Source organism: Callospermophilus lateralis, chromosome 13 (genome assembly GCF_048772815.1).
Source record: "Callospermophilus lateralis isolate mCalLat2 chromosome 13, mCalLat2.hap1, whole genome shotgun sequence".
Classification (NCBI taxonomy): Eukaryota; Metazoa; Chordata; class Mammalia; order Rodentia; family Sciuridae; genus Callospermophilus; species Callospermophilus lateralis.
Genome location: NC_135317.1, coordinates 89,874,873 through 90,019,051, shown reverse-complemented (window position 1 = coordinate 90,019,051; position 144,179 = coordinate 89,874,873).

Sequence of the window (144,179 nt, the reverse complement as noted above, 5' to 3'; positions counted from 1 at the left end):
TGCCAGAGGGAGTGGTTTGTGAGGTAACGCCAGCGAGCCATTAAGTATGGAGATTCCTTATTGGTTGACTGCTGTATCTAGTTTATGTTAATTGAGATAAGCTGTGTGTAATGTATACATACCCCTCCTGTCCTATAATAAATGGCTTCCACTCCTGCTGTATCAATGTACACAAGTTGTTCATCACCCCCTGGTTATTTTGCTGCAGCCGGACTGCGGCAAAAAGTGGTTAATATTTGTGAAGATGGAAATGCGATTTTCCCTGATTTTTCCATTGCATATTGTATTCATATATAGAATCATCATTCTGCACCTCACAAATATGTATACTTATTATGTGTCATTTTAAAAAGAAAGAAAAAATTAAATATAATAAAAGATGACTACAATAAAATAAGTTATCAGGGTCACTGGGAATGAGACTTTATTATTTCCTAATCCAGAGATGGAATCCATTTTTTTCTCTTTTGAGTCTGGACTGGTCTATGAACTTTAATATGAAAAAAAAAAAAATGGCATTGTGTAAGTTCCAGGCTGAGGCCTCTAGAGGTCTTGCAGTTTCCAACTTTTATCTCCTAGAATCTTTAAATCATTCTATGGTAAAGAACAAGTCTAGTATATTGCTAGGTGAGACCCCAAAGAAAAAAATCCAAGAAGCTCAAACTTCTCAGCCAGGACCTTACAGGCAGAAATTGAATAAAACTGCTTGGTTTCCTAAATCCAGTTTATGGTGTCACATTCTTATAGAATCATGAGTGACTCAGATGAGATGAGTCAAGAATGCCTGGTCAACCAATAGAGTAATTTAAAAAAAATTAAATCACTACTATTTAAGTCACTAAGTGTTAGGGTGGGGGTTTAAGCAGCAATAGAAAATTGAAACTCAGTAAAAAAGGGAAGAGGAGAGGAAATTATTTTACACTGTTCTTCAATGCCCACATGTCCACATGTCCCTGGTCCATTATGCCATTGCACCGTATGCATGTCAGTATGACTCTGGATCACTTGCCCGTCTCTCTCTGCTAGGCTGAAAGGTTTGGGAAAGTGCCCTGCTAAGCTTTCAAAAATGATCTATTAAACCAGTGGTTAAAATCTTCATTTGTATGAATATGTTTAATGAGATGTATGTGGATCATATTTCTGGTCCTGATGTGCACAAATATATCAAACTACCAATCCTACTGTTGTAAGAATAAAACAGGTAACATTATACAATAGTGTGTGTTCTATAAGAAATTCATGATTGCTTCCATTTTCTTTTCACTAACTTTTTCCTTAAATATACTCCTTCCATTATTTTAAATAAATGAGAAAATCCAGGGAAGTAAAGTGAAATTAAGATAACTTTGCAAGCAAAACATGCAGGGTGTGCTAATATCTTCTAAAAGGTGAGCTAAAAGTATGACTCCAAGATTTCTTTCACACAATTTCAAAATGGATACATTATCCTAAATGGAGCTGGGGTGATATAGTGACCAATATTTTCCAGAGAAAAATACGGTAAAAGGAGTGGCAAATTTCCAAAAACTGTGTGTGTGTGTGGGGGGGTTGTTGTTTTGTTTTGTTTTGCACGTTCTCCAATTAAATCTGATTCGTTCATGGCTAAAACACATGATAGACAAGATAAACTTATGGGAATTTCCTAATTGTAATATTTTCCAAAAATAGATTGTAGAGTTACTTAATCTGTTCATGAACTGCATAACCTTCAGGCTATTGTCCATAAATATTTTTCTGACATTTACGTTTTATTGAATTAACAAGCAGTGGATTGTCTATTTATTTATTTATTTTTTTGGAGTATAGTCTTCAACTGACATATACTTGCATTGTAAATAGTTTTATTGCCATTAAATATTTAAGCTATGATAAGCACCATATTGAAAAAAAGATTAGGATAGGTTCATAGGGTATTACTGTAGTGATAAAACACAAAAGTATTTAGGGAGTTGAGGCATATAACTTGAAGAACAAAATGAAGAAAATATGATATATAAGTTATAATATATAGCTTCAAACATTTGATAAAATTTTACTTAGACCACACATCAAACTTTTATTATGTGATACTAAAAGATAGAACTTAGAATTGCAATTCAAAGTTATAAGAAGTTGTGTTTCATCCATGATAGAAGTTTTTAACACTCTAAATTATGCAAATATTGTCAAGACAATTTCAAAGTACTTCAGTGATTTACAGGTTCTAGCTTTCAAAGAGGTTTGAGGTTGCAACAAAATTTCCACCAGTGAAAGTAAAATAGAACAAATATGCTATGTGAGAGGTGTCTCTTATTGTGTATGTGTATCTCTTTGAGTATAATTGTGTGTGGGAAACCATCAATATTTACCAACTACCTCTTTAGAAGCTGACTAGGATTAGGCTCATCTAAACTTTTTTTTTATTTAAAAAAGTTCCCTTTTTTAATTTATAAAGGTGTTATTTTTGATGATTTTCATTGGTTTAAAATATTATTCTTGAAGTTAAATTCTATGACTCCATCATAGATGATCATTTATAGGTGATATTCATTAGGGAATTCAAGCAAATAATAATTAGAGTAAGTAGTCCATGGGTTCTCTCATCCAGATATTTTTATTACATAACCCAAAACTTATCTGGTGAATTTAAATTATAATGATCTTATATTGTATTACGATCCTAGCTCTGTATTTTCAAAATCTTCCTGATATTGGTATTTGCTTCATCATTTCATACCAACTTCCTATTCTGAACTTAATAGACTCCAGATTTCATATTAGAGATTTCACACCTCGTGGCATGGAAGTAAACAATATAAGTGGAATCCGAATTTTTACTATCGAAGATAACTTTCACAATACCGAAAAATAACTTACACCTCCTGAGAGGAATTTTTATTTCATATTTTTTAACATGAACATGGTTTAAACATAAGATGTGTGCATTCCTATTTTTCTGCATCTGATAGTAAATTAGGGTCTTAATGGCTTGCAGGACTTCAGATATTGAACAGATGGCCATTAAAACATTGCCACCACAGTAAATAATGTAACAGTAGTAAAAATGTATTATCTGATATTAATGTCATTTTCATTGTCATTCAATTATGTTTTCATATATTCTCCTATATTGTTAATATTTCATCAGCTAACATTTGTTTTTCCTGTAACTATTAGCTAACTATTTAAAATTTAACACAAATTAGAATTGAAACACATAGTTCATTGATTTTTTAAATCTACTTATGGCTGTTTGAGTTAAGAATTTTTGATCAAGCAAGATATTCATATTAATAACTAATGTAAGACTGAAATGGATTGCATATCTGTGTTCTAGCAGAAAAAAAACAGAATGGAAAGAACAAAGTAAATATTCTTTTACATTTAAAAACAAAGCAGTGCTTGTGTTATCTATATAATGTAATATAGTTGCTTTTTAACAAATGCTTTCTGGATAATACATCTTTCAAAAGGATGTGAAATATAGGATGTGCATACCACTGCCCAATCTCTCCTCTTTCCTAGCATCACTAATCCTCTGAGGCACCGTCTCTCCAGTTGAACCCATGTAACTTCAAAATGTTTCTCACCTTATTGCTCCAAAAGCCACTACCAATCCATGAGAACTGGCTTTCAAGCTAAAATCAATTTGCTTTTCTATTTGCTTTTCCAAATGGATCAGAAAAAGCTGGAAGTTCACGCTGGAACACAAACATGAGTTTGGGAGACAGCCAAAAGCTTGGATGATGAAGTTTCCTGTTAACTTCAATAGGTGAATTTCTGAGGCCTAAAATTATCCATCAGCCTAAAGGACAGCTAATCTATGGAGATGAATATATTCTTTTGTTCAATCTTATATACTGAAAACCCATTATGGAAAACGTTTAAGAAAACCCAAGCCATTTGTAACCAATCCAAAGTAAACATTGCTTAAGTCTTCCATAATAAACTACTTAACTAAGAGGAGTGGGGTGGAAAATAGGAAAATAGACAATAAGTTTCATAAGAGAGTTGAGAATTTCCCTTGAATATCAATCATGAGCCAGTCATTAAAAACACCATTTTGAACAAGACAAACTGCGATCTTTCTCATGGATCTTATATTTTATTTGTGAGTCACTAATCAACAAGCAAACAAATAGAGTGGAAATTACTTGAAAAGAAAATTAAACAGAGAAGGCTACTCTGATACCACAAACTCTAGAAAGCCCTAGACCTTATGACACAAAGGAAGAAAAGACCTAGTGTGTGATATGTAATATCAATACTAATCCTTTGTCATTCAATTGGAACTTCTGTTTCTTATTTTGTTGTTGATAGTATCATGGTAAAACTTTCCCTTCATGGAGAGGGCGAAAAAAAGGGAATTTCAGGAAAAAAGGAAGTGTGTGCCAAAATCCAGGAGGAAGTCACAATTTATGTTTTCCATATTAAATGATTGATATTAATCAGAATATATAAAAATTTTCAACTGCTTACAATTTCACAACACTTTTGCTTAAAATGAACTCATGGCCAAATGGACTACAATCTGTTAGATATAGATTACCTACATGGTGCTATTCATTTGGTCAATGTAACTATTCAAACTACTATTAGAATGGATACAAATTTAGTCAGTCAATAACTACTATCATTCTTATTTTACTATCTATTATCACTATCTTCTTCTTTACTGGCACAACAATTTTTGGTTCAGGGTTGTTAAACATCAATTAATTGTGTAATCATTTCAGCAAACAAATTAAAAACATTGAGAAAAAAATCATAATTGGCATAATTATGGTCTGAAGCATTGGCCGGCAAACCACCACTCCCAGGCCAAATTTGGTCTGCTTGTATGTAATGATAAAGTTTATTTGGAACACAGCCCAATATTTCATATTGTCTATGGCTACCTTCTTGCTACAGCAAAGATTACTTGGCCTGCAAGTCTAACAGATTCACTTTCCAGGCCTTTCTAGAAAAAGTTTGCAAACATTTTGTGTGAAGTAATTCAGTAATGTTGGAGGAAAATTAAATTACTAGTGTGCATCATCAGAGTCTTCAGTAATAGCTTCAGATCTTAAGTTGTCCTGGTTTTTATTTTCATCTACTCTTATCTTTTAAATTTCACTAGAGTCAAGTTAATTAAGTCATGTGTCATGTTCTATAAAAATAAGGATCTTTAAAATATAGTCTACAAAATATTCTTTTTTCCCCCAGGCCAAGGTGCTGGCTGAATTTTTCACTATATATATATATTTTTGTTTTGCTATATTTTGTTTATTTGTAACTGACACAAATTATATATATATATATATATATATATATATATATATATATATATATATAAAATTATATACATATAATTTTATATATAAAATTATATATATATATAATGTGATATTTTGATATATGTTTATAGCATAGAATGATTAAACCAAATAATTAATATTTCCATCACCTCACATACTTATTATATTTTGGCAATAGAATTTAAAATCTAGTCTTTAAACAATTTTGAAATATGTAGCATATAATTATTAACTCTAGTCACTACCTCTGTGATATAGATTACTAAAAGTCATTGTTCCTAGCTGAATCTTTATATCCTTTGACCTCAAAAATGTTTTTTTCTTTATTCTGCCTCTGAAATATTTTAGACATATTATTTCAGTTAATATAACAGATATGTTTCTATGGTGAATTATTATCAACATGGAAGTAAAGTTTTACTTAAGAAAAGATACCCCAGTTCTCCAACCAAAGTCTTGGAATCTGACCAAATTAAATAAGATCTATCCATGATCAGGAACTACTACTGTACAGTTCTGATTGTCAGCTTGGGAGTGAGAAATTTATTTCATCAGATAATTCCTGAGAACTGCAGAGATAAATGCGTATATTTTTTATTTTACCTTTCCATGCACTCTGTTAATAGAGTTCTACATTGGTAAGACTAATACTTGAAGACTGTGTCAGAATTGGCTTAACACCCTGACTCATCACTATGTACTAACTCACTATTTATAGAAGTGTAGTCACCTGAGGGACAGCAAATAGGGGTCAGAAATCCTATATCTAAGTCATACTTTTACAGATCGGATAACTGGCCAAATTATTCACTTACTCTTTGTTTAAATCTCTTATACAGTTATTGAACTAACTTTGTTTATTAGTTTACCAACTAATATCAATATAAGGTCTCATAAGAAGCAAGTAAATTTCTGACACCAAGAGAATGACATATAGTTAGTTGGTTAGATATGGTTTTGCATCATTTTACTGTGGGGAAAGGCTCTGAGCAATGTGTCATGAGGCAGTTTTGTCATTGCACAGACATCAAGATGGTCCCTACAAATCTTAGATGTTATAACCTATTTCACACCTAAGCTATGTGCTACTGCCTATTGCTCCTAGGCTGCAAATCTGCAGACTATTCTGAATATTACAGGTAACTGTAAAATAGTAATTGTAAAATAGTGGTAAATATTACTGCATCTAAATCTATCTGAACATAGAAAAGTCTTTTAGTCTGCTTTTTTGCTGCTATGACTAAAAGATCTGACCAGAACAATTTTAGGGAAGTAAAGTTTATTTGAGGGTTCAGAGTTTCAGAGGTCTTAGTCCATAGAAGGCTGGTTCCATTCATCAGGGCTCAAGATGATGCAAACCTCATGGCAGAAGAGTGTGGCAGAGACAAGCAGCTCAAAAGAGGATCAGAAAACAGACAAAAAGAGACTCCACTCTCCAGATCCAAAATACATACCCCAAGGCCACTCCCCCAGTGAACCACACTTCCTCCAGCCACCTCCCACCCCCTAGTCACCACTCATTTAACCCCATCAGGGATGAATTCACTGACTAGGTAAAGGATATAACCCAATCATTTCTCCTACAAAACTTTTGGCATTGTGTCACATGTGACCTCTAAACCATAAGAACAAGTTACAGTAAAAATGTGGCATAAAAGATAAAAACAGGTACACCTGTATAGGACACTTAGGATGAATGGATCTTGCAGGACTGGAAGCTGCTCTGGACATGTCAGAGAGTGAGTGAGTATTGGATGCATGTCAGGGTCTAGGAAATTACCATACACTAACAGAAATTTTATAAACTCAGCAAGTTTAAATGGCACTAAATTTATTTTAAAAATTCTTTCTTTAAGGACTGGGGAAATAGCTTACTGGTAGAATACTTGCTTAGCATGTGGGAGGCTCTCAATCCCATCCCCAGTAATGCAAGAAAAAGAAAAAATAAAATAAAAACAAAAAGCTGGGAATGGTGGTGCAGGCCTGTTATTTCCAGAGTTCCAGAAGCTCAAGTGGCTGAGACAGAATACTTGCAAATTCAAAGTCAGCCTCAGCAACTTAGTGAGACCCTGTCTCAAAAGTACACACACACACACACACACACACACACACATATGTAATTAAAAACTAAATATATAATACATATGTATATATAATATTCAAAACTAAATATGTAATATAAGTCATATATTACATAGTTATATTTATATTAAGGGTTGAGGATGTGGCTCCAATCCTATTTGGGAAAGTGTCCCTGGTTTCAATCTCTGGTACCAAAAAATAATCTTTCTTCAAAAACAAATTAATCTACCTAATTATAATTATTTTTTAAACATTTTTTAAACTGATTGATGTTATTGAAATAACTCTTATATCAAGCACATTATACAACTATATAAGATATTCTTACCATTATTAAGAATATTCTTACAACTATATAAGATATTCTTATCATTATTCTACAAGCTTTTTATTTTTAAACATCTTAAATTATTTTTTTCTTTTAAAATTTATGAAAACCAAGACACAACCACACATATTAGCCGTCAGTCTATGCAGAGCCAAGCTCATCAACATCACTGTCTTCTACTTACACATCTTGTCCCACTGCAAGGTCTTCAGAGGCAATTACACATATGGAGTGTCACCTCTTGTCACCTCTCCCCTCCTTCTGGAATCCCTCCTGAAGGACCTGACTGAGCCTCTTTATAAGAGATCATCACTATTTCAGAAATGTGATTCTTAGATTTATTTTTCATTATAAATTTGATGGGAAGCAGATAAAGCAACATGAATATTCGTCACCACTAACGAAAAGATATCTATGTTGGAGTCTATGTTTCCAAACTGTTCAAAGAATTCTTTCAGTCTAAAAAAATCTTCTAAACTGTTCATTGTGGATTTCTTGAAGGTTCTTTTTCTTCTCTTGTTGCTTCCTTTCCTCTACCTCTTCTTCAGAGGTGCTTTTCTGTTTTAGTTCCAACAATTTATTTTGAGTCAGTTCCTCTGGAACCACCTCTAGGAACTCCTCAATGTCAGCTTCATTCATGCATAGGTTAAAATTGTTTGCTAATTCAATCACAGATGTTATGGTTTGGATGTGAAGTGTCTGCCAAAAGCTCATGTGTGAGACAATGCAAGAAGGTTCAGAGAAGAAATAATTGGGTTGTAAGAGTCTTAACCCAATCAGTGATTTAATCCCCTAACAGGGATTAACAGAGTGGTAAACTGAAGTGGTAGGGTGTGGCTGGAGGAGGTTGAAATTGGGGCATGGCTTTGGATATATATTTGTATCTGTTGTGTGGAGTTTCTCTCTCTGCTTCCTGGACACCTTGATGTGAGCTGCTTCCCTCTGCTATACTCTTCCACCGCCTGCCTTCTCTGGGCTTAGACCTCTGAGTTCTCAAATAAACTCTTGCTCCTCTATAATTTTGCCGGTGAGATCCTTTAGTCACAGCAGCAAAAAGCTAACTGAAACAACAGACTTGTTAATTTTTGCAACTTTCCCATTCTTGGCAGATCTTTTGAAGTCATGGATAAACTTCTTGTGTTTTCTGATAGAAGTAATTCATATACTCATTGTTGATAGCCTCTTAAGACAAAGCATCCAGAATTGCAGTGGCATCTCTTCCGTGTCTTCGCCTGTTAGAGCAATAGCCTGGACCAGGGTTCTTCTCAAAGTAGTAGACCTTAAGATCTGTTATCATTCCTCAATCTATTGGTTGGGTGAATATTTTGCTGTTTGGAGGAAGGAGACCACACTGATATTAAGATGAACACCACCAATAGAAAAAGGGTGTATGAGAGCATTACTAACTATAAGCAAAATCTTGAAAGACATGTTATTTGCATACAGTGCTTCTCCATTTTGATGGCATAGATTTTCAAGAGGGACCTTGGAGGAGGAGCTGGATCATCTAAGACTTCTCATTGTTGCTGTAGTACTCAGGCAGTGTGTTCTTATTAATATGTTTGGAGGTCCTGGAGTTCTCACGGGTGGCTGATCACAAAGGGTATCAATTTACACCTGCAACACTGTAGCCAAGGAGGTTTCAGACTTTTTATTCTGTTCTTAAAAAATCTTGAAACCTGGCATGGAGTTGGCCTCCTTATGGATAAAAGTCCTTTCCGACATCCTTTCTTAGACTAGGATGTATACTGCATATTTGCTTTGGCGAGTCATTTTTCTTCAAAATCCGCTTATCTACAATGCCCCATAATTCTTCAGCTGCCTTTACATTAGCATGTATTGCTTCAACACTCACTTTCACATTAGGTAATGAGTAAAATTTCTTAAATTTCTTGAATGATTAAAATAAACCAAATTTAGCAATAAATTCATCATCATAGTCAGATCTAATATTTGGATAGTTACTATTATGGAGTTGAAGGGAATACACTTTTGTATCTGCTCTTCAATCCAGGACATTAGAAGATTCTCCATATTTGATACAGACTTTTCTCAAGTATTTGTTAGTTTCATTGCCTTCAATGAAGCAGTTTCTGTGACCATTTACATCACTTTTCTCTCATTCTCCAAGATCATAGCTGTTGATGTTATGGGACATGCCTAACTAGCGAGCAATAACCATCAGTGATTTTCCACTTTCATAGTCCTTCATCATTTTTAATTTCATTTCCAGGTTTAATCAACATAGCCTCTTATTGGTAACATTAGCAGTGGATCTTGTTTGCTTATGGGCCATGATTTAACAACATGAGCTTAAATCAAACACAACCGAAAATGATTCAATTAACAGATGTAGGAACACAAGATGAGGCTGCTGCTAGCTTGACACATCATAGTGTTTTATAGCAACTTTTTAAAGTAGGAATATGCTCTAAAATATTCAGTGAAAGTATATGGTAGTAAATATATTAGTCAGCAAATAGTTGTTTATTATTATCAAATATTTTGTACTGTGCATAACAGTACGTTTTATACTTCTAAAGACTATTGTTTATTAGCATTACCACAAACAGCTGAGTAATACAGTACACTACAATATTGTAATGGTTCTGACATCACTGATAGGGATTTTTCAGTTCCTTTGTAATTGTATGGGATTACCATCATAGTTGTGTTCTGTCATTGATCCAAACAACATTATTCAGTATATGACTATATTTAAAAAAAAATAAATATTATTACATGTGCTTCCAAAAAGGGCACATGCAAAAACTATAAATGTTTAGTGAAAGAAGTAGTCATGTCTACTTACTAAAATTGTTATAGATTTAGTGCAGAGACTTGTATAATTAAGACGTCAATTATTAGGCTTATAATCGCTTTCTCATTCATTCATTTATTTATTCAACAATCATCTACTGAGCAATTTTTAGATGTAACCTCTGTGCCTCATCATGCAACAAGAGTGGCATATGCTAATATCCTTCATAGGATTTTATGTCAAGTTAAGGAACTGGTCTACAAACAAAATCAGAACAAGGTATAATGAGAGAGAATGTAGATGAGAAACAAAACATAAGAAAAAAAGACTCAAAAAAGAAGAAAACTGGTAATGACATAAATACATTATGTTGTACACTTTATTTTATGACATTTCATTTGCAATATAAAATTTCCACAGAAATTACAAATATTGCCACAGAAACCAGATATTATTATTTGTCTTATGTAAAATAGTTAAATTTCTTTCTGTGGATTACATTTTTAATGCATTGATTCTCATTGACCTTTGGAACTAGCTGATTATTACCTAAGCATACCTTTTAAAATAAAATTTCTCATAGATATTTGAAAGGATAGAGTGTTTCAGTTTTCAAGCAGTTTGAAATGTTATCTATATAAGAAAGATCCGGAGGGTGTTGCCACTGGGATACAGCCCTAGACAAAAATGTACGGCTCTTGCTTTCCCCTGAGCAGCTAATAGAATGAGTGAGATAGGGACTGGGGATATAGCTCAGTTGGTAGAGTGCTTGCCTAGGATGCACAAGGCTTTGGGGTCAATCCCCAGCACCACCAAAGAAAAGAGTGAGATAATGAGGTAAATAATCAGTACTTACACCACAGCAAATCTCTCCTGTACCTTAGCCACAAGGCATTAGTCGGAAGGAAGGAAGGAAAAGAAACGGGGTGGAGGAGGGGAACGAAAGAAAAGTACTAGGGACTAAATAGGAGTAAATTATATTTATTGTTGTTTGTGTAATTATGTCAAAATGAACCCCAATATTATGTATGAACTAACATGAACTAACAAAAATTTTAAAAAAGGAAAATTTGAAGATGTATTCAGATAATGGGAAAAAAGGAAGTGTAAGATAATAATTTAGACTAAGGCTAAGCATCGTATTTTAGATCTTGGGTGTTCACAGAAGGTCACTCTGAGAAGACAACTTAAACCTGAGAATTTAATGATAAATGATTTTAATGATTTTCTCTGTGGACAAATCAGAGGAAAGACTCCTTAAGAAGAAGTAACAGTATGTAAACACCAAGGTAAGACTGAGTTTGACATATTTTGGGGTATGTTGTAGAGAATCTGGGGCTGGAGTCCATAAAAAGGGAAAGGCGAAATGGAGGAATAAAATAACTGCTAATTTTATTCTAACAACAAAGGGATGTTAGTGTAAATAACTGGTAAGTGGAAGACTATGAAAGGAGCACCCAGGGATAAGGATATTCGTGTACTTGGATATCATAGCATTTGTTTACTTTGTATGGGCGTCTATAACATACCTTAGGCCTGGTAACTTATCAACAACAAAACCTGAGATTTAAAAGTCTAAAATCAAAATGCAAGCAGATCCTTTCTGATGAAGACGGCATCTCGCAGGCTTGCTGCCTGTTTGTGTAAGGAAGGGGAAAGGTGGCATCCTTCATTGCCTCTATAGAAGCACTAACTTCATTTGTGTGACAGCACCCTCACATGTAACCACCCCCTCGATGCTCACCCTTAATACCACCTTATGGGAATTCAGTTTCAACATGAGTTTTGGAGGAACACAAAAATTCACATCATAAGTGCACAGGTTAATATTTAGGTTGCAAGTTCTGAAACAATTATGAGGATTAAGAAAACAATCCAGAACAGAATTAACATGGGCCTTCCCACATCAAGAAGTTGCAAGAAGAGAATATGGCACACCGAGGGAGTGAATAGAGAAGTGTGATCTAGGAGTGTCACAGAAACCAGGAAAAGAAAGTGTTTTAAGATGATGGACAGTTACATCAAACCCTTCTGACATAACTACCAAGTAACTACTGGTATCTACTAAGGTAAGATATTAGAATAAACAGTGAGTTTGCAACAGATCCAGTTGACAAAACGTCAGGGAAGTAAAAGGATTAAAAAAAATCTTTAAAAAAGGTAGAAATGATTATATGATTATGGGAGAGGAGGAGAAGGGAGGAGAAAATATAGGCATGTCATTTTAAAAATTACATATCTTAACTAATTTCACAGTTCTGACCTGGACAAGAAATGTCTAGCATATTGTACCTAAAGTGGATATATGATGGTAGTTATAACACACATGTCATTATCTATGATTGTGTAGATTATAAATTAGAGTAAGAATACACTTTTAAACTATTTATGGAAGGGTTAATTAATTAGCACTATAGACAAATAAAAATGTCATTCCATTTGATTTGTTCTCTGCTATGGTATCTTTCCCTTTGGTCTAAGATGAGTTTTAGTTTTCAAAGATTATTTTGTAAAGCATGCTTAAAATACATGAAATGTGACTTCTTAATTTTGAAATTTAATCCCATCATAAAAACATGTAAAAAGTACTTACAAGAGTTATAATGATATGCAATTTATTGAGTATTAAATTAAAATATGCACATATATATGTTATAGTTAGATTTACACAAGCTTGTAATATTGCCTGGATCATTGACTCTTTTCCAAGTGATTATGACTTGCATTTATCATGGTGCTACAAAATATGAAATACACAAGCTGAAAACATAATTTTAAAATGTAAATCAAAAATAGAACTTTGATTTTAGACTATAGGAGTACGTTTCAAATATTAATGGAAAATTATAACTTTGAATTATCAATTTATAGGTCTCTGTTAAAGGTATGATCCTGTCAATGTTCACATTTTTAAAAATTCAGAATTAATGTACATGTGCCTTATTTCATTAATGCATTTAAAGAACAATATGTCACCCTTTTCCTATTGGAGAAGAATGTATTTATTGCATGATTCTAGCTATTTTTAAATAAAGCATTCCACTTTAACATTTCTAAATAAATAACATTCCCTCTTCACTCCTAATGGATTTACCATCCTGCTCTACCTACAAAATAAATCAGAAATATTTTGAAATTTGATTCCTCTTAAAGTAATCCTGGACATTTGAAAAGTGTTAGAAGAATATTACTAATTTGTTTTGCTTCCTATTAATAACAAAAGCTGTGTAACGATTGTGGGATATAATCTCTAGGCTACAACCGGCAAATATAGCTTCAATCATCCTTAAGTATGAGGACTGTTTTTACACTACTGCAGTTTAGAAACCCCCAACAAGTCAATTATCAACTTTCATCTTTCAGGGCTTTTATATCTCTTAAAATTGCTTTGAGAAAAAACATTTGAAAGGTTATAATTTGGAGAAATTTTTTTTAAGAATATCCAAAGAGAAGATTGCAAATAGACCTTTTTCATATATCTCCCTATCAACAAATAAACTCTACTGAAATAATGAAAGCAATAATAATTCAATATGTAAACCAAAGACTGTGACAGATCTGAATTATACAAATTGCATAGTTATCTGTCAGTCACATCAACCTGGGTCAGAGTAAAGAGGATTTTGTTTTTATAGCACCATCAGCAACTAAAGTCATATCTCAGTATCTACCATCCCGTACAGCAACCGTAACTTAAAAGAAAGATGGAAAAATACCCTGCACACATGGTGGTCGCCCTCCACAGACAAGTGTTATGACTCCTCTCCATTTACGTATAAGGGGTAAAGAGATCATTTTCTTCCTTCCCCTTCTGAGAGAGCTTCCTTGGAAGGAAAATTATATCCCAACTTCATTCATACCTATCTGGGAATGTGACCTTTGGTTTTTGGAGGAGGTAAGGGAAAGTTCCATTGATAGTAGCCATTGATTTGACCAGTAGAGTGCAGATCTATTTCCCATTCTGTGTGAAAAGTGAAATGTTTCTAGGGGAAGTGAAAGCTAGCATTCTCTATAGAGTATGCATTTCATACTCAAGACGCTGAGACTTACAGAAACACTGGGAAAGTCAAGGAAGATTTATTTTCCCACAGTATATAAATCATAAAACTATTTTTGTAATAGCATTAAATTCCAAAAATTCTATGGTATGTCTCAATATTTTGTCTATAAAATTATTTTAAACATATACAATGCTATCCTGTAAGTGTGTAATAGAAACAATGCATGCTATATAATTTTTAATTTCAAATTGTTTAGATCACAAAGGAATTTTTTAAGAGAGTCTATATATTTTTTTAATTTTTTAGTTTTATTTTTTAGTTGTTGTTAGACCTTTATTTATATGTAGTGCTGAGAATCAAACCCAGGGCCTCACACATGCCAGGCAAGTAAGCTACTGCTGAGCCACAGTCCCAGTCCCAAGAGTCTATATTTATAATAATAAAATGAAATTTTATCTCACTAATTTTTGTGTAACCCAATAAATTAAACTTGGGCAAAATAATGTTAAGTATAAGAATAATAAGTTTTTAACTTTATATCAGGTTTAGACAATTTATTTTACTTTGGAAACTGCTTTTAAATACTTAAATAATCCTTCTGTTTATATTTAGATGATATTCACTAGAAGACAATTTGGAAATAAATAAAATAATGCCTACAAATAGTGCAGAAGTGAATATATTATTTAGTTACATAAATACAAATATACAGAAAGTCAACATAATACTTTTGTTCTAATATCTCCTATTACGGTAATTATGCAGTTTGTATTTATTTGTTTATTTAAGCCTTGTGAGGAATTATTATTATTTTCTTTATAATATACATTCCACTTTTCTGCAACATAGATATAGTAGCAGCAAGTTTCTAGAGATGCAATACAGCTTGATTTAACAAGCTTCCTGATTTTACATTAATTTACACTTGGTGAAGACAGCAATTATTTTTCTGCCTCATTCTCATCTATGGTGAAGAATTGTTTTTGAATATACAGGAGTTCTCATTCATCCACAAGGGCTATATTATAAGACTGCAGCGGATACCTAAAACCATAGATAGTACCCAACCTTATATATACTATGTTTTCTCATTTATACATAACTATGCTAAAATTTAATTTATGCAGTAGACACTATAAGAGACTCCTATGGATAATTAATAATAAAATAGAACAATTGTAACAATATACCTCCCTTATTTTTATGTGAACTTGATCTCTTGTGTCTCAAATGTATTATTGTATATACCCACCTTTTTTTCTAATATGAGATAACAATGTTTATGTGATGAGATGAAGTGAGGTGAGGGTGTAGGCACTGTGTATAGTATCAGGCTAGTGTTGACCTGTTAACTTAAATTCAAGTGCATTTTAATACTACAATAGCCAATCTGATAGAAAGATGGTTACTAAGTGACTTATGGATGTGTAGTGTATACAGAGTGAATACTCTGGACAAGGACCTGATTCATATCCCAAGTGACACAGAGTAAGATTTCATCACACTACTCAGAAAGGCCAATTGTTTATGTCTATAATTTTCCATTTAATATTTTGACTACTATTTACTACAGAGAACTAAAATAAAGGAAAGTAAAACAGGGTATAAAGGGAAACTATGGTAGAGCTAACAGACTTTTTATTTTATTTTTAGTTGTCCTTGTGATTCTATGAATTATGCATGTCATTTACAAAGTCTCTGTCTTCTTCCATCATGTTGATTTCCTCTTTTTTGAAAGAGAGCTCTGTTTAGTATAAACACAAGCTTACATTGCATATAAGGAGAATGTAATGATCTCACATTAATTTTGGAAAATAGACTATTGTAATAAATGTATGGTAAAAAATTGAACTTCAGGTAAAAGGATCATTAAAGCACTATTTTGCAAGTAACATTTCAATCCCTGGTACACGCTCACACTGGCAGGATGCTAATGTTCTATATAATCAGGTAGCACAATATGCTCTTCATTGTAGGTTATGCAATGAATGGAAATGTATATTCTGGGCACTGCCAAGATATCAGTCTCCTCTTCTAGACAGTATTTCACAGAATTATATTAGAAGTCAAGACATACTCAGGTGCTTTTAAAAATTGCAATCTCAATGGATTATTTTTATGTTAAATTGATCTAAGCAGACCTTCCCTTTCTTCTGAGAAAAATCAGAGGACCCGGGCAGTTCATTTTGGTAACCTGATTGTTGTGATTTCAAGGATTTGACCTACTGTTGTACTTTTTTGTTCAGAACTGCTTTAGCAAACACCTGGGAATCATGTCAAAATATTTGAAGATTATGGGAGAAAAAAGATGAAGGTTTGAACTTTGTCTTTCCTTTTCTTCCCTCACACTTGGTGAATACAATTCAATGAAAAAAGATTCAGTGACAATTAAACTTGTTATTATCTGAGATTCCAAAACTGATACACCTTGTTTGAAAGTTAGGAAACTGAATGATAAATTCAGAAACACCTAAAAACAAAAGTTAAAATTGATCAATTATATCTTAACTACTTAAAAATATTCACTGTATATGATTGTCCTATATCTATCTTTCAACATACATAAAGATAAAAATATAAATATTACTGTATACATTTATTTTACAGCTGCATATTCTATAATTGATATTATTTAGCAAAGTATTGGATCTTATTTTATTCTAGTATAATATCTCATTTTGTGAAACACAAAAGCCTTACTTTAGCCAGTTTTTTAATATCGCTATTTAGGGATTTTAAAAATATTTTTATAATTTGTGGTATTTTTCAACTGTAAAATTTGGAACTTTTTTCTAATTCCAAGTGACTATTTAATTTACTTAAAAATTACTTCTAAAGTATTAATTTACATATAAATTCATATATATATATATACACACACACATACACACATCAAATTTTGATTTAAAGGAACATATCTCCATTACTAGGTTTTTTTTTCTACCTATACTGTTTTATAGGTCATTTTATAGTTATTTTTTTCTGTGTTTTTCTATTAACAATGGCAATGAGATTAGCATTCATTTATATAACTAATTACTTGGGAGTTAATTTTTTTAGCTTAAATATCTGAGTTTGTCTATCAAGAGATCTGTATTTTACAAGAAACCTTGATAAATATTGTAAAATTGTACTCTAGACAGACTATAGTGGTTTACTTTGCTATCACTAGGCTATAAAAGTGGACATTTTATTATATCTTCGTGAGCACAGCATGTTATTTTCTAAAATATCTCTCCATTTGGTAACATGAAAGTATCATTAAATCTTTGCTATAATTTATATCAGAACAATGAATGTCATTCTATGTATGCTATAATGTGTTTTGATCAATGGCATATTGGAATTTTTTTGTCATCTGTTTTTGCCTATTGCAGTTGCTCTTTGGGGGATTTTCTGGACACAAACTTTCCCACAGAAAAGTTAATGCATATTGTTTGTCAAAATACCCTAGAGAATTAATATTTCCTCTTCTATATGTGGATTTTTTATCACTTTTATTTACATTTTTATTTGATTTGCTATAAATCTTGATGTAGAAAAATGTTTAAAAAGTAAAATATATTGTAGTTTTTGTCATTTGTTTGGAACTTATTTTAATTATTAATTGTTTAATTCCACTCACATTCAGTATTTTATTTGTCTTATGCTCATGCAATGATTGCAGGAGATTAAAATTGTGTACGTGCCCGCGCGCGCGTGTGTATGTGTGTGTGTGTGTGTTTGAATAGTTTTCCATTTTTTTCTAGAAGCAACTTTAAAATGATCTCCATTTTTTCATAATTTATGGAACTGGCAGTTTTCTATAAAAATTTTGTGCACTTAAGGGGTTCCCTGTGCTATTTCTGTTTTTATAAAATTGCCCATTGCTTAAAAAAAAATAATGTATAAGCACAAACACACACACGTAGACATTTCCTTTTTATTTTTGTTTCATATTGTTTCTATAACATCAGTAAGAGAATATGTGAGTATTTTTTTAAAAAGCATATTTTGTTTACAAATTTTAGTCAGACATGTGTCCTTAGCCTTTTTACTAAGGAATGATCCTATATCTTTTATTTTATTTTATTTTATTTTAAATTCTTTCTTTCTTTCTTTATTTTTAGTTATACATGACAGCAGAATGAATTTTGACATATAATACATACATGGAATGTACATACATCAATCATATTGGCGATTCTATTCTGCTATCCTATATCTTAAAAGCGTTCTAATTAGCTGGGCGGAGTGGCACAAGCTTGTAATCCCAGGGCTGGGGCAGGAGGATTGCGAGTTCAAAGCCAGCCTCAGCCACAGCAAGGCGCTAAGCAACTTAGTGAGACCCTGTCTCTAAATAAACTACAAAATAGGGCTGAGGATGTGGCACAGTGGTCAAGTGCCCCTGAGTTCAATCCCTGGTAGTCTCCTAAAAGAAAAAGAAAAAGAAAAGAAAAGAAAAAAGTTCTAATTAATTACTCCATTTCTCTGAAATTTAAAAAAAATATATTTAATTGTGCAAAAGTGAGAAATACTGGTGTGCCACGAGAAATCAGATGTACCCAAAAGTAATTACACAAGACAAAATTTACTTTGCAGAAGAGTGTGCTGTCAAACAAAAGTAGCAAGCAAGCACACTTGGGCTACCAGTTCACCTTTTTTTTTTCCTATGCAGCACTGCCCCTTGCTCTGATAGAAGGAGCTCATGATTACAATCTACAAGATTGGCTAATTTTTAAATTGAGGAGGGCAAACGGAAAGGCTATAGGTATGATTGGATATAGGTTGGGAGCTCAGACTACAGATTTAGACAGAAAAGAGAACATTAATCTTACACATGTTGATTGCATGGAACAGTATGCTTCATTGTGGCATATTTTTATGTGCGCATAGATAATTTGATAAACTTCACTTCCCCAAAGTTTTTACTTATAGTACCAGTTACTACCACCCAAAATATATAACAAAATTGTATAAAATGATGCCATAATTACTTCACCACAAAAAGTTAACTTGGATTATATCATAGGACTTATCTTCTAATATTTTCTCCTTTAATATTCTCACTTAATTAAGACCTATTCATCATTCATATTTTAGTTGAATAGCTATTACTTAAGAGAAGATACCTTTTTTATGCCTGAACAGGTTACATCTCTTAGAAATATCACATGCCTCTTTTCTGTAATATGTAGTATGATGTTATGTGCTGTTTTGAAATTTCATATTCATTTGTATTAGTTTTTGAGTATTTATCTACTTCCATGTTGGCTGAAAATACTTACCTTGAGATTTAAATACTTTTACTCATCTTTGTTCCCCAGAGATGAGCACTACGTCTACCTCATAATGGGCCATTGATAAATTCTAGGGTGATAAAATGAATAAACAGTAACTCCTTTAATTAATTTCAATTTAGTTCACTTGCAAACATTTCATGTTCTAATGTTTAAGCAATTTAGCATTAATTCTGTGTCACTCCCCTGTGTCCTATGTATGTATCATTACATTGTCAACCAAATAATTCATATTGTGTGAAAGTAACAGCTACCAATAACAGGGACTACAAGCAAGGGAGACTTATTTTTCAAATGTTTATATACTTTTTTGTGTGCTCAGAATAATAAATATTTTAATATATAATAAAACTGGAAATGGGACATCACTTTTCTAGAGAAGATCTTTTATTAGTAAATGCAGAAGGAACTATGGGAAATAGAAAATCATCTCTAGGTAGATGACAATATAAATGAGTGTTGTGGGTAAGAATCATGAATAGATGGTAAATATGATGAGAAATACAATCATATCACAGTCTCAAAGTTTGTTTCCACAAGACAATTATTAATTAAAAAGCAATAGTATCTTAAGAGTGGGAAAAATTGTCAAACAGCTCATTTAACTTTTGTAAGTGATTTAAGATCTTTTGCTACTTTGTTGTTGTTTATATTGAGTTCAAATGCTAAGAATATCTTTTCTCCATTGAACTGTTTGTTGTCTGTCAAAGATGAATTGACTACATTAGTGTGAGTTTATTTCTGGACTCTGGACTCTCTTCTATAATCTATGTGTTTATTCTTTTGTTAATTAAGCAATGTTTTGACTATTGTATTTTAATAGTAATTCTTAAAATTGAGTCTGTGAAGACTCTAATTGTGTCTTTTCATATTGCTCTGGTTATTCTGAATCTTATGCCTTTTCATATAAATGTTAGAGTAACTCCATCAATATTTATGGAAATATTTACAGGATTTAGATGTGATTGTTTTATATTCATAGGTTTAATTGTGATAAGTTTACCTCTCAATACTATTGAATCTTTATCCATGAATAACAAGAGTGTCTCCATTTATTTACATATTTGATTTATTACACAACAGAATTTTAAAATTTTCTTCAAGGATCCTATCATCTATGAATGTATTTCTATATTATTGGAGAGAGAGTAAGAATCTGCTGTAAATGTTTCTTTTCATACTATTTTTAAATTTCAGCTCTTCAATGATCGTGTAAAAGAAACCAATTGATTTTAGTCTCCTATCCTCAAACATGGTGGTACTTATTTATTAGTTGTAGAAGGTTTTGTTGATCCCTTAGGGTTTACTGCATAGATAATCATACTATCCCTAATAAAGGAAGCTTTTTTTTTTCCTTCCTAATATGTATAACTTATTTTCTTTTTGCCTTATTTCCCTGGGAGGACTTCCAGACAATGCTGAATAGGGATGAGGAATGAAAACTTTCTGGGGCTTGGAATGTATCTAGCTGCTCTCCTGGAAGTAGAATGTTGTAACTTTTTCCATTCTTTTCTTTTTCCTCATATGTTTTATTGGTGCACTAGAATTTTACATAATATTTGCATTTTATTTACATATTCTTACAGCCACGTAGTATATGAAACCATATGCGTTGGTCAGTATTGCTCTCAAGTATTTTCCCTAAGTTACATTTTTATTTGACTTAAATCAAATACATTTAAAAAAATTATTTCAAATCTTCTTCAATAACCCATATGTTGTTACTAATAACTATCTCTAAATTCCATGTATTGGGGAATTTTTGAGCTAATCTTCTCTTATTTCTAGTCTAATACATTATGGTCTAATGAAATAGTTTGTATGATTTCTATTTTTTAGAAATATGTTAAGAGGTGTTCCATGGCCTACTGTATCATTTACCTTGGAGAATGTTCATGCTAGCTTAAGAATGATGCACATTCTGATTTTACTAGATAGAATATTACACAAATATTCAAATAATTGATAGTAATATTCAAGTCAACTATATCTTTACTGATTTTCTGCCTGCTTCATTTATGAATTCTGAAATAAAGGTGATGAAGGCTACAATTATAATAGCAATTTATTTCCAATTTTAGCTATGTCACATTTATCTTTATGAATTTGTGACTCTGATTAGGTTTACGCACATTTAGGATTGTTATATATTTTTGGTAGAATATATTTTTTTAGGTGTATGTTTTGGGATTTACCTTGCTTGGTGTTTTTTGTGGCTCCTGGACTTGTGAGGTTTTATCTATTATTAATTTTGGAAAGAAAATTCTTTACCATTATTACTTCAAATATGTCTTGGGCTCCTATTCTCTCTATTTCTCTCTCTTGTTGTGATGTTCCAATTAAATATGATATATTTTTTTGAAATTATCCCACCATTTTTGGATACTCTATTCTTTTTTTTAATTCTTTTTTTTTCTTTTGTCTTCATATTTTGCATTTTACTTGGGAAGTTTCTATTCATCTGTCTTCAAGCTCTCTGATTCATTCATCAGCACCATACAGGCTCCTGAAGAGCCGTTCAAGAGCATCCCACATTTCTCTTACCATATTTATCCTTTTTCTTTTGTTGTTTTGTTCTTTAGTATCTCCTTGTGTTTCTTCAAGGGAGTCTCCACCCATCTGCTGACTTTGTGAACAAATACCATTAAATTGAGGGAAACAAAAATAAGTTGCAGAATGAAAATGCTAGAGTATAAAGTAAATAACAAGAAACAGCTTTTTGAGTACTTTGTAAAGTATATTTATAAAGGGTTTGAAGAATCATAGCTTAGGTCATGTTGTAGTTAAAGTTATAATGGCAGATGTTTCCTTTAATTTCTTTGTTTTAACAGTTTCTGTACAGCATTCTCCTTATTTCTACATGAAAGATTTAAATATTTTAAGTATGACAGCAAGACAGCAATTACCATGATTGCTTTCTACAGTTACCTTGTGCTTAAGTTCTAGGGAAAAAAAACAAGCATTTTCAAATTTATAATGTTTATATTTTTTTAAATGAAAAAATAACTATTATTTCTTATTTTTAAGAAAAAGTGTTTAAGGACAGATATATCAATGAAATATTAAATATTAGAAAGATGTAGGATTTCTGCCTAGCAAGTAGATAGTTACTTTTGTAAATAATTCCACGCAAAATATACTTTAAACACAGAAACAAACTGACATTTTGCTACTATTGCTATCCTTTTAAATAATTCATAGAGTACACTTTTCATGTAATTCTTGCTTACTTTCCACATGATATTCAACTTGAACCAGACTAACTTTTCTAAAGGAAAATTATAAAATTATTTCTCGTTATTCTGAAAATATAAAAAATAGTTATTAAAATTTTAAAAGTTTCTCAATACAGAAAAAAGGAGTTACAGGAAATTGAGAAACAAGGTCTTATAAAAAAGTTTTAATTGCGAGCTCACTTAATGTAAGGAATTTCAGGAAGGAAAAGAACTATTGTGTTTTAAGACATTAAAATGTGTAAGAAAAAAGGTTAAAGCAACTTCTCATCTTGATCCATGTGGCAAAGCATTTAACAGATGTTAGAAGATTTGCAGATTCCAATTAGAGCTTTTTAAGCATGCTTAAAGAGGATAACAAGTTTTGTTTTTAATTAGTTAGAAAACCATTATTTTGGTTGAGTTGGTTTGTTTTGTTAAACTTTAAAGGCAAACCATTCTGCGTTGCAGGCTCAAATGTCTTATGTATCATTAGCAGTTTTTTTCCAATTTTAATGATCTAAAAGGTATTTTTTTGAGCAAAACATTTTCCCCTTCATTTTTCATATCTCCCTTTACAGCTTCCTTTACTCAAACCAGCCTTTCTCACACCCTGAGGAAGTACTGGTTGCTGGTTGCTTTGCTTGAACAATTGACTGTTTATTTCTTATATCTGGTGTGTTCAAATACTGGTTTCATTTCCATAAATAATTGTATTCTGTCTAATCCTACCCAATTCTTACCTCCTTTCAGCTTCAGGGAAAAAGCTTTCCTGCCGAAGAAAAACATTAGTTTCCAGATTGTAGTTTGTGGATGCATTTGTTTTTAAGAGTTATAGAGGTGTTTTAAAGTACAGAGTTTCTTTAAAGGGACTAAATTCTGGTAGCCAATTTAATGACTTGTTTTCAAGAAGTAAAGGTATTTTATTTTTCAAATCTTAAAAAAAAAATGAACACCACTCCCTTTTTGATATATTTTTATTGATTTTCTCTACTCTGCTGCCCCAATAGACCAGAGTTCAATACTTTGAAAACTGTTGAAGCAAGAACATTTGCATAGTATCTTCAGAAACAGAACCCAGAAAATGATTTGCTTTACCTGAGTCACTACTCACTAGGATGCTCTGTTTTTCCTTGATTGGAGAAAAATGTACAATTTACTACAAACCTACCTAGTTTCCTGTTTTATCAGGCTTAGCTTTGACTTCATGAATAACTCCTTCTGAATTTGCATATATATGATTTAAGTGCTTATTTTTATTAGTAAGATTTTATTCAGAATTTCTTACATTCTAGGCAAGATTGTATGCATTTTCAAATAGAATTTCAGTTTATCCTTATAAAAATAAATATAATAGATATGATTATCCCAATGAACAAATGTGGAAAATGGAGTTAGAGGTTAAGAAATTAACCAAGGTAGAGAGCTGGTGAGGGATAAATAATCACTATGCAGTTCAGTGCAAACCCTAAAAGGAAACAGATGATCTCCCTGTTTAAAAAAAGGGAAAATACTCATCTTACTCCTTTTCATAGAGCATTTACTTAGGAAAACTTAGGATTTTTTTCTCTTTTAAAAACATTCGTAAATCCTTTTAAAAGCTAAATAAGCCTCTCCCTAGATAATTGCCTCTCTGAAATTTAACCATTAAGGAAGATAACTCTCATTTCTTCTAATTTTTCTAGAAAACTGAGAGCATAATTTTGTCAAGATCCTTAGTCCAAAGCTAGATCCTATCATAAAGACATGATGAGTTTATTCTTCTTTGGATTAAGCCAAATAGGTAACACAGCAATCAATGCCATTATCAATTAAATTTAGGAGGAACTGTGAGTTACAAATAGAGCTGACAAGTTCTCTAACATGGGAGTTAGTTATTGTCTACCTTAAGAACATGTACATAATGGACTGTGTGTGCTTAAATCTCTGAACAGAATAGATTCCTTTCTGTCTCCAATCTCTTAGTAGATTGTCTATAAGGGGCATCACATTCTGGATTATTGAATGCCTCAAATGAAATCATGGAGATTTTTTAGACTACAAGGACATTTTTTAAAAAACTGTATTTCCTCAAAGCATTCAGCATCAATACTGGTGATGTTGAACTTCATTCGAGTTAAGAGCTTCTGAAAAACAGGAACTGGTGATAAATATGCCCAAACTTTCATATTTCTGGAAAGAGCCACCATGCCCTTGCATATTCTCAAGATAGTCTTGTCTCCATTCATATTTATCACTCCTGCCACTCACAGATTACCTTCTTGTAAAGCTACACAAATAAAATTCAAGGCCTTTTTCTCTGACACTTTCCTGGTTAAGTTTCACTACTTGTTACTGCAAGAGTCCTAATGGAATTATCTAAAAGTCCAGTGCATTTTGTATTTCACTGTTGGCCTGGGAATGCTGCAGGAGAGCTAACCAGAGGGGATCTCCTATTTGATTTTTTGGAGGAGCATATTTGGCTTTCTCTAGTTATTCCTAAATTGGTGAAAAATAAATAAATTTTCCAATTTGGATCAAGTCCTGATTATTTGAGGCAGATTGTGGTTTGGCTTCCTGGACTGCTTGCTGCAAATTGTGAGACAGAGTTCTGTCTTTATGTATGATCTGGCCATAACCTGTTTGTGTATTGTCTGTCTCTGTTAATGATATTGCCATTTTTTTTTCTGTCAATCAGGTTCAAAACAAGAAGTCATAGAAATTTGTTATTTCAACCATCTTATCAGTTTTCCCTTGCTTATTCTTCTTGATCTTTATCAACTTTCAAAACTATGAGATTGTCACACCCTTACCACTGTCACACCTTTAATTCATGCCTTTGATTTTTGCACATAGAAAATAGATCTGTTTCTCATGGGTCATTTTGCCTTCAACAAAATTTCTCAGTACTTTATTTTTTTATTCTGCTGTTAAATAAATAAAATTTATTTTATAAAATTTGTTTTATAAGTATAGTATGAGGAAGTTTTGTACCCCACCCCAAAGGATCCTTATACTGAAGGCACCACTGTTGTTTCTATGAAGATGCAGCTACTATTCATTGCACATACCAAAAATCAGTCTGCTGGGAGCCATCAGCCAAGTAGGTATGACAATTTCCTTGCCAGCTACTCCCATGCTGTCTAGTGGAAGGACTCTTGAAAGGTGACCTTGCTCAAGGACCAGGGCGGATCCGTGTTTAGGGTGTCCCTGGTTTAGCATAATAGGAGATTAGGGTGTTCCCCCTTTAGAATAGGGCGGTTTAGCATAATAGAAGATTAGGGTGTTCCCCCTTTAGAATAGGGCGTATCCTGCTGCTGAGTTCCTCTTGAGTTCTTAGGGTCAGACAATATATTTGGGAGACAGAAGCCCACGAGTAGTGGATTTGGGCAGAGCACATGATTTTCCCCAGAACGTGTTTGTAAAAGGCCGGTGTGAGTTCGGGAATAAAGAATTGCTGTTTGAATCTACAAGCTGTGTGGTGGCTCGTGATTTGTGCCTAGCCAGAGACTGCGGCATTAGTCAATGGTATTTACTGAATGAACTTTACTAAGGAAAATGAATTATTGTTAATAATCTCCTTTTGTGATCTTTCCAAATCACATTTTTTTGTCATATTCAAATGTTTTAAACTAAAACATAAAATAAAATTTAAATCAGAATTGTAACTTTTCCAATGATATAAAGTTCTTCTAAAATTCTCCCCTTTATCTACTGGCAGTTATATCTTTATAGAAGGAAACAATTCTGACTCAACAAAACACTTTACCTAAACAGTAAATAATTTATTGGATAATGATCCCTATAATGCCTGTAGCAACTGTGTCCCATTGCTGAGATTCCTATAGCAAAGGTAGTCCCTCTGAGGCATTTCCCCAGAGCTCCCTGTCAATCATCCCAGTGTCACTATTGAGAGTAAAGAGTTCTGTTATTACAATGGCAAAGAAAGGGCAGCTGCCATGCTGTCTCTATTCAGTAGCACCCCAGGAGCAGTGCCCTCACCTTAGAAAGGTTTCATTTAACAAATTACACTTGAAGTGCACTTGATCCTCTCACAGAACCCTCATTTTTAAAAAATAAAATAAATTCAATAGTGCACCTGAAAAATACCTGTTACAAATAGTAAGTTGAAACAATTTCCATTTATTTCACAACATTTATAACATTTGGGGTTTTATTTTGGCAAAGAGGCAAGCTTGTGCATTGAAAATATATGCAATTAAGACTATTCCTATTGAGTAATCGAAGAAATTTGTACATATCAATTAGGGAAAAATGTTAAAATTAATTTTCTTTATCTTTCCTATAAGTTGAAATAAAACCAGGGGCAATTCTCCCACTGTGTTTTATGTCTGAAAAAAAAAGAAGAATCTCCCTCTCTGCCCCCATCTCTCTTCATTCCTTTTTCAAGTGCTGAGGATTGAACCCAGAGCCACCCGTATGTCAGGCAAGCCACTCTACCAGAGATACATATTCATCCAAAATAGAACTCGTTTCCACCTCATCTTGTATCCTGGTATCTTTGAAGTGGTAGGAGGTAAAACCCGACACATGTGTTTATCAAGCAGTAGAGTATTTTCTGGAAGGGCCCCCGCCTCTTCAGTGAGGACCACTACCAATGTGTCAGTATGAATGTAATAACTCATTTTCACTGTGGTTTAGAATTCAGAAAACACTTCTTTCCCCTACCTTCCCTGCCTCAAGAGAAGGTGTCATGTTTGGTGCTAAGGGGCATAGCTCAGTTTGGTTATGTTTTAAAAAGATCTTTAAGGGTTGGATTAAAAATGTAAATAGCATGTATATATTGTTAACAAATATATGAATGTTAATTCCAAGTGTAAAGAAGCATATTATAAACTAGTGTCCAGTTATGAGATTCTCATAGTTTAAGATTTTTTAAATATGTATTTCAATCTATGCTACATACATTTATGTACAGGCACATTTGTGAATGCACAATACTTCTGTCTACTTGGAAGATAATTAGAGGGTTCTCTGAATTAATATGGGTAATAGTTAATGTAATAAAAACTGGGCATACTTCAGCCTTAAAGATAATAATTATGCATGAAAACATACAATTATTTCTGTACAGTCAAATTATTTCACTACAAATAAAAAATTATAAAGCTAAATGATTATTGGTAACTCTTTGGTACATTGTGTTCTTTAAATTAGCCTTTTAATTTAAATTACATGATCAAATGTGAACTCACACCTAAAAATATGACTGATACCTTTACGAATATAGCAATCCCTATTTTCACTGTTCTTAAAAGTAGATTTAGGGAAGGACAATAAGCAAAGTTCATATTTTAATTTTATTAAAATCAGTTTTCCTAATTTTGAAGTGTTCTTCACAACTAAAATAATGTAATCCAGTTAAAGTTGTGATTATGACATTAAGTAGTACTTTAAGTATTCTAGAATGATCTGTATTTATCTTGCTTTAATAAGAAGCAGCTGCTCAAATATCTATAATTTAAATAGATTTTATGGCCTTATACTTAGTTGGAAGTTATGACAGATAAAACATTACCCAATTTAGTAGTAAAATAAATTTAAAAAAAAATTCAAGCAAAGGCATTTCTCAAACATTGGCAACCGAATTTCTTAGTACTTGCTGCACCCAGATAGCTGCAGTATGAAAAGACACTGATTTCAGAAGTGTTTGAATTTACCTTTAAAAAGAAGAAAAAGAGTCTCTGGATACAGAAACTTGTGTGGTAGTAGAGATGATCATATTTTGACTTAAAACTTACTAAAAAGGAGACAAAATATTATCTTCACAAGATATTTTGGCTTTTGAATGCTTTGCTGAGTTTCCATATGCATGTAGCTCAGTCTTATCATTCTATTATGGTTTTCTATATTCATACTTTACATCAATAAAAAAATGAAAAACTAACTATCCATCCATGTAAGCACCCAACAAACACTCCCACTATATCTGACATATAATTCTCTTTTTCAAGCCTGATCCATGGGTCAGTCAAACAATGCTTTGTTGTTTCCACATATTTTCATTGATGTATGAATATGATAGCTCAGTGTCTTTAAACAGTTACAGATTTAACCTGGTAAAAAGACCATCTACTTGATTCACTCATCATAAGGATTTCCAAGAGGCTTGTCAGTTGGTAGGCAGGAAATCCTATCAAATTTGAACCATGATTGTCCTCATAGAGATATCTGTGCCAAAACCTCCTGTGCTTAGATACCCATGGGTTAGCCAGGTTGTCTTTTAACTTTGAATTCTTTTTGTAATCCATCTTAATATCTTTCCTGTTATTATTACTGTTTGTTGGTTTTGAAAGAGAAATGGAAAGAGTGAAAGTACACATAATGTCACTTTCTTTAGGGAGGAGATATTCAATTCACAATGAGCAACCTGTTAGAAACTTCATTATTGTGTAGGAATAAAATCTAAAAATGTGCCTTCTGCAGTATAAAGATATCAACTATACCACACCCAGGAACCTAAATCCTAGGAGAAGAATAGGGAACTTATTTCCATTTGAGCTCCCAAAACAATTAAGGTTTAGTTGTAGAAAAACATAAAAGTAGAAAGTATATGTTGGCCCTTATTCAAAATAAATCTAGATTGGCCTGCATGAAACGAAAATAAAAACAGAAACAAAAATAAAAAATCCAACCAAAAAAAAAAAAAAAAGGAATTATACCTATGACATTGGTTTGACAGCACACTGAAACTCTTGAATTAATGTGATTCATTCCTATCATTCAGAAATTTTTATATTTCTTGGCTTTACAAAAATAATTTAGCTATTTAGAAAAGCAATAACAAAAATTCACTGGCCCTTTTAAATTATAGCAGACTTTAATTTTTCTAATTTTGCAAATAGGCATAATTAATTTTCAGTGAAGGAAATTTAAGTTTTAGATTATTCTATGTATGTCAATATAAGGTGACTATTCGCAAGTTATATTTCAGGATATCTAATTAAAATATAAAGAAATATTTTATTTCCTATTTTGGGTAAAATTTTAAATATTCTTAAATCAATAAATGGGTTTTGTGAGTTTCTTCTGAATGAAGGCATTTTTCAATTGTCAACCTTTTGCAGATTTGTGTTCTATATTGTAATGCTGATGCTTTATTTTTATCATCCAAATATTATTTTTATGTCTATGATTACCAACAATGAGATGCATGTTTTATCAGCAAAAATCTGTTTCTAACTTTGAGATTTATATATATATATATATATATATATATATATATATATATATTCAATACACATATGCATGTATATGGTGTTATTTATTATCTTCTTCACATTTAATAAATGCAAGCAAAATTTGTTAAGAGAGAATGTGAAAATCTTCTGATATGCAAAAAAAAAAAAAAAAAGAGAGAGAGAGAGAGAGAGAAAGCTTTATGTTCTCATGTTGGACTCTACGAACACAATTTAGTATTTACAGTCCACAGTTCTTTTTTGTGTAAGTACTGATAGCACTGGTTACCAGTGACGAGTTCTACTCCCTCATGTGTTGAAGTATAATATTAGAGAAGCACACCAAGGCAAGCATATAAAGCAGGATTTATTTAAAAAGGGGTAACATAGACTTCACCTGGGACGAAGAAGGGAGCCATAGATGGTATACTAGTACCCCAAGAAGCGAGGCCTTCAGCCTTTTTTATATGTGTTAGGCTTCCCCTTATTTCTCTCCTTCCTGTGTATGTGACTAGGCCCAGGAGATGCTCAGGTGGGATGGCCAAAAGGTGAGAAGCAGATGGTGGGGGTGGGGAAGATGGAGCAGCCCAGGACCTATTAATTAACAAATTTTATAACTGCCTTTAGGGAGGCACAATTCCTGGAGTAGGTTATCTTAGCAGCAGGTTGATAATGAGTGGAGAAAGGGCTCTGAAGATGTTTCAGTCCCTGGGGAGGGAAGAGGGGGGCAGTCTTCAACTTCCCATATTCACTCAAATTGGCCTCCTTAATCCAACCTGACTCAATTTATCTATCTAAACTGAATGCCTGTTGAATTCTGGTTTCAGTAACATCTCAGTATTTTCCTTGAGGTTAAGAAATTCTAAGCGAAGAGAAGAAATTGCTATTCATTGCTAAATCTTACCATCAGTATTTTGCACAGTCATATTAATACATTTGAAAATTAAAATCAAATATGCTTAAAAATAGAAATTTCATTAAATCCTTTTCTCCTGGTGCAGAATTTTTATTTTAAACTATAGACAGGAATTAAGCATCTGGAATCTAAGCGTGATGTATTATCAATATTGTGGCAAGTATATTTAATGAAGAATAGGAATTAACATTTTAAAACATTATTACCCTTATTCTGAATATGGTTATAAATATTCACTTTTTTATGTTCTACAGAAAAGAATAAAAACTTTAAAAGACTTGAAATATAAAAAGAGGGAAAAAGGCACATGTTGCTTGATTTTCCATTATTTAATTCTTATTATCTTTTTAAAACTACGAAATTTGAAGTTTTAGCTCTGAGGAAGTGCTTCAGATCACTTAAGAACTAATTACAGAGGAAAATTTAAAATATTGTAAGGGAAGTAAATAATTCCTCCCCAAATGCAATCAGAGAACATTAAAATGTTGAAAATGTATTTTGAAAAGTATCTTTAAATTTGTTCACTTACAAATTATATTGAATCCACATAGATATAATTATAAACAGTACTCTCTGACCCAAAATAATAGCTTTTCTAGCAACACATACTATTTTCTTCCTCTTTTCCTAACACTTCATTTGTGGAAATGGTGTTTATATATTTTACCACCTCAAACTCATATATGATTTCTACTATCAAGATTCCAGAGAATACAGATAATATACCCTTGAGTATATCCATGACACTTCCAAAGCAACACATCCAGAATATTTTCTTCTCCTTCAAATTCAAAATGTCTATTAATCCTTAATTGTCATTCAAAATATTTCTGAGAATCATCTATTATTCTCATTTCTAATATCACTCAGTTTTCCATAATCCCCATATATTGTACTTACACAATTCTCTATCAATTCCAAATGCACCACTTTACTCTTTAGCTTTTCTCCTCTAGAACTTGTTACACTTTCAGATAAATTGTCCAAAACTATTGTTCATTATGGAACTCATTTTCATAAACAAATTCGTTTCCTATTGACTTTTTGAGAAAAAAAAATATTCAAAATTTTAATCCACTTAGTCCCCAGCTTCCAGATAGGACCCATCCCCTTTTATAACTTGGGTTTAATGATTCCTTAAAGAAGTCTGTTTTCCATCACTCTCAAATTATTTATAAATTAGAGACTGAGTATAGTGTATTATTAAGAATTAAATCTCTTGTGTCACATTATCGTACTTCCCCTAGTCACTAGTTGTTATGACCTTGGGCAAGTTCTTAAAATATATTAGTTTCTTCTTTTGGAAAAAAAGAATAAAAACTGTTTTCTTCATAGATTTTCTCTGAGTATTAAATCACTCCATGTGAGTAAAATTATTACAATGCAACCAGGCACATACTAATTCTTAGTCTGCTTATTAATTTAAAAATATTTTCTTCGTTGTCACCTTTTTGTAAACATCCAGTGTGTTCAGCTTTTCCTCTCTCACAATGCTAACATTTATATAATCAAAACTACCTCATTCTCTCCCAGTATTTCTAATTATACTCCAGTCTACCTTTAAATTTTTCCCACCTAAATATTCTTTCTTCACTAATCTCCCCAATCTCAGTATGTGGCAACACTATTACTTTAATTTTCCATGCTTAGAACCTTGATTATTTTCTTCTCCTAAGTCCACTTCATCTCATCACATTCTATCAATTCCAACTTCTAGCAAGTCCAAAATATATCTAAGATATGTCTCCTTTTTTTCTGTATTTATTATTCTTACAGTACTTCAAGTTACAAATATCTCTTATCTCAAACACTTAAATAGCTTGTTTACTTCCAGCCTTGCCCTTAATCTATTCTCACCCCAGTAGCCAAAACCATCATTTAAATGCATAAATAATCAGCACTTGTGGATAAGCTAGAGTAGGCACAACACACCCTCTAGCCCACTGAATGCTACTCTGAAAACTGAGAAAAATATATTAAGCAGATGTTTGAGAATTTTGAAAAGTAAATAGTAACAGTCTAATCATAAAGGGATGCTCAAAATTGGAGGAATTACCAAGCATCTTACTGCTCAAAGGATCTTCTTTGTCTGGACATAAGACCACCTAAAACCAGAAGTGGGCATCAGTATGACCACAGAGGAATCGAGAAGGAGCTCTTTATTTGTAGCTCAAGAAATGGAAAAGGGGGCTCCTGTGCATGACAGTGGTGGTGACAAGGACCTACAAATGCCTAAAACTCTGAAGAGGTTTCCTTTTTTCCTCTCTGACTGCAAGTAGGGGAATTCCAATGAATAGTGCAAACCCATTGTTTCGTTTTTTGTTTTTTTTTTTCTGTGAACATCCTGCAGCTGAGCTCTGGACAGAAATGCAATAGCAGGAAGGCAGAACAGGTTAAATAAAGCCTGAGCTTCTTACACAAAGAACTAGAAAGGAGAGCTTCAGGGAATAAGAAAGTGCCAAGAGACTATGGAGGAGGAAGAACCAACCCTATAAATTTGTCTCTGAGCTCCTGGGCTCATCTCCAACTTCAAGCATGAATCTGATGCTAAACAATAACACAAAGAATTTTTGGAACTGAGCTAAAATTTCTATCCTTGTCCAAGTCCCATACTGCCTACTGTGTATCTCCCATGCAGGCCATGTTCAAATAGCATGGCCAAAACTCTGAAACACAACTGGTATTGCAACCATGACACAGAAAGTGCTGGCCAGAACTTGCAGACTTGAATTCATCCAAGTAAATGGCCTGCCAGTAGAGAAATATTATTTTTCCATATGCTTTAACGAATAACCAGAATCTTGTAGCATTTTATACAAAAGTTTCAAGATATAATCTTCAATTACTTGGAATATGAAGAATCAAAAAAAAAAATCCCACCTTGTGTTGAAAACACCACCAATATTTATCAATACTAAAATAGCACAGATGCCAGAAATATGTGACAGAGATCTTAAAAGCAGCTACAGTCACTCCTTAGTATTTGTGCATGTTTGGTCTCTGGAGCCCTTATAGATATTAAACATTATCGATGCTCAAGTCTTTTATATAAAATGGTATAGTTTTGATGGAGTTATTTGAATTTTTATATGGATAGGCAAACGATTCAGAATAACCAGTGCAATATGAAAGGACATGATGGAAAATGTCTGGGGCAAATGTAATAAACCATTCTCTTTTCCTGAGTTCATTAAATATGTATCATGCTTGAAAGTAAATATTGTATCATTTTTAAAGGGGTTTAAAATATGGGTAGATGTGACATAAAAGACAATACTAACTTAAAACAGGGAAACATACATATATGGTGTAAGGCTTCTACATGCAAATGTTGATTCTAAGTAGACTTTGGAAAGTTACTTATGGCAATTTTAATCACTACAACAAATGCTAAAAATAAAACTATATCAATAAATACAATAAAATACAGTTGATCAAATGAAATGAAGTAGGGGGAAAATAATCCCAGAGAAAGCAGATAAATGGAAACAGACAAGCAAAAACAAAACTAAAATATCCAGAGAAAACAAATAGAAAACAAAAAATCAGATTTAAATTTAAATTAATAATTACATTAGATATCTAATCTTATTCCAAGTCCAAGCACATCAAACAAAAGACATTGTCAGAAAATATCAAAACTTCTAACTCCAATTTGCTTGTAAGAAACTCAGTCTGAATATAATATTTGTAGATTAAAAAGTAAAATGATGAAAAATGAATATACTGGATTACTACATTCAAAAGGATGATGGAATGACTTTATCTATGTCAGGCAACTTCAGAATAAAGAATTAACAAATCACATGAAATTACTTCCTAATTATTATCATTAAGAACTTTCGAACCACTCATAGAATAACATAAAAATTACTTATTTTGACCTAACAAAAATCACATCTACACTCCTATTAAGGGATTCCCAGTATACTTACAAACAACTTTGCTTTATAACTCCTAAAATATCTGAAATTCTGAAATTCTCTTCTTTATCATTGTCCGTTTTTCTTACATCAGAATATGTGCTGCATAATGGAATCATCCTGGACTATCTTGTACCCTCCAATGTCTTTGGTATCTGTACACAGGCTTAGTATAGAATAGATATCCAATGAATAACTTTTTTTTTTTTTTTTTTTGGTACCAGGGATTGAACTCAAGAGCACTGAACCACTGAACCCCAACCCCTTTATTTAGAGACAGGGTCTCACTGAGTTGCTTAGTGCCTTGCAGTTGCTGAGGCTGACTTGGAACTCACAAACCTCCTGTCTCAACCTCCTGAGCTACTGGGATTAAGGTGTGTGCCACTGAACCCAGCTCCAATAAATGACTTTTGAGTGTATGTACAAATCTTTTTTCTTTACATTTTTATATCAATTGTGTTTTTACCATGATATAATAAAGTCTTAAAAATAACCACAAGAAATAATCTTACCACCATTTGTGAATTTTGAACTCATTGATTAAAACTTTTATTACTATCTTTTATAGGTAAATATTTCTTGACTTGTCATCTTATGAATGTATATTGATAATGTGAGGAGAATGCTTACATGATTATTCTAACTTTTTCTGGGAAATTCTTTGCATTATTTTACTATGGGTTTTCAAAGTAAGTGTAAATCAGGCAAAGATCATACAGATTTTCCTGAATATCAGAAATCATGTTGATGTGGGTCATTTATAAATTCCAAGAGAACTCAGGATCTACTGGTACAATGCAATTAACATAAAAGAGGACAAAGAGGAATAAGAGGAGAAAAAGGTCTAGATAATTTATTAATAGTCCTGTGAATTTTTTGTTTGTGGAGTGATTGACTCTGGAATGGACAAAGTTTGAAGGCCAATATTGACAGGGTTCAGTAGAATTTAATTGGTAAATACATTGATTACTTTCAGCTGGAAGAGCATGAATGGTTAAGTTATACAGCATACAGGACTATTCCATAAAGTCTGCACATTCAGATCATCTTGGCATCTACTGTGAGGGTGAAGTGCAAATAAACCTTACATGGCAAAGGACCCAATAATTATTTGTTGAATGGAAGAGATTTTTGAAGGCCATTACACTGTATACTAAGATATGATACGCTCCATCTCTCTTCTTATAAAGATATTCTGCTTTGCTACTCTCAGGAGTAAACACGGAACCCAGTCTAAACCAGTGATAATGATCTCACTGAAATGTTCATAGTGAATTCCCAAGGGATAATCTTGGACCCAATCAAAATTCTTCAATAGAAATTTTAAATTTGGAGAAAAAAGTTGAATGATGTGCATAATATTTCTGATAACACATTTGTATTTGAAGTCAACAATTCACAATTTATTTTTAACCTTGAAACTTGCTAACAGTTGTAAATGTGTGTAGGAGAGAGACTTTGAAGATAAGCAGAATAAGTTGTTAGGTGTTGTTTAAAAGAGACAAGAGTATTATTGTTCCATAAAAAAATAAGACACAAACACACAAAAGAAGAAAAAATTAGGCTACTTGCTGCCTATGTGATTTAGGAAATAATACTCCTCTGAGACTTTTATTTTGTACATTTAAAATTGTGTGATACTTATTATACATTTTATGAAAAATAAATGAAACAATGCTTGGGGAAATAGATTGAAAAAAAAAAAAGTTGAATGATTCCGGTTGTACTTCCCTTTTTTGCTTCACTGAATGTTGAAATTGTGAGTGCTGTCAATTGTCACAGCTCCTCCATCATATGCTGATGATCGGGGAGTATGCCGGACATTTAGAAATGAGCTGGGCATGATGACACAACCTATAATCCAAGGGAGTCTGAGTCAGGAGAATTCCAAGTTCTAGGCCAGTCTTTGCAATTTAGTGGAAGATCTTACCACAAAATAAAAACAAAAAAGGCTGAGGATGTAGTTCCCAGAGTGGTAGAGCATCCCTGGATTCACTTTGGTGCTGGAGAAAAGAAAGTAAGAGTGATAGGGAAAGAGAGAAAGAAACCAGAATGTCACATGCTGGGGGAGCACATCTCTAACACAATTCTTTTCATTTGGCAAAAGGAAACTCAATTAATGTCATGCAAGAGCCTTCTATCCTCTTTCACAGGGAGAGAGAATGACTTACCCCACTGATGCATTTGGGAAGATTAAATCAGACATATTCTGTTCAAATTGGCCACTTTTTACTTTTGGAATGGAGCAGCTTGAAAAAGGCATGAAAAGAATTCCACCATCATAGCCTGTAACTGGTTCTGTCTCAATCAGTGATTGGCTGTTCTGCAAAAGGCGTATCTTTCAATTTACCATTATCACTGATAATGTGGACTTCATGATTCAGGACTTTGACAAGGAGGAAGAGTAATACATACCTGGCCTCTTCAAAACACCATAGAAAGGAAAGCTGAACACCAGTTTTCTATCTGTTTAAATTCTTGAATCCATCTTTTTTTTTTTTTAATGCAATCCTTCTTACAGGTAGATTAAGTAATCTAATTAGTCCCTTTTCTTCTTATTCAAATTCCATTTGTGTTTCTGTCACATGCCAAATTGAAAACAATTGAATAATATGATCATATGGATTCGTTATATTTTCTTACCTAGACTAGTTAGAAAAATATCACTGTATTTGTATGAAGAGGATGACAAGTTAGTTTAATCTTCTAAAACTTTACTGTATAATGCTACCAGTGCCAAAATGCAAATCGCCATTCTTTTTCTTTAAGGTCTCAAGAATGTGGTATTCTTCAGTGCAATATTTCCTTCTTGGATTTTTTATTACAATTTTAGTAATAATAGGAAAGCAAATATATTATCAAAAATTTGATTTTTTTGAATTACAAATTCTGTTGCCTGTTGCCTCAGATGATTAAAATAAATGTGAAATTGTTCACATACTCATTGACTTTATTCATTAGGTAAATATGTGTAATTTAAATCACAGCATAGCATCTTTGAAATCATTTTTTTCCCAGGATATTTTTCCTTTGTCTCAAGATAACATTCTGACACATTTTATTCATGTATTATCAATGTGAATGAATCATGTCATCAATATATGCAGCATTTCTGTAAAATTTATGGTTTGATTGAAACTTTATTCTTGATACATTTTAGACAACTTCACAAACTTTGAGTAATCTTGTGATTTATAAGTATGTTATATTTGTAATTTTTAACCCATAAGATGGTAAGATTTCCTAATGTGTTCCTTAAATTCCTGAAAATGCATATGTTTATGTAAAGAAAGAAAGAAAGAAAGAAACAGAGAAAGAAAGAAAGAAAGAAAGAAAGAAACAAACAAACAAACAAACAAACAAAGAAACAAAGAAACAAACAAAGAAACAAAGAAAGACTGATGGTCTTTTACCAGTATGAACTATATATTCACAGTTACAAATAATGTTTGTTTAGCAGTTTGTTTTAGTCAGCTTTTTCTCTGCTGTGACCCAAAGACCTGACAAGAACAATTAGAGGAGGAAAAGTTTATTTGATTCTCACAGTTTCAGAGATCCCATTCTTTGGGACATCAGGTGAGGCTGAGCATCCCAGTGAAAGTGCTTGGCAGAGGAAAGCAGCTCAGGACATTACCAGGATGCAGAAGAGAGATCCACTAGCTAGATATAAAATATATACCACAAAGGCATGCCCCAGTGACTCACCTCCTCCAGTCACATCCTACCTGCCTTCAGTTACCACTCGGTTAGCCCCTATCAGAAGATTAATTCACTGATCAGGTTAAGGTTCTCATAATTAAATCATTTCACCTCTGAATGTTCTTGCATTGTCTCACAGATGAGCTTTTGGTGGACATCTTTTATCTAAACCCTGACACAGTTCTTAACCATTTGGGAGTAATGGATTATTTTGAGTATCTAGAGAATGGTATCTCTCCTTTCTCTATATTCTTGTACAACAATAGGTTTAAGTAATTTGTCTACTTTCCTGATGTCTACCCATGTACCTTTTGCATATATACATCCCAAGGTAAGGAAATAACTTTAGTTTTTAGTGCATTGGGGAAAACATTTAACCAAGAAGCAAAATAATATTGATTTTTTTTCTTATTCTCATGGTTCAATTTTATCTATTTATATTTCTTAGATTTCCTTATCCTTGTGTTGATCAATTTGTATTACATCAATTTTAGAAAATTCTAAGTCTCTGCATCTAAAATGGCTCAAAATTTACATTTCAGTAGCAAGATCTTCATCTGTAGTATTTCCGAAGTGTTAAAAGATATTTGGGTTGTAACCAGCTATGATACTGTCCCATGGAAAGCTGAAATATTTAACATAGAATCTACAAAGTGTGATCACTTCTCGTTTTTGTATAAGAATGTTTTTCTGTTTGTGAACTTCCCTTGGGAACCTGTTAAATTATTTTGTATGCTCAAAGACATGTGCTCTGAGTAAGGAAATAAATTTACATTCTGGTCTAAGTTACAGTTAGATAACAGGAACCTTCAAGTTGGTAGACACTGAAAAAACTTGTCTCCTGAATAACGATTCTTCCTGACTTGCAGTTATTTCTTCCAATTGCATCAGCCTAAGGATTTACTAATACAAAACTCCATGTCCAGTACCTTACATGTGTACACTAATACAATGCTAATTTTATCATTTTAAAATTGACACTGTGACAAGCTGGATAATTTTCATAAGTGAATTAATTGCCAAAGGATTCTTTTTTACAACCATCGGGTTGGTGATGGAAATTGAGCTTAAATATTGCTTAGATATTTACCTAGTACTGATTGCATACATCAAAAAGTCCAAATTCCTCAGCCAAGCATTTTAGAATTTTCATTCTTTGCTACCATCAGAATTGTCCTGCCAAGCACAGTGGTTCATGTCTCTAATCCCAGTGTCTTAGAAAGCAAGAGGACAGTGAGTTCACAGCCAGCTTCAGCACTTTAGTGAGACACTAAACAACTTATTAAGATCTTGTCTCAGAATAAAATATAAAAATAACTGTGTGTAGTTCAGCGTTTAAGTGTCCTTGGGTTCAATTCCCATTACTCCTCTTAGTCCTCAAAAAAATATTCCTTTTAAATTATCAATAATATTTCTTAAATCTGTACTTTTGCCCACTACTGGCTTAAGTACTTGATCTTATTTTATTTTATTTTGTTTTGATGCCAGTGATTGAACCCAGGGCCTCATGCATGTTAATAACATGTTCTATCACTGAGATACACCCCCGCCTATTTATTTTAATAAGCCAAATATTTTTTTGAAATACTACTACTATTGTTTTATCATTTTACAGAAAGAGAAACAGAGGTCTAAATGGATAAATCGAATTACCCAAGTTCTCAAAAATACTCTTGCCCACTTAAAGACTTTATGAAGGAGCATATTTGTTGTATTCATTCAATGATGGATACTGGAAATGAGCCACAGTCTAGACAGTTAATATTTTTTAATGTGCTGGATATTCATCATTTGTTTCTCTAGCTTTGATCTCCATAACTGTACACCTTCTTTTCCATACTTAGTAGAGTCGGAAGTGACTTTACTGACTGCATTAGTTTACCTCTCTTGCTGTCTAGCTTCATATTTGTCTCCACTAGTTGTATCATTTCAAGAAATGTGGGTCACCAGGAAGCTTGATTCATGGGATACAGTATATCCAGTGATGTTTGAATTACGTATTGTGAATAGGACTGCAATAACAAGTGTAATAATCAGGGATCTGTAAGGAAAATACAATGTAAAACCGTGATGTGGATTTTGAAATGAAGTTGTGTTATTCTCTGCAAATAACTACTATTTTTTTACAAAACAGCCTTTGACTTGTTAGTAAACTTGACTATTAGCCATCAGGTTACCATGAAACCTGAGACTCTCCGATGACCTGGGTGCTTTTGAATCCAATATGCCATAGGTTGGGTAGCAGACTCAGAGAATTCCATTGTTAAAGGGAAGTAGTATGTATACTACTGGGCTTGCAGAAATTCCAGAGGTATCAGCAATTTATATAGCTAAGTGATATAGATGTCCATGACCCTGTACACTGACTTCTTTACCGCTTCTCTTTGAGCTTGCACCTGTAGATAATAAGGTCTTTCGTTTAACAGGTTACTTAGAAAGAAGAAAAAAAATCTAGTACTTGAAAATAAATGACTGTAGTTTAAATGCCTGTTCATGGTGGCCCCAAGGGACAGTAATCAGGTATTTAAGTAGTGTGCGTTGTGGTTCATTTTGCTTACAGAGAAATAATTGAAAAATGGATTTACACTGAGTGTTGACAGAGGTTAAGTTTTTCATTGGCTAGTCAGAGCACTGAAAGGAAAAAAAATGGAAATTTGGTTTTAAGTAGGTCTAGGGAAGAGCTATAGATTTTACTTCTCTGAATGGGCACAGAGTGTGAACCTGGGTTTCACAGGAATGTTTACTGAAGACCAATAGCAGAAGAGTCAGATCTTAATATTCATGTGAAAAAGATTGTGCTGTGGATATCTGTTGACTTTTTCTTATTGTATGAATTTATAAACAGCACGATATTGGGGATGGAGATTTTGAATAGATTTACTACCCAGGATATTCACTTGCTAAGCTCTTCTCAGACTACCAATGGCTCCCAAGGTGGCATCATTCCACTGCCAGACACTTCCTTTTCACTGGAAGAGTCACTTTCTATGGATATAGATTCTCCTTTCCGAGCAGCAATAGTTTGGCACAAATAATCATCAGTAATACTTTTCTCATCATTGTAGTATTTCACATAACATTGCACTTGACTAAGAAATCTTAGGTAGAGCAACTCAGTGCAGAGCAATAGATTCACAGTCATGGAATTAGTTGTATTACTGATTCTCACCTGTAGCCTGAGAGAATCAAATAGACTTTAGAAGTCTTGATTGTTGTGTCAGCTAAGTACTAAGTTAGTACTGTACTCCTTGAAAAATCATGTATCCTAAATCAAGAACAAACATAATACAATTTCTTCATAGGCAGGACTCCCAGGCAGAAATCGAGGTGTTGCTATTCTCAGTATTAATATCAATGATCATTTCATCCTTGTGAAATGTTTTTTTTGGATATTATTTTCCATTTACAATTTGGGACTCTACTGATTTAGAAACGTTAGTTCACAAAGAGGAGTGTTTCAGTGAGGGGAGCAACCATGAGGCTTCTCTTTGGTATCTTAATGGAAGCAGAAAAGGAGCCAACAGAGAGGTCTGAGAGTAACCACAGGGGAAATGAGAAAGAAAGGAAGGAAGAGAGGGAAGGAAGGAGACAAAGAAGGGAAGGAAGGAGAAAGGGAAAAAAAAGAAAGAATTGGTGGTCAAGTAAAGCAGTTTTAGTAAGTTTGTTGATATGCGGAATTGAACCAAAGGGCACCTTACCACTGAGCTACTTCTCCACCCCTTTTTAGTTTGGGGTTGTTTCTTTTTTCTTTTTCTTTCTTTCTTTCTTCTTTTTTTTTTTTTTTTTTCTTTTGTTTTTTCTCAGACATGGTCTGGATAAGTTGCTTAGGGCCTCACTAAGTTACTGAGGCTGGCCTTGTACTTGGAACCCTCCTGCCTCAGCCTTCTGAGTTTCAGGGATTATATGTGTGCACCACCACACCCAGCTTGTTTTTTTTTTTTTTTTTTTCCTCTTTTTTTTTTTTCTCTCTATTGAGCAGTGATCACCTTCTTTTGGAAATAGCATCTGGGTTGTTTGTGTTTGTTTTTTTAAGATAACTGAATTTTATGTAACCAGTGTGTTAGTAAGCTTTGTGCTAAGGTAAGCAAAATACTTGACATGAACAATTTGGAGGAGGAAATTTTTATTTTGGATTTACAGTTTCAGCGGTTTCAGGATATGGTTGACCAATTCCATTGCTCTGGGCTTTAAGTGAGGCAGAACATCAATGCAGGACATGGCAAAGGTAAAGTTATTCAGCTCATAGAAACTGGAAAGCAGAGAGAGAGAGAAACAGAATCAGAGAAGATGGGACCGATCCAAGAATATACCCTCTGTGATCACTTTCTCCAGTCTTGCCCTACATGCCTACAGTTACCACTCAGTAGTCCACTCAAATTATTAATCTATCAAATGGATTAATCTACTGATGAGGTTATAGCTCTCATAATCCAATCCTTTCACCTGTGAACATTGTTGTGAGCTCTTTGAAGTTCATTCTTAGATTCAAGCTATAACACCAGACTGGAGGGAAGTTGCTGATCAAACCCTCCCTTTAGACCAAGTGTGGTTTCATGATCCAAATTAGGTCAATCCAACTCTGCCTTTAGAATTTCAAGATTTTTGGAGAAACATATGGATTAGAAATTTTTACAGATTTTATTTATTTTTTTAGCAGCGTAGGGGACAGAAAGTCATTCGTTTTTGCCAGCTCTATCTTATAATCATCCATGCTTCAAGATTTTTGTTTTGTTTTGTTTTCCTGAGATCTAATTATTTAGCTTTACTTTGAGTTTATGAATATGCTCACGACTGTGTTTTTAACCAAAGTCACCTTGGTCATTTTTTATAGCTTACAGCTAAATAATAAAAGAATTATAACATAAAATGAGAATAAAATATTGTACAGAGAATTTGACATCTTATAGTAGGGATAAGGTTGAGTGGTAGAATGCTTATCTAGCATGCAGGAAGTTCTGGGTTCAGTCCCCAGCAAATAAATACATAAGAATTTTACAATTTGTAAATCATCACTGATCTTGAAAAAGGAAGCTTAACTTGTTTGGGAAATATTTAAATGAGAGAGATTGAGGATATGAACATGCTGAATGTAAATTTTATTGAGAACTCTTACTGTGCATGGGATTGAGGAAATTAAGTGGGATATTAAACTTATATGGTTTAAGAATGTTTTTCCTTTTTAAAAGAATTTCAAATAGAAACACCAAAATATATTTTTACATTAACAGTTCTTTTATTTTTTAGGTTCTTTTTAAAATAATACATTTTATAAATTTACAATTTAAAGGTCTTTAAACATACAAATATTATGTTTGTATTCATAATGCAAAAACTTTTAATAGTCATTGTTAAGGGGGTTTGAGGAAGGGTATTTCCCATTTCTACTTTTAAATCACAAGACTGATTTAATTACTCTAATAGCCTTTGTGCTGGATTTTAGTGTCAGCTTATATTGGCAGACTTACTTTGTTCTCTGGCCTCAATAGATCTAGCAACTGATTTTTGTTTTGTTTAGCTTCTGCTTTTATTTTTTGTTCCTATGACCCTGAAACCATTTCATTGTGTTGCCAGTTTAAGGGGCCCATTGCTAAAGTTAGTCAGGCATTCCCCAGTTCCTCCCCTGAGAACAAAGTCCCTTGCCTCTCACCTCAGGCCAGCAGATACTCTGTAGCAGCAGAAGCAGAAGACACCATAAAGACTTCCTACAATCTAAGCAAGCAAAGCTTGAGTGGAGTTACTGGCTGATGGGGTAGTCTTAGGCAGTGGGACACAGAAGCCTGAGGGTAAATTCTCTTCCTCTCCAGTTCCGACAGCTTTGGGCTGGAGACATGACAATCAATCCTTTGTATCCATGAGTTCCACATTCTGAATTCAGCCAAATGCTAATTGACAATATTTAAAACGAAAATTGCATCAGTATTGAACTTATACAGACTTTTTCTTATTATTCCCTAAATAAATATTTATTTAACTTTTATATTAGGGTTTATAGGTAATCTAGAGATGATTTAAAGTATACAGAAAAAGGTTCCTAGGGATATGTAAATATTATTTCATTTTATTTGAGACATGAGCATCTACATATTTTGGTATCCACAGGGTTCCTGGTACCAATGCCCTACGGATACAGAGAGATGTCTGTGGTTCCACATGACTTCTTAGAACAGTCAAAGCCATTAGCTTATATTTGTATTTTTTTCATTTCCTTGCTCATTATCCTTTTCTTTTATCTTTTTCTAAAATTGCAGCCTACATCAGTATTATCCCCTAAGATTATGCCTCAATTATTGTTTTCTAGAAAATCTAACATGACAGCCAAAACTGTCATGAACAATAGATACATATAAAATGCCATATTTGCATATATTTCTCAAATTATTAATGTTGTAAGTTATATTCTCTTAAGCATTTGTATATTTAATTCCAAAATTTTTAGCATAAACTATATTTAGCCACTACACAAGTAATTTTTATCATCACAAAAAATTTGAAGAACTTCCTCATATATTTCTTGTTATTGCTCTCTCAACATGAAGTTTCTGAAAGACAGTTTTTGAATACAGATGAAAGTTGACTATTATTTTCACACTGATAGTATATGTAGCTGTATGCAACATCTATAACACAAACGTAATTTAAATAAGAAGTGGCTATATAGTCCATGACTCTTCACTTATGTCACATATGTTTGCTTTTTGTATTTAATCTGGTTACTGTATTATTTGATTCAATTTTTACATTGAAATCTTTGGATATTTAAGTTTTTTTTTCCCAGCTGAAAGGCTTTTACCTTAGTGGAAAAATAAAAAAAACTTATTTTCTTATTTATTAAAGCCATAAAAAAATATATAATTCTTTTCAGTTTCCACTTGATTTTGCCTGATTATATAGTTCTAGATATATAATAAAATTGTTCTCAAAATGTTAGGTAGTAGATAATAATGAGCAAGAAAATGCATGGCTGCCGCAGTCTGACTACAGCAAAATAATGGGGGGGGGGTGACAAACAACTTGTGTACATTGATACAGCAGGAGTAGTTTATTGTAGGACAGGGGGTGTATTTATGCATTCCACACAGCTTATCTTAATTAGCATAAACTAGATACAGCAGTCAACCAATAAGGAATCTCCACACTTAATGGCTCGCTGGTGTTACTTCACAAATCACTCCCTCTGGCATTTTGCCAGGCGCCATCCAGACTTGTTTACAGACCCTAACACATGGCAAAGTCACAGGTTTTCTTTAAGGTATTTATAGAGTCTTCTTTAAACTATATCCAAGGCAAATGAGTAAACATCTTGTAGCAGACGATTTGTAGAAAACCATCAGATGTGCAGACCTTGAGAATAGTCAAATAGAAACCAAAGGAGCTAATTGAGGAAATATGTCAAGAAAGAAGGATTAATGGAAGCAAATCTCAGCAGAGTCCTCTGAGGTCAGAGTAAAGCTAAGGGTAATAGCCACAGGTGCTCCCATGTACTTCAGAGGGAGATTTCTTTAGTACAGCAGGTGCACTGGGAAACTTCTGACCATCCATTAACGTCAGTGCAGACATTAACAGAATGGACTTGTAGGCAAAGTCCCCCTGAATAGGATGGCTATAATGACATTACTGGATAAGACCAACTAGGGTCAAAAACTCCAGTGCTGTGGGGCTGGGGATGCGGCTCAAGTGGTAGTGTGCTCGCCTGGCATGCGTGCGGCCCCGGTTCGATCCTCAGCACCACATACAAACAAAGATGTTGTGTCCGCCAAAAACTAAAAAATAAATAAATAAATATTAAAAAAAAAAAAAACTCCAGTGCTCAACGTGAAGGAGTTGAACACCTGACTGGCAAAGAACACAGAGGGTGAACCCCAGTTCTCAAGGCAAAAACATCAGGTGTAAGTTTGGAAGCAGCTGTCTCCTTTGTCATTCTCTTTTTGGAGATAAGCCACTCTTTACTGAGAGTGCTCTTTGCTGGAGCCTCACTTTACTTTCACTACACTTTCATTTATTATAAAGATCTCTCTTGCATGACTTCTGGTGTTTGACTTTAAACTTTTTCTCATCGGGACACAAAAAAACAGAGGTTTGGAGCTGTTGCTGTCCACTCTCTTGTGACAAAACTTGAGCATATAATATAATCATGGGGAACTATTATTGGAATATAAGTTTCTGGGTCTCATACCAGAATCCAGAGTTTAAGATTCAATATGTTTGAGGAAGATCCTAAGGATGTGAATATCTTGTAAGTTTCAAAGGGATGCTGATATTGCTGCACTGGAAATCCCACTTTGTGTACCACTATTCTAATGAACTGATGACCATATCAAGTGCCGCTATAGACCTTTAAAATGTGTGACATTAATATTGGAAATCCAAGGAGACAAGTAATACAGATGTCTATATTTGAAAAGAATCAGAATATTTGATGATATAAAATATTTTTAAATAAGACACAAATAAATGCCAAGACCGAAAAAAAAAATGGCATTGTTATTGTAAGTATTCTGTTTAATAAAATTTCCGTAAATAAACTAAACTGTCATTTTCAAGTAGGGAGTAAATACTTGTGGTAAATATAAATAATTGAACAATAATCAGAATATATAAATAGCCCATACATGTTACAATGAAAAATAGCAATAACTCTATAAAAAATGAACAATGGACCTAAAAACAAAAATTTTAAAAGTGCATATCCAAAGTTTCCATTAACTTAAATAAGTAATCATGCTAAGAATAAGAAAAAATGCAAATTAATGGTGATTCATTGGATTAGTAAAAATTGGACAAATTTCTTTATATCAAATTTTGGTGAGAACAGGGGAAACCTTTTTAACATTGCTAGTAGCAGCGTATTATTAAAATGGAATATTGGCAGTCTTTTTCATTTTAGTCATTCTCATAGGTAGGTAACAATTAGCATTTTACCCCACCAAAATAGTTAAAAAGAGTAGTATCTCATTGTAGTTTTGTTGTTGGGTTCTGATACTTTTGTATTGATTTCTGAATGCTATATTTCAAAATTCATACAAATGTACTGAATAATCATAGCTACTTAAATTCAATGAGTATATTCAGCTCTCTAGCAAAGTTTGAAACTCTAAAACACTAAGACAAGTCGAAGGTAGTAAGGAGCTTGGTTTTCTTTCTCATGCACCTACTGAAGTAATTTTGTGTGTATCACCGGAAGGTGGTGTCTATCTAAAAGTTGTACAGAAGATGATTTTTGTTTGAGAAGGTTTTCATTGTATTGGATATATTTTTAAGAGATATTATGATTTTACTAATGTAGATAAGTATGCTGCCAACAGTATTCATTAAGGACTTGGAATCTGGTACTGTGTTGTGTGGTTTTTATGATGATTTGAATTAACCTTTATAATAAATGTTAATTTTTGTTGTATTTTAAAATTTACCAGGTGAGAGTCACTGTTCTAAGACCATTATAACATTAAACTCCTTTTACTGTTGGTTGAGGGTGGGAGAGGAGCATTATATGCATGTTGCAGATGAGTAAAGTGGGCCACAGGGATTTGAGCAGACCTCTTTCTCCTAACACTGATAATAATGGCAGACGGAATTCACAACTGGCATCAGACTTCAGAGTCTGTGCTTTTGACTCCTGCTCCTATTTTTTCCTTTGAGGAAAGAATACTGACAGGAATGGGAAGTTCAAGGCCAGGAGAGGTTGGTACTCATGGAGGGTGAATCAAAAGCAGGCAGTTTCCTTCTGGAATCAGTACTTTTAACCACTGCACGTTGTTGTTGTTTTTTTTTTTTTCCATAATTCTAAGTAATTTGTAATAAGAAATCATGATATTCCAGTCACTGCACTCAACACCATGGAATATTTCATTTACTTAAAAAATTAGATATAACTAATATTCTTTAAATGTTCATATTTTATAGATAACAAAATTTGCTTGTAAGGCAAGGTAAGCAATTTGCACAGTGGATAAAACGCGATTTTCAGAACCATATATGAACACAGATACAACTATTCATTGTATACCCAAAAGCCACTTTAACATCTACAACTCTAATTTTAATTTAAAAAGGAAGCAACATCAGTAAAATAAACATTCAAAAATTCCTCTATTAAAACGTGTGTGATTCAGGCATAGCGATATATACCTGTAATCACAACTTCATGGGAGGCTGGAGGAGACTAGCCTCAGCACTTGAGTGAGCTCCTCAGCGATATCCTGTCACAAAATAAAAATAAAAACGACTGGGGAGGTAGCTTCAAGGTAAAGCATCTTTGGGCTCAAGCCTCAGTATCTCAAAAACAACAGCAACAAAAAAACCTTATTTGTGTGATAGCTTCTTTTTCTTGAATAGATCACAAACAATTTAATATAATCTGAGCTCCATGACTTCAAGAGACCTTAGTCATTTCAGTGATTTCCCCATTTATTCAACAAGCACTTATGGAGTGTTTGCTATTCATTCTTTTATTTATTCTTCAACATATATTTCCTGTGTGCCTAGAATGTTCCAAGGACTCTTCAACACACTGTGCATCTGAGATGAAAAAGAGAAAAAGACTCTAGTCCCGAGGCACTTGTACTATAGTAAGTGGTTTCAGGGGAGAAAGCTGGTAAATAAATAAGAGCTGAATGAGCAAGGTAATTTCAGAAAGCAGTTACTACAAAGTCAAACAAACAAGATTATAAAATAAAAGTTTTTGCAAAAGTTTGTAAGCAAAATCTGTTAAAGCCACCATTTGACATAAACACAGAGGTGAGGAAGGAGCCATCTATGTGAAGATCATTCTAGAGTGAGGAAACTGTCCTCAGCCAAGTAAAGTGGAGCTATTTTCTCCTTATTCTCATCCTGAACTTCATTATTCTATCAAGACTATTGTAATTTCCTAGCTGATCTTCTTTTTTGTCTATGAGGTCCAGGTTAGCATTTATTCACCTGACAGGCTTACCTTTCCAAAGCACAAATTTTATTATTTCATTCATCAACACGAATATTGTCATTACATTGTCTCAGCCCAAGAGACATGCCCAAACTGTGCATGCTGTCATTATAACCGTCCTTTGCCCTAAAACCTGTATATCCTGCCATATTTCTCAGTATTTCTTTTCATTTACATCAACCAAAATAATTTATCCATGGTCTTTGCATCATTTCAGATCTGAAATTTTTCTTTCTAATCCTAAATTCTCATCTACTTTGAATCTAAAAATATCCAAAATGTATCCCACAGTCCAATGGTTAATAAAAGTTCTGACCCTAGTTTCAGAGTCTCTTAAATGAGTAAATTATTTGAAATTACTGCTCCATACCACAAATATAAAAAGACTGGAAAAGTGATTAGAATGACAAACACTTATGCAGCTACACAATGTAATGCGTTTCTGTTAAATTTTCTTTCTGTCCAGCATCTCTTTCTACCCAGCTCTTTCTAATGGCTGGAAGATTCTTCTCTTTATGAATTATGCATATCCTAGGCTGGAGCCTTCACATCCACTCTTGAGAGTCTTTCTTTGAAGCTGAAACAAAGGCATACGACCTTTGGCTTCACCAATCAACTAGGGAACATTTGATTTTAAATGAATGGGATACAGTTTCTGGAAAAAAAAATATGTGTTTTCTTATTATCAATTTGACATCCTTCAACATCTGTAACAGTCATTTCAAGTTTAAGAAAATGCATTTTTTTGTATATTCTCCTACTGATGTCGTACACTGTAACTTAAAGGTAAGAAAAAATAACATCTATAGTCTTACCTTTATTCATGCTGTTTTATTGTGCATGCATTATCTTTGGGAATGGGGAATATATGATATTTTAATATCTTACAACTCTCTTTTAATTAGAATTGACTCTGAATAAAGTATGATTTTGCCCTCTGTGAAACTGCCTTGAACTTACTCCACTCACATGGATTCAGCAGTTCTGTTGCCTGGCAACCATGTTCAGATTTCTACTTTGCCTTTGCTTGGTACCACACATTCACTTTGCATTTTTTAAGCATAAAGTTTTTTTTTACTTGTTTCTTTAAAGAAATTGTATATAGTTCTGTGTTCTTGATGAATCTGTTCTATAGGTTATTTATATCCTATATCTTACACCTTTGAATTTTTTTTCCTGTCAATTTCAGAAATTTGCATTTATATCTCCTTTTGCTTCTTCAGTTAAGCAGGATTGTAGTTGTTTCTTCATGTGGTTAAAAAAAAAAAAAAAGTGTCCACCACAGTAAAAATGGAGGTAAGTATGGAAATAACATAATTAATTCAGGAAATATTTACTACATTGCAGTTACTCCTTATGGAACCAAGGATATACTAGTGACCAAAACAAACAGCTTTAGAAACATAAAAAAATGTTTTATACTCTGCTGAGTGAAGATAGATATTATGTATGAGAACAAAATAATGGAGCAATATATAAAGTTAGTGTTGATATAACTTATAAGCATTAAGGTGATAATATTTTGTGGAGTTTAAAACCCTACGAAAAAGGTGCTTGATAACTGAATTAAAACAAGATATAGCCCATGCTTTTATAAATATGTCAAAATGGATTCTGTTGTCTTTATAACCAAAAACAACCAATTCTGTTGTCATTATAACTAAAAAACTCTACAATAGTTTCATGGCACTTTTTAAAGGAAATAATAAAAAAAAAAAGATACAAATTAGAAAATCTTGGAAAGGAGTAGGTTAAATGAAGGATTCTGAAGCTTAAGTATTATCAGTTTCACCATGCATCCAATGTTGATATTATGGCTGAATATAAAATTGAGAGAGTTATTGCGATTAAGGCTTGTGGGAAGTTGCAATTTTGTGTAGGATACCTAAAGAAAGTCTCAAGGAGGCCATGACATTTGAATAACAACTTAAAATGATTGAGGGAATTAATTACTTGGTTGTTACATGGCTACATATAAATGGAGGGAACTTAAAGATAGGAAGCTGAACTGAAAAGATAAAGCTGTTGCTTCATAGTAGAATGCTTAAATTTGAGATGGTTGTGGACAATTATATTGATAATAATAAAGTAGTATATATAAATGTTTTTGGGAATGAACAAGTGAAGTAGAGGGAAAATTTGATTAGTAGGTGAATGAAAGTCAAATAACTGCTTAGCAAATTTTAGCTGACTTATCCACATGGATATTTAAATAATTAGAAATTATTTAAATTACAATTAAATTACAATATCAATGTTAGACTGCATGAAAGTTAACTAGGTGCTAAATTTTGTATAAATGATGCACCATGAGATGTTGGATGAGGGTGGTGATTTTAAAAAGAAAGTAGAGCAGGGTTCTCACCAGGAACACACAGAGTTACACATCTGTACCCATGTGGATATGATAGCAAAAAGGATGGGCAGTGAGTGATAAAATCTGCTGTCAAAATTTATGACTGGGATGATTTAGCTAACAGAGAGGAAGGTTACTCTATAAACAACAGTGAGAAATAAGAGTGTGAGCAACTTCACCTCCAGAATCTTTAAGATGTATCTTATGTGACAGAAAACAGCAATCATTTGATAGCATTATAGAAGAAGCAGTGTCCTCAGGGAGATCCAGGTTTCAGTTCTGCAAAAGTTAAAGGGAATGTTCAAACAAGAGATTTAGATTGTAATGCATTTGCTGATGACCAAGCATGATTCCCTGAAGACATATGTGGGACTATTTCAACAGCAGGAGAGCAGCTGAGAAAAGGACATGCAGATCCCTCAGGGAAAGAGGATCTCTATAATGATGGATGATATGGGATTCCTTGACTATTGGTAGGATTCACATACAGTGTCATTGAAGTGATTTGTCCTAATGGTCTTTAAGAATATTCAGAATTACATAAACATATAATTTATTATATCTGCATATAATCATACAAGTCATGATTGAAATTATATATATACTTTTATATGGATATACATACATATATATGTATATATATATATAAAATTTTTACGTATATATATATATATATATAATGTATATGTATTTACATACATATGTATGTGTGTGTGTATATATATATATATGTATATATATATATATATATATATATATATATATATATATATATATACATACATATATATAAAATTTGCAATTATATACTCATAAAATTCCAGAATATGTGTGATGGAACCTGCAGACTATAGGCTAAAGATGAGATATTTATATTAATTATCAACTAGCTTCTTTCCATTGGAGTTTCACAGCATCTTTCCAATAAATCACTTCTAGCAATAGAATCTTATAGTACCCAAATTTCAAAAGACCAAGGAAGTGTAAAATTTCCTTATACCCACAGGTAAATCACAATGGAAAGCATCATCCTTCCGCTCTATATGTGCACATCAAAAATTAAAAGGCATATGTCCCTTATTTAAACTTTAAGTAAGTTCTTTTTTCAAGTAAGTTGATTTATTCATCAACACAAATAATATAGAGTAGAAGAAAAGCAGAAAATTCAACAGAACATATTCCTATATTTACAAAGCTCTCTAATGAATCCTACCCATTTACTAAGCTCATTTTATTGAGCAAACATTGAATCTATGCATTTTTTAGTTCATATGTTTAAAAGGAAGAGGACTGTTTCATAAAAGAACCTTGTACTCTTAATTAAATTCTAAATTTTAGTTGTAGTTCATTGTATGACTCATTGGATTTTATCTCTTAGGTTCTCTAATTTGAATTGAACTCACATAAGCTTTTCCTAAAACCCACACTGGTAATTTGTTTGTAAAAATGCACTTTGGAAAAGCATTTTGTAAATGTCTTTATCTCACTTGAACATAAAGTAATCCAAAAAATTCAGAGTAACTGACAGTTTCAATAAGTATTTTTCATTCATGAACATGAGTGGAAGACATTTTTATTTCAAGAAAGTAAGCATCTTAAAAGTTGGCCTTTTAGAAAACTTTTAAAAGCTCTCAAATCATATGCTCTAAGATTCTGAATAGAGGAAGATAAGCCAGAAGAATCACTGTGCACTGAGGGAGAATTAGAAAATCATGGGGCATGATAGCATTGAAGCTCAACCGTGATTCTATTTTTGGCTGCTTCTATCAGAAATTCTTTAGTAAATCTACATGAGTAATATATCTAGAAGGATATTTATGATTTTATTGAGAAATACTTTCTCATCCTCAGATAATCTAGAGGATGTTTTATTTATGTAAGTATTAGACTTGCCACCAGAAAGGGTTAAGCTCTTTGTGATGGGTAATTAAAGCCTTAACTTAAGAAAAAATAAATAAATAAATGAAATAAGGACTTGTGTTCCTGGAGCAGCTAGATCAAAAGAAGGACAATAAGGAGAAATAGAGAGAGGACAAGAGTGTTAGAATCTGAGGGATCAAAAGCCAGGTCTTTTCTTTAACAGAACCCCCATTCTTTTCAACAGTTTGAGCTTAGAAAGTGCCAAGTCCAGTCAATAGATAGGAAAGATCCTCCAGAGAGGGGCACCCTGAGTTACCAGGGCCCATAAGGAATGACAAATTTCAGATCAGGAGTTTAGATGGTTAAGATATTGTGCCTATTCCCTGATAGAAGAATTTTCTTGTTTCCCTGGGCCCACACCCTGCCCTCGCCCCCAGTAAATTTTCCCCTGCAATCTTTGCATGAACCCCAAATTTGAATCCCACATGTAACCTTGGGCTTTGGAATTGATATGTGACAAATCCTTTGTTTACATGGCAGGATACATCCCTGCTTTTTCCCAGAAGGTGGCTTCCCCACCTTGTAGCTGGTAGAGAGTAGCTTCCTTAACAGTCCCCTTGCAAAAAATAAAACATCAAATATACCTGAAATGGGAACCTAGTGAAGCAAATTTTTCTTGTGTACTACTGATAGTTAACACTTTTTCTTTTTATATCAAGCAGAAATAACAGAAGACAGATGTTGCACATAAATAATGTTGATAGAAATCTCAGATCACAAATACATGTAAGACAAAATCCTAAAGGTAGTTTAAGTTCTTAAAATTCTTTCTTGTCTAAAGTAGAAGGGTTTGTAAATACAGAAATTCAGCTTCTCATTGAAAAAAGGAGATGAGACGTTATTAGGATTGGGTGGAAAATGTAGAGCCTGAATTTGATTTAATCAAAATAATAACATAAGTAGGGTTTGTCACTAAAAGAATTTATTCTACAATCCAGACTGAAATTGTTCTTAGGAAGTCTACTGATTAAAAGGAATTCAATGCAGAATAGGTTTTGGTGGTTTTTTAGTTTCTGCAAACATGTGTCATATCTTTTAGGCCACAGAGAATTTATGATTTCTCCATATATTCAAAAATTTCTTTCAGTCCCTTCCTTTGTCCCTCCGTGGGTAGTCACAGTGGAGGCCATTAAATATTGTTCAGATCTGTGTTTTGTTAAGATTATATGCAGGGAATGATTTTATTCCACTCAAAATAGAAATAACCAAAACAAAAAGGAGGTAGAACAAATGATTCTAGAACTGTCATGTTTATTAGTAAAAGATAGTGATGGCATGAATGACAGAACGTCACTAAGAATAAAAAATTGTATCACAACTTTCTTTCAAGTTACAATTTTTTTTTTTTTTTTAAAGAGAGAGTGAGAGAGGGGAAGGAGAGAGAGAATTTTTTTTTAATATTTATTTTTTACTTATCGGTGGACACAACATCTTTGTTTGTATGTGGGGCTGAGGGTCAAACCCGGGCCGCACACATGCCAGGCGAGCGCGCTACCGCTTGAGCCACATCCCCAGCCCTCAAGTTACAATTTTGGAAGCCCCAAGGGTCAAATGATTTGCATAAAAGTATAACAGTCAACCAAAATCAACAAAAAAACACAAAAATATAAAGCAACAAAATTCTAGGGTAATAAGATAAATCCAGCCAGATTCAATGAAGTTATACAGAATGTTTTTGAGATCTCACATTGCATTGTGAGTACTCATCCATATGTGATAGATCAAAGAAAGAAATTATTATTACTAAACGTTCAAGAAATGTGTGTTAGATTTGGAAGCTTCATGATTTCAATGAATGAAAGGGAAAAGACTCTTCAAGGAATTTTAGTATAAAGCTTTACAATTCACCGAAATTACAAATGAAAATGCTAAATTCATTCATTAAAAAAAAAAAAAAACAGTTTCTCACTCAACAAAGAAAAGCATGTAGTAATACAGAATTGAGGAAAAATGTCAAGTGCAGGCTATGTTTAAACAAAGCAGGATTTTAATTTGAGCAAAATAAGTGGATCTGAAAGCAGAATCTACTCATGGAGGGTTGTGGGTGGAATGCTACTATTAGTGTGGGATTCTACAGAGAGCCAGTCCTAACCACCCCACGTGTTTCAGAGTTATGTTTTCGAAGATACTCAACAACATTTAGCATTTGATTAAATTGTAAAGATTCTTTTAATTATATTGCTCAAATACACCCAAGAACCAAGCTTAGAGAGGAAAAAAAAGATAAGAGTCAAAACACTGGCTGATTTTTTCTGTTGTATTAATTTGTTTGTAAACTAATCATGCCTTCCAAGTATAAGCAATGATATGGTGATATGCATATTTTTATCTATTCATGGGGAAATTATGTTGAGATGGCCTTTATTCAGATGTTAATTATTTTTGCACTGTCAAGGAAAAAATAAGTAGCATTGGTTTGGGACTCCTAAAATGAAGTTAGTCAGTTAATATATTAATCAGATTCCAGACACTTGTAAAACCTCTAAACTGGGTCAAATCACAGATTCCAATACATTGTCTGGAAGCCTCTGTTGACCTTCCATACATTGGGCCCATTCAGTCAAACTAATCAGAGACTGAGAGCAAAACCAGGGACTTTCTTAAAAGATAACTTTTGCCAGCACCAATCATATTTCCTGGTGAACTAGTGATATACTTTCCAACACCACTTGCAACAAAAGTTTGTAAGTACCACTGCAATTTTGTAAAACAAGGCAACACATTTTAAACTAAGTTCGAATCTGTATTTTCCTGAATTTCCATCCTAATTACCTCCAAATAAATACCATCTTTTCTTTTCTCCATTAGGCTGAATTTATTCACTGTTGAAAGTGCTTATAGTAAACATAGTGTAATATATGTAATATATATTCCAGATATGTATATATGTATATGTAATATGTACATATATTCCAGATCAAAATCTATTATACTGTTTAATAATTCTTAAATAGTATTTAAATGTAAGATTTAACAATAACTGCACATGATGATAATTTTACACTCACAGATAAGCAATAAGGTCATAATTTTCATGGATGATTTATTATGTTTTTAATGTCTTATAAAATTACATACAATATATAAAATGCAAGATTTGCATTTTATACCTTTACAGAATCTCCACATTTTCTAAGTCCAAGCTTAATTTCTAATAGCAATTTGGTTAAGTTTGACTAATTTAATAACTGAATAAAAAGTATATATGTATTTTAAATTATCACATTACCAGCAGGGTTTGGTTGGAAAACCATTCCCAGAAAACCTTAGGGAGCAGAGAACAGGGATTTGCCATGACTTATGTCAACTGAAATCTGAAACACTCAATCCAGGAGTATTTATAAGATCTTGTGAAAAACTTCTTTGACCTCTTCCCTAGTTGCACATGTAGCTGAAACTTCTTCTGAAGAATAATGGAATATTCTGTTGGTTTTCCAAACATCATATATATGGTCCTCTGAGAAAATATTATTTTAATACTGAATCTTATTTTGTTGCATTATTTTCATATTGCTATATTTAGAATGAGTAGATATAGAGTATCTTTAATCCAGGGGAAAAAGTAATTATATTGTTTGCAATATAGAAAAGCGACAAGAAAATACAATTTCCCAAGGCAGTTTTTCATAACATCCCTATAGCTTATACACTGAATAAACAAGAAGGCACACATCAAATAATAAAGTATTTTCCAATTGTCACCACATTCTGCCTTGTCCTATGCTCCAGGTTTTCTCCTCTTCCCACAGGGACAGTTTGATAAGAGCTTCTCACTTACTAACTTCTTAAAACTTTATAACAATTTTATTAGAACAAGTTTTTGCCCTTTTATAGATTAAGAAACTAAGTCATAGAGAGATGAAAGAATTTTTCCAAGCTCATACAGTTTTAATTATCCAAGAAACATGTGAAAGTCAGAGAGAAATTTAATAGCACAAAAAATTAATATTGGTTTTTATGAAGTTCCCTTATTTAAATGCCCAAAGATAACATATGGTATATCTTGATTAATATGCAATGTGTTTAAATAGCTCAGCATTTTTTGCCTTTCATCTAATCAACTTAGTAATGAAACTTGATTTCTATTGTATTTTATTGCTTTAACAACTTATTTTACCCTTTAAAGGTGTGAACACACACAACTCAGAAGCCTACTGTTATTGATTTTGTTTTTCTCTTATCCAGTTTGAAAAATTAGCTTTCAAATCAGGATTAATAGTATGTTATTTATTCTCTTCTTTTTGAGAATTCTTATATAGAAATCATTTATTAATTACATGTCATATTATTATAAGATAACCTCCTAAATAGGCATAAAAGGTGATTTCCAAGGACTTCTAAGTTATATAATCATGAGACATTTTTTTCTGTCTTTAAATATAAAGTAAATTGATCATTTTTTATATTTAATTTTTAGTTGCAGTTGGACACAATACCTTTATTTTACTTATTTTTATGTGGTGCTGAGATTGAACCAGGGATTTGCATGGACTAGGCGATCACTCTACTGCTGAGCTACAACCCCAGCCCAAATTCATCATATTTTTATATACAGCTTTTATGAACATTTAAAAAGCAGAATTTAGAAAGTTATTAGCTTTATAAAAATATTGTTTATTTGATACTAAATATATCACCAGAATTACCAAGTACATTTAAGGAATTTTAAGGTATTTGATAGGAAAACTCTTGATTAATAAATGTATTGAAAGAAAATATATTTTGTTTGGATCAAAAAATAAATGGTACAAAAGAAAAAGACATGGTTATTTCTTAATCTTATATAATAGTTTTATTTTAATAGAAATATGTATACATATACAAATATTCACATGTAAACCTGAACACTTACTATCTATACTTAAATAACTTATTTTAATTAATGTTATTTAGAAATTCAAAACATAGTCCTATAAATAAATTCCAGTTGGTATACATTTATGAAACCAAAACTAATTGAAAATTAATTACAGACACTATAAAATTAGTAACATTCAATTAATAATAATTAATTGAATGTTACAAATTATACTTTAATGAAATTTAACTGCAATAGCCTGCTGTGCTAAGCATAGGTTGTTTTTTAAGTCAGCATGACTAGAAGCTTGTGTCCTATGATAGCTAAATGTTCTTACCAGTATTTCTATTCAAATGTTGTTGGAAACTTCACCAACTTAAATCACTTGACAAGAATGCAAAATTTACAGTTAATATGCTTCTGTTGTTATCTCATTAGTAGTAAAATGTGACGACATTCTTTCCTCTTCTCATTAAAATAATACCACATGGATTCAAAGTGCCTTTAAAACAAACAATAAAATTGAGAGGCGAATTTCCAGCTTCTATTTTTAAACATACATTTTATAAACCTAAAATATCATATTATTATTTTATATGCATCCATTTATTTTACAAAATCATTGAGTTTAGTAGCAGGCACTGGGTAAAGAAGAGAACTTAGACAAAAACCATACTTATAAGTCTGACATTCTAAAGTAGGAAACTTTTTTTTTCAAAAAATCCATATTCATGTCTCTCTATATATCTGTATCTACTTCTATTTCTAAGTTTTCTAGGGAAAACAAAAGAAACAGGATTAAAAAATCTTTTTCCCCTCATAATATCAGAAATATAAATATATAAAAATGATAACAGATTGAATAATTATCTATATAGGAATTATGCCCATATGTGAATAATAGTAGTGTAGTATTATTTTTAATGGCATAACATAATATACATACCAAATTCTCATCAGCATGAGCTGTCTAGATGTCAATGAAATGGAATATAGCAGAGCCATAATGAATCAATTTGCTACTTATATAACAAAATAAAAATCTCCACATGCTTTTTTAATAAGTGAAAAAGTATGGGGGATATTATTGTATATTGTGTGCCATTATTTTTCAAGAAGAGTTAATATCTGCTGATGTACCTATCTAAATTTTTAGAAGAAAATACAGAAGAAAAAGAAAAACAGTAGCTACCTTTCTGAAAGAAGGCATCTAGGAGAAGGGGATGGAATGTAGGCAGAACTATTACACTGAATGTTTTTCTGCATGTGAATCATGGGAATTCTTTACCTATAAAAATTTGAATTAAATTATAGTTATATGAAGACCTTCTCCTGGACTTAAATCTCTTGTATGGGTTTGGAGTGACCAGATGGGATAGCACTAAAGTGCTTGTTTTAAAATATGAAGAATCCATAGATAGGTAAGAGATTTTTCACATTCATGATACATTTGAAAGGTCACATAAGAGTTGGCAAATTATAGCCCTTTGCTGAAATCAGGGCCATTGTGAATTTCTTTTTTCTTTTACTTTCTTTTTCTTTCTTTCTTTCTTTCTTTCTTTCTTTCTTTCTTTCTTTCTTTCTTTCTTTCTTTCTTTTATTTTTAGAACATGATTATACCCATTTCTTTATATATTTTGTAGGTATGAATTTTATACTTCAATTGTAGAGTTAAATAGTTGTAACAGTGATCATATTGCCTTAATATGGCAACAATATTTACAATCTTGAACTTCACAGAAAACATCTGCTAACCCCTGCTACAGGACACAGAATTTTGCAAAGGACATCCTCTGTGGTATTAAATAGTATTGAAATAATGATTTCACCATTTTTAATCTAAGCCACTGGCAAATTAAAATGTCCATTTGCTAAGATAAGGAACACTTGGAGTACAACAAACTTAGGATGAGAAGTACTACAGCATCCAATATGGCAGAAGAGAATTTCCTGAGTTTATCTGCAAATCCACAGGGGTCCACAGGTGCCAGTTTGTGAAACTGTCCTGTAGTGGTATAGGAAGTTCTAAGACTAACAACCCTTTGAGAAAATTGTTTAAACTTTCTGATTCTCAATATTCTCATAAATAAAATATTAAGCTTATCATGGTAACCACTAAAGTAGTTTTCCAAACAAAATTCTATAAAATGGCTATTGGAATTTTTATATGCATACAAATTCATTAGATGTTGCTTCTAAAGACTTGTATTAAAGTTAGTGAAGGATGCAAGGTAAAGATAAGAAGTAACCTGCCCACTGAGGGTCTCAGGGTAAACATTAATAAATTTTTGTAAAATAAATAAACTTACTATGATTTATAGTACATATTTACAAATATGTTCAAAAAAGAATGAAACATGAATATTCATATACATATCATTCACATCTTACTTGAAATCTGCATAATGCAATTGTATTTTAATATAAAATTGCTTAGTTAAGATATTGCTACATTATATATAAATGTAAAAGCATAATACTAATCATCTTTTATATTTGTTTTTGATTCAAATAAAGACATCATCAAAACTTAACATTTATGCTCATTAAATTGTATGGTATTAAACCTTAGGAACACTTACATTTCAAAGTTTGATAGGAGAAAAATTAACCTATCTGCTTGTCATATCCATCAAGCTTTCATCATAGCTCCACTTTGCATTTCAGTTTGCCAATTGAGCATAAAAGACTTTGATGGCAAGCAATTTCAGGAAGTATAATTGCTAACAAACATAAGGTATTCTTTTGCAAGTTTAACACCTTACTGGCATATTTGACTTAAAAAATAAATGTAGCTGGACTGTAATGAAAAACAGGAAGTTTGACAGTATTCTCTCTCTCTCTCTCTCTCTCTCTCTCTCATTAGAAACTTCCCATCTCTTTTTTTTATAATTTTAATTTTTTTTAATTTTTATGTTGTGCTAAGGATCGAACCCAGGGCCTTGCACACACTAGGCAAGCGTTCTACCACTGAGCCACAACCCCAGCCATACTTCCTATTTCTTTTAAAAAAAAATGTCACACTGAAAAGAAATATGTCTAGTTATGAGAGCCAATACTCAGTTTTAACATTTCTAATTGACACATTGTTTTTGTCACTATGAAACTATTAGGCCATTTATGACCCTTTCAAACAATTAAATACATTTAAATATTATCTTAGTTTTTAAGAGGTAGTTGGGTTTTTTTAAGCATTCTCACCTATAATTATTTGTTGTTGACATATATTCACTCTTACTGTACAACCACTTTATAAAAATAGCAAAATTCTACATTTAGATTTTCTTTATAGCTAATCTTTTACATCTAATTTTCCCAATAGTAGAAGTGAGTATTCTTTGATAAAGGCTCTATAGTATCTAAACTGGTATCAACACAAGCAATATAAATGAGGAATGCCATCATTCTTGCACAGTCTTTGTAAAACTCAATTTCCATTTTCTGCAATATTTTTTCTTAGGTTTTCTATATTAATAAAACTTTATTCTTAAAACCAATAAACAGTTGCAACTGAATTGCTGCTCTGTGTAATCTAATCATTCTAATTTTTAAATCACATCACTTATCTGAATAGTTATCAGGCACACCACAATAGAATAAAAAATAAAAAGTTATAAACCTACCTGCACATATAATTGTTATTTGCATTCTCAACCAGAGTTTGTACTTTATTCTTTATAAATTATGTAAAGACTGTCTCAGAATATTCAATACACATTTTAGAAAGAAATCCATGGAGATTGTTATATTTGCTGACACTAGAAATGTAAGTTTACAAGAATACTATTCTTTTCATCTTGTAGTTGTCACAAGAGAACAGAAATATATACTATAATTTCATAAATGGTCTCAGTTTCCCCATAAATAATACTTTAGTGTTAGTTTAGATATGAGATGTCCCTAAAGCCTCATGTGTGAGATAACACATGAGACTTTAGAGGTGAAATGATTGGGACATGAGAACCTTAATCCCCAAAGTGCAGTAATCTCCTCATAGGGATTAACTGAGTGGAACTGAAGGCAGGTGGGATGTGGATAAAGGAGGTGGGTCACTGGAGATGGGCCTTGGAGGTATAAATTTGTTGAGCTGAGCTTAGTCTCTCTCTACTTTGGGATCATTTTGTGAGCCACTTCTTTCTGCTACGCTCTTCCACCATGATGTCCTGCCTCACCTGAGGAATATAACCAGCTGTCTATGGACTGAGACCTCTAACACTGTAAGCCCCCAAATAAACTTTTCCTCCTTAAAATTGTTCTTAGTAGAATTAATCGTACATTACTTTCTTATGTGCATATATGATTCTATGACCAATGTACTTCTACATCATGTACAACCAAAAGAATGAGAAGTTATAATTCATATATGAGGTATAATATTTAAAAATATATTCTATTTTCATGTATAACTAGTAAAAAAATTAAAATAAATAAATAAAAAAGACAAATTGAAAAAAGAGCTGTTGAGCAAAATTGAAAAAAGAGCTATTGAGCAACAAAGACACCCAAATATTATATTTTGAAAATTCTCCACCTCTTCAGTGGCAAAGAAAGCAAAAGTCAGCAATACCTGATTCTGTGCCATATAAATTTTGGCATAGAGAAAAGGCTGGAAAATCCTTTGCTGAAACCTCAAAGAGATCAAAATGTTGCAGTACACAAACTCTTGCACTGAGGGAAGGAAATTCCTCAGAGTTCTCAATTAAGCCAAAGGATGTTCTGGAAAAGGTCGAGGCAAAGGGGCTTCTCAATCTTAAACCAGGGGGCCTTCAGGAGTTGGCCTGAGACAACTCAGTAAAAGCCACAGACAGGGGCTTTTGCCTAATAGATAAAAGACCCTGTGCATTACATGAACTTGAGAAATTTGTATCAGTAGAAACACTCAGTTTAGATTAAAAAAAAGGGCAGAAAGGATCACCTGAAAGATAGGTACTAGATGCCACAAATTCTACAGGAAGAAGCAAGCTGATGAAAATACTTGGCTGCAGACTTGTGCTGCTTTAGGAGAAATGAAAATATAACTCAGTTTGTGAAGCTAAAACCCCAGTGGGCAAAGCCAAGAACCACTGAAGATGATTCCCAGACTTGGAAATCTAATCAAGAAAATATTGTTTCTGCTTGTCCAGTTACAAGTTTTTGGATTTCAAAAATGTTAATATGCCAAGTAAATGCCAAATGCCAAATAAAATACATTAAACACTGAAAACCATAATGAAAAACAATTGTTATTCACAACTGTTGACAACTTTTATGAGAAAATTCTAACATCACCTTAGGTAAGTGCTGTCCAGTAAAGAGATGAGAGCATAAATTGTATGATACTTACCTTCTTATATAAAGTTTTACTTGCATGGCCTTTGATACTCTTAATTAAAAAGCTATGAATAAATAGTTAAACAATCTACTAACTGAAGGCACCCTCAAAATACTCCTGAAGTTAGAATTAGCTCTAGTGTATGCTATTTCAGAAAGCTAGAAGGATATTTAATATTTTCACTAAAAATAAATCATAAATGTCAGGGGATATAGACAAGTTTATCCTGATGTAAATATTGTATAATGTATACATATGTCAAAATATTACATAGTACAAGTTTTTTATATTTGTATATATCACAAAAAATAATAAATTTAAATAAAAAGTAAATAAAACTGTGATATGATCCAGCAACCCACTATTGGGTATTCTCCTAAAGGAAATGAAATTAATATGTTGGAGAATTATTCACATTTGCATATTTATGGTACTCTATTCACAATAGCTAAGATATGGAATTAGCTGACCTGTTCAACAACAAAAGAATAGAAAGAGAAAATGTGATGTATAGGTAAAATGGAATATTATTCACTATAAAGATGACAAAATTTTATCATTTGAGACATGTATGAACCCAGAGTACATTATTTAAATAACCAGATCCAGAAAGACAAATATCACATGATGTCACTCACATGAGGAATAAAATGTTGATATCATAGAAGTAAATTTGGTTACTGGAAGCTCTAGAGGTTGATGGGATTGGGGAGTTAGTGAAGGTTGGTCAATAAAGTACAATATAGGAGGACAGTAGGGTAACTATGGTTCATAATGTATTAAGTTTTTCAAAATAGCTAGGAGAGAGTATTTTGACTGTTTCACTAGAAAGTAATTATAAAGGTTGGAGTTGATGAATATTCTAGTTTGATAGTTGTACAAGGTATACATTGTAATACACACACACACAGTATTGAAATATCACATTGTATCCCATAAATTTGTACAAAGTTTTCAATTTAAAAAAATAAGTAAATTTAATAAACAAAATTTTTGTACCAATTCTGGTTTCCAATTTTGCTCCAAGGTTATTTTTGTTTTGCTTTGTTTTATTATAGTTTTACTTGTTAGTTTAGTAATTTGTCTAGATTAAATCTCTGGAACATGCCTTCCTCATAGACTGTAAGTTCTGGTATCACTGGTCAATGTTTATTTTGCTTGTTTTAACTTTAAGCACATGGTTCTATGATCACCCCAGTGTCAGTATAGATTAGTGTTTAGTTCATTATTAATCAAAGGTTAAGTTTAAACAGCATGAGCTAATAAAGCTTTCATTCTCTGCTGTTGGATCTCATACAGAACAAAATAGCAATAACAAATCGGGAAGTTTAGATTTGTACTGTGCTTTCTACCTTTCTCCAGGCTTTCTCACATCTTCTTTGCATGTGTGCTTGGCTTTACACGTAGCTACAGAAATCTCTCCTCTTCAGCCTTGTTCAACTGTGCATGTTTCAAGACTCCTAGGGATATATGAGATGTTGTCGGCATTCTTTTTTTGCTGTTTAATATCCCAGATTTCCCTGTTAATATCGCAGGTAATATGCTTGATTGTAACTTAACGACAACCATCACAGCACTTGGAGACTTACAGAGGTATTTGACTTTTCCATTTGTTTATGACTGGTTTTGTTATTCTTTCTGGCAATGTCTCAGGCATGAGATATTTGTATTCTCTAAATAAAGTGAGTATCTCTTAGCAGCAATGTTACTGATTTTCATATTTTCTCTCTCCTTGGAAGAAATTCTAAACAGAGTCTGGTGTAAGGAAATAAGGGAAGCTATACATATGAATACTATGACTCTCATGATTTTTTTTTTTCCCACAAGGTTCAGTACTTTTTCTTGAATAAATGCTTCTTAGTTAGCTGTGTGCCTTTGATTCATTTCCAGAATCCTGAAATGGTTGTTTTTAACAATTTGGTTCAATTTATCATTGTATTATTGACATGCAAAATTGCCAAACCCCTCACTCCACCAATCGAGAAATCCTGCCAAAACACCAACTTAAAAGAATTACACTCCATGATCAAAAAGTGGAAAATAATCTCAAATTTACATAAATTTCATCTCAGCTTCACTTTTCTAGGGATCTGAAACTGACTTAGAACATTACATTCTTCAATCATTGCTGAACGATGCATGACAAAGGGATATCCAGAGATAGTAGAGAAAAAATTAGAAATAGCAGAGTATAATGTTAAAGATAGTGACTATTCTTAACCAAGCATGGTGGTACACACCTGTAATCTCAGCAGATCAGGAAGCTGAGACAGCAGGATTGCAAGTTTGAGGCCAGCCTCAGAAATTTTGCAAGACCCTGTCCCAAAATAAAATGTAGAAAAACAAATTATAGTAAGTCTTTTTATTGGTTCTCTATTAGTTATGAAGTATACTTTAATTGAATTGTGTCATATTGAATTTAATGCATATGAGAATAACATTAAATAAAGAAGATATATAAATAATAAAGAATATATATTACAGTATTAAGTAAAAAGATTTTCTTTAGAAAGTACATATATGTTACTGAGACATAACAAAAGAACAAACTAAGTCATCTTCTTGATTTTGCTTTTAAAGATAACAGCTTATTTAAACTCCTGAAAGACTAGTTCAGGAATCTCTAATTTAAAACTTTGCTCATGATATTCACTTTAAGGACAATGCATGGAACTGAACAGACAGAATGCCACCTATAAGAAGCAACTGTTCCTGGGCCTGGCTCATTATCATGAGGCAGCAGAATATTCATTGCTATAGAGATATTTTGATTCTTTGAAGAGAAGACAGTAAGATAGATTTTTAAAAATTTGTACTGTCTTAAAATTGAATTATATGTGTAGATATTCTACTAGATTTTTTACCTCTAATCTAGACATTATATATTTTCAAGAATCCTCCAAACATGAGTGCAAATAAGCACCTCAAAGTAGTCCATGAAATTAAGAAGCAGCATTTTATATAGGTGTCAAAATCTTCTCAATTAAGTTACTATAATACTTATTTTTATAATCTTCATGAAATAAGACAGAATGATAAATAAATTAAAAACAATAAGTTTTATAAATAATTTATGACAACATTGTTAAATAGAAGAGTTCAAGATAAAATCACCAAAATAAATGTAAGCTGTACCATCTCTGATATAGGGATTTAACCTAAAGACACTGTCTAATAAAATAAACATTGCTAAACACTTACAATATTCAAGACACTGCTAAACAACAGAGACATAAGTGTGAAAAGGCCATGGTTAATGAGATGTTCAGTATATCCTATGCAAAAATTAAACAATTCTTTAGCATTTATGTATAATGCAGATAGGGGCATTAAGTGGCTTAAATTTTCAATACTAAAAGTAGGCTAACCAGGTCAACAGCCATTTTATTTCTAGTAATGTATCCTTTGTATATAATTACAGATATATATAAGAAAGCTGTTATAAGGAATTCAATTCATTTTAACAACTTATCAACCAATATTCAACATTAAGAATAAAATTTTATAAATTATATGTTTATAAGATCAGATGTGCAGACATTAATATCATGTTCTCAGTGATGTTAATGATATGAGAAAATGTATTCATTATATTATTGGGAAGTGGATACAGGATGAAAATGTATAAACAGCAAGATTGCCAATAGATATTTTATAGAATGATCGGCAGGGGATATGAAGACACATGGATGGAATGATAGGTACAGAGATGGATAGACAAATAAGCAGATGTAGAGACATGATACAGTCAGTAGTCATTACAAAATTTTATGGTATCCTGTAAGACTTTTTCCTTTATATTTTTCTAGGACAGTAAGAAATTGTTTTTATAGGCACTTCATTTCACATTCTTCATCAGAAAATTAAAAATTTTTCTCTCACCACCTACTTACTCTACAGCCTTAACTAACTTCAGACACAGTACTGCCGATGGGCCCTATGTGCCCACAGTATTCAATACCTACACAATCATCTTTATATTAAAAAGAATCATAGATAGATCATTGTGTCGTCACCTTCAATCAACTCTAATCTCTTAAAAAGTAGGAAGCATGATATTCATCTTTTTCTCCCAGATACAAATACCCACATCTGACCATAAATTTAAAAAAAATTGAAATGAAGACATCCAATTTCATTGCAATAACAGAATATACTGAAGTACGTTAAGCCAGTAATAGATGACATTTTAAAGTGGTAAATTTTGTCACTAACATTATTTTAAAATTATCAAGAATTATACGACTTGTGTATGCAAGTTCATATATTTTTAATTCTCTCTTCTTTCAGCATTTTTGGTGTATGTGTATACATTTATGTATTTACACATGTGCCAAATAATTTTTAATGTTCTTATATAGATTTTATCTTATTTCCTGCTACTTTTACATACTTGTCAAAACAACTGCAAAAACATCTATTGGTTAGCTTCTGCTTTAGCATTTTGTTTTTAGTTGACATTTACTAACTGTCATTATTTTATTTTTAGTCATTTATTTTTATCTTTAGAAAGACCTCCAAATCCAATGCAATTTACTCTGATCCTTTTCCCCAGTGCTGAATTATTTTGAACTTCTGAAGCCTTTTTATGTGTGTTTAGATAGATAAAATGGATCAAGCTTAACTGTTTAATAAAGCTTCAATGAAGTGATAAATCAGACACTATTGCTAACAATGTAGAAATACACTTGTATCCCTAACTGATGCAAGAAACATATCTAGTATAAATAAATTGTTTGAAAATCTAACACCACTCAGTTCATTTTTTTTTTTTTGTCAATGGGTCCTTCAAAATCTGTTTTGCTAAGAAAAATAACTGTTCCCTTTGAGCTATCATTTTCCCCAAGCAATTAACAGCAATAATAAAGTTTTTAAATAATCTGAATTCTCAAAGTCTGAAAATGTAGCCCAGTTATTCTGTATTTACTGTGATTTTGTTTTAAAATTTGGTTTGTACAAGTGAAGCCCTCCAAAGACTTCTAGATTAGAAGCTAATATTAATCCTTTTCTTGAAAATATACTTGTTGTTACATACCAGGATCACTAAAGTCATCATATTCTCATGAGACAAAGACTGACGAGATTATGCCATGCATACTTTTATGAGATGTTTTTATATGTGCATTTGATATTTCCAAAGTTCTTTTGAAGATATTGTTGTTATTATAATTTTTTATAATATTCTTTTTTTCTATTCTCTTAAAATACCAAATGCAGAAAGATTAAGGAATTTTTTTTTTTTTTTTGTACTAAAGAGAATCTTCTTTTTCTAACCTGAGTTGCAAGGAAACAATCCAAGCTAGCCCTTTCTCTTTCATGTTCCACAGGAACTGAAGAGTAATAGCATACTTAAAATCAGGTTTTCTTTGTGCACATTCTGGTTTTTGTGCAAATATTGCCAGCATATAAAATAGTATATATGTATGTATACACACACACACACACACACACACACACACGTATTTAAGTTTGTATTCATGATAATAGAGTTCAGTTTGAGTAGTTGCCTAAGAAACCTTTGCACCATTCCTGGATTCAATTAATATAGTTAAGATTCTTGTCTATGATGGACCTCTGGGCATCGTATTTGTACCTACCCTTTTACCTAAATTTTTCTACCATCAAGACTGAAAAATGGGTTTCAATAACTGGAAAAGGCAACATTTCCCTCCTCTAATAGCCCATCACCACAAACCCACGTTAAGACAAAAAGTTCTTGGAGTAAATGTATCCTTTAAGGATAAAAGATAGTCATTCATTTTTTGATTTCTGTTCCAGCAGAAAGAGGAGAGAAGAAAAATAGGTGTAGAAAAAAAGTAAACTGCACCACAACATTCGGTTGGCGGCATCCCAAATAATTCTGAGTGCTCCCAGGAAGTGGAAACACCCCAGCTGGTAATCAGGTTGCTCCTGCTTGCTCTGCTGCCCTACCTGAAGTCACACCCTCATGCTCTACTACGTGGAATGCATATTATAGAAGATAACCAAGTCTACTGAATGTAGGAATAGACCTGGATTCAAATCTCTTCTAATATATTTGATATGCAAATTTCCACTGAAAAGCAGAAGAAAAAAATCTATTCTGTTGTTTATGCAGCATAATTTGTCTATTAATGCTTTTAGATCTCCTTTCACACTTAAAAGCATAATCCTCAGTAAACACAACTCTAACTTGAGGAAGCCCCACCACGTATTCTCTTCTTATTGTCTTTGCCACTCATAATGACTTGCTCCATTACCTCAATTTTCCATGATCAGCCACGTAAAAAAATAATAATATTCTAGTAAATACCTCTTTTATTAAATTCCCAGGAACACTAAGTGGCACATTTTCCTGACAATAACTTGTAGATAAATCTTCAGAAGTAAAGAGAGGTAGGAAAAGCAAGAAAAAGAAAGAAGGAAATAAAGAAATGTAAGAAGAATGAAATAGATATTTTAGACAATATATGTTGTTAAACTTGATTATACACAACAAATAAAAACACAAAAAATACTTATTATTGAATTTTTAATTTAATTCAAATTTAATCCTTTTTTCTCTTTGAAAATCTATTCAATAAAAAAAACACTCTAAACTCATACCTGATACCTTACCAGCCCTTTGTATAGGGAAGAGTAGATTAAGCAAGATTATTTCAGTGTGAATCACTGCATAAGTCATCACAATGGTAAAGGAGCTGAGCTGCAGGCAATTTTTTTTCTGAAATATTTTACAATTCCTGAGACAGTAAATCCCTGGGATTATTTTAATGATTATTTTTAGTGATTTTATTTTTAATACAAGCATTTTAATTCCTTAAGTAGTGTTAGCCAGCAGAAAATAAATTTATGAAAAGCTTCTACCTTGTAACAACAGGGAAGTTGCTTTCATTGTCATTTTCACTACTCTGCAAAAAAATCTGGAAGTTTCACCAGAGTTTTTCTATTTACCCTTAGTTCCTCATTCTGCTCTTTCAGAGTTGCATTCAATTATGTTAAACATATGGTACCATGAAAATTTTCAATACTTTTTTGGGATAATTTTAATGTCTATATTCTCCTTCATCTTAGATAACTTTTGCATTAGTTTTCCTTACTAACCAGTAGAAATTTTCAACTAAAGTTGTAGAATTCGTAAAGAAAAAATAATATTTGATTTTTTTGAAAAAATGTAAAGCTTTAGAAAGTAGAAACATTTAAGAAATTGACACCATAATTTTTTTTTTAAATTCCGCCTTAGCAATGTGTAATCCTATGGATTTTTACAAAAGAAATCAGTTATATTTACTGCCACAATAATGATAGATAACAGTTCCAGTAACCTAAGAAGTTCTCCATTGCCCCTTTGTGCTCACCCTCTTGTCTCTTCCTTGGCCCTGAAATAAATGATATGATTTCAAATACTTATATATTTCTTTAAAAAAATTAATATACATGGAGTAGAATAAGAAGATAATATTTTAATACTGTTTTTTTCCCTTACAAAATGTAATCTATACTGCATATATAAATTGTTTAGTGCTTTATAGTGTTAAGCATCTCTTTTCTGGGCTACCTGGATCTGTGCTTTGGTGTCTCTTATTAATTTGTAAATTCTTGGATCCTATTGATTCTAACATATTCCTCTGCTCTGCTCTCTTTCTCTTATCTGTCTGGGACTCCAATTTTAGGTATATGTAACAAGTTAGTATTGTTCCACACATATTGATTACGTTTTTAAAAAATATTTTTCTCTTTTGTGTTTCAATTAAATTTCTGTTGACTTATTTCTAAGTTTGTGAATTCATGTCTACATTGTGTGAATCTGTTGATTAATAAAATAAATATTGTTTATTTTTCTTTTTCCTTTTTAATATTTTTATTTGATTCTTAGAGTTTGCATCTCTTTGCTGAAACCACCTTTCTCATTTGAACATTAACAAAATATTTACATTTAAAATTAGTTATTTTCAATATTAGGGTCAAATTCAAGTCTTATTCAATTGCTTTCTCTTTTATATGTCTTTTTTTAATATTAGTTTTTGAAGCTGGAAAGTTTGTGTGTCAGTAAGGATTTACCATTTAAAAAGCCAAGTAGTTGGTTTATTTTGGGTCAGAAACATAGAGATAATTGTCTTTCAAAATAAGCATGGCTCTTCTTCCATTAAGCCTTTAAATGTGGAGTTTTAATTCAATTTGAGGAGAGGTGGAGCTGATTTTGATTGTGTTGGGCTAGGGATTCCCTCAGTGCATCAGAAGCCCCAGCTGGTTTTAGAGTAAGTCTGGTTTGTCAATTTTTTTTTTTCTTTCCATTATGCATTTTCTGATTTGAAATTACTTTTTTTTCTATCAGTTCTCCTGAAAAAATATCTGCTCCATCCTGAGCTTCAATTTTCCCCTTGTACTACACAATTTCCCCCTCTCCTCTTCCACCCTCCGCAGTATTCCTTTCACTTGTTAACCTGAAGGTGTTGTATGTCTTATTTTCTGACGGAATCTTAGTTTCACATACACTAGGTCTGAAATATCTTTCTTTGTACTCTTGGTCCTCCTGTGTAGGTAGTTCTGTGCACAGCCCATATTCCTTCCCTCCACCCATTGGTAAAGGTGATTTTTATGTTCTCTCCCTCCAGCTGTTCTGGGTCTTCCTAAGTGTCTTAAGGGCAATATAGAGGAAATAAAAAAGAATCTTTGTAGGACTTGGTTTCCCTTTTTAAGGAGCTGCCCTTAAGGCACTTTGAAGCCGCTGGCTTCTGCTTTGAAACACTTCTCCCTAGCTGAACCATGGAGGAGGCTTTTTCAAGACTCTTGTCAATCATTTTTGTGAGCACTCCATGAACTCCACAGAAAAGAGTCTGTGTGAACTACCTGTATTTTATCTGTCTCCTCAGTGGCTGCACTTTCTCACCAAACCACATTCTGCTCTCGCTGCTTGGAATGGTGTTTTTTCTCGGATACCCAGAGTCAACTCTCTCCACTCCATATCACAACTCAGATAGCTTATATTTTCTGACACATTCTATGGTCACTCTAAATCAAATAGAACCCTACCAGGCTTCTCTTTTCATTCTTACTCTAATTTTTCCATGCCATTACTCTCTAACAAAATTTATGTTGGTTTTCATTTATTTTACTTTTCCTCCATTTAAATGTAAGATCTATGAGGAAGGAAAATTGTTTTGCCTTTATAAAGCATTTAATAAAATGCCTGCAAAACCATATCTCCAAGTAATGGAATGGACCAAATATTTTAAAATATAATGAATGGCTAAGAATTTTTCAGAACTGATAGAAAAAAAGGCATTCCATAAATTCAAATTGGGAAATACTTAATGAAATCCATAAATAGATAGGAGCATGATTATATAACAATATATAGCTACACTCTAATGTTACAATTGTAATTTTAGTTATAATAGTTATAAAATCTAGAGATACTACAATATTATAATATCTATATACACTAATGCTAAAGATTTTAAGTAGAAAATTATAGCCTAGATGAAAGCTAAGATAAAAGGCAAATTATTATTAAAATTACAAGTAGACTGACAGCTGACTTCTCACAGGAATAGTAGATGCCAGAGATGGCACTAGATCTACAGTGTTCAGAAAGAAATCACCTGTCAGTGCAGAGCAAACTATGATACAAAAAGTTAACACAACAAAATGGTTAAATGCACAGGAATATTTGCATGCATAATTGGATAAAATAAAATGTTCTGAGAGAGTTAAAACATGTGTATGTAAAAATAGAATAGATAATAGCATATAAAAGAAATAAAATTAAATTTCACATTATTGAGAAAGAAAGTAAGACCATTGAATAATATCAGACCTTGGTAAATCAGGGATGTAGTACATTATGATTTTTGGTGAAAATGTAGAGAACTCAAAAGTACACAACCTCCATAGTAGTATGAAGAAAGCAAAAGAAAGACAAATATCACTAAGCCAATAAAACTAAAAAAAAACTAAAAATGTAAAGCAGAATAGGTTGAAGAAAGAAAAAATACAGACTAAGGACCTATGCAAACAGATGCTCATATTGTTGGCTATATCACAGGAATTAAAATCCTCTGTTTCCATCACAGGAATCTCATTATCTATCTCCATTTTTCCCCGAAAAAAATTCAAATCTTGAACTTGGATGAAATTCCTTTTTTAAAAAAATACAAAATTAAAGTAAATACAGACAATAAAATTATTTCATGCACAATTGTTATGGTTTGGATATGAAGTGTCTTCCAAGAAGCTCACGTGTAAGACAATGCAAGAAGTTTCAGAGGAGAAATGATCAGATCAAGAGAGTTTTAAAGCAATCAGCTAATTGATCGCTGATGGGATTAACTGAGTGGTGGCCAGAGTCAGGTGGGGTGTGGCTGGAGGAAGTGGTTAATTTGGGGGCATAGCTATGGAATATATATTTTGTGTCTGGAACTGGGGTCTTTCTCTTTCTACTTCTTGATCACCATGATGTGAGGTGCTTTCCTTCACCACCTCCCACCATGATGTTCGGTCTCACCTCCAGCCCTAAGGAGTAGAGCAGGTCTTCTCTGGACTAAGCCCTCTGAAACCATGAGCCTTCAAATAAACTTTTCGTCCCCTACAGTTGTGCTGGTCAGATCCTTTAGTCACAGCAGCAAAAAAAAACAAAACAAAACAAAAAAAAAAACTGAATAAAACAACAATTTTCATTGGCTATATTGTCCTACTCCATAAATCATCATAGTCTTCCGTCACAGGAAAATTCCAAATCTTATGCCTTCCTTAATTGCTATTCAGTGCTGTCAACAGTATTGTCTGTTCTGTTCCATCCAATCAGCTCAAGTTATTTACCTGTACTCATGAATCTATGTGTTCCTAAATTGTTGATATTTTGTTTTCCAAAGTAGGTGTCCAGGTACACCAGTAACACTCTTCTCATGGACCAGAATCCCATTCATCACTAACTTGCAAAGTCACAAATAAGTAGGGTCACAGTGAAGCAGACCCTCATTTCTGGCATGTACCCTATAAGAAGTCTATACATCCAAGGAAAGGCTGGGGCTCTTCCCAGCTCCAATCAGTAGGTCAAAAGGAACATCTCTTGAAGTCACAGGTATAAAATGCTTGTGCAATTTTGGTGAATGATATAGGTGTATGGGTACCTGCTCATGCCATTTACTTGTAGTACCTAGATGGGAGCCTGCTTGATTCCTTAGAGACCACGTGATGAATGGCTTCTGAGCCCATTCTGCCTTATGGTTTGTTGGATCTGGCCAGCTCAAAATGAATAAATCTTACAACATGCTTAACTGATGCCCTACATACAGTCAGGCTTTCTGCTTTTTTTTTTTTTTTTCTACTGCAGATGACATATCCATACTTTAAAAATCTTACAGGTACATCATCATAATTCTACATAGAGGCTTTTCTATTGAGGTTTATCATAAATCCATGTACTGTCTTTTTCTTAAACACTTACTTTGAATATCACACATTCTATACAGTAGTTTTGATCTGTGGAAGAGTCCTTTCTTACTTTGCCCTTTTCTCTAAGCTGTTGAAATTTCTTTTAATAAAATAAATGGATCAGAGCAGCATTCTCATAGAGAATGTTGTACCTCTAGAAGCTAAAGGGAAATACTTAGTGCCCTTACTGAATAGCAGTGACAGTACAAGATAAAATATGCCATTTTTAGGACAGAATGTCCTGGCATGCTTCAGCAAATCGGATCCTTAGAAACTTTGTTGATGTGGTATGCCTCTGAAGCTTATTTCGGTTTATCTCTAGAGCATAGAGCTTTTATCGTGGTCTCCAATATCCTTGCCTCTTCTTGCTCATCTGATTTGATTAACATCATATCATCATTGTGTATATCAACAATTATACTATAACAAGGTTCAGCTGGTAATAATTCCTTAGGACGATATTATTATAGCAGAAAAGAGAATTAACATAACTCTTGGTTAAGACAGAAAATATGTATTTCAGTCCTTACTATATCATTATAAATTGTTTCTGGACCTACTCTGATCAAGATTAAAATAGAGTTCAATAGCCAGAGCAATGAAATAAACCATATCTTGGAAGTTGTGCTAATCTACTCTAAGAATATGCTCTCATTTTTGACAGTATATCTATAATTAGGTTACTATTTGTCTATGAGGTAGAATACTTTAATCCTTATGTATAGTTTTTATAAGTACAAGATGATTGAAAAGTTTTTGCTATACGGGGTACAACAATTTCTAATTGATTTAGGATTTTAAGGGTGTCATTAATTGATGACATTTCATCAGGCATATGACATTTTCTGCTTATTTATTAATTTTCTCCAAGCTGTGTATATGTAAGCTTTCTGTTGCTGTGACAAAATATTTCAAATAATTAACATAAGGGAAAGGAAAGTTTCGCTTGGTTTTGTTACTTTTTTAATTCAGAATTTTGGAGGTTTCATTCCACTGTTAACTGGCACCATTGCTTTTGGTCTGAGGCAAGGTAGATTTGACTAGATCAAAGCTGCTTACCTCATGGTGGCCAAGAGAGAAAGAGAGAAGGAAAGAGAGAGAGAGAGAGAGAGAGAGGACCAGAACAAGATATTCTCTTTCAAGATAGGCCCCATTGACTTACTTCCTCTAACTAGGTCCTATTTCTTATAGTTTCTATTACCTCCTAATAGTTAATTGATGAGATGAGACCTCATGATCCAATCAGTTATCAAAGGCCCCACTTCTGAAAACTGTAACATTGGGAACAAAGTCTTCAACATATGAGCATTTTTTGGTGGGAGGGGCACATTTCATATCTACATTATAAAAGTGTGTGTGGTGGGGGGGTATTTTAAATGTTTCTACTTGTTCTTCTCTTCTGTAAGTCCTACCTCATGAATCAAGGAACCAAGAAATGCTTCTATCAACACCTATATTTATTTTCCTTTTGAATAAACAGAACAAAACCATATGTATCACTTTCTAAACAGTTTCCTTTGACACTCTCTCTCTTTCCCTTTGTATTCTTTATTTCCAAGATTTAATTAAGTTACATTAAAATAACTTCATTACAACCAATGGATGCTTTTCTACTGTGATTTATTGTCTGAGATTTTCCCAGTAGTCTTATGTTTAAACAATTTTGCTCCTGCATCACTTGATTATCAACATAACTCTGTTAACTTAGTTCTTTTAAACATATTTGATCTTCATGTAAATTTTTCTCTTTACATTCTAAAATAGGAAAAGACTAGACAAGACTAGAAAATCCAAATTAATGGAATATTTCTATGCTCCATCCAAATGTCACTCAATTGTGTAAATAGAGATTGTCAGATGAAGCAGTAAAACACAGACCCTACATAAAGTGCTGTACCCTGCTGAGCAGATTCTTAGAAACACTGAAAGTCTTGAAAGAAAAATGAAAGGAGTCTGCTTTGAAATAAGCATGATGTTTCATGCTGAGACAAATCACACTCACAGGATATGTGAACATTGAAAATAGAATTGCAAACCAGAAATAAGAAACAATGTAATACTAGCTAGAGATTCTACCTCCAAATAAAGAAAAAGCAAAATTCTAGCATTTGAAGGGATTTAAAATATGAAGTTAAGCAAATAGAACAAGAACAACAAGAAAATCATCCTCAGGGCTATAGACATGGTTTCTTTTAAAAACAGGAAACGATATTCTGTTTTGACTGTGTTGACAAGTAGACTCCTATAAAATGTCGGTGGCAAAGTGTAACAGTTGCAAACTTAATTAGATGAACCAGATGTGAATATGGTGAAAGCCATTTTAGCAAAACACTGGTTTGAACATGCTGTTTTTAAATCCTCTATCAACCTCTTTCTGAAGTCAGAGTTAGAAAAAAAAAATCTTCAATATAAAAACTTCTAGCTCTAACCCCATTGGAACATTTTTGTTATGTTTTCTATTTCTGCTTCATATTTTTTAAAATGACAGCTGTTTTATAAAATATTGTTTTCCCAGAGTTTCATGTAACTTGCAGCAATATTAAACCCACACACTCCTACAAATGAAAGATGAAAAATGAGTGTATCATAACAACTGAAAACTAATCACTGAATAAATGAATTCCAAACAATTATCAAACAAGAAGACAAATAGACATAATGATACATTTATTTTTCACATAGCTCTTAAAGATAACAAGGGTCTATTATTTTTTCCTACATTTTTCACCAATGTATCATACCACAGTAGATTAGGTTGACTAACATGTTGAAGAAATAAAATCTAAATATGTTTCCCAATTTGTTATATGTGATATTAAAGCTATGGAAAATTAATTTTAGTATTTTGATTTACTTGAGAAATTATGCAAATTTTGTGAATTAGAATCAGTTATTCAAAATGTCCAACTTAAAATAAATAAAATGCAAAACAAAAACGTTAACAAATAAAAATATAATTAAGGTTTGTATTAACTACACAAGATATTCAACTAGAGCATTTTATTTTCCAGCTTAATTGTAGCATGCCATTATTTTAGCAATCTAAATATAAAGCAATAAGAAATAGGGGCATGAGAAAATATTTCAGTTATTCAAAATTATAAGAAATGTTTATGTGCAACTTGGGTGTCAGCAAGGTATTCTTATAAGTATTTTTCATGTGAAAGAGTTTAATCACAATAAATTAAGGTAATATATAAGACTATTAATAAACAATTCATTGCTATGCTTTTCCTTAATAATCAACTTCTTTTTACTTACCCAATCATTATAGATATATATATAATTCTTTGAGAAAACAGGAGACAAAATACAGCCTTATTTTCTGTGCATTTAAGATATAGTTACAATGAAAATTTTAATATTTGTATCTAAGTAATGTTCTCTAGATTTCTATGAATAAATTCTCTGTTCAAATCATTTAAAAATACTTCGGAAACCCTATAAGGACAGATTAGCATGAATGTTATCTCATAATCTTGGGCAAAACCTACAAAGAAAATGCAATTGTTGCAATAAAGCAAACAAATATAGTAGAACATCCAGAATTTGGAAAAAGAGAGGGAAGGATAATATGTAAGGAACTTCCAGATAAGATGATAAAATATTAACAAATTTATATGCCTAAGCATCTCAATATAGTCCATTAGGACTCAAAGAAATCCAAATATAATCACATCATAGTCAAAATGTTAGATACAAAACCAGAAAATCTTGAAAGCAGCAAGAGAAAAATGATTCATCACGTACAAAGGAATTGTTCAGAAAATGAATAGGTGACTTCTCATGAGGAATCATGGAGACAAGAAGGTGATATGATCAGATATTCAGCATGCTGGGAACAAACAGTAAACAAACATAAAACACACAAAAAGAATGTCACTCAATATACTCAGCATATCTAACCCTTGAAAATCAAGGATAAATTGTGCCACTTCCAGTTGAACAGAACTGAGAGCCCTTATTACGAGAAGAACAACTCAGCCTCAAATAATGGGAGTATTCACACTGAATAGAATATCTCAAGTGGACATAAATAAATAAATGGAGAACAACAGTAAAGGTAATTACACAGATAAATATAAAGCCTGAACTTTTTCTTTTCTATTTGATTTAAATGACAACTATATCACACAATACTTATTTCTTTTGATGTGCTCATAATGTATAAAAATGCAATTTTTATTGTCATAATAACAAAAAAGTAAGGGAATGGATTGAAGTTAGCTTGGCATGAAGTGTATGCAATCTATTGCAATTAAGTTGGTATTAACACAAACTTTATTGTTAAGATGTCAATTATATTCTCAGAAAACCCAAAAAGGCACAACATAAAACATCCAGAGTTATTAAAAAGCACACTAAAAATATCCTTTTGACAAAAAGAAGGCAGTAAAGTAGGAATAACAAAGCCATAAGATGTGTGCACATGTAGCAAAATGACAGAAGTAGATCTTGCCACTTCCAAACTCCCATTAAGTGTACATGTGTTAAACACTACGATTTAAAAACATGGGTTGGCTAAATGGATTTTGAAAAACGAAAAACAAAATAATAATTCAACTATATATTGCTTATGAGAAAGAAAGTTTAGATTCAAAACAAAGGTAAAAAGTAAAAGGATAGGAAAAGATATTTTAGGCAAATTATACCTAACACTTCACTGATGCTATATTACTATGAGATAAAATAGACTTTAAGACAAAGTAGAATATTTTATTTTATTAAATGGGTTAATTCAACAGTACAAGTTAACAATAGCATGAATTATAAATCCATATACACTTCAAAACTAAGCCTCAACATACATGAAAAAACAATTCATAGAATTGGAGGGAGACAATTAAATAGTAATAGTTGAAGAACTAAATACTAAATTCTCTATAATTGGATAGAACATCTGAAGAGAAGACCAGCAAAGAAATACAAGACTTGAGTAAATTTATATATCAACTAAATCTGACAAACACTGGTAGAACACTGTGTCCAATTAGAGTAACGTACAAGTTTTTATCAAGAGCACATGGAACATTCTCCAGGGTGGGCATATATTAAGCCACAAAATAAGTCTTAAAAGTTCAAAGGATTTACGTATTATTTCAATATTACAAGTGACATTCTTTAAATACCATGAAATAAATTAGAAATCGACAGATGTAGAAGATTTAGAAAATCCCAAAACATTGAAAAATTATTCAACATAAATTGAGTAAGTCACAGGTCAAAGGAGAAATTGCAAAGAAAAATTATAAAATATTTGAATTAAATGAAAATAAAAATACGTGTTAAAAATTTGGGGATGTAGAAAAATCTTTGCTGAGAGCAATGTTAGGTCAGTGTTATCCCAATATTGAAGTCAAAGTTATCACAGGAAAAGAATATAGAATGATATATTTCAAAATCCTAAACCTAATTATTAGAAAAATTAATCCAATATCTTATAAAATGACATACATCATTTTGCAGAAATGCATGATTACTTTACTATCCAAAAACTCACTAATGTAGTACATCATATTAATAGAATAAAGGAGGCAAAAGATGAATATAATGTCTTTAATGAATGTATAAAAATAATTTTATAAAATCCAGCAGCTACTCATAATAATATTCTTATCATACTTGAAATTAAAGGAAAATATCTCAATCTGATAATTTATACCTATAAAAAGTCTATAACTAATATCATAGTTAATTGTAAAGGAATACATACTTTCCTCCTTAGATTAGAAACAAGGCAAGAATTCAAGCGCATGCCTCTTCTTTCCAGCATAGCACTGTAGATTCTAGTCACACAATTAGGAAATTAAATAAAAGGCATCCAGACTTAAAATGAATGAGTGCAATTTTATGTATATTCATATGTAGAAGATTTGAAGAAATATTTCTTCTGATCGAAAATTAGAACAAACAAATAAAACAAAATTTCAGGATACAAAAATTAATTATATTTTCATATTTGAGCAGGGAACAACTGGAAAATAATGTTGAGGAGTTTATTCACTATAACACATAACATAACAAATACATAGAAATAAATTTAACAAATCAAGTGCAGGACTTGTAACCTGAAATTTGTAAAGCATTTGTAAAAATAAAGTTAAAAATGATTTTTTTTTAAAAAGTACAGACCTCACATATTTATAGATTAGAAATATATTGTTACCATAGTAATTTTGGTAATTGTAACCAAATGCAAAGCTGCAATTAGACAAGAGGAATAATTATTGAAAATGTAATGTAGATTATGGTGACTATGTTTAATAATTAATGTATATATATTCATGATTTTCTAAAACAGTAAACTTTAAATATTCTCACTACACAAAGTTGATAATTATATGATGTGATAAATATATTATATGTCTTGTTTTAATCATTCCAAATTGGAAACATATGTAAAAATATCATGTTGTATCCCATAAATAGAGAAAGAAGGAGGAGGAGGAGGGGGAGGGGGAGGGGGAGGAGGGGAAGGAGGGGGAGGAGGGGGAGGAGGAGGTGGAGAGGAGGAGGGGAGGAGGAGGGGGAGGAGGGGAAGGAGGGGGAGGAGGGGGAGGAGGAGGTGGAGAGGAGGAGGGGGGAGGAGGAGGGGGAGGAGGTGGAGAGGAGGAGAGGGGAAGAGGAGGGGGAGGAGGTGGAGAGGAGGAGAGGGGAGGAGGAGGGGGAGGAGGTGGAGAGGAGGAGAGGGAAGGAGGAGGGGGAGGAGGGGAAGGAGGGGGAGGAGGGGGAGGAGGAGGTGGAGAGGAGGAGAGGGGAGGAGGAGGGGGAGAGAAAGAAAGAAAACTTTACCTTTTAAAATAAAATATAGAAGAATATCTTTGAGTTCTTGGGTAAGGATAAAATTTCTTACATAAGATACCACATGCATAATCTATAAAATAATGTTGTTTTCCTTTTTCTTTCTTTCCTTTTTTGTGGTAATGGGAATTGAAACCTAGTGTCCACACATGCTTGGCAAGTGCTCTATCACTGAAATTAAGTCACCATTCCTAAAAGCACTCTCATTTTAGTGTAAACTATAAAGAAAATAAAAATAGTACAAGAGTCCATGAGAAAATGTTTCAGAATTTAGAAATAATTCTTATTCCTCAATAATAGCACTATGATCTAATTAAAAAGTGGACACAGTATATTAGTAAACATCAGAGCTCATATACAAATGTCTAATAAGCACATAAAAATATGTTCAACATAATTAATATTTAGGAAAACAAAAATTAAAACAACAATTTGATTTTACTTACTTCACACTAAATGTCCATGGTAAATAAAGCAGACAATAGCAGAGCTGGTGAGGATATGGAGAAACAGGAACTTTGATGTATCCTTGGTGACAATGTAAATTGGTGCAGTTACTTACAAGTTTGAAACTCTAAAATGTGAAATTATCAATTAACTCAGCATTTTGACTACGATGTATCAAGCCAAACAATTGAAAGTGTATTTTCATGTAAATATTTCCATATGATTGATAATGGAAGAATTAGTCCCCCAAACCCCCAATTAGAAGAAAAATAAAATCTAAACAGAATAAATGCAGACAAAATGTGGCATATTTATACTGTAAATTAATTCTCATCAATAAAAGACACAAACTATTGTCCCATTCTATGAACTTAAAAAACAGTATCTTATGTGGAAATGAACAGACGTAAAGTATCTCAAAATATATAAAATTTCAGCAAAGACAAATGTATATGAATGGAAAATTGACTAGAGATTGGTTAGGTCTAGGGGTGAAGTGATTACTGTAAATGGACATGAAGGAGTGTCTTGGAAGGTGAAAATTTCTTAAAAGTAATTTATGACAATAGTAAACTACTCAGTAAAGTCAATTAAAATGATTAGATTGTTGATTCAAAACACTTATATTTTATGATATATAATAGACTCCTCAAAATAATCACCTCAGGTGTCATCAGTTTTTAATTTATAAACAATATTGATATTGTTTAATAATGATTATGGAAGGACATGCAATCAAAACTAATTTTTAATTTCATTTACTCCTACATTTTGAATCAACATAGAATTTGCATATTATGATATAATTTATCATATTTGATTTCATATAACCCAGTGAGGTGGAAATAGCAGTTAAATAAACAGCCTTTATAAAATTTATGATTAAGGTGGAAATAAATACCAACTCTAATACTTGAACCTTACTTGAATTGAAGTGTTATGCAGATTGGATTGAATGGAGTTGGAGCTGAATGTGGACTATAAATTAAGAGAATAATATATTAATTCATATTTTCTGTGTCAACAACATAAAAACGGCAATAATCCATGAGCATTGCTTTAATAACTAATTAAAATGTCAACTTAAAGTCAATATGTATTTAATTAGTCATAGGAAGTTTGAATATTTATACCTCTTTTAAGCAACCTTTGACTTTTTTCACTGGACACAATCTGCTCACAAAAGAATATAAAGGATTTAACAGTATAGGATAGAGCAATGGAATAATTATAGATATAAGGTGTTTACAGAAGGAGTTTCACACCAATCCCAAGATGAATGCTTATATTTTGCTCACTAGATTCAAGGTGTGAAATTACTACTTCAACACTATTTTGTTAATAATTAATTCAGTCTCATTTAATGGATATATAATTAATGTTTAGATATGGTTGATAACACTAGTTGATCAATGTTTGGAAACAATAGGAAATTTCTGCTTAATTGTATGCACATGTGACAAATGTGTGCAAGATTTCAGAAGACTGAATTGGTTATATGCCGCAGTCTCTGGCTGGGCACAAATCACGAGTCTCCACACAGCTTGTAGATTCAAACAGCAATTCTTTATTCCCGAAGTCTACAAACACGTTCTGGGGGAATCCACATTCTCTGCCCAAATCCACTTCTCCCAAATTCACTCTCTGCCCAAATCCACTACTCTGCCCAAATCCACTCCACATGGGCTTCTGTCTCCCAAAATATACTGTCTGACCCTAAGCACTCAAGAGGAACTCAGCAGCAGGATACGCCCTATTCTAAAGGGGGAACACCCTAATCTCCTATTATGCTAAACTGCCCTATTCTAAAGGGGGAACACCCTAAACACGGATCCTGCCCTGGTCCTTGAGCAAGGTCACCTTTCAGAAGTCCTTCCACTAGACAGCATGGGAGTAAGCTGGCAAGGAATTTGTCATACCTACTTGGCTGATGGCTCCCAGCAGTTATATTTCTTACCTCACATAATACAGATTAATGCCTATAAGTTACAAGTTTTGTCTTGAGATTATAGTAATGAGAATTCTATCAGACACAGGCAGTGTTTTTCAGTGACTACATTTCATTGAATCAGATTCCTTTATGTCATTTTAGAGAACTTGCTAAGTCTAAAATGCTTTTCCTAACATATCTAAGAATTTAAAAGGTTAAACTCTGAGATTTTAATTGACTTTATAATTGAACTATAAATAATGGGCCTAAAATGCTAATGTGAATTTAATAATGAGTTATATGTTCTAAGTTCTTGAACTTTTCTTATTGAAGAAATATTTTCATTCAGTGTAGTACTATTGTAAAACCATCAGTTTAGTTTGGCTTTCAAATGTAGCATAATAAAGAGATAAATAATTATTTCAAATTTAATTCATTTAGGTAAAAAATAAAACAGCATCCTAATTTAGGAAATAATTTTAATGTTCCTAAGTATAAAATAATACCACGGAAGGAGAAATAATCAAAAACTGCACAAAGCCTCACAGTTTTCACATAAAATCATTAGCTAAATCTTTCTGACTGTTCTTAAGGACTACTGCTACAATAGCCAACCCTAATTTTATATTTATTATATAGAAAAGATCTATAATTGCTGTTTATTAATTCATTGAGTCATTGGAAAAATATTCATTTGATGTGCCCTCTGTACTAGAAAGTATTATCGGTAGATTATGTTAATTCCATTTCATGATCTTAGGAGGTGTAACTGAAATGTTTTTCACACTATTGAGACACTAATGACATCTGACTGACAGTGGTTATTAGATACATTAAGACTACAGTGGTGTTAAAATGTGAAGGGAAAGGCTGAGGCAGGAGGACTGCAAGTTTGAGACCACCCTCCGCAATTTAGCAAGCTCAAAGGATTCAGTGAGATCCTGTCAAAAAATAAAACATTAAAATGTGATGGGAGATGTTGCTCAATGGTTAAGCATCCCTGAATTCAATTCCTGGTACCCGCCCCCCCAAAAGGAATAAAAACTATGTGTACTACAAACCTCTTGAAATGGTGAATTAGTATATACTAGCGGGTGAAACGTAGTCTATAAAATAAAATTAGACTCTGTTAGGATTATCGAAAATGTTGAGAGGCTTGGAATTCAGATGAAGTCCACAGGAGAGAGATTATTTTTAGGAGGTGTTCAGGAGGAAAGGAACTGAAGCATGAAGGTGTTGAGCTGAGAGTTCCAAAATGCAGGAAGAGACAGTGCAGAAAATGTAACCTAGGAACAAGGTTGGAAAGTTCAAAAGAATGAGGAAGTGAAAAACAGCTGTGGTGTAGTGAGTTCAGTGGAAAATAATATGAGATGAAGTTTAAAAAAAAAGGCAAAAGAGAAGGAGTGTGAGGTCAAGTAAGTCTCAGCAGTCAGTGTCACAGAAAAGACGACAGCACCAGTTTTCACAGAAGCGTTCTGATCTCTGTTGCTGATGAATTACAAGAACACACGTTATGACAGAGGCACCAGTTAGGATGCCATTGCAGTCATCTAGGAGAAAATGATGGACACTTAAGAAAAGACCCTGGAGGAGGAGACACACTATGAAAGCCTCCAGGGGCTAGGGAGAGCTGGAGGAGGGAAAGCGGATGAATGGATACTGAGTTATACTGAGGTAGGAATAAGAAGTTATGGTGTGCTACTGCCCACTGTGGTGACTATAGATAATGATAATAAACTCTATTTCAAAAAGTCAGAAGTAAGGATTTTGAATTTTTCCTCTTTAATGATAAATGATGCAGTGAAGATAGGAGATAGATGTGTTTAACCTTATTTACATATTACATAACAATGTTATCCCATAAATATATGCGACTTTTGTGTAATAGTTTAAAAAAAAGAAATTCATTTCTTTTTAAAAGTAAAGCCGAAGAAACTTTTTGGAGAAACAAATGTAGGGTGCAAGAAAAAATTTAAGACTCAATTGATGGCAAGGATTTTGGTATAAACAAAAGAACTTATGGTGAAGTTTAGAAGTGAGAGTGAAAATCATTAAAGTGAATTATAAAAAAGTAATTCTAATTTATGTTTGCTGTAGATTCTATAAGTAAGTGACTCATTGAAGTAAGATGGTTAAGTCTATACCAATTTGTTTGAATTAAAAATATTACTCTCTCAGTTTAGGGCTATAGCTCACAGGTAGAGTGCTTGCCTAGCATGTGTGAGGCACTGGATTCAATCTTCAGCACCACATAAAAATAAACAAATAAAAGCATTCTTTCCATTTACAACTGCTAATTTTTTTAAAATTTATTACTCTCTCTCTTATTTTCTAGTAGCTTATTAGAATGACCAGTTTATTGTTTAACAATCAATTGCAGGTAGGCCCTAGATATTTCCATGCAATATTTGCTGCAGTGTCAACCTTGTTTATATTTACACAGTTGTTTTTTTTTTGCTTGGAATAATGTATGAATTTCAGATAAACAAATTTGTCTAATAGTTGCATTGATTAATTTTATACTGTTTTAGGTTTTCCCATTCTTTAATTGGTAAAAAGTAGTCACCTACTTTTATATATTTCATTAGTTTAGATACATAAATACATGTCATATTTAAAACATTTTAGGACAATGTGATTGTAGACCTCTAAACAAATCATTTTATTAATTTCCTATGGACTTATATGAAAAATCACAATGAAAACTTTTAGCCTATGATGGTTCTGGAAACATGGTAATTACGTTGGTGTCCACAAGGTAAAATCATGGTATCTGTAGCATTGTGCTCCCTGTAGGGCTTTGGGAGAGTAAGTTTTCTGGACTTTTTCACCTTCTGGACGCTGAACTCAGTCCTTGGCACCAACAACACATTCCCTTTCCTCCTCTGCTTGCATGTAATACAGATTTTTTCTTCTTCTGCCTACACATCCTCCTCTTACTTGTTATAAGGACACTTAGGATTCTACGTAAAACTCTCCCCCGTAATTCACGATGATCTCCCTATTTCAAGACTTACTGAAACACATCAGAAAAGTCCCAGCTACCATATTCAGAAGCAGGAATTAGTTTCAGTATTCATTCATCCTACCACAAATATCTACTTGAGGGGAAAAAAAAATAGGCCAAAGGAAAAAAAAAAAAGAGCAAAAAAATTGCCAATATACTTGAAGAATCATCTACCAATCACATCCTACTCCTAAATCCAAATTTATCCTAATTTAGTAGAGTATATAAAATGTAAATTCATTAATTATTTTACCCATATCATTAATTACTTTTTCTAGCAATTTTAACAAATAATTGCTCATTTCCCCTCTAATCAGGGATGTCATCGGTGACAGAAAAGCCTGCTTGCACCTTTATCTATTTCCGAAGCTTAGTTTTGGTATGGAATTTGCAATCAAGGATCTGACTGCAAATAATTTTTCCAAGTTTAATCCTCTTAAAATCCTCTCTCTGAATCTCGTGCTCCAGACAGTCTAGAAAGACTGAAATTACAAAAAGGATGGCCCTTCATCTGTACTTGGCTTTTCTCAGAGTGTTACATTCTTCACAAGTAACTTTTCTGTTCCCTATTTAGCTTGGAGAAATTTTAGCTCTCATTTAATTAATTGCTGAAATGCCTGCCTTTTCTCTAGCCCCATATAGAGATAGCTATTCTCCCATGTGCTGCAAGATGCTTATTGACACTTACCAAGCTTTTCTTTTTATTAGTATAAGGTTAGAATATAAATGTGCAGAGAGATTTGGATTCCGACTCTACCACTTTATGTAAGTTGGGGGTAGACCTTAAGAAAATTATTTTTCTTTGTTTTGATTTATTTTCGCCAAGCATAAATGATGCAAGTCCGAATCTCTACGAGGTGTTATAAGGGATAAATAAAACAATCCACATAAAGCATCATACACATTTAGTACCTGGCAACATTAGGTATTACTATACTTCTTTTTATTTAAATTTTCATATTTAGGTATTTATCATGTCACTTATTTTGGGGGGAAGAATGATGGGTAATACATACTATGTTTTTTTTCTCCCTGAATTTTTTATTGGTACATTATAGTTTCACACATTGATGGGATTTGTTACATATTCATACATAACACACAATATAACAATATCATGTGGCCTATATCACTCTGAACACAACCTTCTTCCCTTCCACCTTCCACCCCTTGGTCCCTTTCCTCTACTAATCCCTCTTTGATTTTTAGGAGATTCACCTCCACCTCTGATTCTTAGTACTCTTGTATTTATTTTATGATCATTTAGATTATGAGCTTCAAGTATGTACCAATTTCTTAACAGATTAAACTCAGTTCAACTATATAGCCATATTCCTTTGACATATCCATCTTACAAAATAATCATACACTTTTTTCTTCATTGAGACATATTTGTACATCTTCATAGGGTGTATATGGTAATTCAGTGCATGTATATAATGTAAAATAATCAAATTAGGCTAGTAAGCATTTCCATCTCTTTAACCCTTATATTTTCCCCCTATGGGTATTTTTGGGCTTATCTTTGGTAGTCCTTTTGAAATGTCATGCTTGGTTCTGGTTAGAACAGTTGCCCAACTGTGCTAAGGAGGGACCAGAAGCAATTCCTCCAATGCAACTGTTGTTGGTGCCCCTTGCTGAGCTTCTTTCTCCTTCTCTCCTACATGCCCTTCCCAGCCTAGGGTGACCACTGCTCCCTTCAGTTCTTCTTCCACAGGGTTGACCTACTACTGGTTTGTACCAATGAATGAGAAGCTGTGGTTTTTGTCTTTCTGTGTCTGGCGTGTTTCACTTAGCATAATGACCTCCACTTCCATCCATGCTGTTGCCCACGAAAGGATTTCATTCTTTATTATGACTAAATAGGATTCAATGTGTAAATATATACCTTTGTTTTTCCATTCTTTATTGAAAGACATCTGTGATGACTGCATATTTTGGCTACTGTGAATAGTGCTGCTATTTGGTATAATGATTTCATTTCCTTTCCATGTATGTTCAATAGTGGGAGAGCTAGATCACATGGTAGTTCTACTTTTAGTTTTATTATTAGTTTTACTTTTAGCTTTATTATTTTCCATAATAGGTGTACTAATTTATGTTCCCACCAACAGATATGAATCCCTCTTTTCTCTGCATCCTCACCAGCATTGGTTGCTTGTCTATCTAATGATGGAAGCCATTCTACCTGGGGTGAGATGATTGGTACCTTATTGTAGTTTTGATTTGCATTTGTCTGCTGATTAGTGAAGGTGAGCAAATTTTCATAAATTAGTTGGTCATTTATATGTCTTCTATTGAGAATTACCTGCTTAGTTCTTTGGCTCATTTTTAAAAGTGTATTATTTATTATTTTGGTATTCAGCTTTTTGAATTCATTATATATTCTGAATGTCAATCCCTTGTCAGATGAACAGTTTACCAATATCTTCTTCAATTTTGCAGGTTGTCTCAATTCTGTCATTTCCTTTGCTGCACAGAGACTTCTTAGTTTGACATAATTCTATTGTCATCTCCTATACCAATGTCTTGAAGTGCTTCCTCTATGTTTTCTTGTAGTAATTCCATAATTTTAGGTTTAACATTTAGGTCTGTGATCTATTTTGAGTTGTTTATTGTACATGGTGGGAGGAAAACATCCAATTTCATACCTCTGCATATGAGTAATCCAAATTTACCTATACTTTAAAATTTTTACTTTCTTAATTTTCTTGGCATCTTTGTTAAAATCAGATAGCTGTATGAGCTTGGATTGATTTCTGAGTTCTCCATTCTGTTTTGTTGATTTATAGGTCTGTTATGCTGGTTCTGTGCTGTTTTAGTTACATATTTTAGAGTATTTTTTGTATTTAGTTATTGTGATGCCTACAGCATTGTTTTATTTTGTTTTCTTCTCAGGATTGCTTTGGCTATTCTGGGTTTCCTATGGTTCCATTTATTTAATAATTATTTTTTCACTTGTAATTTCATTGACTCTGAGGACCACTTTGGATAATCTGATCATTTTAACAATATTAATTCTTCAATCCATAAACACAGGTATCTTTTCATTTTTCCATGTCCTCTAAAGCTTCTTTCATCATTGTTTTATAATTTTCATTGCAGAGATATTTCTCTTCCTTGGTTAAAATTATTCCCAGGAATTTTGTTTTTTACAACTATTTTGAATGGGATTTTCATCTTAATTTCTTTTTCAGTAAACATATTATTGGTGGGCAAAAGTATTGCATCTTCTGTATGTTGAAAACAATCATACACTTTAAAAAGTACTATCTCTATTTTTTATCTAGTTTTGTATGACTTTTTAAAGTTATTTAACATCTCTACTTCAAAATGCTTCACTACCAGCACATTTACATATAAATCATAACTCTTGATCAATATGTCAGGGCAGGATTTTTAATTATGTAGGTTAAAGTTAAGTTTACCAAATAACCATTCTGTCTGCCCTAAACACACACCACTTGATCACCCTGTATATGTTGAAAAAGAAGTTCATTTAGAATACAAATTATTAAAATGCTTTCTGTCTTAAGACAAATATTTACTAATCCATTTTCTTGTTGGATGAAAATAATGTATCATACTGAATTTTTACTTCGGAAAACATTTTTGTATTTTTCTTAAATCATGCACAATTAATTGTATCTTTAGGTTGTGGCTGTCATATGTACTAACAGCCTTTCTCCTTCCCTGAGAATCCCCCTTACTTTTCCAAGGGAGAAAAAATAAAATATTTTGAATATTTTTATTCATTTTTCTGGCAAAAAATATTATTTTGAAATATTCTCTGTCATATATTAGTTTCTCTAACAGGGTTAAAAAGAGAGATGGGGGGGAAAACTCCAGGTGTGTGACTTCTATGACTAAAAAGTACAGATAATTTGCTTGTTTTCCCAGAGAAACAGGCAGGCAGCCAAACCTCACCACCAAAATTAGTCCCCAATTTAGTGTTTGATGTCATTTCACAAGGACTAGAATGAAAAATGAGACATTGGACATGTTAACTCTGAGGAAAATTATCACTTCACCTTGTATAGGGCGTCTTTACAGGATGAAATCAGGGGAGATAAATCATCTCATCCTGTGACAGATACGCCTGTCATTTGGGGAAAGATGTCCCATAGCGAGAGGGCAGGCATTGTCTGAGCTTCCCTCAGGTTATGGCTAGATATATTTTATGCCTCAAAATAATTATAGAAATTTTAAAATGCCCATGATATATGCAGGATACACTTCTCAAGTCAATTTTTTCTGAATGACATTTTAAGTGTGTTTATATAAATACAAAAAGTAATGCATACACATTGTGAACTGCATGTATCCTTGAAACGGTCAGTGAGTAAAGAAAATGTTTGCTGAGTTCTTACACCAGCAGCCATGGTGGTGGCCTGTAAATTCATGGGGCCAAATTAGGTGCTGAGTGTTTTATACCCCAAATTTTTCTTCAGAAAATAAGATATCCAGTTATATTTAAGTCCCTACTAATATCATCATAACAAAACCTATCACATACTTTTTAGTGAAATCCTTAGTATTTGGGGTAAAAAAGCATAGTTAGCAGATGGTATCACTCTGAATCAAATTTTGATTGCATCCACATGACCTATGGAATTAATAACAATAGAGGTAAAGATACTTCATTCAGACTTTGTGGATTTTTTCTCTCATGTTAGACCATCACAATTGAGTCTTCACTAATGTTTTTAATATAAGTTAGAAAGTAATAAAATGTCAAGAAATGGCAATTTTTAATACATGCTTTCATAAAACATAGAAAAATTGTTAGCCTAAATTATCTACAAATGGGTCCTTGTGACATGGAATCAAATGCTCAATAGCATCATCATAAACACTTTTAAAGTGGTATATTTCAAATATTTTTCAAAGAAGCCAAGTCTAAAACCCCACTGGATAACTACAAAATAGCTCTAATATTAAAATGTTTAATATATAGATACTTCAAAAAATAGTTCTGCATTAACAAATTTAAAGGTAAAATAAATTCTTGATAACACATAATGTAACCCTAAATTTAATAAATTTAAATCTATGAAAATTGCTAAAAACTGAATCTACAGCTTGAGTATTTCGAGTTAAGGTTATGTTGTAAACAGTTTAAATAATTTTCAAAAGTTTCTTCTAAAACTGTGTTCTAATTTTATTTGTTTATTAATTTTTTGAATTCATATATGAAAGCAGAATGCATTGCAATTCTTATTAGACATGTAGTGCACAATTTTTCATCTCTAGTTGTATACAAAGTATATTCACACCAATACTTGTCTTTATAGATGTACTTTAGATAATAATGTCCATCACATTCCACCGTCATTTCTAACCTCATATCCCCTTTCTTCCCCTCCCACCCCTTCACCCTATCTAGAGTTTGTCTATTCCTCCCATGCTCCCCTTTTCTATTCCACTATGAATCAGCCTCCTTATATCAGAGAAAACATTCGGCATTTGTTTTTTGGGGATTGGCTAACTTTACTTACCATTGTCTTATTGAACTCCATCCATTTATCTTCAAATGCCATAATTTTATTCTTTTATTGTTGAGCAATATTCCATTGTGTATATATGCCACATTGTTTTATCCATTCATCTGTTGAAGGGCATCTAGGTTCATTCCACAGTTTAACTATAGTGAATTGTGCTGCTATAAACATTGAGGTGGCTGTGTCCCTGTACTATGCTGTTTCTAAGTCCTTTGGGTATAGACCAAGGAGAGGGATAGCTGGGTCAAATGGTGGTTCCATTCCCAATTTTCCAAGAAATCTCCATACTGCTTTCCATGTTGGCTGCACCAATCTGCAGTCCCACCAGCACTGTATGAGTGTAACTTTTTCCCCACACCCTCGCCAACACTTATTGTTGTTTGTCTTCATAATAGCTGCCATTCTGACTGGAGTGAGATGAAATCTTAGAGTGGTTTTGATTTGTATTTCTCTAATTGCTAGTGATGGTGAATATTTTTACATATATTTGTTGATTGATTTTGTATCCTCTTCTGAGAAGTGTCTGTTCAGGTCCTTGGCCCATTTACTGATTGGGTTATTTGGTTTTTTGGTGCTTAGCTTTTTGAGTTCTTTATAAACTAGAGATTAGTGCTCTCTCTGGTATGTGAGAGGTAAAGATTTGCTCCCAAGATGAAGGTTCTCTATTCACCTCACAGATTTTTTCTTTTGCCGAGAAGAAACTTTTTAGTTTGATTCCATCCCATTTATTGATTCTTGATTTTAATTCTTGCTCCAATGCAGTCTCATTAAGGAAGTTGGGGCCTAATCCCACATGGTGGAGATTAGGACCTACTTTTTCTTCAATTAGATGCAGAGTCTCTGGTCTTATTCCTAAATCCTTGATCCATTTGGAGTTAAGTTTTGTGCATGGTGAGAAATAGGGGTTTAATTTTATTTTATTGCATATGGATTTCCAGTTGAAGAAGCTATCTTTTCTCCAATGCATGTTTTTGGTGCCTTTGTCTAATATAAAGTAATTTTAATTTTGTGGGTTAGTCTCTGTGTCCTCTATTCTGTACAATTGGTCAACCAGCCTGTTTTGGTGCCAATACCATGCTGTTTTTGTTACTACTGCTCTGTACTATAGTTTAAGGTCTGGTACAGGGATGCTACCTGCTTCACTCTTCCTGCTAAGGATTGCTTTATTTTTTATTCAGGGTCTCTTATTTTTCCAGATGAATTTCATGATTGCTTTTTTCTATTTCTATGAGGAATGTCATTGGGATTTTGATCGAAATTGCATTAAATCTGTGTAGTGCTTTTGGTAGCATGGTTATTTTAATAGTATTAAATTTGCCTATTCAAGAACAAGGTAGATCTTTACATCTTCTAAGGTCTTCTTTAGTTTCTTTCTTTAGGGTTCTGTAATTTTCATTATATAGATCTTTTACTTCACTAAGTTGATTCCCCAGTATTTTATTTTTTATTTTTAGAGGCTATTGTAAATGGGGTAGTTTTCCTCATTTCCCTTTCTGAGAATTTGTCGATAATATACAGAAATGCTTTTGATTTATGGGTGTTGATTTTATATCCTGCTACTTTGCTGAATTCATTTACTAGTTCTAGAAGTTTTGTGGTGGAACTTTTAGGGTCTTCTAGGTGTAGAATCATATTATCAGCAAATAGTGTCAATTTAAGTTCTTCTTTTGTTATCCATATCATTTTAATTTCTTTTGTCTATCTAATTGCTCTGGCCAGTGTTTCAAGAACTATGTTAAATAGAATTAGTAAAGAGGGATTCCTGTCTTGTTCCAATTTTCAGAGGGAATGCCTTCAATTTTTCTCCATTTAAAATTTGATGTTGGCCTGGGCTTAGCATAAATAACCCTTATGATGTTGAGGTATGTTCCTGTTATCCCTAACTTCTGTAGTGTTTTGAACATGAAAGAGTGCTGTATTTTGTCATATACTTTTTCTGTGTCTATTGAGATCATCATATGATTCTTATCTTTAAGTCTATTGATGTGATGAATTACCTTTATTGATTTCCATATGTTGAACCAAACTTGCATCCCTGGGATGAATCCTACTTAATCATAGTGCATGATCTTTTTGATATGTTTTTTATTTGATTTGCCAGAGTTTATTGAGAATTTTTGCATCTATGTTCATTAGAGATATTGGTCTGAAGTTTTCTTTTTTCTTTTCTTTTCTAATGTGTCTTTGCCTGGATTTGGAATTAGGGTGATATTGGCCTCATAGAATGAGTTTTCTGTTTTCTAAAATAAATTGAAGAGTACTGGTGATGGTTCTCCTTTAAACCTCTTGTAGAACTTAGCTGTGTATCTTTTCAGTCTCTGGCTTTTGTTCATTGCTAGACTTCTGATAGCATCTTCTATTTCGTCACTTGAAATTAATCTGTTTAAATTATGTTTATCATCCTGATTCAATTTGGGCAAATTATATGACTCTAAAACTTTTTGATGCCTTTAATATTTTCTATTTTATTGGAGTACAAGTTTTCAAAATAATTTCTGATTATATTCTATATTTCTATAATGTCTGTCTTGATATTTCCTTTTTCATCACATATGTTAGTAATTTTAGTTTTCTCTATCCTTCTCTTCATTAGCATGGCTAAGAGTCTGTCAATTTTATTTATTTTTTTCAATTTGAAAATTATCATGTGGTAAAACAAGAAATCACTTACCTCATGTTTTATATTTTTAAAATGTATTTTTAAAATGAATATAAAAATTAATTAATGCTCCTTTGAAAATTTTATCTAGTCCATTTAAAAGTGTGCCATCTCTAGAACTCTATTTATAAATAAATTTTTAAAATCTTTTAGGGAGACCCATTCAGGGAAAACCACATGTTTAACTACCTCCTCAATGATTTTCACTAATTTTTTCTTTTGCATAGTGAAATATCTTCACACACTTATTAATGAACAATAATAGATCATTGTTCCCTTTTCATTCATTTATTCATCCAGCATATTTTGATTACATTCTATTGCCTGTTGTGTGTGCTAGACCCTAGGTTACAGTGGTGAACAAAGCAGACATGCCATCCCACAGCTTGATTTCTGATGATTATAGATTTAGTTTTCATCATGAAATGTTCAGGGCCATTGTATGTACTAGATACAATGATCCAGAGATGAAGAAAGAATGGATCTGGATCAGATAGTTCTGCAGAATAAGATAAATGATAAAAGATGTTCAAAAGCTCAGACTGGCCAAGCCATCCACCCAGGAAGGATTGTTAAGAAGAATCTGGATTTAGGAATTGTGGTTCAAGCTGCATATTAACTTGATTAACTGATGCAGAGGTAATTCAGAAACTGGTTCAGAGATGTACTGGGAGAAAATACCTTTACTGGCTTGTTGTCTATCAAGAGAGTAAAAACTCTCATTATATTCAATATTCATTTAGTCATTCTACTTATGTATTTGTTCATCTGTATATCAGGAATTCTTATATTTCATGTATGTAAAGTGGTAAAGCAAACAGACAAACTAAAAAGAAAAAAAAAAGTCCCATCTAGATGGAGTTTACATTCCACTGAAGGAATAACTCTAATAAATATGTATGTAATATAAATAAATATAGCTATATGCATATCTTTAGTATATGTGATATACCTAATCTATACCTGTATATATCTCTGATCTCTTTATTTACATGTACATAGAGAAATGATAAAGAATAAAAATGGGAGGTAAGATGGCACATGAGATCAATAGAAAGTTTAATAAGTGAGTCTGGCTTACATTTTTAGATGGAAATTTTTCCATAGAGATCTTGGAGATGATGCTTCATGTGGTCCCAATTCCCTGAACACCCTACTCTCCCCCCCCACCCCCGCCACATGCCATTAAATATACTGTTCTATCTACTTGCATGTTAATCCCAAACTACTTTAATTTGAAACTTCTTTAATTTTAATTTTAAAAGACAGACTTTTGTTTCAAAGCCTTGGTCAGTATACCACCACCCATCTCACTTCTTTTCCTCCATGGGGGGTTACCATGTACTTCCCCTGTGGTGCTCAATACCCTTATAATGCACCCTAAGATCTCATCATAGTCCTGTAAGGAGACTTCCCCAACTCGGTCCTCAACATTGAAGGAAAAAGTTTTCAAAATTTCACCAAAAATTTATTGGCTGCCTAATATCTTCTACTTTTTTCTTTTTCCCCTCATATTATGTGAATTCTTTTCATCACTCATAATTCCTTTATAGAAACTAGATTTACGTTTGATAACATTTTCATCCCAGAAAATATCTAAGGTCAACATCATAGTCACTGACCCTAGAATAAGGGAGAAGAAGTCAGGATAGATTAGACCCCCTTCTAATGAAAGGGGGAATTTTTTTTAACTTGGTAAAAATAGTTTTATGACTAGCCACTTACAGCATATCTGAATTGGTACTATGGATGCCAAAAAGAGGGTTTTTTGGTTTTTGAGGTGTTTTTTTTTTTAACCCCAAACTATAGCTATAAAACCATAGCTCTTTTAGTAGCAAGACAATAAACATATATTATAATGAAACTGTTTATGACTAGTATGACTACAAGTAATAATTAGTAGAAGTTCACAATTATAGAATTTAGCCTGCATTTGCATATCAACAGAAAAAAATGGTTGCTGTTAGTTTCAATAGCAACATTAGTAAATGGAACTAATGTTAACAGGGAAAACGCTTTTAGACTGCTTTTTATAGATTTTAGAAAATATTATACTGCTGCATCACTCTGCAAAACATTGAGAATTTGTCTTCTTGCCTTGTGAAACATGCCATTCTAATCTAAATTTTACCTATCTAGAAGACTGGTCTAATAGGCAGACTCAATCATTGTACAACATTTTCAAAAAATCTTGTTTGGTTCCCCCCATCTCCAGACAAGTGCCAGATTTCATCTGTCAATGCCTATCCACTTGACAACTCTGTGGCTACTTTGCCACCTCCATTTCTTTTCAGGGAAAGAGTTCTTTTCCTAGTAATGCTGCTTTGTAACAGTGCCTACTTAAGGTATTTATAGTATGTGGTACTATAATACCTTAAATACCTTATACTTAAGGTATTTATAATATGTGGTACTTTTTAGAATGAAAGTGAATTGTTCAAATCTTATTATACTATCTCCATCTACTTATAATTTAATATCAGCTGATGTTTTGTTTCCTTAAAGATACAATCCCTCCAGTGGGAGCAATCTGCCATTTGTAAGCTAAGAGAAACAATTAGGTTCCCTCACTATCTGTGTAAAATCTCATTTCACCTTTTGTCAGAGTACAATTTCTACATTTCACTTATATATTTGTTTGTCTGTTTCCAGCGTTATTAGGTGACATCCCACAACCTTAGTTCACAATTTCTGGCCCAGATATGTTTTAGAATTCATGTCTTGATCTCATCCCTAGAGACTGTGATTAACCAGATCATAAATTCATTCTGAGTCATGGATTTAACAGAAAGAAACCAAAGGGGAAAAAAGGAACAAACAATTATTAGAATATTGCTAATTAGGGCTGGGGTTGTGGCTCAGTGGTAGAGCACTTGTCTCACACATAACGGGTACTGGGTTTGATCCTAAACACCACATAAATATAAATAAATACAGATATTGTGTCCATCTACAACTAAAGAAAGTATTAAAAAATATTGCTAATTGAATCAAATGTTTAGATCTACTGTTCTGAAAATAAATCTGTGATCCCAATGCATTCTTTTGTTCCTGGAATATCATCAGGAAAATGACATGACTTGCTTCTTAAAAAGCATCAACATAAAAAAAATGTGGTTATACTTCAGGTTCTAAATACCTTAATATTCAAAATATTGGATTATGTTATTTTGTATCTTTATTTGTAACAACATCCTTTATTGCTTAAAAATTGCCTACCATCTTTATTGCTTAAAAATATATCTTAATTAAATCATGATAATAAGGAAGAATGAAAGTTTTGATAAGGCCATGTTAGAATAAATTTCACACAGATAAAGGGAACCTAAGCCAAGACAGGCTTAAGCCTTCTACCCTGCTTCAAAGATCATATAGTTCTCCATGTACAGTATACACAACTCTCTAGTTGTGTGGTGGTGACCCATTAGCATTTTTTTTTCTCTCTACTTCTCATCAAAATTCACTTGTTGTTATGCACCATTCCTTCAGAGGTCTGCTTTCTTCTTTAATAAGCAGCATATGTAATAAATACAGAGGTAAAGTATGCCTAAGTCTTATGTGGCCTACATCGCATATCCTTCGCTCACTGTCTCCCATATACAATTAAATAAGAAATTCTGGGATAATAAAATCTTTATGGTACAGTGACATCCAATAGCAGCAATTTCAAGAGTGAGATAGGCTATACAGTTATTTTTGAGAAAAAAGTTACAAATTGACATGGAGGACAAAATATTCAGTGATAGATACCTAATATTATATTATGTTATATATATATATATATATATATATATATATATATATATATATCCCTAGTATTTGAACATTCTTAATTATTAGTGTTAAGGAGGACAAGATAAATCTTAAGTCCCACACTAAGTAAGATTATTTAGTGTCTCATGGAACTGGATATAGGCTTATCTGCATGACATCAGACCTTGTGTCTAGTTTGGCAGGGAAGTAACTGGAACACACCAGGTAATACAATGAAGTGCTCTTTTCCTTTTGGCCACCTTGTATAAGTTAAATTTAATCTAACTTCAAGCTAGGGAACATTAAAATGCCTCAATTAACTTAGCATTTAGTAATTAAGAATATGAATATTTTTAATATAAAAAGCACCAGGATCCATCTTATAAAAGTTGTTTAAATATAACAACAGTCAACATAAAAAATAGATTATCACATAGAAAGCATGCAGAGCATACTAATAAACCATAAAATATAATCATAACATAATGACCATAATATTGTAAGACTAAATGTTTTAAAAAATTAAGCACATAAGTTTATTCCTTAACATACCATAAACTTAACATATTGCGCCGTGTTCTCACTGGTTTATGTTTCACTTCTTTTGAAAAAATAGTCCAGGGTTATATTTAATTACAGTTGACACAGAAAAAAAATATTGACTTAATTCTCTTTTGATGAAATCATGATATCAAAGAAGTATAACACATCTCTTATAGATAGAAAAAGAAAAATACATTAAAACAAGAAACACTGTAATCCTTGGATCAAAATATTTTATGTAACAGAGTTTGAAAAATAAATTAGTCTGTTGTAAACATGAAATTAACAGGAAGCTAGTACTCTGATGCTTGATATTTTAGCTGTTAGCATTTCACTATTCATCTGAAGAGAGACATTTTTGTTAGTTTACTTGCTTTTTTATTTGTTTTTTAATGTTCTCTAAAGTACTGCAGCCAGGTTATTACAATTTCCTTTGGCATCTGGTAATCACACATTTGATCACTAAGGTCATTTTGCTACTGCCAGATCTTATTAACTCTTAAAAATTGTTTCTTCACACATCTCTCCGTTTATAGTCTTCACTGAGGCTGTTGCGATTTAAAGCTATAACCTAATGGCTCTCCCGTGATGCAGGCCAGTTTGCTTGGACATCAAATGTCTCTAGAAATCAAATAAATATTTGTTAAAAATATTATTGCAGAAAATGGCTTTTTGTCACATAAGTGTGCATCAGAAACCTGAATTACCTAGCCAAATACTACATTATATAAAAATGCATTCAACTTGTCATTTATAGAATCCAAGTCTATGTTCAAAATACAAACTCTCATTATCAAAAATTCTTGCCAATTAATCTCAGTTTTAAAATTATTTAAATAGTGTGTGTTGGATAAAAATAGTCCATTAAGATTATAAGATATGAAAAATAATAAGCCCCAAAATAGTGTAGTCTGGGAAGAGGGAATGAGGAATCAGGCAACATATTGATAACACTTATCCTTTCTTAATACATTCTTTCCCGGTGACAGGACAATCCCTAGAAAAGAAGCCAACAATATCCAGTGGCAAGACCATCCCTGGGAAGGAGATATCCATTAAGCCTAGAATGCTAGTCTCTAGGAGGAAGTCAAAGCATTGATCCTTCCTCAAATAAATCCTTTCCCAGTGACAGAACAATGGGACCCTGAAGGAAAAGAGATAAGCACTGAATTCTGACCCCAGACCCTCCAGTCTTCCCCAAGTAAAAATGTTGCCCAGTAAAGACAAATTTTAAATTCTTACAACCTGTTTCCTGAGTGCCTGAACTGACATGCTCTGTCCATAACTAAGTCACCTCTCAGCGTAAAGAACATAAGCACAGACCTCCCCTTTGGCCAGTGGCTCATTTTTCACCAGGAATGTAACTCCATCAGATTTGTGATTCTATCACTGAATAAAGCCTTTGCTGACCCATGAAGTTTGCATCAGGCTCAGTCATTTTGTACTAACAGATATTTCCCTTCATTTCTATACAGAGAAGTTTCTAGATACTTATGCAAATTCTTGTCTCCACCAATGATATTCTCTAACATAACACTTAAACATGTTTTATATGAAAAAATCAGCTTCTTTTCTTTTCTCTCATTATTACAGTTTTTGAAGTAAAATGTATATTTGAAGTTTTTCTTATAGTTTGTGTCTAAACACTACTTCTTCTTCTTCTTTTTTAAATTACATCCACTATTTTTAAGTAAATACTTTTAGCTAGGACATTTTACATTTCAGGTAATAGAAATTAACTTGAACTAAATTTAAAAAAATAGAGTCTTTTAAAGTACCAAAAGATGTTTTATATCAGGGCAGTAAAATGGCTAAACCTTAAGAAAGATTAAACAAACAAACCAAATTATCAGAAACACAGAAAATTAGTTTGTTTATATTTAGTATTTCTAAACTGGCTTCATTCAGCTTTTGGGGAATGCAATATTCTGTTATTCAATTCACATGATCAAAATAAAAGCAAAATCAAAAACAAAGGCAAAACAAAAGCAAACACACGAAGAAACAAAAATCCAAAGCACAACTACAGGTTGAAAGATTTACGTTGTCTTTTCCCTCTTTCTCTCCTTTGGTGAAAATACTAAGTTTTCATGAAAGGGTCTCTTATTGATTGATCTTAGGTCAGGAGGCTTATCTACTGACTCTACTCCAGTGTCACCCCATATCTTATCAACAAAACATCATATCCTAGATGTAAACTTTGACCATAGCTACTCAAGGGGATGGGATCCATTTTTTAGATTTAAATATACTCTCATAGAATTAGAGAAAATTAGAAATCAGAATATTTATCAAAAGAAGAAACTAAGTGGCTATGGAATGGCAGAGCAAGGCATGGTATAGACTACAGACATTATTATTATTATTTAAATCTGTCTGCAACCCTAATGATGACAATTTACCACTGCATGGTCTTGTACCTGCCATTTAATGTCTCTATACACCATCCTTTTGAATGTATAAAAATAATATATTAATATATAAAAATAATAATATTATGTTAAAGATTGGATATCATGGTGCACATAAGTCATCTGACATGGCGCATCAATCTGGCTAGTCTTGCTCATGCTTCAGGACTCCATCACCATGAAAGCCTCTAAGTATTCTCAGATTATCTAACTCCATAATCTGCTTTATATTTTCCATTGAACATTTTACTATTAAAATTTTGTAATTGATATGTGTATTTATTTATTACCTGTACTTCCATTAGACCGAACATATAAGAAAAGCATGATTTTTGCCCAAATTGACAACTATTATAGCCCCTCTTCCTGAAACAAAGCCTGACAAACTCAAATTTGTTTAATGAAGGAAATGTGTGCTGAAAACACATCACCTATTATGTTTCAGTTACATGGCATAGCAATAGTTATAATTCCAGATACTTGAATATATTGAAACATGCCAACAAGTATTTTAAAATTAAATTAGAGTAAGTTTTTTGAGCTTCTTACATTTGCTGATGTAAAGAAACCTTTTTCCTTATGAAAAGGAAAAAGAAAAATTGTAAAAGCACTAATAGATTTGAAAACAATCATTATGATCCCATTATACCAAAGATATAAGAAATAACATAAATTTCCTAAGAAATATTCTCTTTCACTGTGTTTGGACCTAAAGATGTTTTTCAGATGGTGTTGTCCAACAAAAAAAACTTAAACTACTTTTTATTGTCTTTATTTTTTTAACTTTCTATATTCACAACATGTAACTTATGGTCTTGCTTTGCATTAGATTAAAGTTGTTATATTTTAAATACAATATAGTATGTTTCAAACAATGTTGTATCTACAAAAAAAGCTCTTGAATCACAGATATTAAGGGATTAGCTGAGATTCTGAGTCATTGTCCAGAGGATGTGATGAAACATAAACAAATAGGAAGAAATAATATCTAGCATTAAGAAATGGGTATGTGTTTTTTAAATGGTCTTGAAAAAAAAGAATATCGAAATATAATAAGAAAGAAATTAAGGTAGAGAAATGCAAGACAGATATCAGCACTGACAAATACATGCTATCTATAATTCTGTGAAAGGAAACCTTATTCAAACCGTAAATCCTCCATTCTTGGATGTCCTTTGTTTTTCTTTGGCTTGAAAACTCAATGATCCTTTGTTTTAAATGGCACAGAAGATTGGTAAGATGAGAAAAAGCATAGTTAAATACTTGGCAAACAGAAAATCCTGAGACATTTGTAGAGCAAAGTTTTCTTCTGTTATAGTTAATCATGTGAAAATATTTTCTCGAGGAATTGTACCATTGCCTTTAAGGCATCCAGTATTTCACTATTTTCTGAATTGAGTCTCAATTCTTTCTAAATCCCGTCTTCAATCATGGTTTTACTTCATAGTCATAGTCTTCATATGGCTCATTGAAAATGTTCCCATCTTGCTCAGAGAACTAAGACAGCAAGATGAAATTCTTTGGAAACAAAACCTTCTGAACAGAAAAGAAACTAGCAAACACAGTGAAGAGGCACCTTACAGAACAGAAGAAAGTATCTGCAAACTCTAGCACAGGGTTAATACCCAGAGTCATAATTCAAATTATTCAGTAGTGGAAATAAACAATCTGATTTAAAAGTAGAAATAGACCTAACCAGATATTTCTCAAAAGCTAACAGACACATGGCCAAGTGGTGTACAAAAAAAATGCTGAACATTTTTAGATAAACTAATCATCTAAGAAATGCACATTCTAACCACAGTGAGTTTTCATCTCATTCAAGTTGCAATGACTATTGTCAAATAGGCTAATGGTAACTAGTGCTGGTAAGGATGTGGAGAAAAGGGAACACTTGAACAGTATTGGTAGGAATTTAACTTAGTACAACCATTATAAAAAATACTATGGTAGTTCTACAAATTATTAAAAAGAAAACTACCATATGGTTCAACAACCCATTATTTGGGCTGTATAAAGGAAATGAAATCTCTATATTGACAAGATGTCTGTATTTCCAGGTTTAATGTAACACTATTCACAATAGACAAGAAATGGAAATGAACTAAATCTCCATCAAGAGATGGATGGATGAAGAAAATGTGGTATAGACACAATGTGATACAGTATAGTCATAAAAAAGATGAGATCCTATCATTTGGGGTAGCATAGATGACACTAAAAGTCATTATATTAAGTGAAATAAGCCAAGCACGGAAAGACAAATACTGCATGTCCTCACTCGTATGAAATCTAAAGGAGTTGTTGCATAAAGTTGAGAAATAAATATTGGTAATTGGAGGCTGAGCAGAATAAAAAGAGGAAGAGATAGGGGAACTTGATTAATGGATTTTAGATTACACTTAAATAGAATAAATAAATTCTGGTGTTCTATTGCAGAGTAGTGTGAAAACAAATAACAGTGATTTGCTGTGTATTTTCACAAAACTAAAAAAAAAAGCAAAGATTTTGAAAGTTTTCACCATAAAGAAATGGTGTTCAAGGAGATAGATCTGCTTAAACTGAATTGAAAATTTCATGATGTATGCATGTATTAAAATATTAGCTCATTCCCCATAAATATACCTTTTACATGTCAATTACAATAAATAAATCTTACTCAAAAATAAAATTTTAAAAAATTAAAATAAATCCAATATATATTAAAAGTTTTGGAAACTTCATTGAGAATGAGGAACTATATAATAAAGAGAGAGAGAGATGGAATCAGCATCCAGAAAAAATATTTAAATTTGGTGCATTTAAATAAATACTATCTTGAAAGTATACACTGTATAAATAAAGAGATATTCTATACAGGCATAATTTCTACATGAAATAATATCTTGAGGTTCTTTCAAAAAGAAGAGAAATTTATGATAATTGTGCAAAGAACAGCATAACAATTAAACTAGAAATACTTTATAATTTACAATGCCTTGGCTTTATTAAAAATGTTGTTTGGAAATACATAATTTCCATACAGTGTAAAATTTATAATGGTTATAAAGCAACTAATTGTTCTTATAATTTTAGGTATATTTTCTTTAATTAAAAGTTGGGATATATTTAAAAAGACAACCATAATTTATTGAGCCACTTTTTCAAAAGTATACCCTACCTATGTAGAATCATATTGAATACTAATGGCTGATTAGCAAAAGAAGTAATGTATATAAATATTCTCTGAGAAGTGTTCTGCAAAGCAAAGATTATGTTTTATCTTAAGAAGTTAATTTATTTTAGAGAGCTAAAGGTGAAAATCAAAATGTTGGAAATAATGACAAAAAAATCACTAAATTTGAAACATGGTGAGTGTACCTTTTTAATATGCATGTCAAACATTCATTTTAAACAGACATAAACGTAAATGTCAAGATTATTCTGTTCTGCCATCACTACTTTTCTAGAAATAATAATTAGCAATCACTGAACTGTATTTACACTAACCATCCATTTATCTAGGTCCTTTGCAAGCCAGTATTAGAATAAGAGAAGCTGCAGGTAGTTTTATAATCCTGGATGTCTCATGGAACTGTCAGGTTACAACATTCTGATAGTGATTTCTATTGCCTTACAGTAGGGCATGGGCTCTTGAGAATTACATGAAATTCCCTTCCATATAGATTACATTTTCTCTCTGTGTCAGTGTACTTGATATGAACTGACACAGCCATAAATATGTTTACTTGAATGGCAACACTGGCATAGTTTGAGAAACATATAGCACTGAGTGAAAATTAATTTCAGATATTTTTCAAGTGCTTTTTGCTGTTGTAACAGTAATTTCTCCAAAGCAAACAGTGAACTATGTAAAATAAATATGTTGCCTATAGATTTAATGAACTGGTTATTCTTTGAGAATTTGGAAATTTTGTGATTAGATATTATTTTAGTATGCAAGATAATTTAACTTTCTGAAGTTTATAGAACTCTAAATATCCTACATGATTTATTGAGAAAATAAACCAAGTGCTCTTGCCCTTCTGATAAATTATGAATATACTAGTAATAGCAGCATTATCTCCATTAACTAGAGAAACAGGCTGACAATTTTCAAAATGTATACCCAGAAGAATTACATATATTGTTATGTTAATTGAGTAAATATGCATTTTGAAAACTATCATAAAACTGCTATCAATACTACAGGAATTAGAATGTATCAAGTGTTTACAACTTTGCAAGGTACTAAAAGCTAAGCAAGTTGCTGACAACTAAGAATTCAATATCTAGAAGCTGTAGATATTTTTAAGTATTATATTGTCTTCATGAAACTCTACACAGACTTGTCTCATGTTTTGAATTATGACTTTCTCTGTCTTTTAATTAAATTTATTTTAACTGGCAGATAAAAATTATTCATATTAATGGAGTAACATGATGTTTGAATTCATGTGTACTTCCTATAATGTTTAAATCAGGTTAAACATACTTATTTCTTTAAACACTTATTATTCCTTTATGGTAAAAATATTTAAAAATCCTTGCTTCTAGTTTTTTGAATTGTAAAATACATTTTTTATTATCTATAGTCACCCTACTATACAACAGCACATCAGAACTTCTTATGCCTATCTAATAGTAACTTGATACTGCTAGTACCCATCAATGAAGATTTTCCTCCCTGACCCCACTACACACCCTAGCCCCTTGCAACCACAATTCTATGTTGAATTCTATGAGACTAACTTTTTAGATTCCACATATGAGTGAGATCATGTGTTAAATTGCCTTTCTGTTCCTGGATTATTTCATTTAACAAAATGATCTCTAATGTTGTCACAAAATAACAGTATTTCAGTTCTTTTTTATGGTTAAATTGTGTTTCATTATCTGCACCACATTTTTGCTTTAAGCATTCATCAGTGGATAAATACTTTTGTCTTCACTATTTACTGGTTATCTTAAGAGTTTTTAAATGGATGTGGAAAAACAGATATCTCTCTGACATATCAATTTAATTCCTCATAGATATATATTCACTACTGGAATTGCTGGATCATATCTTAGTACTATTTTTAATTTTTTGATAAGTCCATGCACTATGATTATTAAATAGTTATTCAATAATTATAACACAAGTAAACTTTTAAGCATATACATAAGATAAACTTAATTAAACCTTCAAAGTCCTCTGAAATTGTCCCCTTCCTATTATTTGGCTGCATCTCTTGTTGTCTCTTGAGGTTCCATGGACCCAGCCAGTTCATGGAAAAAGCCAAGCATTTGCAAAGGCCAATCTCTGCCTAGGATGCTCTTCTCTCAGACTTATATATGTACCTGGAATATAGTAAATATTCATTTTACATTAATTCAATAAATACATATTGATAACCTACCATAGAGAAATAGTAAAAAAGAATAAAATTTAATTGAAAACATAATAGATATTAAGGCATTTTTATGTCAGCAAAAGTACAACCTAGAAATAATGGAAACATTATAAGACATCATAAAAACACCAAACTAGCTCATAATAAAATTTTTGGAAATACTTTTTACAAATTTAGAAATGAAATTGATATAGTAGATTATTACATATTTATACCCTCCCAGACTTAGAAAGATAAAAAGATATGCTAAATTTAAAGAAAGATGTATCTAATTAAGAAAAGAATAGAAATATATATAGAGAGAGAAAGAAAGACAGAGAGAGAGAGAAGGAGAGAGAGAACACACATGCTTTTCTAACTATACAGACAGTAAAATTCATTTTGAAGTGTCTATAAAGCTTTATTAAATTTTATCAAATATTGCATCAAATTGTGTATAAGTTAATTAACTTTAAAAAGCAGAAATCACTCAGGTCACTCTTTGTTCACAAGACAATGTAACTAGATTAAATTACAATAGATGCTAAAACATACTTAATAAATTCAGTCTTTCCAATTATGTTAGACTTAGTCCATAATAACAAAAGAGTTTTCTGATAAAAATCAATAAATGTCACATCAAATCTGTGAAAAGAAAATCCCATGAAAATTCTAATAGGAGAACAGAAGTAGCCTAAACCTTTTTCTTCTCATTTCTGATTTTAACTATCTTCTAAAACAGAGTAAATGCTTACCTTCTTAGCTTAACAGAAATTATTGTGGCACACCAAGATGGAAAAACAAAAAACATTTTTTAATCCATTTATGTCTTGGCCCTCATAGAAAACAAGTGCATTATTCCTAAAAGGGCATTGTTCACTTATAGCTTAAAATAGCAAAAACAGAATCAAACATCAGTATAAACCATCCTGAAAACTGTTATTGTCCATAATATTTGATATTTGTTGATTATCTAAAAACTGTTTATCTTAATGATTAGGAACCGCTATTTGAAGTCATGTCACAAAATCAATTGGAAAGTATTAATTATATACAGAAGACCAGAAACTAGCCTGAGTAAACACCTCACCATTTTCACTTTCTCGGTATGAATATCCTTTAATTCCCTCCACTTCATATTATTTAATTTATTTCATGATGGCTTTTGTTTTCCAGGGAGACTGAAGTAAGTGTCTTATGAGATTTAAAGAGGTAAATAATAGGCTTCATAAAACTGCTTCCAAAACAGCTGGCGTTTAACTTTTGTTGTACGTGCTGCCATCTTCCTGGCACTGCTGTTCCAAACGAAACTGATTCTGCACAAAATACCAAGGACGGCTTTGTTTCCTCCTTTTTACTCACTCTGGGAAAGGACCACATAAGAAAATAAATATGGACTCTGATTTGCCTTTTGGGAAACACTGTACTGTAGAGAAGACTTTAAAGGAGCTCTGAAAATTGGGGGAATTCACTGCTGCAGTCTGGCTGGGCACAAAATAACCAAGCCGCCACCAAGCCTTGTAGGTTCAAACAGCAACTCTTTATTCCCAAATTCTCAGGGGCACTCTACCCACACTTCCCAGGAACACACTGCCTCCACCGGGCTCCACATGCCAATTCTCCCAGAACCCTCCCCCACCCCAAATCAATGGGAACTCCAAAGTAGCAGGTGTCCAAGGCAGCAGGATCCACCCTAATCCCGGAGCCTCCCTATTCCCAGCAGGATCCACCCTAATCCCTGAGCCTCCCTATTCCCAGCAGGATCCGCCCTAATCCTGGAGCCACCCTATTCCTGGAGCAGGGTCACCTTTCAACCATTCCCTCTAGCAAAATGCCAGGCGTCATTCCGACTAAACTGTGGCTCTCAACAATTCACTTATATTTAGGAGATATTTCCTCCCCTTTTGGGGTATTGCAAAAAATATTTGACACAAATTATGCATGGTTTTTATTAAAATCTTTGACTATACACGTGGAATCTCAGCTATCAAATTTGGGTGTATTTCTCAATTTTTAACTGTTCATATTTTCCTATATAGTCCATTTTTATCTTTATGATATCAAGCTAAGGAAATAACTCTTTCCATTTAGATATATTATTTAAAAGAGCTATTTTATTCCCAATTTGTTGAGGCAATAAAAGATAGATATATTTTCTTCCAATCATTGCCCCTTCCTTTTTCCTATATCTTGGGAGTTAAGGACAAGCTCACACCCAAGACTCTGTTTATCTTCCCAGTGGGGATAGGCCTCATCTGTAGACTTATGATACATGAAAGTGAATTGCTCAATCAATTGCCAACTCAGACTTTTCAAATTTGTAGACTCCTAGATGAGTGGTTTCCTTTAACTCTCACTGGGCTTGAAAGACCGCAGCCTAATAAAACATCGGTATGTATTTCCAAAGATGCTTCAAGAAGAATTTTAAATGAGGAGCGACTAGAATGTCTGAGAGGACCTGTCTCATTCTCCTGTACTAACAGGAAGTTTCTTTAAGTTTCTTCCTAAGAGACCACCTTGGGGCCTACCTTTGATGACACTGCTATAATTATAGTAACACAGAGAAAACTAGGAAATTTAGTTCAAAAAATTTGAATTACTAAAATGCAACTTATGACATATGTATTACAGCAGTTCATAAGAAAATGTCAAAAAAAAATGTTTACAGATTATGAAGGTATTTTTTAAATTAGAATACAAATCAGTCTGGAGAGAATTTAGTGTATTTTTATTAAATATAAACATGTTATTAATGCTGGAAAAATACCTGTGATAATGACACTTCAAATTAACATTTTACATGGTGAACTTTATTACTTAATGTTATAATTTTTGGTTTAGGATTATTGATATGACGGCAAGTAAAGCTATGTTGTAGCATAATTTTGAAAAGTAAAGAGCAAAGTTATATATGTGCACTAAAAAAAGAAGTAATGCATAAACTATTAAAATGATAGCTTCTCCTTTAACATAGACAATTTAGTGTGGTTTTCCAACATGGCTAGCATTGAGAGACCCTAATGAGGAAATGACATCTGAGTGGGACCATGGCACTATTGGTAGGTCCTTACAACAAATACAGAAATTAAATGTTCACTCAAGGACAAGTTTGCTACGCTTTCTTTTCCATACTTAATCTATGCAGGCACATAGGTCTTTAATCTTTAATTATTATGCAGCAATAACTTTACACATCACCATGTTGTTTTCCATCACCCAAAAGAGTTTGAACAAGAACTCACAAAATTTCTAATAGAGCTTGTTGAGTTAACCCTGGGCAAAAGCTTCACTTCAACCTGTGTGCCCCCAAATTCTAAAGCTATGAAGTGATCAAATAAATAGTTTGAAAGAGCACTACCAATTTGAAAAGAAATCAAAACAAGTTCTCTAGATAAACAGTCACTGAAAGAGGAAAGCTAGCATATGAGATTTGTTTTCCTATTAAGATGTTAAAGAACATTAAAAGTAGCACACCAAGATTAGGAGGTCAATTTGAGATTAAACTCACAATTGTCACATTTTTAAATGTGTCAGAGAGCATTAAAGAGAAAGTTGAATAATACCAAAATCTTAATCAGTGAGACAAGATGATTAAAGATTACTTACAGAGCCCTGAAGGAATATAGAATGCTATGCAAACAAAGACCAAGCAGTCAAAGGAAGAACCATCCACCTGTCAATTCATCATACACATAGAAAAGCTCACAAGAATATTATATCTTATCGAAAAATATAAGACATCTGAAACAGAACATCATCCGCATTTCTGCTTTTGATTGAAGTGTCCTGAAAGCGATTGGAGAAACACAAAAATAATGAGCAAGGGGTTGTATTTCCTACTTGCAGGTTCAGAAGACTAGAGGACAGATCTGTAATCCACTGCATTATACATATACATAACAGTAGTATATGTTATGAGAAACTACAAACATATTTAGGGAGAGCAGAAAAAAAATCTTTAGTTTTTTTTATTTTTTATTTTTTTTTTTAGGAAAGCTTCCTGAGCAATCAAAACATTGGATTATTTTCCATACGAAATTATATAATCATTAATTTTTTAAACAAATATTAATCACTTATATCTGAAAATGTATTTCACTGCTTAAACTATAAGTAAACAAGACCTATTCTAAGTGGTCAGGTGAGAACTTACAATTTTGTGTAAGGTACAAATGGTTAATAGATTGCTGTATCATTGAATAACTGGCTTTGAGCAAGCAGCTTAACATCTTTAGTTATTCATAAAACAAGGTAGCTTGATTTCTACTTGTGGTGATTTCACCTATGGAAACATAGTACCTGATCTTTATAGAGTCTCTTCTTTTCTGAGAGCTTCTTTCCCTTTTGCCATTAGTGTTGACCAATGAGGGACACTTGTGTGAGACAGGGAAGAAGAAGAACCTATTTTTCTCTGGAGGTAGTCACAGCAAGATGAATGAGCAGATGGAAGATTTAGCAGCTTCACTTCAGAGAGCCCTACATTGCAGCAGTTTCCAGGACAGTGTGTGGGAGCTTCTGGCTGAGATGTCTTGTGGCTTGCCTGAGAGTTTTGCTGGATCCATAACCCTACAGAATCAACTTTCCTGACCTTTTTTTCCTCATAGTTCTTCTAACATTTTTGTAAGCCTTTAATTCCTATATTAATCCTTCCATGTCTGGGCAATTTAAAGTGGCTTTTCATCTTATTATAGTTTAGGCAACAGGAGGGCAGTTGATTTTCCAACTTATGGTAATGTGTCATCAGTCCATCTGGGTATTTAAAAGTTTTCTGCTTATGATTGTAGACTAGCTTGTTGGTAACTGCATCCTAGACATTAGTAGGTAGATAGACTTATTTCCCACAAATAAAACAGAAGGGTGACAATTGGAAGCAACAGGATAAGCAAGATAACTCACTAATGTTCTCCAAGATCTCTCAGCTTCTTTACTGTTCAAATAGACTAGCCCAACAGCAAAATGATAGGATTCTTTATCCCTTCTTTCCTAATAAATTTCAGTATGATGATAAACTTGCCAATTTCTCCAGAAATACATTACCCTTTGCTTAATATGTTGAAAGAAGGAAAATTGGGAACTTTATTTGGCTCTTCTCACCTTAATGGCTCTTCTTGAATAAGTCAGAACAAATGCAAATGTTCTGCTACTTCTTTTGCCAACTTTTTGTTCAAAATTATGAGAAAAATACAGGTTACATTTGTGGACTTAATGAGCCCACTCTGAGGCAGAACTGAGATAATGTTGCATCAAGACACTTTAAACAGGTATATTTATATAGGAAGTAATTATACAAATAAAAAAGTGCTGATGTGGAGGTTAAGGGATGCCTTGCATACTGTGCATGGGAATGTCAGTTTAGCCATTATGAAAACAATGTAGGGGCTCCTCAAGAAATTAAAAATAGAACTGCTACAAGACCCAGCACCCCCACTACTGTGGACATAACCAAAGGAAATAAATTCTGTACACTGAAGAGGCATCTGCACTCCCTTGCTTCTTGCAGCACTATTCACAGCAGCCAAAAAATGGGAAAACCTAAGAGTTCATCAATCAGGAAGAGCAACTAGATGTGAGAATTATCTTATCACAAAATGGATAAAGAATACACAATGGAATACTATCCAGCCATAAAAAAAAAAAAAAATGAAGCTCTGTCATTTGTCGCATTGTGGATGAGACTGGAAATCCTATGTTAAGTAAAATAACCAAGCACAGAAAGACAAGCACTTCACTATCTCACTCATACATGGAATCTAAAACAGTCATAGAAGTTGAAAATAGAACAGTGGTTACCATAGGTGGGACAGAAAAGGAAGAGAAAGAATGGGGAAATGTTGATCAATGATTGCTAGGACACATTTAACTAGGGACTAGCACTTAGATCTGGATTGCAGAACTGAGTACTAGAGAGAACAATATGCACTACATGTTTTAGAAAGCTAAAGAAAAGGATTTTAAAACTTTTTACTAGGAAGAAATGATAGATGTTGGAAAAGATAGGCTTAATCTGATCTAAACATACATAATGTATACATGTATTGACATATCACAATATTCCATTCATACTTATAATCTTGTGTTGTCATGCATCACCAAAAATTAAATTTAATTAAAGAAAAAAAGTAGCAGACACTCAACTACCCAGGAAGAGCACTGAGCTGCTAGATGTTGGAGCCAGCAACAAAAAGGTCTTTTCAGCTCCCACTACAATGCAGTAAGCAAGAGGCTGAAACCAGAAGAATTGCCAACCACACCGAACTCTGCACAAAGCAGGGGGTCAGGAAGACCAACTAGATGTGAGGATTCTCTCATCATTGGGATCGATGGAACAGAGGACTCCAATAACTTCATGGACCCTGAATATGTAGGGCTAGGGAGGTGAAGGTGGAGAAGGTTCAGAGTGGACTGAGGCAAAGTGGGATTGTGTCTTTGAGGTTTTCTCCTCCAACCGAGTAAAAAAGGTCTGAGCACAGGCTCCTGAAGATCTCTATCCAAGACTCCATGAAGAGACATAAGAATGAAGGCACCCACTTGCAGTTTACTCATGTAGTAGGCATGATCTTCCAAGAAGCCCAGGACCTTAGTTTGACAGCACCTCCCTTCACGGACTGCAGGGAACTCTGGATGTACACCAGGTGGGGCTTAAGGAAGTCAAAATTCCTCTGCTTCAATTGCCAAATCTTTGTAACTGCCTATGGTGAGGCCTAAAAAATCACACACAGATACTAACCAGGAGCCAGATTCCTGAATTTCACCCTTTGATTTTTCACATCACATCCCCAAAAGCCAATAAAACATTTGATAAAATTCATGTTTATAATAATAATTCTCAATTGATAAGAATGAATCAGGCATCTCAGAAAATTAGGTGAAGTTTCTGTTTCTAGAAATGGTGAACAGAGAGCTGATTTCAATATACACAAAGGATGAAAAAATTAGGTGAAGTTTATGTCTCCCAAATTTTGACCTAGATTAACATTCCAAATAGTAGCATCAGAGGTCTGCAATATAACAGCAATTAATTGGAATTAAGGAAAAAGTATTTGTATTCAGAGAGACTAATACAGCTGGAATTTGCTAGACAAAATACCAGTGAAGAGAAGATGTTAGGAAAAAAACTTCCCCAAGTCCACCTAGAGGTCCCTTCAAATCTTTTGTAAATATCAAGCTGTTCATATACAGGGTAAAACTCCATAAAATTCATTAGAGAACAGCTTTCCAGGGACATTTAGCTGAGTAACACGCAGAGTTTTCCCAGGGATTGTAGCTATTGCAGATCTATTCAGAGTGGAAAGGCCTAATTGAAGATCCATGGCATCCTGTGCAGACCCCTCTTATCAGGAGCAAAATGTATTTGTAAAGGCAAATCATTCCTAGGATTAATGCTCAGTCTTCTCTAGCAAAACAGAAAACAAACAAACAAAACCACAATATCCCATAGACTAGGAATGATGGAGATAAATACACTGTTGCAGTCGGGTCATGGATACTTATAGGCTAAAGGCCAGCATTTAGCTGTTAGCTACCAAGAGGATCTATTTACTCTAATGAGCAGAAGTGCTGGAGCAAAAATCTGAATTAATTGTCCTCAAAGATATCAGTGTTAGTCTGTGGGACTAAAAAAGCAGAGTACCTACTCAATTCTCATGTGATCTGTAAAAGTAGAACTTTCTAGAAATGATGAACAGAGAGCTGATTTCAACACACACAAAGAATGAAAATTTTACTCACAAAATTTTCAGGTGTGATCCCTAGTTTACAGAGAATGAACCCCTCGAATGATGGGAAGGTAGCTTACTTCTTCTTGAGGTAAGACATAGGTATACTACCAAAAATTTATACTGTAAATGTTTTCTTCTATGCTTTTGTAAAGGCATATGTGTGTATTTACCAGAGTTACTTCCTGGGTTTTAGAGAACCCAAGAATTTAGAAAACCCAAAATATTATTCTCAGAATATATATACAAACTTTGGCAAGTACAGGTGAAGAGTGTATCAGAATTTCAAGATTTTGATGTATGTTCTGTTGATTTCTGAAGAGAGTAATTTTATTTTTCATCTTGATACTAAATCCCACTAGAGATTGATTGCTGGGTGTTTAGCCTTTAACCTACCATGTGATGGGGACTGCCATGAAAAACTGGCTCTTTTCTGGATCACTAAGAATTTCTCAAGAGAAAGTGTTACATATAAGATCAGGCTCAAGCAGGTAAATGCACAGGTAAATTGCTTCAGCAAGTGGTTCATACTTCCAAGGTACAAGCCCAGAGGACTCCTATCCCTCCCCTCAGAATTATTATCATGAGGAATGCCACATGTCTAGTTAATCGGGGAACAATAATATCTTGGGACTGTATTTTCAAACATCATGTATTAACTGAAAATTTGTGGAACAGTGAGGCCAACACATCATGAGATGAGAGCCAACGAAAAGGTAGTTTGTTATCATTACAGCTTTCAAAGAAGGAGTTATTCCTTGCCCAGGGTATCACACAGGATTGATCACTAGGTAGAGAGATGGGTGAAACTGCAGGCAGGAGCTCTTTTGTAGATATTTTTTTTTTTAAAGAGAGAGTGAGAGAGGGAGAGAGAGAGAGAATTTTAATATTTATTTTTTAGTTATCGGCAGACACAACATCTTTGTTTGTATGTGGTGCTGAGAATCGAACCCGGGCCGCATGCATGCCAGGCGAGCGCGATACCGCTTGAGCCACATCCCCAGCCCTCTTTTGTAGATCTTATGTGAAAAAGTTGGTGAGATAAGTGGGTTTAAAATTGGTTAGTTTCAATAATCTCACCCATCTCTAAAGCTTTGTTGCTATTCCTAGTTATCTGGTACCTGTTCCTGGGTTGATTAGATCAGGAATATAGTGGCCCAGAAGGTGAACAATCAATATGGAGGTCATTGGGGTATGCACTCTAGATTGGTGTTTCATATCATTAAAAACAAACAGAAAAACTGTCCATAAGAGAACTCTTCCTCAGGAGAGGTAGGGAGAGGCAAGGAGGCAGGATGCCAAGGCAAAGTAACAGGTATATTACCTGGTTGTCTAGCATAAGGCCTGCCTGCTTATGAATTTAGGGTATATGCTAAAGTATCTATCAGAGACAGAAGCAAGGTTGACACAAACTATTCTACTGCAGGTTTTGTGCAATACCCTGGGATGCTTACAAGTAGACAATGATAACTTTGTAACACCATTCAAGAGAGTCTATGAAGGACAGTGCTAAAGGGAAATCTCAGTTTGCAAAGCTTTTAGCATTGTACCTGGTTGTTTATGTTGCTTGTTTGGGTTAGAGAGATTGCGACATCTCCATTTCTATGTTGATTTATTGGCTAATATTTTTTTTTTTCTGAATGGCTGGAGACTTGGCACAGACAATATTATAACTATATGGTCAGAAGGGGGAAAAAACAAGTTTATAAAAGGAATGATCAGAGAGTCCAGAAAAGACATGCTAGATGGAACTTTTAGAATAGACAGAAAATATGAGAATAATTATGGGTCAAGTAAATATTTGTCAAAGGAGAGCAGTGGGACTCTCAATCATCAGTTGGACTAGATAACTTTTACTGTGAATGTTGTTCTGTGTCTTCCCCCAATAAATAGGTCCAGGGACAAAGATGTCAGAGTAGCAGTGAGGAGCCTGGACCTCCACCCAGCAATCCTAATTTGGCTCTAGTCACTTCTGAGTATCTTTAGTTGTTATCTCTTACTGTGAAAATACACTTCCCTGAAACTCAGTGTTTTATACTACTTACTTAGTTTATGATTCTGTGGACTAAATAGCACTTCTTATCTAGGCAGAATTGGATAATGTCTGCTTATCTCTATTATGAGTATCCAATAATCTGAATAGCCAATTTGTAAGTGGGAAATCTAGGATTGTCTCATTCACATATTTAGCAGTTGACAAACTGTTGGGTTGATGAAGGCAAGTGATCCACTTGTCATTCATCATTATGAAGGATGGCCTGCTGTTCTTCATAAAATGACAGATGTTCCAAAGTTAGAAAGTAAGTAATCACCAATTTGATGGCCTAAGTACATCACAGACTGACCCTAATTGGATTCTGCTTGAGACATGGAATTAAAGTCACTTTTCAAAGGAACATTCATATAGATATCAAAAAAGAAAAAAAAAAACTCCTGGTCCTTTTTTAAAAAAAAATTAATCATGGTTCCCAAATTTTAAATTATCACAGTGCCCAACATGCTAACCAAAGCTTTCAATAAGATATTACCCACTAGAGGAAAGAGGGAGCACATTAAATTACATTAAATCAATTTTATTAAAGAATAAACAGCAAGTTTATTTTCCTAAAACAGACAACTTTATGGATGTGGATTTGCCACCTTTACCAAATGTTTCTGCTAAAGCTGTATTTTTTAACTTGCAAAAGAAATTCCTCTGACCAATAAACTTGTTTTAGAGAAAATCATGGTAAACAATGTGCTTACGACTGTGGAATTTACTAGCTTCGCCATTACCTTAAAACATCCTATTCCATTATCTTAAAATAGGTATAACCTGAATGCAGAATCCAGGGCTTCTTGCCATAAACCTCTTGCTGTTGCATTACAAAAGAGTTGACAGATACTTTAAAATCTTTTTGAATCTTGCAGTTTTCTTAATTTTTTTTTGAGAATTGCTTTTTACAGTATTATAGAATGAATCCAAAATTATATAGTGCCCTAATGAATGTGTATAATCAGTTATAAAGTGGATATTGCTCTCAATTAGCAGATGGAAATGTTACTACTCATTTATTTCCCCAGTTATGTCAGTATTTGTTTAATGCTTTTATATACAATGGTCATAATATATGAAACCTATGAATGGGTTCAACTACATGATATTCTTGCCCAAGAAGGATGTGGCTACTGTCATTGCTAAATGTCCAACCTGTGAAGAGCCAAGAACAATGCTATGATCTCTATATACATACTACAGAGAACCAGCTAGACATTTACTGACAGATTGTGTATATTTTTCAATTAGAACAGGGCTATGATTTGTCCTCAAAGATTGGTTTGGATGTGAGGTATCCTCCAAAAGTTCTTGTGTGAGACAATGCAAGAAGGTTCAGAGAAGAAATGATTGGGTTATAAGTCTTAACCCAATCAGTGATTTAATTCCCTGATAGGGATTTACTGAATGATAACTGAAGGGGTAGGGTGTGGATGGTAGAAGTGGAAATTGGGGCGTGACTTTGAGTACATATTTGTTTCTGGTGAGTGGAGTCTCTCTGCTTCCTGATCATTGTGTGAGTTGTTTCCCTCCACACACTAGAGCTGGCCTTCTATGGACTAAGACTTCTGAAACCATCAGCCCTCAAATAAACTTTCCTCTTCTATAGTTGTTCTGCTCAGTTCTTTTAGTCACAGTAGTGAAACAGCTGACTAAAACAGGTGGACACATGTTCTAGGTAAGGAATTTCCTTTGTTCCCACAGTGGTTCTTCCACCATCACACTTATACTGTGAAAGACAGCTCTATTCTTTGCCATAGTATCAAAAACAGGACATTTTGTTTGTGACAGAATTGCCAAAATAGATTCACTGATAAATTTTTGGAGAAATCATATATTTTACTAATCAAAACTGTTGGAGAAAATCATGTGATGCCCTGTTTGATGTGTTCTTAATTATGAGGCCATCTTAAAGTTAAAATTCCTTTTGAGGTTGTAGAGTATTCTTGATATTGCTATATATGCTTTCATTGACACAGTACTAAGCATCTAATGGTCTTTCCCCCATGACTAGAATGCATGTCTCCACAAATCAATAGGAATGCAACTCTTAGTATGATGCCAAATTACCTGCTAAAGCATTTTCTTTCTTGATTCCTATAATATCGACTCAATGAGTTAATTCTATACCAAAAGAACAAATGCTTCCACCAGGAAATAGTCATGGTTCCTTTAAATTGGATGTCAGGATTGCCCTGGGCCATTTTTTTTCTTTTTTCTCTCTTCATGTTGCTAAATCAGCAGGAAGTAAAGTAGGCTCCTGTACAAGCTAGGGTAATTGATCAATCACCTTCAGAGGGTTCATTGATTGAGTCTAGTAGTTGCCAAAATTGCTCTTCAACTGTGTTGATTCTATTATTCAGCTCATTTATTGAGCTTTCTCTTTCAATGTTCAGACTGCTATCTTGGCCAATGCTAGCCATACTTACTTTTACTGCTTTGGACAAATGCTCATTAGTTCCTTCTTGCTTCCTGGATAGCAGTTCAGAAAAATGAGAAACAAAAATCTTCCATCCATAGTTTGGAATGTGTAATAAGACTGGATTCTAGTTCCCAATTATCAGTATATTATGTTTGATCTGGTGATTCCAGGTCCAATATAAGCAGTATCTTTTTTATCCAGAGGAATTTTAGACTTTAAAGGCCACAATACATTCTAGTGCACTTATCTTTTTGGGGAGTGGGAGTGATGCCAGAGATTGAACCCAAGGGTGCTTAACCACTGAGCCACATCCACAGTCCTTTTTATTTTTTTATTTTCAGACAAGATTTCACTAAGTTGCTTAATGTCTTGCTTAATTGCTCAGGCTGGCTTTTAAATTTAAGTTCCAGCTGCCTCAGACTCCCAAGTCACTGGGATTACAGGTGTGCAGCACCATGCCTGAACTCTACTGCCTTATCTTGGTCAATACTAAAAAACTATTTTTACAGACATCTCCAATGATACAGTTAGAACTTTTCTAATATAGCTGTAATTCAGCTCCATCTTATAATTGTGCATTGTGAACATTTGTCAAGAATTATTGAATTATGCAAAAATGTTTATATATAAGTAAACATTCCTTAATTAAAAATAGAAAGCTGAGGGTGATGGTATATACCTCTAATCTCAGCTACTCAGGAGACTAAGGCAGGAGGATCACAAGTCTGATGACAGCTTGAACAACTTACCAAAACCCTGTCTCAAAATAAAAAGGGAAGAGGATATAGCTTAGTGATAGAAAAGCATGAACTCAACCACTAGGTTCAATACTAGTGCTGAAAAAAAAATAGTTTTAGATATTAACTATGTGAGAACATATTTTAAAAAATATGGAAGCTTCAATTTGCAATGCCATAGTCAGAGGACTTATTAAGAGGACATAGTAAGAGGATGTACCCTCTGACCTAGTTGGATTTATTCCTGGGACAGAAGGTTGGTCAACATATGCAAATAATTTGATAAGATATGCTACCTTAACAGAATGAAGCATAAAAGTCATGGTTATCTCAATTGATACAGAAATTGGACAAAATTCTACACCCTTCATTAGGAAGCAGATATTCCTAAGAAAATACATATTTAATGAATTTACCTAAACATAAAGGCCTTATATAACAAACCCAAAGTAAATATCATATTTGATGATAACAAACTGAAAGCTTTTCTTCCAAGATCAGGAACAAGAAAAGTATGTTCTATTCAACATTTGTACTGATCAGAACCACTAGACAAAAAGAAAGAATAGAAGATAGACAAATATAAAAGGAAAAATAATATTATATCTGCTTAAATTTTATAATTTTAAATACATATATAAAATTTTATATATAGAGAAGTATATATCATACTGAAGTCAATACCGAAAACTGTTGAATTAATAAACAAATTAGTAAATCAGCATAAAAAAATCAGCATACTAAATGAGTTGTATTTCTATATATGACAATAAACTATCTGAAAAAGAAGAAAATAATTTCATTTACAATAGCATTTAAAAGAGTAAAATTCTTGTGAATAAACCAGGTGTTGAAGACTTATAACCTATGAATTTGATGAGAGAAACCGAAGAACACAGAAATTAAAGGAAGCATAGCCCCTTCAATTTGATTTTTATGAAGAGTCTTTGAATCTGCCATTAGAAAACAGCCTGCTGTTTTCCACTGTAATGAAATTAACTGCATTTTGGTTTCAGGGTTATTTTGCCCTCATAAAGTGAGTGGAAAATATTCCAATGTTCTTATCTACTATATCTTCCAGTAGTATTTATATAAGATCAATAATAATTATTTCTTCTTCCTGTCTTTTATTTTTTAAGAATTCATTAGTCAAAGCAACTAAAGAGATGACTTTCCTTATAAGAAGTAGTAATTTAGTATACTTTAAATAAAAATTAATTTTAAGAGATGTAGGGCTATGTGAATTTTTTGGTTTTTGTTTTTTTGGAATTCATTTCCTTTCAAGGATTTCATTATTACATTTGTGAAGTGAACTGGAATAAATATTTTCATATTACTCTTTCATTTCTTATGTCTATAGGATTTCAGTTAAAGTTTTCTTTTATATCCATGCTATTAGTAACTCATGTTTTCAGTTTTTGTTGACCTTCTGTTGTTTTTACTCTTTTTGATTCTAGAGGTTTATCAGATAAAGTAATCCTTTCAAACAGCAACTTAAATTTTCTCAAATGTCTCTTTCAATTACTTTATTTTTTGGGGGAGGTGGGGGTTAGGTACTGGGAATTTAATACAGGAGCACTTAACCACTGAATCACATCACCAAACTTTTTATTTTGAGGCAGGGTCTCACTAAATTGCTGAGACTGGTTTTGAACTTGCAATCCTCCTGCCTCAGCCTCTGGAGCCTCTGGAATTAGACATATACTATGGTGCCAGTTTAATTACTTTATCTTAATATATTTCACATGTGACAAAAGCCTCATTTTTCTTAGGTCTATTCTCTATATTCTTCAAGACATGGTTTCTGCATCTCAAACTTTGCATGCACTAATATCATTTTCTCCAGAATCTAATGTATCATTAATTATATCCAGTGACTCTTTCACTTCAGACATATTTTATTACAGGTTTATATTTCTACACAGATAGAAAACTGTCATAATTTTTAGTGTCACGTAGAACCCTGATAATTGGTAAAGCAAACAGAAACAATTTCTGGTAGGCTAATGCACAGCAGGATGATTATAGATAGGAGTAATGTACTCTACACTTCAAATCACTAGTAGAAAACTAGTTTCAAAGAGTTCAAAATAAAGAAATGATAAGTGACTGAGGAGAAAAATAAATTCAGTGTGATGCAAACATTTATACATATTGTATATATGCATATATATAATATATATAAGCACTAATACATGGTACACCATTAATACATACAACTTTCATGTTTTTATGTAGGAGTAAATTTTTTAAATTAAAAAGCACAAAAATAGAGAGCAAATGTCATAGAAAAGGCATTAAACCTATTTAGTAGTTAGAAATTCAAATTATATAACCATGGTATAGCATTGGATTTTGCCTTGAGTATGATCTTTTCTCTGAGTTCTAAGATAGCTACTTTTAGTGGCAAAGAATAAGCATACACTCATATTACCTCTAAGAAGATTAACGGAGGCCAATGGTAGCTCTATTATTACTCTGTTGTCAATGTGGTTAGTTCTTGGTCACCCTTCCCTCCCCTCCCCTTCATTTCCTCTCCCTCCCTCTCTCACCAAGTCTACCACATTGTTTCCAACAGGGCTGTTCATCCACACATCTTTCTGATCTTATTCATCCTGCTCATCATTTTGTACCAAGCCACATCACAGGTAACTGGATAGCTCTTCTTAGGTTAAGTGTCCATTAGTGACTCCATCAAACAAGGATCACACGGTTTTTGTGTTATTATGGCATCAATAATGTCCAAATATTTATTATCGTGTTCTCCCCCCTGGTACTGGGAATTGGACTCAGGGTCTCTCACGTGCAAGGCAAGTGTTATAACTCTGAGCATCATCCCTAGTCCTTTTTAGTTTTTATGGTTTTTGTATTTGTTTAATTTTAAGACAGAATCTTGCTCAGCACCCCCAGGCTGGCCTCAATCTTGCAATTTTCTTGCCTCAGTCTCCCAAGTATCTGGGATTACAGGCATGCACACCTATGCCCAGCTTAAGACATTTTTTAATACAATAGAATAAGCAGACTAAGACCTAAGCATTTATTATACAGTATGTAATTTGTTACTTCAAATCTAAACACCAAAGAAAAAAATAATAATGGAAGTCAATACAAATTTAAACAATTTTTCAAAATTAAAATGCAGAAATAACAAGAATCCTAAAGACATTTTACATATTGGAAGCTGTATATTAGAAAGGCCAAACAGTATTAGCACAAAGAAAGGAATTTGTTTTAGACAGCTCTGGGTTATTGAAAAAGGTTTGAGGGGGTCTTTCCAAATGCACTGATTAGTGAAGTAAAACTAAGAATGTTCTATACTAACTACATAATAAGCTTAAGGGCGAAGTTCTTCCTAATTGAAAAAACCTGCCCTTAAGAGAAATGTAACACTAAATTAAAGAGAATAAAAGTGGAACAAAAGCTGTAATATTTTCAGAAAAATATAAAGAAGATTAAAATGTTTAAAAATCAGACTACAGAAAAAATGTCACTAGTAACTAGTAGGATAATATTACGCTATTTGGAAATCATGATTAAATCAAACATACAAGTTTATAGTGAGTGACCTAGAATTGACTATCTCAAAATACTGTGTTCATTTGTTTGTTTCTTTTCTTCTTTGGTTTTGGCTGTTGCTAAGAAATAACTACTAAGAACACAGTGTTTTTGATATGCTATGTCAGATATTCTATAATTATATAAGTCATACTCATTAAAATAAATTAAAAATGCTATATATATTACATATACTATATATATATATTTTAAATACTATATATATATTTCCTATACTATATGTTTTTGTATTTACACAATATTTTTAAAATAACTTATAAAGTACAATATTTTTTAAAATATTGTACTTTATAAGTTATTTTAGAGGGTCTTTGAACTTGTTCAAATGAAGTCTCTGAGAATAGCCAAGTGATTATATATTTTATTAGGCAAAAGAGCAAAGTAGAAGTAAAAATGAGAAACCATAGAGGCCATCTAATAAAGGTAACTTAAATAGTCGATATTTAAAACATTTTGTATATGAATTCTATTTTTATTATAAGTATTTTTAAATTTAAAACCAATACATATAAGAAACTGGAAATCATTTGGTGCTTAATATTGAATAAGGGGGCTGGGGATGTGGCTTGAGGCTGGGGATGTGGCTCAAGCGGTAGCGCCCTCGCCTGGCATGCGGGCGGCCCGGGTTCGATCCTCACCACCACATACCAACAAAGATGTGTGTCTGCCTAGAACTAAAAATAAATAAATAAATAAATAAATAATAAAATATGTGATTAAAAACTGTTTACAAAAAAAATATTGAATACATTTGCAGCTTAAGAAAAAAATAAGAACAGAAAAAATTTCACCATGCACAACAAACTATAGACAAAACAATATTACTGGGCAAAATTTTCAATTCTTTTTAATTTGGAAGTTTCTTAGTGTATGATAGAAAAATGTGTTCAGATTTGCTATAAATTTATGCTAATATTGCCTTTAATGAAAATTCTTCATAATTTATTTAAACTGCTTTTTCAGAGCCAGAAATATTACAGTCTGTGAAAATTATTTCAAACACTAACATGTAGAATACTATCATCAGTGTAATGCACAAAGGTATTTCATGAATTAAGAAGGTTGATAGAATATACTTTAAAGCTTTATTTTTAATTAGAGCTTTTACTTGTTTGGTGTCTAATTATGTTCATATTGATTTTTTACATTTACAATCAGAATCTCCTGCTTTTGGAATCTCTAAGAAATTTATAAAAGCTTCAGTGAGGTGCCAGAATCTTAGGAGAAACACAAAAATTAATTTAAAAATCTTCAGCATAAAGAATTTTAAAAGCATATTCTTCGGGGAAAATAGACCAAGTGATGCAAGTCAAACAGTTCGTGTTTTATCTGCAAAATTTGTTACTTGGTTAAATATTAATATAGTTATTTTACACAATATTTCAAAAATAGATGAAAGACTAGTTTTCTCAAAGGAGAACATGAAACTTTTGAATTGTTAACAAAACTATGATCATAAAATTCAAGGTGCTAAATGTGTTCTTGATGAAGATGCTATGAATATTCATGATTTGGACATAGATCTATTTGGAAAGAATGTTCACATTTGAATAGACTAAGAAAGTACTTGCTTCTTCATACTTAAAACATGAATAATTCTATGTAGTAATATATTTTGAGATAAATAAGTGATTAATGTCAATAATTTGAAAGTGAATTACATTTCTTATATAAAATAATTTAAAATTGAAAAAATAAAAATTGTAAGTGAAAAGACTGTTAAGTGAATATATTTCATACTATTATGTATTTTAGCAAATTATTATTACATGGACTATACTACAGAGTTCATTTTCTCTTTTTTAAAAGAAGAAATAAGCATACCAAGAATGTTGCTTCATTATGCTATAAATAATAACTGTTATGCAAATATAAATTTTCACCTCTCTAGTCCGTAAAAGTTCTTATTTGTGGTACATTATGAAGTATTAAAATATCAGCAACTCAAAGAAAAACAAAGTTTCAGTAATCATTCTAATACATAATGAAGCAATTGTTTCTGAGAAAATCCTCATGTTAAGTAAAACCCTGTGACAAAGGCAAATTCTATTATATTTATAGAAAATACACTGGAGTAAAATGTTGGAATCAAGATATTGGCAGAAATTTTGAAATTCTGACATTGGTGGAAAAGTTGTTTTTCCATTTTTAGAAATCTGAGTTACCTGTATATTTCCATTGCACTCAAATGGCATAGCATGATCTCTTGTTTCATGGTATGATAACATGTTGCCTCTGTTTCCATGATACAAATCAATATGGAGTAAAAAGAATAGAACATCAGCTGAACAAAGAGACAGACTTATTTGAGTAGATTTAAATATTAGAAGTCAAAATTAGCAAGGGATGTTAAATGTGGAGTATTGTATAGAGAAACAGTGATTATAGTTATATTTTCTTATTAAGGCACTGTGATATTTAAGACCTATTTTTGTTGTTGTTGTTGAAATCTTAACTAATATTTGTATTTTTCACTGTTATTTTTAGCCTTTTCTGTGTCCTTTTCCAGAATCCCAAATTTATTGAAAGTCTTAGTTGGGTAATGGACCTGAACTACATTAAAACTAAAAGAGATGTTTTAATAATATCTTTATCAGGCATTGAAAATACAAATATAATTATTATATTCAGGAATGTGAGTGCTAGTATTTTGGCCATCCATGAAGGTAATTTGGAATGCATTTCAATGCCTGTGTAGTAACTGCACAGACATTTGGATGGCCTTCTTCAACCTTGATTTGGAACTCCTGACTTATAACTGTGGTCACTGATACTACTAATGTAAGAGACCTGGTTGGAAATCCTAGCAGACTATGAAGACAGAGAATACAATGCAGAAGCTAAGACCACCACAACTCTTCTTTGTAACTCAAAGAAATTAAAGCAAGGAGACACTAAAGATCTAGAACCCTCCACGGACTCTGCAATTAGACATTTTACGCTTGAATAATAGGCTCAGTATTTAATGCTAGCCATTTATTTATTCATTTATATTTTTAATTTTATTGCATGCTTTTTAATTGACAATTTTAAATGTACATATGTGTGAAGTACCATATGATGTTTTGACACATTTATACACTGTGTAATGTTCAAATCTGGGTAGGCATATCTGTCTCCTCAAATATTTACACTTCTTTTTTGTGAAAAATATTCAAAGGCATTTTTTGTGGTTTTAAAATATACAATATATTATCATTATATATAATCACCTAGCTGGAAAACAGCACAGCAGAACTTATTCCTTCTATGAAACTGTAAGCTAGTACCCATTCATCAACCTTGACACTTCCTTCTCCCTATCCTCTGGTAACCACCATTCTACTCTCAACTCCTTTGTGATCAACTACTTTAGGTTCCACATATGAGTGCGATCATGTGCCTTGTTATTTCACTTACCATCAGTTCTATCTATGTCATCACAAATGACAGGATTTTATTCTTGTGATGGCTGATTTTGTATATGAAGCACATTTTCTTTGTTCATTCACCAGGTGATGGACCCTGAGGTTGTTCCCATTTATTGTCTATTGTGAATAGTGATGAACTAAAAATGGGGTTGCAGCTGTCCCTTAAGCACATTGATTTCATTTCCTCTTGGTTATATATTTAGAAGTGAGATTGCTGGATCATATGGTAGTTCTATTTTTAATGTGTTGAAGACCCTCCATACTGCTTCCATAATGGCTATACTAATTGACATTCCACCAACAGGGTGCTAGTGTTGTTCCCTTTTCTCCACATCATTGCCAGACTGCTTGTCCTTTGTCCTTTTTTGTAAAAGCCCTTCAAATTATAGTGAGGTACTATATCATTATGGTTTTGATTTGCATTTTATCTGTGATATTGAACATTTTGTCATGTACCTGTTTGCCATTCGCATGTCTTCTTTTAAGAAATGCTTATTTAGGTCTGTTGACCACTTTTAAATCACATTTCTAGTTAATTTTCTATTAAATTGTTTGAATTTCTTATATATTTGGATATAAATCCCTTGTGAGATATATTGTTTACAAATATTTTCTCACATTTCATAGGTTTTCTGTTCATTCAGATTGTTTCTCTTGTTCTATAAATTTTTAGTTTCATGGAATCCATAATCCCATTTGTCTATTTTTATTTTTGTTTCCTGAACTTTGGGAATATAATCCAAAAATTCATTGCTCATTTTAATATTTAAGGCATTTCTCCTATGTTTTCTTCCAGTAATTTCATAAATTTAAATCTTACATTTAATTCTCTAATACATTTATATTTTGTGTATGATGAGAGGAAGAGGTCTTTTATTCTTCTGTGTGAAAGAAACTGAAGAGAGCTCAAATAAATGGAGACTCATCCCATGTTCATGGATTGCAAGATGAATAGTGTTAAAGCCCATATGACCCAAAATTATCTACATATTCAATGCAATCCCTATCAAAATAACAGTTAATATTTTTCACATTGCTAAAATTTATATAGAACTTCAATAAACCTGAAGAGCAAAAGTAATCTTAATCAAAAAGAACAAAGTCAGAGGAATTATGCTGCCTTACTTTAAAATACACTACAAAGCTGTCATAATCAAAGCAGTATGGTATTAGCCTAAAAACTCAAACACAGACAGTGAAACGAAATGGAAAGCCTAGAAGAAAATCCACACACCTACATCCAACAGACCTTAACAAAGGTGCTAAAAACACACATTGGAGAAAATAGTCTTCACTAAATAAAGGTGGGAAGATTGGACATATAGATGTGCTGGTAGCCATTTAAATGTAATTTAATGGACAAATGACTTATTAAATAAGTCTTATTTAAATTTTTACTCACTGGAATCAGATGATATTCTATTTTTGTCATTTTATTTTCTATTTTTCCTACTAGAATATAAACCTAATAAACTCAATTATGTTTACATCTGTTTCACTGTTATACATTAAAACATTACCTGGCACATATATAAGGTTGAAGACATATATAATGTACTCACTATATGTTAGATAAATGAATTCAGGAATGAATTAAATAACATGTGACATAAATTATGTTTCTCATGGTGATTTTCACAACCCCGTGTCTCCATTCTGTAGATTAAGTATTAATATTGATAATGTATTTATGCTGACTTCTTAAAAACATGATGCATGCTCCAAAAATATTTCCTCATAGCAGTGAAAACAGTTTTAATAGTAATAATGTTCTAGCAAAAATTTTAATAGTATTTCTGAGAAGAAGGAAATGCTTACTCTGTATTACTACTATCAATTGTTAGTGTTTCAGATAAATGATAATTTGTTAAATTTAAATTATAGTGAAGCCAAGCCCTTCTCCCAGGACTGAATGGAAGCCCAAGAAGGCTGGAGCACAGCGGGCAAGCCAGGATGTGGCCACTTGGATCTCCCATGCTGGTGTGGCCAAAAGTGTGCCAAGGTATATGCCAATCCGTCACCATACTGTGCCAAGCCTAGCCCGAGTGTAGGCATTGGCTGCAGGAATGCTTTGAACAGCTGCAGCTGAAACTCTTAGCATCAACATTGTGAGGACCCCAACCTCCTGCTTCCCCAGTAGGAGCATTCAGGGGCTGACCTGAATGCAATTTCAGGACTAACCAATGGTATTAGTGTTTTTCTAAATCTGAATTAGCATAAATTTGGACTAATAGCATTCACCTAAGTGCTGTATAAACCCCTAAACTAGCATACTCAGAGGGAACCTGTTATTGGATTCTTTCCAATCCCCTATTTCTATTCGATCTTGAATAAATCCTCACTCATCTTCATTTGTGGATTTGAGATGAGAATCCAGAAAGAAGAAATTGCTGGTGAGCTGCTGGGGTCTGCTACAACCCTGGAGGGCATAATCCCTTTAGAGCTGCACACATTTCTTGGCTATAGACACTTGCAGCTTTTGTAGACCCCACCAGCCAGCAGAAGTTGGAAAACTCTAGTTTCTACTTTTTGAAACTTTACTGCTGTTATGTATTCTTATTCTACCAAAACCTAATACCTAATCTACTGAGGTTTTTTTGTTTGTAAACAAAAAACCTCAGTAGATTTTGTTTGTTTGTTTGTTTTTTGTAATAAAACAATTGTAACAGACTGTTTAAAAATTACTTTTTACCATCATTAAACTTTATTAAGGAGCTTTTCCTATTCAAACAAACATAAGAACACCATATATAATAGCAAATTAGAAGGTACACTAAACTGGAAGCCCCAACTATCTAATTTAATTTTATTTTTCTATTAGAATTTATTGAGGTGAAATTGACAATAAAAATCTGCACACATTTAATGGCCAAAATTTGATAAGTTTGGACATATGCATCCACCTGTCATAAATTACTATAGTTAAGATAATACATATATCCCTCAATTAGAGAAGTTTCTTGTACCCTGTAGTATGGCTCCAGTTTATTTTTGTTTTGTGTGTGCTGAGAATGTTTAATAAGAAATGTACCCACTTAACAACATTTGTGAATGCACACTATAGTATTGTTATCTAGAGGCACAATGTTGTTGAATTGGCATTATTTACAGAAAAAAACTTCTAAAATTCATATGGCATTAAATATCTAAATTTGGTAAAATTCTACTAGAGATATTTTCAAAAACTCCCCCAAATTCTAGGTCTGAAAGCCATGTCAGTGCAGAAACAGAAGGTGGAATTCATGACTCTTGTTCCTGAGCGATATTTTCAAAATGAATTGGGCCCAAAGAAATTTTCTAACTATTCTATTAGTAGTAAGTACTTGAATTAAAAAAGCTTCATGAGTAGATATGTCCTAACAATGTAGTATCCATTTGAACATATAATATACAACAATTGAAATTAAAAGTGGTTCTTAACCAAAGTTACTTACTCATTGGAAGCATATATTTGGGTATAACACCACTTCTCAATATTTAGTTTCATCTTGGACACCTCTACATTCCTTTCCCCTTTTACAAGGACTTTTTCACTGTGTTTCATTTTACCACAGGAAAACCTCAACTTTGTGTAGATGAGATGTGATTTAAGAAATGTAGCTTAATATAATACAGAAACTACATGCTCTTGAGAGTTAGCTGTTGTGTTGTATATGACAAAAGTAAAAAATTTTAAATATCCCACAGCATCTCAATTTTTCAGAGGCTTCTTAGGTGCTCAGTGCACAGTTGAGCATTCTAGGACTAAAAATTAATGCAACATAAGAGAAATTCACTATAACTGAGAAGAGTGAAGTTAGGTTTTAATTCTAGATAGACTACCTGATATTAGGAAGACACAAAAGTGGGAAGTAATGCTATTTTTAGGAATGATTTGTGAGTAATCTTTTGTGACTAAAGTAGAGAACTCCAGCCCAGTCCTTGACCCTTGACCCACACTATGGCTTTTAAATATTTGAATTAATTGCTAATATTAAGAACTAGTTATTTTCACACAATAAAGGATTTCTAATTTCTCTTGAAAAGTGTAATCTGGAAGTCCCTGGTCTCCTAATTCCACATAACACTTTCTTTGTTGCTAAGCAGCAGTCTCTAAAATAACTTTACTCCATCAGGCTACCTGCTTGAGTTCTGTACACACCTACCTGCAGCATCCTTAGAACCACAGAGCATATTATTTGTAAAGAAATAGTCTATAAAATCAGAAGTCAGAGTGTGATTTGAGTGTGCCTTGATTTGATTACATTCTTTTGCTTTTCTTTATTAATCAGGCAATAGGGTTTATAAAGATTCTGAGAAGACAAGTGACACAAAGCAATGTCATGGAACAGAAGTGTGGTTTTTAGAGGGAGAGTAGTGATAAAGTTAAGGAGAAACACAATGAGGGAGGGCTAACACTTCAGTCCTTGACACTGGTCCTACACAGAGGTGTGGGGGTTAAGTAGGTGAATAGAGCTGATTCCAGTCTGTTTTGTCAAACTGAGAATTTTGGCAGGACCATTACCACGTAATAATGTACATATAGTGCTATATGGGCTGAGGCATCCCATGGTACAGTGATTTAAGTAAGAAGAAAATAACTTTCAATTGAACTCCTGGATCATGTAAGGGAATGCATATTAGAACTTCTATCATGGAGTTCACTGAACTATTCCAAGAAAAATATTTGATATATGAATATATTGAAAGAAAAATTAATTATTTGACTCTTTCTAAAAGGAAGATAATATGCTTCTAATTCAATATGAAAGGTGGGAATTTAACTGGTAGAGTTTGGAATGGTAATTTGGCTAAAAATTTTAATATCCCTGTTTATCAAGTGCCAGTTTTAACAAGAAGGTAATGAAATAAAGATTTATTACAGAATTAATATTTATTAATAAAATAATTCCATATGACTTTGGATTTTACAACTAATAAATCTTTAAAGACAATTTCACAAAGTAAATTTTGTTCATAGGAATTAGTGTGCATTATGTGCTACATCACCCAAAAATGAAAGAAAATGTTTTCTTAACTGAATGAACTGAAAATCATTAAATATTATTTAGATTTCTTTCCTCTACAATAGGCTTACTTTTTTCTGTAAATCTTTGTTATTCTTGACATTGTTTTATTATTAATGTCATACAATTTACCAAAAATACAGCTAATACTTTTATCACAAAATAAAGCATTTTACTAAAGAATGGATTAAAGAGAAAGCTTTCATCCTTTATAAAAATCAATTTTCACTTTAATAGCATTCTCTGTAAAAATATTTTTATGCCACTATATAATTTTGATCAACAATTTTCTACTTTTTTATTAATCATTATTTGCTAATATGGTATTGTAATTAGGTCTATAAATCTCCTTCTTCGTTTTTTCCTTTTTTCATGCTCCTCTCATCAAAACATGATGAAAGGGAAATTATATGAGAAAGAATATCTATAGCTTGATTCTCTAAGATTATTTAAATGTGGTTTTCTCAAGATTTACCGAGAATTTCTTTGAAATGTGCCTTGTTCCCCAACTGTAGAACATATCGTGATTGATTTGGCCAAAAATCACAATCAGAACAGTGCAGTAGTTCAATAGCATCCATGCAGATGGAAGAAAAATCTTCTCAGAAAACATAGTCATTTTTAAAGACCAACTTTTTTCTAATATTTATTATTATTTTATTGAAAATTATCATATTTTCAGGATCAGAAGAATTTGAAGGAATCACAAAAAATAATGCAGTAAAAGTGTCATAAGTACCAAATGGATTGTGAAAATACACTGGGGCACTATTTAGTAGTAATCAATGGTATTGTGTGCATGTACATGGGTGTGGGTTTTATTGTCCCATTGACAACTGAAAAATATTTAAACATGTACTAAGAGAAAAAAATTCCTCAGTAAAAGAAAATCAGAAACACCTTAGTAAGTTCTGAAATGAACTATGAAAAGGAAGGAAAATGCAAAATATTAAGAATAATGATGCAAATGAAGGTTTGTCTGTGAAAATTTTAGTATGCTCTTTTATAAAGAACTCAGGCAAAAGAGAAAGAGAAATCCCATTTAAAATGATAAATTTATACATAGTGAACACCCCCCAAATTATGATGATTAATAGTACACACACACACACACACACACACACACAGAGTCATAGCTTCATTTCTGGTGAGAAAGTCAAACGAGTTTCCCCAAAATTTCAACAGTTCTATCTTTGAAAATGCAAATAATATAAATGGTAATCAATAGGTGAATGGATAAACAAATCTTTATATATCAATATCATTGATGACCATTGAGCAATAAAAAACCTTGAGCCATAGATACATACAACAACATAGAGAAATCTCACAATAATTGTGTTTGTAAAAAGAAGTCAGAAAACAGACACAGAATGTTACACATGCAGCATACATATTCTAAATATATACAGTCTGTATTAAATTCTAGAAAAAACATAAATTAATTTGCAAAAGAAAAAAGCAAATTAACAAGACTTGAAGCTTCAAGGCATGGAAGCAAAACAAAGGGCACTTGACAACTTTTGGAGGTGATGGGTATGGTGTTTATCTGAAGTTGCCGGTTGTTTCAGGGGTTTGCATCTATTTCACGAGTTATCAAATTCTACAATCTGAATATGAGTATGTATTTGTTTATTTTACAGTGACAAAACATTTTTAAAGTTGTACAGATTTATAGACAATATAAATGAATGCAACACAATTTCATGCATAAATTATACACAAATACTGAATAGAGTCCATTTTAATTTCTAATAGTGGAGTTATACATGTGTCATGCTAAAAAATTCATCTTTTTGCATTTTGGATTTTTATTTTATGGATACTATATCCTCACATCACCATTGAAAAAGTGTAACTGTAATACAATAATTTATTTTAATAGAATGACAGTGTTAAAATAGAGCCCCTGTTTGTTTGTTTGTTTGTAGTTTGTTTTCCTTACATTCATCAGCGAGGTAGGATCCATGTCCTCTACTCCTGGGCCTAAAGGTCTTCTATGTTTCAATCATTAGTGTATGTTGAAGGGAAACTGAATGATTTCCAAGTTTGGGTAATGAAAGGTAATGCAGTTTATTCTCTACTCACAGAAATAGTAAAACTTGAAGCTGTATTTGAAGTTCCACACCTTGAGGCTGTCATGTTTTGAAGACATCATGTCACACCAAGGAACTTCAAGTGGCCATCTCCATCTTCCAGTCATTGCAGTCTAGAAGCCAAATATAGAAATAAAAAAAAAACTCTGATTATTTCAGAATCAGCAGTTCTGAATCAACACCAGAATTTGAAACACAAGAATTTGAGTTTTCTGAACTGAGTCTCCAAATACTTTAGAGCATAAAACAATTATCCTTGCTCTGTTCTCTCTGAATTCCTGATCCCCAAAACCTATGAGAATAATAAAATATTCCTTTAAGCCACCGAATTTTAGGGTAGTTTGTATTCAGCAACACTAACTGGTCTCTAACGTAGTGGCCATTTTAATACCGATATTTAAAATGAGTTTTCATTTTAAGATGTACTGTATTAAAAATATTAAGCAAGATTTGGACCTAAATATAGGCAGAAATCTCTTTATTCCCAGATGTTTGTGATTCTCCAAGCATGTGGATAAGCCTGAATTAGAAATGGTAGGAATTATTTTCATAAAGTCTAGCAGCAGTTCCGCTATGTGAGAACAGCTGCTGGCTTTAAAGAGTTGGGATTTCATATATATAATATTAAAACTAATATTAGCTTATTAAAATTGCATTATTGCTTTGTTTATTCTGTCCAATGAGAGGTGAAAACAAATATCTTTATTTAGAATTCAGATATTAAAAAGGGTATTGAACATATTGTCTTGAACTGTTTTAGACAAACGTGCTTATTGGTATACAAAGGATAACAAAATAAAAATAAAGATTTCCAGGATGTACATAGGGATAAATTTATTTTCCAAGAATGTTTTTGTCACTATTTTCTCCTACCTACGAATGACGTAAGTGACATTTATTTCCAAACAAAGAACACCCTTTATAGACCAAGTTGTTGATTCTACTGCTGTCCAGTTATGCTGGCTTAGTGGGGGCCCAGTAACCAGATGTTTATCCAGGGTGAATATACCATATCTGCAGTACTTTGGGCTAACACTGTTTTGGACATCAGAATTTTTAGGATTTTGAAATGTAGGCATATAGATAATGAAACATCTGGGGAGGAGGACTCAATGACAAACAGAAAATCCATTTATCTTTCCATGCACCTTAAACATATACCTGAAGGTAATTTAATATGCTTTTACTAGTGTGCCTATCTTTTGAATACTACCTGTCATGCAAAGTCAGGTGTAGTATTTTCCATGTACCTGCATGTTATTGCTCAAAAAATGTTTTATACTTTGGAGCATTTCAGATTTTGGATGTTTTAGAACAGTATTCATTCATTAATTGATCCCAAATATTTTCAAGTGTTTATCAGCATTCAAGTCCAACTTTAAGACTTTGAAAATATTGAGAATTATTGAAAACAACTGAGAAACATTCATTTGTAAAAACAATGTTAAACTTAACATTAACAAGAGCACTTATCTAAGGATTTCTCAAGAAAACATGTGAAGAGGAAGACTTATTGTACTTTTTAATATAAGAAGTTGTCTTAATTTACACAAAAACACTATTCAAATTATTTGTATTCCAGTTTTTATTTCTATGTTGTAAAATCTTGAAAACATTAGTGGAGTGATCAAATAACTATTATCGTTACTGTTCTCTTTGGTGCATTTCGATTTCAGTAAAGGCAACTAACAGATCAATGAGATAAATTACATCAGATATGAACATGGCTCAGCCTTTCAGGGGGAGAATTAGGATTAATATAGTAGTATTAACATTGACAGTGGGGATGGCTCAGGCATCAATGCTGATAACAATAAAGGTTTCATCAATATCTTTGGGTTTATATGCAAGTTGTCTTAGTAGTGATTTCTAGGGTACCAAGTGATAGATAATTTACAATACTGTTATATGTCTGAGAGATCTCATAAAATTGCTTTAAAGATTCATGAGATAATGATATATTAGGGTTTCATTCTGGAGGGGTTATCTTTTGAATCAAATACAAAAGAATATAGAAAAAGAAGACTTTGGGCTTATTATGACTAGGTTAATAATAGTGGGTTTTATTTTTCTTTTCTATCAAAAATCACAAGAGAATTTTTAAAAGGAGTTTTTTGCTTGCTACCACTTTGTGGAAAGCAATACAGAAAAAGAAGCCAAACAATACCATTCAGACTGAGGTTCATTTGATGTTTCAAATCCTGAAACTCCTTTAGAATTAAGCCTGTAATAGTTTCTTGGTATTTAATGTTATTTTACTTTTCCTTTTCACTCTGTTTTTAAGTAGGTTTCCTGAGTAGCATTTAAAGCCAATTGAACAAGGAGATGAAAGTTTACAGACTCAGAGATTAGGAAACAAAAGCTTTGGTGATTCTCCTGTGATGGAATATATTGAAACAACTGGTCAAATAAGACTAAAGAAAGGCAACAGAAGCAACCAGTAGTTGAGGGGACAAATAGTAATCTTGAGAAATATTGGTACCACCATAGTGGCTCAAATTTTACTGTAACTTTTTTTTCCCAATACAATTAAGAGTGGTATGTTCAGTTTGAAGGCAAGAAGAAGAGGTTTTTAATTTTTTTTTTTTTTTTTTTTTCCTGACATAGTATATTATCAAACATTCAGAGACAGGGCTCTCCTCCTTTTCCTTCCTGCTGTTTGCCTTCAGGCTATTTCACTGCTCATTAGCACCTGCACTAGAGAGTGGGCAGGGAAATAAAGGAGCTGAAACAAGAGTCAGTCAATTACAGTTCTCATTAGGGGCTGTGGCAAAAAAAAAAAAAAAAAAAAAATGGGGGGTGGAGTTGAGTCTAACAGCCATAGAGGGGTGTGGGGATTATCCCAGGTATTCTCTTGTCCAAATCATTCTGCTCCCTGAATATCAGAGATAATTGCATGTTGACTACATTATAATATATTTCCATAGCAATTACTGACATGTTTACAGAAGGGAAACAAAGCAATACGGTGAGGTAATTATCTAGGTCACTGGTTTCTCAAACTTGAGCTTCCATCAGAACACCTGCAGAGCTTAGTTTTCCAAGGCAGATTGTTGGGTCCCACCCATAGCATTTCTGATTGAATAGATGGTGCCCAAGAATTTGAATTTCTAGTAAGTTCCTTGGTAGTGCTGCTCCTGCTGTTCCAGAAACCATACTTCAAAGGCCACTAACACACACACACACACACACACACACACACACACACACTTTTTTTTTTTCCAGAAAACATTAGACTACAGTTAACAATTCATTTAGATTTTCCCTTTACTAGTCCTTAGGAAACTTTATCTGCTTGCCTGTCAGAATTCTGTCAGTCATGCTGTTGTTTTTGAATCTATCCTAATTTAACACAAAATTCTTTTTTAACAATGTCTACAATCTAGAATATGACCAAAAAAAAAAAAAAAAACAACCATATAATGTTGACATTTGCTTTCAAGTGCATTTAACATAACTAATTTTAACGTAGTTTTGGTTAGCTTTGCATCACTGTGACCAAAATACCCAATAAGAACAACCTAGAAGAGAGAGTTTATCCTGGGCTCACAGTTTCAGTTTCACAAGTTTAGAGATGGCTGATTCCTTTGCTCTGGACCCAAGATGAGGAAGCACATAATGGCCAAAGTGTGTGGTACAGAAATTAGAAGTTTCTTAAAGGACAGCAGGAAAGACTTCTCCCGGAGGAAGAGGTGGAATCCGTGGAGGTGCGGTCGTCTCTCCATTTTATAGTTTCTTTCAGTGGTGGAATATAGGTGGGAAGGCCCAAGGGGTGGGACACAGGTGAACTTAATTATCACCTTTTGGGATGGGCTTATCACTTCTCTGGGATGGGCAATCTCCAAATCTGTTGGGGCTGTTTCCTGGGCTGCATTAACATTTCTTTGAGGTGGACTTTGGCCTAGGGCCTTTTCAGGACTTCATTAACGGATCTAGGAGTTGCCCTACGTTTCCTGGAATCATTCTCAGCATGGCCTCCATTTTTAGATTTCACTCGGTATTAGACCTGATTTACCTAACTACACTGACTACCTAACTTTAAATCTGGCTTCAATAGCATACATGGATATCTTATTTTATATGATTATAAATTATAGAAGAACATTATAAATTATGTTAGTTAGATTGGCCTTATTTTAAAGAAACGTTCCATTGTGGATATAATAGACTGCTCATTGCCACCACCACCCCTCCCCCCTTCCTCTTTCCCTCTCCCTCTCTCTCAATACAATTGCAAGATTTTGGTTTTCTTTATGTTCACCTAGAACAGATTTTGTTTTCCCTATCCCAATTTGCAGTTTGTTGCAGCCAGGTGATAATTCTCAATAATTGGAATGCAATGCAATGTAATGCTGTATAAAAATTCTCAGAAATATTTTCGGTGCATTGAAAAATTAGCTGTACTTGAATTACCTGGAAGGTTTGTTGAAACAAAGTGCTAGGCCCCACTCTGGGGTTTTTTTCTTAGTAAGTTTGGGATAGGGCCTGAAAATTTGCATTTTAGGAAAATAGCGCGCTGATGCTTCTAGTTCAAAGACTCTGAGAACCAATTCCTTAGAGGAAGAAGATGTCTCTCTCTCCCTCTGTTCTCCTGACGCCTGTAAAGTACATGGCTCTGCTTACTCATAAGCAGCCATCTTGGAGCTTACGAAAGACACATTCCAAGGATGGCAGGATAAGCAAGTGCAAAGGTCCCTGATGATTTTGTGCCTTCACTGCCATTTCTGCACTTTCAGTGTTTAGGTAAGAAAAGTAAATTTCTTCTCTCAAAATTATTCTCTTTCACTGCAGTCAAGCATCCATGGACTACATGAACATTTTCATACAAATACGAAGAATCCATTATATTATTTTGAATTGGTACATTATGTTCTCTTTTAGAGATTAATCTATTTTATCTTTACTGGACAAATAGTAGTTATAGAAAACGTCAGCCAGAGAATTCCAGAAATAAACAACTAAAAAGAGTAATAAGAGGTGTTTTTAATTTTTGTTTTTATTGTGAGATTAAACCAGGGCCTGCCCATCCTTAACAAACTCTGAGGTTGGGGCAAAAGGACAGTCAGTGTAGGTAATGAATGACTGGGTCAGGAAGACCAGGTAGCGGAGGAGTGGGGGGGGGGGGGGCTGATTCAAAGGAAATAAAATGTAAATACCTTCCCCACACTTTCCCTCCTCTAACCTGTAGCCAAAGTTACCAGCCCACAAGGAATTGCTCCTCCCTACAAGGAATTGTTAATGAATAACCCAAGGGCAGCTCTCTTCCAGCCCATACCTTGAAGGCTTCTTTCTGGCGCTTGGATCCCTCTATCTTTTAGGTCACTTAGGCAGGGTAGGAGGAGGGGACAGGAGAACAAACAAATCTAAAATCTATAAAAAGGGCAGGACACTCCCACTCCCTCAGGCACCAACTTGGTCACCCTCCACCGTGGGAAAGTCTGTGTCTGTCTTTGTGCTCTTGTCTCAGCATTTCTCAGGTGTTCAGTCTTCAACACTGCAGAAAGGACCCAGGCAGGGGTGTTGTCTCTGGTCCAATCTCCTTATCACTGAGCTACGTCCCCAGCCCTTCATAAGTTTTAAATTGTACCCTGTTTTGGAGAAGTGTGAGGAACTCTCACTGTGTCCTGCTCCATCTCATCCCGGAAGGAATCCTCTCTTTGTCCTTTGCACGGCCTTGGTGTATCCAATACCAGCCCATTAGTCACTCAGTAGCCATCTGGTGATCACACTGATTGTCATGGGATCATACTGCTTGTGTTCAAGTAACTCTTGTTTTACCTAACATCTCCAAAGCATAAAGACTGAGAGGCAAAGGAGGCACCAGATGTAAATTGTGAACAGTTTACTTTTGTGTTCATTGCTGGGACTGCAAAGACCCCACTGTACTGATTTTCAATCCCAAAGAAAAAACTTGGAGGACTTAACTGAGCGGCCTTGGACATTTTATTACTGACTCCTTGGCAGTGGGCTGGGATGAAATGGAGGCTGTAGGCTGGGGTCGGGGTGGAGGGCTGGCATGCCCACTGTGCAAGTGCATTTCCTCAGATGTTTTATGAGTACATTCCTTTACAACCAGGGTCACTCTGTTTAAATCCTCTGCTAAACATTGAAGATAAGAGAACTGGCCAGCTTCTCCTCTCCGTTTTCTTCATTATCACATTCTGTACAGACCTTTTCTACTTTTCTAGGCAGTGATTTGTGTTTAACCCAACACTCTCAAACTATGTAGCTTTGCCTCAGGGAATATCCATAGTACATACAGGTTTTCAGCACTTTCAACAGTTTCAGATCTCCACCAGAGAAATTGGAACTTATTCCCTACAGGTAAGAGAGAATTACTATAATATGTTAGTAGAATTATTACAGGATGATACAAACAATAGGCTGGCTTATTTTATACTGATAGACATTGCAATAAAAATTAAATGTATGTCAACAAACTTTCTTAAAACCTGATATTTAGGGTTTAGATCTGAAATATCCCCCCCAAAGCTCACTTGTGGAAAGTAAAATCGCTCAGTGCAGCAAGATTCTGAGGCTCGACTTTTAGGCAATGTTTAGGTGTGTAACTTGAATTGCCTACTTGATAACTGTAGTCCAGGTGGGTGTGGCTCTAGAAAGTAGGTCACAGGATGCCTGCCCTTGGGAACTATATCTTATTTCAAGCTGCCCCCCCCCACACACACAAACACACACTTTCTGGCTGCTGTGAGCTAATAGCTTTTCTTTGTCACACCCTTCTACCATGATGTTCTGTGTGACTCAGGCCCAGAGCATAGGATCTGTCTGACCTTGTACAGAATCTCTGCAACTGTGAGCACAAAATAAACTTCCTCCTTTAAATTGTTATTTATTTTGGTGAGACCATTGAAAAGATCATGATATTTTCTTTAATTTATACTCTTTCTATTTTTCACTTGTGTAGTTTTCTGTTGTGATTGCAATATGTATTTTTTAACATTGTCTGGGATATCTTCAAATCATCTCTTTTCAGACCTCAAAATTATTATAGATTAAAAACAAATAAGATTTCCCAGTGCATTCACTATTTATGTATACCTACAAGAGGCCAGAAACAAGATTTGCCTCAGAATTAGACTACTTTGAGTTTGAATATTTGCCCAATACTTCACTCTAAATTACAGTGAAGAAATTACTCATATTGTCCTATAGTCTCAGACGTGGAACCCTCAAGTATCAACTTATTCATATGCTGAGAAACCAGCCTCTACCTCAGAGCCAAGCCTGTCCAAGGAAGGGGGTGTGACCCTTGTCCTTGGAAAGACCCATAGAGCACTCCTAGGCACATACTCACCCTGCTGAGTTGTTTATCTACAAATAACAGGAAAGATCTGCTGCACCAGGTGTCCCTGACTCAGTCAGGCTAGGTGAGGTCCCATAGCAACCACCACTCAGCATGAGACAGGGAAAGTACCTGGGATGCCAGATGACTCCCCAGTAGTTTGTGGTGGTTGATAACATGATGAGAAACCATATAGTTTAGCGCTTACACCCTTCATGGCTTAAACCAATCAGTTCAAACGAATCCCCCTCTTGTACTAACCAATCACCCTTACCCAACTTGTTCCCACCAGTGAATGTGCTAATCGTGTTTTAGAGTTGTTATTTGATTTTCCCGCAGTGTGTGATGATTTGCTAAGAGATGCTGTGTTGTATGTGAAGTCCCTGCCTTCTCCAAAGAGTGTATAAAACTGCTGCAAACCCTGGGCTCGGGGCCTCTCAGGGTCACCAGTTGCTGTGTGCCAGGAGGACCAACTAGCTCGCAATAAACACCTCTTTGCTGCTTACATCGATCTTGGTCTCTGGTGGTCTTTTGGGGGTCCCGAACTCTTCAACATAACAATGCCAATTGAAGTCCTAAGTCACAGGTTGTTAAAAAACTTAAATTATACTATTGGGTAGCCTACAACACAATGTGAGGTTACATATTAGACTTAATAGTACTTAAATATTTAGTACTCAAATGTGTATCATTTTGGTATTGTGATTGTCTTATAGTTGTTATAACAAAACCACAGACTTGATAGTTTATGAACAATGAATATTTAATCCTCACCATTACATAGGCTAGACGTCCAAGATCAGAATTTTAGCATGATTGAATATTGGTGAGCAACATTTTCCTGATAACTAACTACTGACTTCTCTATACCTCATGTGGCAAAAAGAGATATAACTATCTGGCCTCTTTTTACAAGGGCATTAATCCTAATAATGAGAGTTCCCTCCTTATGACCTCATTAACTCCCAAAGGACCAAATCCTCCAGGTAGCATTACATAATGTGCACTAATACAAAGCCATTTAATTTTTTTTACAATATGAATTGAACAAGTTTCTACTATACTTCCTCAATTGATAGATATTCCAGGTTTACCATTATCAGAAAAATACTCTACAATGAGCATATTTATAAAAATATTGTGGAAAGTGCACAGTTGATGTCTAATAGTATTTCTAAAACCATAATGTAGTTTTATAAAGATTTAAAAATTTACCTCCAAAATAATGTACTAATATGTGAGTCCATCAACTGCATACAAAATTTCTTTTTTCCCTAGATATATATCAATATTCAGTATTCTATTGTAACTTCAAGTTTTTGACAATTTAATGTGTGAAATAACTGTTTCTTTTTAATTTTATTTAGATTTCCCTGATAACTAATAGAATCACTTACATTTTGATATGAGCAATACTCTGAAATGCCTGTTAAATTTCTGTGCCAATTTTTCTTTTGAGAATAATAATATCATTATTATCATTATATTTTTACATTATTTGGCTATTTAATTCTAAAAATATATATATTTTCTGCTTGAGGGTCACTAGACTTTAAATTTGGCTAATTGCAATTTTTGCATAAGATGTTTTTAATTTTGATACATCCAGATTTATTGTATTTCCTTATATAGCCTTGATATTTCATACCTTTAAAAATCTCTCCTCAAAGGGTAGATAGTTTAACAAAAACTACATATTTTATGTATTTTTCTTTAATTTTGAAGATTATTTTTAAAATATACTTGAAACTTTGTCAACAGCATGCAGTATGAATTTAATGTAGACACTTTTCTAAATGTTTCCTACAATTATTTATTGCACAATTTTTTTTTCTCTTGATTTGAAAGCTGATTTTTATTTGTCATAAACATTCATGGGTTTTTCTTTTTAACCTTAGGTCTGTGTTACTTTAGAGACCAGCTATAAATTTTAAGGTTCAGAGGGTTCTGTATAATTTTACAACTTTGTGCGTTGAAATGTGAATCCATCTCTAGAGAGTGACCATAACTCTCATACTTTAATTAGATCCTTCAATAGTGGCATACTCATGTCCCTCTAAACACACACACACACAAAGCAACACATTGAAAGGCACTAAT